At 45.3% G+C, this 144,179-nt stretch overlaps 1 protein-coding gene and 1 long non-coding RNA gene across 6 annotated transcripts in view; one reads left to right on the plus strand and one right to left on the minus strand.

Moving 5' to 3' along the window:
* The window catches only part of MYO18B (myosin XVIIIB), a 1,573,426-nt gene extending 1,564,299 nt beyond the window's left edge, over window positions 1-9,127 (plus strand). For all 5 annotated transcript variants that reach the window (XM_085634174.1, XM_085634172.1, XM_085634173.1 and 2 more), the window contains 2 exons: window positions 4,764-5,950; window positions 8,924-9,127. In XM_085634174.1, the coding sequence (XP_085490300.1) occupies window positions 4,764-5,950; window positions 8,924-8,937 (1,201 nt within the window). In that variant the 3' untranslated portion in view covers window positions 8,938-9,127. The remainder of the gene's footprint in view (window positions 1-4,763; window positions 5,951-8,923) is intronic.
* A 19,485-nt stretch (window positions 9,128-28,612) lies between these two features.
* On the minus strand, window positions 28,613-100,294 carry LOC146783959 (uncharacterized). Its single transcript, XR_014970601.1, has 3 exons — window positions 100,262-100,294; window positions 95,013-95,118; window positions 28,613-28,651 (listed from the first exon to the last, which is right to left on the minus strand). It is a non-coding gene; the product is annotated as an uncharacterized LOC146783959 (long non-coding RNA).
* Between the last annotated feature and the right edge of the window lie 43,885 nt (window positions 100,295-144,179).

The raw sequence follows: 144,179 nt of genomic DNA on the forward strand, positions 1-144,179 counted from the left end.
CCAAAGCCAATATACAAATAAACAAATGTTTTATTCTTTAGATTACAATTAAAAAGTTCATATAAAATACATGAAAAAAAAACACATCAAATATAGTACTGTGGGTTGGCTTTCAATTTAGAAAATGACATACACAAAGTCATATAATCATACATATAAAATACATTATGGGGGAATATATATAGAAATTAAAATGTTGTCATTTATGGCACTAATCAGACAGCAATTCCGTGGTCAAACCATCATTATGTACTATTCCTCTATTGACCAGGATAGATTAGATTTAGTGCAATTGTTGTAGCAGTGCGACACGTTTCGGTGGATTCAATTGTTCCAACCACCTTCTTCAGGAAGAGAAACTTTTTATATCTCCCAAGCTTTCAATCTATTTATAAAAACATCATAAAACCACATTTCAGAATAAATAATTATGTAACATCTCATATCACATTACAATCTGTTATTTAATGTTCATATCAATCCCACAGTGAAAAATTGCTTACACTAAGCTATAAAGCAATTGATATTGTGCTTTGGAGAACATTTACATTTACACTAAACTTCTGGTGACTCAGTGATTCATACACCACTAATTGATTTGAGACATTTAACACGGCACAGCAGATATCCTTGTTTCCACAACGTACTGACCATACAATCCATGCTTCTTAAAGAGCTTCTTAAAGAGCCACAGTACAACTGAGCACTGTCCCTTATGAGGTGGGCTTCGGGGAACTGGCAGCGGTACTGAGGGGCAGCTGTCTGTGCCCCAAGAGCTGCTTCATGCTGCAGGGAAAAGGAAGTGGTCCACCATGTTGTGCTTCCACTTTGTGAATGGTTATCGATTGCCTGGGCAACCACTAATAAAGGTAAAAAGAGTAGCTTAAACTTAGTACTTCTATTACTTCGTCCCCAAATGCATGCCAACATTACAGGTCTTAAGATGTATCCGGAAATCGAGCATGAATGGCTGCAGCCGTACGGACACCGAAAAAGAGCTCCACAGTTTGGCTGCTGCTCCTGAAAAGGATCAGTGTCACTAATGCAACCTGGGCTGAAAACGTCAGCTGAGAATTGTGACCCCCCGACTTTTGACTATTGCTGATAGGGTGGGAATTTTTTTACCATTTCTGGGGGCTAGTACGCATCTTGCAATCAATCACTCCGCCCATTTGCTACTAAAATCCTCAGTCTTTGCAGCCTTTCTGTTTTATTTGTTGCTCCCAATCCAATTCCACATTACTCACTTTGGGGCAATTTACTAGATTGTCATGCAGCGCAGTACAGTAGCCGCAAATGCTGCGCTGTGTGAGAAGGAGAGAGCACTCTCCTCCCCTCTTTATGGGGCAGGCACAGAAATATGCTGCCATGTGCCACGGACAGACCTTTGCATTATAGTGCAAGGGGATCACCTTGAGACTAGCACAGGTTTTGTATTGGAATGGGACCCTTCCAGTACAAAATACTATGCTTAGACGAACTTTAAGCCTTTTCCCACTTTGTAGTGTGATGTACAGTGCTGCACACATACAAAGTTGGAAAAGAAAGAAGAAATGAAAGCATACTTGGAATGGGTGGTATTTTCTCACACTAAACCCTGTCTACTTTTTTAATTAAATAGGGCTCAGCATCAGAAACCTTGGCTGGTTGCATGGGAACGTACATGCACCACCAGTAGTACCCCCTCCCCCCCCCCGGCACTAAGTAATGCAAAACAGCGCTATGTGCTGCCTTGCGCTACTTTCGAATGATCTTTCAGACCCTGTGCTCCCCCTGCGCTCTTACCTGTGCCGGCCGTGACTGATAGTATGGCGGGTTGTCCAGGGTCTTTCTTTATAGTCTGGTACCAGAGAACATGCATGCCCTGAGGAGCAACCGCGAACTAGGAAGTGGAACCCAAAAATCACCCCAACTCGGCAGCCGGAGCTCTAAAAAAAGTATGTGAAAAATATCAACCTTGTCCAAAACAAAACATCCCCGTATAAACAAGGAAACACTTCCCCGCTAAAGTACCATTGAAAACAGCAGCAATTGGAGCAATCCAGTCAAACCACTTACCTTGCTGTGATAAAACAGCGATCAAGGAAAGGGGAACACCCCCATTTTGCTTGTGATTCCGAAAAGTGTTTGAAAAGTGGTCATTTGATATTTTCAATGCTAATTTCCAATTATAATATCCATTTCAATGTACTCACCCCTAGGCATAGATCTGGTTTGAGTCCATCGCTGGTCTTTAGCTCCCTTCACCACCCCAGTTCAGACCAGCCTTTGGGAAATGTGGCACAGTTCTCTTCTTGGTGGTGATCTCTTAACTTCATACTTTGAGTGAACCTGCGTCTCTTCTTTGCTCTGAACCTTTTATTCAGGTTCTACCAGATGGGATGGTTCCTTTCCATTGCCTTACATTTGTTCTTAAGGTCCTTTCTGATTTTCACTCCACCTCAAGTTTATCCTGCCTCATTTTGTCCCTTCTCTTTCCTCTGAGGTGGAGGTGAGTTTGAACTCCCAAGGTGTTGTCATAGTGGCATACATCTAGTTGTAGTGTTTTCATCTTTCCATGTTCCATACTCCTTGTTTGTGAATTATTAAGCTGTACGAGTCATGAGCCCTCTTCTTCCATTCAGCAAGTGTTGCTATTTCTGTACCTTACGACGAGGCTTCCCTCACCGCCTCTTCCTTCTGTGGTCAACAATTGTTCCACCAGGGGGGGATATCTGCTTCCTGGGCTCAGGCAGGAGGTGGGGGCTCCTCTTCCGGATGTCTGGCATACTACTCAGGTTTCTCTTCAAAATGTTCCAATCTCTCCACCAGGTGCAGATGGTCTGAACTGGGCCCTCTTTCCAGGGAAGCAGCACTGGGGTGGGGACGCTCTGTAATGTATATTGGTTTCTTTTCTTTGTATGCAACAAACCTTCATGGCTGCATTTTCTATTGATGCATGTGGACTTACACCTCCCCCTGCTTGCTATGTCTTCATGAATAAGGAGAGTGCCGAGATCTGGGAAGAGGTAATAATACCCCAATTACATACTTCTAATCTTCACTGCACGAGGTCATACTCATCTCTGGCACAGTCCTGCTTTCCACTCGCTTGGGGGTTGCGGAATCATAATTTTTGTCACTGTTATGTGTTTTCAGCAGTTCCCGTGGTAAGCTGACGCATTCACCCAGAGGAGGCAGAGATAAAGAAGACGTCCTTTAAGGAATTATAGGGACAGGCCCCTTTGTCGTGGGCTGCGTTACCCTCATAGACAAGCAATCAGAAATTACATTCTGAGCTTGTATACTGCAGATGATAAGCCACAACGTGGACAGTGATGTGAAGCAAAATGACACCCCCCCCCAAAAGAATGGGAAGAGGGCCCCCTTAGTTTCACATTCTATTTTTCCCCTCTGGGGCTTTGGGTGGCCCTTAAGTGGGGTGACGCTCCTACGCCCCAAACAGGGGCATAGTAGCAAGGCATGTAAGAGCGGGGGGCTGGCGATTCCCACGGCGGCCGCAGATAAGAGTGGGGGAGGCAGCTGTCCCCAAAACTCGTGCCGCCCCCCCCCCCCCGCTACTCCACTGTGCCCCAATTGCTCGCCTACTTTGTGCCAAGACTTACCTGGTGAAAATCGAGCAGGCAAAACCCCCCTTGTGCGTAATTTGTGAAAGGGTTGTAATATTAGGGTGGGGGCAAACAGTAATTTGCCTCTGATCAGGTATCAGCAAAGAAATTAGAACTAGGTCCTAATACAGGAAGTGCACTGTTTTATGTCTTTAAATTTAGAAAAGACCTGTGCATTCAATTTCCAAGAAGTGCAGCCTTAACTGGTTCTTACTGATAATGCAGTAGCTGTGAACAAATAATAGCTGCCGACAATGATTAATTACCATAACACACGCAGCTTTTCTTCCACTTAAAACCCGCCTTCCCAGTATTGCTTGGTGACCACCAAATGATTTTCCTTCCACCTGACCACAGTAATAACAAATGCTTGAGCTATTCAGCCTTCTTTTTGTGCCGCATGGACTACTTCCAAATTGCTCGAGTTTTAGAAAAGAGAACAGATTTTGTTTGTCAAAGTGAAGGTTAACAAGAATGGGCTCTCCACTTCTTTCAGTCAAGATTTTTTCTTCCCTTCTGCTGGGCTCTTCATTTTCCCAGCAGGTTCCAGCCATTTTTGCTGGCTCGCGTTCCAAAATGTTGTTTTCAGAGAGTCTGATCAGTTTGTTCTCTTGAGCATTACATGCTCTTGGCACTTTGCCACCCATTTTCTGCATCTTGCTTTCAGATTATAATACGTTTTCTTTTCCAAAGAAGGCATTGGCAGGAAGTGCCTGGCAATAACATTATTAAGATTAACCAAGGGCCATTACATTTCTATAAAGCTACTTGTTCAAGAGTATTTTTTTGGCCTGGGTTGCAGCCTGCAAGTGTGTGGGCATCCAATGTGTTACAGTGATAGATAAAAACTTGTTTCGGGGAGGTATTCTTTAATGGTTGATTTATGAAATATGTACTTAATAGAACAGTTGATCTTATTTTAAATACCATGTATAATTGCTTGAGAACGAAATGTGTATCTGCAAATGCTTTGATGTATGTTTTTCATTTGAATAAAACACCGCTTTAAAAACAAATATCTCTATGAAATTGAAAGTAAACAATTAGACAAATGTAAACAAATTTATTTAAATCTCATATTTTAATGTAGGCTTTAATCGACTTGGAAACAAATTCCTTATTGAATATTTATTATTCATTTTGTCTCTTGTATAGGTTGAACAAAGACACACCCAATCGAGAAATGACCACACCATATTCTCCTGTGAGTTCTAGAATGCGAGACTACAGCACTCGGGTAGGAAAGGAGGATTCTGACACCCAGAGGAAAACATCCCTTGAAACAATAGAAGAGGTAGATTTTAAGGACTCATCTTCAGGGAAAAAAAGGCCTTCTCCTGTTGAAGAAAAATGCCCAAGCTCTTCATTCGCTCTTTCTGAATTTGTAGAAGAACTGAGAAGAAAACGGGCAAGCGAAAAAGAACAGTCCACATTAGGGATGGAAGATGCATGTCTGTTACCCATCTACCAGACAACAGGCGCCTCCTCGCTTAGAAGGTGCAGAGCCTTCAATGATGATGAGGAAGATTTCACTCTAAGTGCCAAGTCAGTGTCGGAGAATGCAGCGTCTTCAGCCAGTGGTGGTTTGACACGTTCTTCCAGCCTCCGATGCATACCATCTGATCCTACCCTCTCACCAGCAGTTAAAAGAATAGCAAGGTTTGGTTCCTGTGAATCTCTTCTTCAGCCTGAAAATGGTTTAAAACAAGGTTCTTTAAACAGACAGGGTGATGAGGTTGCTACTTCAGTGATAAAACCAAGAAGAAGATGCCTCGAAACCCCATTAGAAGAAGCAGCTGAAACTGATCTTGGAAAAGAACCGCTTGTATTTCAGAATAAGCAGTTCTCAAGCTTTGTACCAGAAGACACTAACAAGATTCCACTCAACTGGAAAGTCTCAAATATCAATTTTGGGACAAGTGGTGAAGATTTAGAAGACTTCCTACCAGCCGTCCGAAGAACCGGTGCAAATAACTCCCTCACCAGATCTAAAAAGGATGTCCAAAGACCATTGAGTGTTCATTTTGGAGATCTTCCTTCAAGTAACAACCTTAGTTCCTCGTTATCAACAAAAATAGATCGTAGGAAAAGCCCGTCATCCAAGGAGGATCTAGCAAATCTTTCTGATTCATCTTCATCTTCTGGTTCGATCACTTCTTTTAAAAGTGCTGACAGTATTAAAAGCCGTCCTAGATTGCAAAGACTAGAAGGAGAAGGGTGTGCTGGGAAAGCTTCACCAAGTGGGGATGCTCCTGAAAGTAAAAGATCTGAAGCAGAAGGGAGAGAAGACAGTGTTAGTAGCATAATGTTGAAGTATCTTCGAAAAAGAGAAGAACAACAAGGTATTGTTTATATATTTCTATAATTTTCTATCTAGATTTACATTTTATAATTTACCATTACTATGTTGCCAAAAATATCCACAAAAAGTCAACTAAGCTGTAAACAAAAATGCTAACAAAAAATTGTATATTTCCTTAGAAGACATTATAAACATAGTTAGCCATCAATAACAAAATAGCAATAGATAAGCTTAAAAATGTGAAGTGCTGTAGAGTATCCCAGCAAAAATTAAAACTGAAAAAATATGTTACAATTTGTACACAAATTGTAAATTCATAAACTCTACCATCTCTTTTAAACAAGACAGATGGGTTGCTTTGCTGGTTGCTCATGAACCATCTTGAAACCCTATAAATTCTCTCCATTTACATATGTTTTTGTTGCTGTGTGTTTCCATTTTAAGCTCCTGCATAAGTACCTCATAATATGCATTCGGCAGTGATAGCGTAGTCAAAGGTTTTCACTGGAAACGTTTCCAGGTGGTCCACAGTAGTGTGATCCATCCGTTTTTTGACTGATTCATACTGTATCAGTGGCTTACCAGGTGAGACAATGAGTTTCAAATGGGTAAGCTCATCAACACGTGATTTCACTCTTAGGAATGTGCATAATTCCCCCCCCCCCCTTTAATATGTGAAGGGATAGAGTAAATCAGTCGGGGTACCCGTAATCAGTTAAAAACTGGCTAGGGAAATTACAAAAAAGGTATAATCGCATTACACTTCTATTATGCCCTGTCTTTCTCAGCAGCTCTTTACCAACCTCTTCTCAGCAGAGTGAGGCTTACTAACTATCTTCGTAATATTTTTACAAATATACATAAATTGTCAGCAAACTGAGATAACTCCCCGCTTGCACCACCACCACTCCACTAGTGTCCCCTTAAATACTCTTAGAACAATACCAGCCAAAGGTGAACAGTGGAAAGATTTCAAAAATTTGGCAAAAAAAAGACAGATAATTTCTGGGATAATCAATACAAGGTTCCTCAGCTAACATGTAAAATAAGGCAACTGGAACACTAGAATTTTGCAAAAAAGATTACTTTGTTATAAGATCTTGCATGCTGTTCATGCTCAATGAACAATTTAGTGAAACCCTTCTGCTTCTCAGGTCTCATCAGTATGACACTGACCCTCGGAAATCCCTTAGTAAATGTAAATTGATACTTGTATAGCGCACTACTCACCCGCAAGGGTCTCAAGGCGCTTGTACGAATACCGCTGTGGAACCCATCCTGGCTTTCCCTGTGAGGCGTCCACTCCTGGGCACCCCCAAGGTGGAGGCCAGGTATCCTTAGCGTTGTGGAGATTAAGCAAGCTATTGCCCAGAGTTGCAGAGTGGGACTCCATGATTGGAATGGCACCGAGGAGAGAATTATCAGGTCCGTGGAATTTTTGAGCCCAAGACCCGCCGAGGCGGGGAATTGAACCCTGGTCCCGGGCTAGACCTCTGCATCAGGGTCTGCCGCTCTAACCATTGAGCCACACTTCTCCACTTAGTAGAGTCTTCTTGGGCAGCTACAGCAAGTCAGTGGTGAAACCATTTATTTCATATAATATGATACAAATCAATGGCTTTGGGTCTTTCTCATATACAAAGACAGTACCCACCCATCATTTGGTATGAGAAAGTCTGGCCGGAGAGGCAAAATATTATATAGGGCTCCTTGTCCTATGAAATATATAAAAGTATATAAGTCCTTCTAAAAACAAGCGAAAACTGATGCCCTGGGTTTCAACTAAGTAGACTGTCTCATAAGAGTGTAAAGAAGGTAATAGTTTGCACGGCCTAGAAGCTTTTACTCTGCCCTGATTAGTATCAGATCAATGCTGAAGAGCGGCCATGGGGTTAATGCTCTCATCACTGCCCATACTTGATAAATACAATACTGCCGTGTTTGTTGCCAAATTAGTGTAGATGAAAGTGCGGAGGTGTATAACCTGAAAGAAATTTTAAAACAAACAAAGATGCATGTCTGAGATTATGTCTCAGGTAGGGCGTTCTATTGTGCGGTCATCTCAGACATGGTCCTTTGCTTCTTTTAATCAGGGTGGGAGGTCCATTGATTAAAATAGTCTTCGCTGGTACTCCCTTACCTGCTTTAATATGTCTTTCAGGTTATACACCTCCACACTTTCATCTACACTAATTAGGCCCCTTACCGCCACAGCACCAAACGGCGTTTGGAATAAAAGATCTCCGCCAAAGAGCCCCTCATAGGGACCCCGTCAGGTATTGCAGCACCAACCTGCCGAGGACCATATAATGAAGCATGAAACCTTGCCGGGTGTGTGAGGGCCCTATATTCCAAGAGGATGAATCCTCATCCTCCTACACTTCATGACCACATAAAACCAGTTTTCCCTTGTCTCGATATTAGGAACAGTATACCTTTTGTATCTTCATTATTGTTAGGGCATGTATGCTGGACCTGTCTAAAAAGCCCTCAGTCCCTCCTTTGTGATTGTGTTAAAGGAAACCCTACTTGTAATTCTGACCCCTGTGTAGAAAACACCGACCCACTCAATCAGGGCCTTACGATCAAGACTTTACTAGCAAAAGCACCTGTTGAAGATATTAAACGGTAGTGAATGAGAATCCAGTCAGCAGTTGCTGTTCACACACCAAACACAATATTTTAATACATTCATTAAATTACATTAGCAGACCGCCCCTTTCCTTTTGCCTGTGAGGGCTTGTTATACAAGGTGAGAGAGCCATGGAAGGTATGAAGATGGGGAAATGCCACTGCGCCTATTGTGGCTAAATTCCCTTGCCCTACCGTGTAAAAGGGAAGGTCCATCCTTAAGCTAGGTCATAAACTCAAAATCAAAATCAGTTCTTAAAATGTGTGCCATGAAGGATTCTCCTGTATCTTATGGAAGAGGTAGAACTCCATTCATTTAACGTGTTAGTTGTTTCTGCTGTTGACTTGTATGGTGACATCCTTTTTTGATACTGATTTGCAGATACCCAAGACTGAAATCATCAAGAAACCATCTAATTTACATTACATCACCGACATCTGAAGAAACGTTATTGACTAATTTGGCTTCTGTGTGCTGTAGCCCCGTCAATTTCCCTCGAAAGACCAAGTACAGAAATATTTTATGCTAACATTGCTGAGGTCTGAAATAAGTTGATTTTTAACAATAAAATAATTATTTCCCTAATTTCACATGCATTTTTATTTTTTGTATAAGGAACCAGAAATTAAAGTGTCATACTTCAAAGAGACTTACATTTATCCTATACATGAAGATTGGCAATGATTTTTGCAATACTGGACATATTTTACCTTTAAAATATTTGACAGTGCAATTGTTAGCTAAGTTCACAATCTTGTATTTCCTTGTAAATGTTCCTCTTCATTTGCTTCCATCACTAGTTTAAAACAAAGGTTTGATGAGACATAATGACTGCACTTGCATTCATGTAGTGGAAATGGCACGTGGGGACAGAGGTGATGTATTTAGCAAAAATGTGGGTTCACGATGCTTGGATGGATTTAAAGTATTGCTCTAGTATATTTGAAATTAGGACTCTCTTCTGCTGTGATCTGTCATACATTATTACATTATACTTCAAGATTCAGAATTCTGCCACCATTGTTTTCCTTCTGGGTGTGTTGCTTCACTTCATGATTCCAAGATTTTTTATAATAAGAGATGAAGCTCCTTTGACCAGGCCCTGTAGATGTTAAGGTCCTAAAACTAGGTACAGCCAGGAGGTTTGTGTAGCAGGGGTGTCAGGTTACTGTTCAGGCAAATCGAGATATAGAGAGACTGATATTAATAAAGTGGAGTCACATCAAAACCAGGAGAAGAAGTGTTTTATTGTGGGCTTCGAAACACACAATACATACTTTATTTTTCCATTTGGAAAAGGAAAGTAATTTGTCACTTTGAATCAGTGTTTTGCGACATATGGCAGCTAAGTAAACATAAATTGTTAAATGCATACATATTGTGTTCCTTTTAGAATGATGTTGCATAATACACCTCACATAGAATCAGTGTCCACAAATGAAACAGTAATCAATATCAACTGAAAAACTTAGACACAATGCTCAGTCAACTGTGCTCTCACTGAAGGCCTTAACCATCATATTTAGAGTTTAGACAGGGAAAGACAGAATCTAATTCCAAACAAAGCTCTGATTAAGGAGAAGAGTGGGCACACAAGCGTGCTTCTCCATTCTCTTACCCCCCTGCCGCTAGCCTTAATACACCGGCCCATCAGCAAGCTATCCTCCCTCTTGATTATCCATGACATCAGTCCTTGCAAGGCTAGAGTGATTCTAGAAAGAGAAATAACACATAGGTTAAGATAAGCACTGAGGACATCAGTGATCAATTGCTGCAAGCTATTTCCCTTGCCCCCCCTGAAGCTCACAGTAGTGACAAGTGGATCATCTTTGTGTTGGGAAAGTCACCTGGATGATGTGGAGATTAGAGGTCTCTGGTCTCAGGAGGAGCAGCGCCACCATACAAATCTTCCGACCTGAGAACCCCCACGTTGGCTCTAGAGAGTTTCTGCCTTCTATTAGTGGCAGGTTGATCAAAGTGCTGATAGACAACATGTTTCCCATATGATAATGCCACACGCAAGGTGGAGTGGGGTCTTGTGCACCATGCAGTATCTTCTAACTGTGAGCTGTCCCCTCAGTAGACCTATTCCCTACCTCCAAAACGACTCATGGTCCTTCATTTTGCACTCTGGGGTTTCCTCCTCAAGAGTCTCTATGAAATGTGTTCTGCCTTTAATGGAACTGTGGCCTGGTATACACATTGTCATTTTGCAGTGAATCTCACAGGTCCAAAAACAATTGATTCTGATGGCCCCTGATGGGGCAAGGGTGGTCTGGTACTCCAAACTGCGAACCCTTTGCATCTGCACACTACTAAGCCTTCCTCTTTGAGAGATACTGTGGCCCAGCAGCAATGCAGGGTGCTGCAACCAAGACTCCACAGTCTTCATTCATGGAGATTGACTGGAAACTACTGAGGGACTTTGATCTACCATCTGAGGTGATTGATGTCCGTTCTGCTGCTTGCTGCCATTCTACCAAATCAATTTATTCAAATGCCGCTGGTCCTAGTTTGTCGTCTGGAGCAAACAGAAGCAGATTGACTTCCTACAAGCTAGACTGTCTGATATACCGCTGTTCATGTTATCTTTCTTCTCTTTGACTGTGGGAACGTTTAAGGGCTACTTATGGGTCCTTTTGGCCTTCTTTCATCTGCATGATCAGCCCTTGAATTTCAAATAAAACATATTGATACATTTTCTAAAAGGCCTTTAACATATGTATTTGCCAGTTCTGATAGCTTTGCTCCAGGATCTTGCACACAGAAAGTCTACTGCTTAAACTGACATCAGCACTCATGGATGGTGCCTTTATGTGACTTTGTATCACAGAGGTGCATTGGAGGTTGATGGTGCCACATATTCATTCAAAGTAGCTATTGCAGGAGTTTTCAGATCCAGGCTGGTACCATCAAGATTCTACATGGTGAGGAATCTTTGGTTAGATACATCCAGAAAGAGCACTCCCAAAGGTAAGTAACTTATTCATCAGTAAAATTGTCAGCACTGTTTCCCACAACAAGAGAGGTAAAATCGAAATGTTTAATTGATCAACATTGTACTGAGGAATTCTGCTTGCTTCTGGAACCACTGATTTAGAAGTCAGCCCAGAGCTAAAATCGATGCAAATGGTCTTTAGCAAATTTGTTTGTGCTGCAGTTCATAGGCTGTAATAAAAGGATAAAAATGGCACAAATACTGATTGGTTTAGTATTTCCCATGTTTCAGATAAAAGTGCAAATAAAGAGCGTCAATCTGCAGATCGACAAGTGCAAATGCAATTCAACTGGGGACCTTTTTGCACCTGGTATTGGCAGTGAGGTCTAACTGAGCTCTCATTGTCTGCATATGATAGGCTGCATAAATCTTCTACCTACAATTGTACATATGTTGACAGGAGGGTTAACTGTTTGTCAGTGATGGCTCTCCAGGGCATGTCCACTCAAAGGAGAACACAGTCCTGCCCCTCTACTCAGAGGCAAGGGTCTATTCATTCCTGAATACTATTTAGAAAACTCCTATCACTCATTGTGGAAAATATCTTTGTCTCGATTTACAGCCAAAGGTGCATGTGAGAACACAAAGCTTCCAGGTGCTCACAAGTCCAAGCCCTATGTGCCATTTCCAAGGCACCCTGCTTCCATCCTCACCACCAGTACCTTAGGTTCACATCTTAGACTAGTCCAAATTTTGAATGGCAGTGCACTGAACTTGTCCTTACAAATAGCTTTATGCTTTGTGTTTCAAGCAGTGGTGGCTGGCACTGATGGGGGGTTGTGTGGCAGAGGGCGGGGGAGGGTAGATGTAAAGAAAAAAAATAAAACTTACCACCTCGCTACGTCTCTCCTCGTTGTCCCTCATCGTCGTCCCTCTGCTCCGGCCAGAACAAGAATCCCTCTGGCTCCTCTAAGCCAATCCCAATGCTGCAATGCAGCGTTGTGATTAGTCTGAATGCCGTGGTTCAGCGCTCAGCCAGGTAATGGGAGCCTGGACATGTTCTCCACCCAGGCTGTAATGCAGCCTGGGTGAAGACCATGCAAAGAGCGCATGCCTGTTTGACCGGCCCGAGACAGCCAGCCAAACATTCATGCGCACTTTACAGAGTGCTCACCACTCCTCCCACTGCTCTGAGAGCAGAGCACTCTTCCCACGCTGCCATGCTGCCACAGCGAGAACATATAAAATGTTAATAACAACAACTTATTATCATTTTATTTTCCCCCATCTTAGCTGAGGAGCCACCACTGGTTTCAAGTAACCTGTCACAAAGACAAAACTAATAGCAGCACCAGGGAACAATTTGAAGATATAATTCATGCTTAGGGTCCACAGAAATAAGAGCAGGCAACACTAAATCCACTGTTTTCTCCCCTGCAAGTTGATTCTGACTCAAACACTTTGGCAAGTAGTCCTTGAATCCGAGTATTGTTATCATAACTATTTTCAGAGAGCACCTCTGGCAAGGAGCTTCACATAAGCTCAATACTCAGGCACAGATGTATCAGTGCCTGGTATGTACACTGTCAACAGGTCTAGGCAAACACCTCTTAATCAATGTATTCCAGGATTAAGTCCAACACAAAAAGGACTACACTATGTATATTGAGATAAAGCTACTGAATACACTACAACATTTTATGTCTTGCCAAATACATCTTTTCACGATCTTGGGAAACTGTGAAACCATTCACTTCCACCCACCACTCCTTATTTTCTCAAAGCACAATACAACTTGCTAACATTTCAGAAGCTGCCCAGAACGGTATCACTTGATGGGATCTTCCAAGGATAGCAACCCCCCTGTTCTCATTGCTCAAGTCCCTACAGTCTAATGCCACTTCCACATTGTCCTCTTGGCCGTGGGTTCCCCCATATCCTGGACAACCCATACCTAACTGAGTGAATATACAATACAGATGACCAATGAACAGTACATATTTACCTCTACTCCTACCTTTTGCAGAAGAGGATGCTATTCCCTAGAGGGATTTGCCAGGCATAATAATTTTCACTAAAAAGTCAGCCATTCATGCAGGTCCCCTAAACTCTTAGATCCTGTATGCAAGAGTTGCTGTCACCCAGCATTATCTCTGATGTTATGTCCTGATACATTCAGGCCACATCATTTCTCAGAAGTCTAAGCAGTGACAAATGTTTCCAGCTGTTCAATGAATTTGGTGCCATGTCCATCCCCTCTGTCTGTTCCAGAGCCCTTTGATATGCAAGGTCTTTGACTTCTTTTACGTAGCGTTTGTTTCCATTCAGGTGGGCTTTTCTCTCCTCCTAAAGTGCTATCTTTGACAGATGAACGCAACCTAAATGAGGGGAGTGCTTTCTTTGCTGCCTTATTTCTAATCGATGAAAAATTGTAAAATTTAAAAAAAACAATACCCCAAAATGAAAGAAGGATATTTGTGAACTGCAAAACAAATTAGAACGAAATCAAACATCTAAATTCATGGCACTTAAGCATTTGATCAGACTGCATCTCCTCTGTCACTGCTGTAGGGCGACAGAGGACGTATATTAGGAATGCGAAAAGCCTATCCCAAAGGCTAATCAAAGATTTAAGAAAGCGGCTTATTAGGCAATGTTCAGTCCACAGAGATAAACCAGTTCGGCGCACAAAATTGCTTACTTTTTTAACAATAAAGTAACAATACAATAAATTTTCTTTCGCCCGCTTGGGCTTGGACCATAAAAGTGCACATAAAAACAATGCCAATTCCAATATTATAAAACATACAGTAGTAAAAATATAATGAAGATTTGTGATAGGGACCTTCCCTTTGAAGTAGTATTTAAAAAGATCATAATATTATTGCTATTAAAAACCAAGTTAAAACTTCTGAGTGCCAGCTACAATGAAGTGGAATGTCAACTTCATTATGAAGAAGATAAAAGCTTTCTACATAATATCCACATAGTCCCAAGAAATTTAGCAAAAGATAAGCTGGTATCTGACCTCAAGATACGGAGAGCAGCAAGATGACTGGGTTGCCCTAATTACCTCTAAACAGGGGCTATCCAGTGCCCACGAGGTCTTAGATACTCGGGGCAAACAAAAATGACATGGGATACATTTTCGATCATAGTAGAGCAGAAGGGGCAAAAGACTAAAATCCCTGCAGTCCAACACTTTGTAAAAGTCGTCAGTGGGAGAATTATTATTATTATTATTTATTGTTTTATATAGCGCTGAATCACCCCGAAGGGTATCTCTGCGCTTGGAAACAGATGACTAACCAGGCCCGAAAATAAGAAGAGATGGGTTTTCAGCAGTTTTCTGAACTGGAAGAGGGGCATTTCACCACGAAGGTGCTGAGGAAGACTGTTCCAGAAACTCGGAGCCAGATATGAGAAAGCTTTGCCTCCCATCTGCTTCTTGTTGATTCTGGGAATAGAGAGAAGCCTTTTTGAACCCGATCTGAGTGAGCATCCAGGAGTGTAGATGTTTAGTTTTCGAACAAGATAGGAAGGGCTGAGCCTATTTAGAGCCTTAAATATCATACAGCCCATTTTAAATTCCACTCTTTTTTTAACTGGTAACCAATGCAGATAGGACAGCAGAGGCAAAGAGGGGGTCCTGGCTGGTGAATCGGTTACCAAACGTGCTGCCGTGTTTTGTATTACCTGTAGTTTACCCAGTGAGGCTACATGAGTAGAAAGTATCAAGGCATTACAGTAATCGATCCTGCTCATAATGAGTGCCTGTATCAGGGTCTTTCTGGTGGAAATGGGGAGTAATGGAAAAATTCTCCTAAGCAGACTCAAAATATGATAACAGGTGCCGACAGTAGTATTAATGTGGGAATCAAGAGTGAGTTTGAGATCAAGTTTGACACCCAGATTTTTAACCTCCTCCTTAGGGGTAGGGGCTTTACCCAACTCCTCAGGCCACCAACTGGAGATAGTTTGTTTTCATCCAGGAGGCAATAGCACTCATACCCTGGGAGAAAATATGTTGTATGTCAGATCTTTTTTTATCGAAGGTGAGGAGGAGTTGGGTATCATCTGCATAGGAGATAGGATTAAACCCCAGCTCCCTCATGAGTATAGCCAGGGGGGTCACGTAGATGTTAAACAAAGTCGGGCTCAGGCATTAGCCCTGGGGGACACCCCTGGTGACCCGTGAGGGAGCAGAAGAGAAAGAACCTAAAGTCACCGCCTGAGTTCTGTTGGTCAGAAAATCAGACAGCCACTTAAATGCAAGTCCACTGATTCCAAGCCCCTGTAAGCTGGACAGCAGGACTCGATGAGAAATGGTGTTGAATGCTGCTGAAAGGTCAAGCAGCACCAGAAGTGCCGCTTGACCTTGGTCCAGAGCCATCCTGATGTTGTCCGTTACTTCCACTAAGGCAGTCTCTGTGCTATGTTTAGCACGAAATCCAGATTGAGAGATATCAAGTGCACATGTGGACTCAATGAAAGCAGATAGATGCTTATTAATGTGCTTTTCGGTAATCTTGCTCTGTAGGGGAAGCAGAGAAATCGGACGATAGTTGGTCAGTTCGTCAGGGGAGATTTTCAGATTTTTGCGTATAGGAATAATTTGAGCATGTTTCCAACTTTGTGGTAGGCTGCCCAATTCCAAAGAGCTATTAATAATCGAACATATGGGAGAGGCAAGCTGATCCGCTAGTTTAGAGGCTACTTTGGCTGGAATAATATCAAGGGGAGATCCAGATCTGGTGCATTTCAACAGTACTTGTACTTCAGTGCTGGTAATACTAGGGAAAGTGAATAGAAGAGGCTTTCCACTGTCAGGGTCAGGGGGTGCTGCATCGGGGACAGGGGTGGAGGTATTGGAAAGAGTGATTTTATGATAGATATTTTCAATCTTTTGTATGAAGAAGGTAGAGATACTTTCACATAATAGTTGGGAGGACAAGTCTCTAATTTCGCAGGATTTAGGATTGGTGAAGTCGCGTACAATTTGGAAGAGCAATCTGGAATTGTTGCCTGCATGTTCCAGTATAGATGCAATGTGCATTTTGCGAGCCAATTTAACGTTAATGTGATAAGTGGCTAGTGCCGCCTCATAGATAGATTTGGCTTGCTCATTATGCGAGCGTCGCCAAATACGCTCTAGCTTCTTGCAAGAGCTTTTCTCATCACGGAGGGCAGCTAGTATTGGAATTTTTAGGTGAGTGTGTGAGAGGTTTCAGGGGAGTCACTTTATCAAGTAATTTGATTACCCTAGCATCAAAAAGTTCAAGTAGCTGATTAACATCACAAAGCATGTTATCCCAGTCCCATGTCGAAAAAAGCGAGGAAAGGTGATTGGCCGTCAGTTTGTGCCAAGGTCTATATTGTCGTGTAACTGGGTTATTAGTAGCGACAGGGGAATGGTCCTTAGGACCAGAAAGTTGAAACTTTATTGAAGAGTGATCAGACCATGTAAGTGGAATGGTCTCACCACATTTAATATCCTGTGAATTAGTGAAGATAAGATCCAAGGTATGACCTGCGATATGGGTGGGGGCAGAGTTAGTTTTAACCAGACCGCAGGCCGCTAGGTCTTGCAGGCATAGACTTGCATCTAGGTTAGAAACACCTTCGCTGTGGATGTTAAAATCCCCGAGCAGAAGAAAATTACGTGAGGCAATTATGTGAGGAGAAATAAAGTCAAGCAGCTGACTGATGAAGTCAAGTACAGAACCAGGCGGTCTGTAGACCAGTGCACCCTTCCAGCTACAGCGTGCAGAAAAACACAGCCTAAAGACAAGGCACTCAAATGCTATTGTCCCTAACTGATCCAGTATAGTGACTGTTAGCTCCTATCTATATATAACGGCTATACCTCCTCCTATTTTCCCCAATCTGTCTTGTCTAAGTATCCGATATCCCTCTGGAATGGCTAAAACGATGGCAGGGGTGGAGGCAGGTTTGAGCCAAGTTTCAGTAATGAAACATATGTCGGGTTTTAAATCAGTCAAGGTGTCCCATATATCAATGGCATGTTTAGGGAGTGATCTAACATTGGCCAAAAAGCAACTCCACTCACAATTATTCTCAGAGGGAGGTGAGAGTTTGGGAGACATATGCTTCAAGGAGTCAGTTGTTAATGTACAGGCAAGCGATGGTAAAGCAAGTACGGAGGGGCAAGGATGGAGCATACTCTGAAATCTACAGTACCGACAAGAGAGAGGGCCCTCAAGTGAATGGTAGATAAGAGGCAAAGCATTACAGCAAGCATTTTTGAGGTCCAACAAGTACTTGCGTGAGTATGTGCGTAAGGAGTTATTGATAGATGATATTGGCAGAAGTAAACTATCAGAATTCCTGGCTGCTGGCGGCAGACTGGCGCGGACGGACGCAGACGGACTTGCCTCTGGCGCGCGCTTGCATGAGCCTGTTTATGAAGCCCCGACTGTCCGAGCGCAAGAGCGCTAACCAAGATGGCGGCCCAAGGATGGCACAATCCCCAGAGCGAACCCCGGAAGCTCGCTAAATAGAGAGGTGTGTTGCCAATTTTATGTGCGGGTATGTGGAGGATTAATTCATTTCATTTTTAAAGCAAATTCTAATCAGTTTGCAGAACATAAAAATACAATAGTGCACGTTCGGATACTGCCAGCAAATACCTTATCCCCGAGTAAGGAGAGGAGAAGGGGCTGGAGTATATCAGAGAGCACACAAACAAACAGCTACAGTGTCCAACCTTTAAACTGCATCAATCGCGCCAAAGGTGTCATCTGTTACCCCTAATCCCTACTCTAAATTGAGTATACAGCTTTCTGTCACTTGGGACAGTCACTTGATCCCAATATGCCTTATATCCTATCTGGTCCCTAATATCCAGAAACTCTCTTGATGATCTAGGGAGATCTATTCTGGATTGAGCATTGGTCTCTATTGTAGTCCAGTAATGCTTTTTCAGGGCCAATTTAGATGGAAAAGTAGTAGTACCTGGGTTCCCCCAAAGCTCAGGAGCCCCAATATCATGTAATAGCTCCATGATATGCAAAAGGCAAGCAATTTTAACAGCAGGAGTGGCAGAGATGACATCCTGTATGGCCGATGTATAATGTGCAAGTTCTGGCATGGACCAGAGTCTTCTCCAGTATAAGAAGGGGCAAAGTCTATCTTTGTCATGTATACTTCTGACACTGAAAGCTGAAATAAGTGGTACCAGAAGAGTACTGACGGGAAGAGATGCCAGTTTGTGATAAAATGTACTTTCAGTTCTGGTTAGTGCATCTATATTTGCAAGTCCCCATAGCTCAGCCCCATAAAGGACAGACCCCAAGACCCTTGACTCATACAACTGGAGAGCAGGCCTCATGGGCTTCATAAAAGAGGCATTGCACTCTTTATGAACTAATAATTGTTTGAGTTTTAAAAAGATTTTGTCATGTGGGGCATCCAGGACATACCACTAAAGGTGATACCCAAGTATGTAAAGCTGTGTACCATTTTTAAAAGTTCCCCACTCAATTCTAGTCTCTTTTTAAACTTTTGGGGGGGCTTAAAAGTCATCAGCTTTATTTCAGTCATATTGATCTCCAAGCCCTTATCTGTGCAAAATTCTTTGAAGGCCGACAGAAGGTCCTGAAGGCCACTCAGGATCTTGGAGACCCACACAATGTCATCTGCGGATAATAATATTGGGATTTTCAGTTTGGCTAGGAAAGGTGCATTAACATCAAGTTTGGTCACGGGAGAGACAATATCATTGATATAAATCGAAAAAGTATAGGGGCCAAAACACAGCCCTGTCTCACTTCCCTGAAATGTTAATTTTTTCTGTCAAATTGTTTTGCCTTTTCCCATCTCACACGTGTATAATTATTCTCATGGAGTCGGGCTACTAGTGCCAGTAGGAGCAAGGGCATTTTCATTTCTGAAAGTATCTTCCAAAGCCTAGGTCATTTTACCAGATCAAAGGCTGGCCGTAAATCTACAAAGGCAACATATAGGTTGGCCTTGTTGATTACCATGGTATGCCAGTAAAGCATAAGAAACCTAAAAACCTGGTCTGTCGTGGAGGTTTTAGAGCAAAATACAGCCTGATCGGGACTAAGGCAAGACACATCGGAGATCCAGTCATGGATCTTCTCTAGTACACAGCGGGCAAAGATTTTCTGTATGCAATCGATCAGGCTTATCGGTCTATAGTTGCCAGGTCATTTTTTAATGGCAGGTAGTGGTCCCTGGGACCAATGCCTGCCCTTAAAAAATATTTTTGGAGCCAGTCACAAAGGGTGGTAATTTACGAGTGGTTTGCGACCACCACTACGGTCGCAAAACATTCTTACATAGGGTAGAGACTCGCTATTAGGAAGGGACACCCTTGGCACTCTCCTTCCTAATAGCGACTTGTAATGCCTAAATTCCGACCCGCTATTTAGTAATTGTACATTGCCCTGTAACATTTTGCATGCTCAAACAGGTTGCAAACCCGTTTGCGCATGCAATTTAGGGTCGTACATCTGGCCCTTGGTGATTCCCATATTTTCATTTTTTTACACTACCTACATAGTTGAAGTGCTCCCCACTTTCAGAAGCCTGGGCATTAGGTTAAAGGAGAGAGGAGGTTGAAATTGTGATGGGAGCATGGAGAAGGATTCTGATTGAAATTGAAAACTAGAACTGCAAGTGACACAATGATGACATGAGTGCAGAGAAGGATATGAGAAGTAGATAGCCTTGCAAGTTGACCCATATGAACAGGAAATCCTAAGCATTGATGGAAATGAATAGAAACATGTAGTATGAGGAGGCCTTCAGATTGTACTTCAGGTTCAGGGATGTCACTAGAAGGACTTGATGAACGGCAATGAAAACAGTGACAAAAGGGCACGTTTGCTATGTATGTAGTTAAATCATTGCACCAAAATGTTCTCTATGGTGTAGATGATAAAAGCACTGTGAATAAAAAGGCACTCTGTGTAGATAGGTGTGCTTGATACTTGATCTACATGAAAAGGATCCAATCAATCAATAAGGTTTCTTATAAAGTGTGACTACTCACCTGTGAGGGTCTCAAGGTGGTGGGGGGTGGATCTGCAGTTCAGTCGAAGAGCCATGTCTTGAGGTCCTTCCTGAATTGCGGCAGCGATAGTGATTGCCTGAGGTTCAGAGGCTTAAAGTTCCAGAGCACTAGTTCCCAGATTCCCGTTTGGTGTTTCCACCTGTTCTAAAAACCAATGCAAATAAATGTCTGGAAAATGTGGTAAATGTGGGGTGGTTGGGCATGCCAAAGGAGGGTTAAATAATGCCAATTTTGTTGGAGCTGCATGTAGAATTGAGGTGAACGTTGAAGAGAAAACATCTGTCTGCAAATGATGACTAAGAGAAAGGTGTAGCAACAAAAACAGCTAATGTTAAAGAGGAGGGAAACAGTGGAAAAATCTCATATGAACCATGATGGCTATAGTTGTAAGAAAAAAGTATTGATAAAGAAATTCCCTATTAGACAGATATGTGTGTAATCACATTCTAAAACCTCTAAAAATAAAGTTACGAATCAAGGTCTGCTTATTAGGGCAATGGATAGCATATTGCACACAAGAGTGGAAGGAAATCAGCTTGTATCAAAGCCTGTGTATGAGGCCCACGACTTCTTGATGATAACTACTGACATGTTAGATGAGTAGCAACAGCCATGAAGCAAAATGGAGATGATTTTGTGGTGTGCCTGGCTCATTGCTATCATCCCCAGCACCAACACAGCATGGAAGTGAGGAGGATGTTATTTACTGTTGATGGCAAAATTTAAGAAGCTGTTGAAGTGACTGATGATGAAGATGTTAATGTTACAACCAAGCTTCCAGAAGCCCACAGCTCATGTACACAGGACAGATGATAAAAACTTTTTATGAAAACTGGAAACACTGATATTGTGAAAGAGATCGATTTACACCGTCAAAAACAACCTGAATCCTCATGTCTGGGGAAAAGGAGAATCAATATAAGCACTGGAAATTGCAGATAATTTATCTGGCAAAGACCAGGGCCGTCCTCCATCAGGTTCCAATCATCTTTCTTGCAAGGGGTGACTGCTAGGGAAAGATGGGACTCTGAACGTATTACCTTGTGCTTAGGGCCTGTTCAGAAATTCTGGTGCATGTCTACAGTCCAGGGGGCAGATTTATGACGACTGGCGCATCCCTGCATATCAGCAGGGATGCGCCAGTTATTATGCGCCACAGCTGCGCCACCATGGATGCGCCGCATTTATAATGCGGCGCACCATGGGGCAAAAACGGCACAGATGCGTGACGCATCTGTGCCGAAAAGTGGCGCATTGCTGGAGTTGCGTCGCAAGCGCGACGTAGCTCCAGCAATGATCTGGGGTGCCCTATCTTTACAATGCTGCGTCAATCCTTACGCCTGCTTCAAGCAGGCGCAGGGTTTTGACGCAGCATGGGCCTAAAAGTGACTGAGTGAAATCTTGTAGATTTCACTCAGCCACTTTTAGGAGACGTTCCTGCGCCGGAACGCCCCCCACGCGCTGGAACGCCTACATGTGGCGAAGGGCTTTACAAGGTGACGCATCTCCCAGATGCGTCACGTTGTAAATACCCCGCACCATGGCGCAGGATTTGCGCCGCTGCTGCGTCACAAAAGTGACGCAACGGCGGCGCAAAAGTGGCGCAAGTGCAACATAAATCTGCCCCCAGGTGACTTGCAGATTTAACTCTATTCAGCAGTTTGATTCCAGTCTTCCCAATGCTATACTTAGTTGTAGTTCTTCCTATATGAGGTCATGGGTGGATAATGTCGAGTAAGTCAGACACTATTCTTAAACATAGCTAGACATTTAAATCTGTTCACATCTGAGTGACTGTCTTTATAAACCCAATGATGCTGGAGTCTAATGTTTTCACCACTAATGTGCTGAAGAGAGCTGTTTTGTGGCTGAACAGCTGCTTTGCTTTTTTTGCAATCCTACATGCATGTGGTTACTAATCCAGCAGATGCATAGGGCTCCTCCTCATTTGTGCTCACATCTGGTCATTGCTAATTTCTCATGGCTGCCATCCAATGCCTGTCTTTGCCTGTCCTCTCTTACCGTTGGACATTTTAGTTTTCTTCCTTTTCAAAGTACCAGCTGTATGTTTCTGTTTACAGTTCTAGTCTGGATACTGTCTTGCAAGTTGAACATTCAGTTGAAGTCTGTTCACAGTGCTTCCTTGATTAGGGATGATTTCCCTGGTTTCGTTCACAAAGTTCACACTAACGTCTTCTCTTTGTTTCCAATTAATCCGTTTTTTGGAGCTCCCAGATCAGCCCTGGTTAATTATCCTACATCCCAGTTGTCCTTCTATCTTGACTCCATGTCTGTGTCTCTACTGTCTAATGACGTCCTTGCATGTTTGCTTATGTCTGCTGTGTTTGTTAATGCAATGAATGGAATTTCTAGTATGTTTACTTGCATCTACTTTGTTTAACTAAGAAGATTCCTGGAACAGTGTGGCATTGCAGCCACTTCTTGCTTTGGAGACGCTATTTCCTTTGGTTACAGTTATGTCCTTGTATAAGTATTTTAGCCATCCTAAGGTATACATGATCGTTGTTGTGTCTTTCAGGTGCTTTACTTTCCTAACGCAGTCACTTTTTGCTCCATTCCAGAGCTCCTCTGCATACTTTTCTTTGGTTTTGACCAATCCCTGGGGGCGGCAAATTGTGACCTGCCTGATGAATAATCATTTGACAGCTCAGTCGGAGACCCCTTGCCTTTCAGTATATTGTGAACGAACCTATTTGTACATTGGCCAGTTCGCAAAATTTAATTCCACTTGCAAAACGATGTGCAATCTGCGACCACTTTTTGCAAAACCCTATATCAGGCCCCATATTCGTTGGTTTGCTCGCTCGTTTTTAGATTCCTACACCCGATGCCTGTTCCATTTCACGTTCTTTACTGACCACTTCCAGTAGGCTTGGGCTGCTCTATTCTACATCTTCTCACAGGATCGTGACATCCTAACAACATTAGTCCTGGCCTTGCCAGCCATACCAGGTGTACATTGACTTGTCACTGATTTCTGAGAGTCCCTGGGCTGACATAATTAGAGATAACAGATAGTATTATTTAACAATTAAATAATTAAATCATCTTATTGTTAAGCAAATTATTAGGATAACTTCAATTTGCTTTTTAGCCTAGTGCAGTTGCAATCCCCGTTGGGAGTTGCCGTGGAAGAGGTGTGGCGCCGCGGCGAGGGCGACTGACTCCGGAATCTGGGGATCACGGATCGATCCCCGGCGCCGGAGGCAGCTTAGCCCAGCACCATGTGACTCTGGGCAATAGCTTGCTTAATCTTCCCAACGGCCCCCAGCGCCTAGAGACCCTTACAGGTGATTGTTCGCGCTTTACAAATGTGGATTATTAAATGTGGATTATTATGTAATCTGGAGCAGATCCCTGACATATCTCAGCATCTCATCATTGAGACTGTCACATAAACCATCATCATAGATATGATTAGTACCCCAAAACAGTAGTGCTGTTCTTTGTAATCTATTGTAAACACATTACAGCAGCACCCGTTCTTGTTTGTGTTGGCTCACATTATCACATGATTTCTCCTTCCCAAACTGTTGTTGATCAAGAATCGGGGTACATGATTTCTTAGGCTCCCAACTAAGAACTATTTGTCTGGCTTTTTCAGTTAGGAATGTGATGACCAGATCATGAGAGTGACTAGGAAGAATTATCTGACAGCAGGTTTAAACACTTGATGTAAACAAACTGCCCCATCCTGTGGTTGGCTGGTGACACTAAAAGGTGCAAAAGGGCTGGTTCATACTTTTTCGTGGGATCCAAGAGGCGTTGCATGTTTTATGCTACTCTATTTTCTCACACCTATTTCTTTATCTTTAAATTCTCTTTGTGCTTCTTAAGAGGTCTCTCTCTCTCACTCTCTTTCTCTCTCTCTCACACACACACACACACACACACACTCTCACTATCCTTCTCTTACTCTCTTTCTCTTCACCCTACCTCAGTCCTTGTGTGGCACACATTCTGCTGTTGTCTTTTCAGTCAGCAGCCTCTTCACCCTCCTCTGGCACCTGCAACTGCATGTGAAAAGTTGAAGGTACGCTGCTCAGATGGGGAATCTGCAATCCCTCTTATGCCCAATTCCTGTGGAAGCTCTCTGGGAAAGGGAACAATGCCCAAGCACTGTCACACACCGACCTACTTCAGTGAAGGCACAGAGAGGGTTCCGTATCAGTTAAATAAATAGTAGGTATCAACTTCTTGTATGCTAGGCAGAACTGATATAGACACTTCCATTACTTTTATATCTTTTTTAGGATATATAGTATTTTCTAAAGTGTAGACATAATCCAAGAGGTTGTTGAAGTGCTATTCAGAGAGTAAATAGAAGTTACTTTTACATCTACAAATTTATAGCAGTCATGTAATCGTAAAGTTATTGACATATACATATAAGATTCAAACAATTGGGTATAGTTTGAGGGAACAAGACAATTGTTTTTAAACATTTACAGCACTGTAATAACAAAGGTCCTTGGAGGGGTTGTATGTCATTGCAATGAATGCCTTTACAATGCATGCGTTTTCCCAACAACCTTTATCATGGAGATGCCTTTACCTCACATGCCTTCATCACGTATGCATTTACTATGCATAATAAGTATTATAAAGTATATATAACATTTTGAAGCCACCAAAACCACCGATTTTCAAAATTGTCTCCTGACCACCTTTTACCACTACCCATACCTAAACCCTAGAACTACTGTTACCACCGCTAAACCCTAAAGTTCCCTTACCACCCTTTAACACTACCCACCCTTAAAAATACACTTCCAACCCATAAACTCTAAAACTACCCTTACCACCATGTATTACTAACCACCACTAAACACTATATTTACCATTGCCACCTTTACCACTACCCACCCCATAACCCTAAATTTACCCTTACCACCCTTAACCATAACCAACCGCTAAAGCCTAGACTTACTCTTACCACCCCCAAACTTACCCCTATCACCCTTTATCACTATGCACACCTTAACCCTAAAATTACCCTTACCTTCCTTTACCACCACCCTCACATTAACCATAAAATCCCCCAACCATCCTTAACCTCTACCAGCCCCTAAATCCTAAACCCTAAGCACCACTAAACCCTAAAATTACTCTTACCACCCTTTACCACTACTGACTCCTAAACCCTACAATTACCCTAACCACCCTTCACCACTACCCACCCAGAGCTAAACCTTAACAATACTTGCCATGCATGTAACCCTGGGCGTAGTTCACGAAGTAGCGCTACACGTAGCTACGCAAAGTGCACTTCGCGAGCTATGCGTAGCACTTCGCGAGCTACGCGTAGCACTTCGCGAACTGCGTAGTACCCTGTTCGCACTGTGCAAGATGCCGTTTTCAATTCTTGCACAGTGCGGACAAGCATCCGGCACTGTGCAATCATTGAAAACGGCATCTTGCACAGTGCGAGCTGTAGTTTTCTGCTGCTCGAGAGGATTTTTACTCGAGCGGCTGCTTTCTCAACGCGGACTGGTAGTTTCTCATTGCGAGCGGTCGCGATCATACGCGACCACTCGCAATGAGAAACCTGACCTCCCCGCGTTGAGAATCTCGCCGGAAGCTTTATTTTCCACGCTCGTGATCAGCAACTTGATGTTGCTGATCGCGAACGAGGAAAAAGTCTCGCCGCGATGTCATTTTGCTTGCTCGCGGTCGCCAACTTGACGTTGAGGACCGTGAGCAAGCGAAAAATGACCGCTGCACTACGCTACGCGTGTTTGCACTGTGCTACATGCAATTCGCGTAGTGCGAGGTAGCGCAAACTTCGCAAACTACACGAGCGTAGCGTAGTGCTTTGCCCAGGCTTAATGTTAATGGCATGCGTGATAAAGGCACAAAAACGTACCTGTGTGGGAAAGGCATGCGTGGTAAAGGCATTGCTTGGCAAAGGCAGCCTTGTAATGGCTGTTTCCCCTTGGGGGTAGACATTTGATAGGTTTCTGAGATATTGTTATTGCATAACAGCGTCATGCAGGAAGAGGCCGACTGTAACAGAAATAATGGATTTTTGAAGGATGTGAAAGAAAGGTTCTGTTTGATACTTATAATCTTATGCCTGATCGTCGGGGAGGAACCTTCCAAAACTACAACCAGAACTTAATACCCAGTGCTAACTTTGAGCAGCTGTTTTCTGGGTCTGGGCTCACTTTTGAGCACCTAGACTTAACTGAAGTGCTTTCAGTCTGGATTTCACTAATTGTGCAGTGGCCAAACAGTTGTACATGTTTCATAAAAGAACCACTGTTCTTGCAACAGAATTACTAATCAAAAGACATGCATTCCGTCTTGTTTCAAGAATGGCTCTGCCACCATTGCAAATGGACAATGGTACAAGACATGGTCTATTGCCATGCCCCACACTCAAGCTGTGAGAACATGTATTGGTTGATTAGGGTGAACCATCACTATTCTGCAACCTGCCTCCCTCGAATCAACCCAGTAATGTGGGGTGGGGATTGGGAGAGGAGGATGGGGACAAGTTGGCCCTGGTGGTCTGGGATTGACTTGGTCAGTTTTAGATTAAGGTAAAGAAGCCCAGCCAAAACAAATAGGATTTACAATGTTGTCCCATTGGAGGCAACAAATCTATTCAGTTATACTTGTTTCATTAAATCTTACTAACTAGAGCGTCTTCCTGTCATAAGTGCTGGATTATAGAAATTACAATGGGACAGAAACACAGCAGTGGACAAGCTACTCACAGCTAATTTAGAGAAATCGCTATAAATCCATCTCTGCATAAATGAAAAATGCTGCTTGATTGAACAAATGATTTAACTTTATGATTAGATTGGTAATTTTATAGTGTTATGAAAATCTATTTGGGGATTTTGTGTATAGCAATTGGCTAACATAGGAGCTACCTTATAGAAAGAGATATAATGTCAGGGGCACTGGGCCAGCTATGGCAAAAATGTGCAAACCAGCCCTGCTCCTTTGCTCCTTTCTCATTTCTCTCTCACCTTTTCTCTCTGCTCTTTCTCCTCTATCTCTCTTCTAAAGCAGCCACTGCTCCTGCCTTAATTACCTGGGGAGCTGGGGCAGCTGGCAGGGGAGCCATCAGCAGCCCTGTGCTTTGAAAGACCAGCCTCCAATGCCACCAGCCCAACCGGGAAATGCCCGATGGCAGTCTGGGCCTGCAGGGGCAGCATCAGTGATTGTAGAGGCTCCTTCTCTTCAACTTTCACTTAGGTAGAAATGCTGTCCTTTTGTACAGTTCTGATGTGAACCTAAAAATATATTAAAAGCGGAATGGAGAGCATGGAAGGCTTCCCCTCCATAGATAAACTAGGGTGAACAATTCAGAATTGGGTTTCTGAGAAAACATTTTAATTTCCATTCAACATTATTCATTAGATAGCTTTAAAAAGGCCACTTTTAGCTGAGACAACAATGGTGTTAGAAAGGCGTTTGAATATTTTAGAATATTGTATGACAGATTTCAGTGATCCAACAAAACAGGTTTCTTGTTAATCAATAGTGGTAAAAAGATGTGCTATATTTTTGAAGAATGAATGAGCTGAGATAGTCTTTTGCTTAAAGTAAATTGTTCATAAGACAAAAGTGTTTTGTATTACAGAAGACTGTAATGATACTTTGCTTTCACAATAAATGTCAGAATTGTTGATTAAATTGCCTATGTCCATTTTTGTCATAAGGTTGGTTGAAACAAAAAATAATCAATCATTTTTGCAGGGATGCACTCCTATAAACAGCAATGTTATGAATATATTTCATTGGAAACTTCTTTGATGAACCATAGATTAGAATTTAGGAGTGGTCATAATTAAAGTTTCAGCTGTTAATGTTTGCTAAGTTTTCAAACTTTCTAACTTTGGGCGGTTACGTAGTTTGTCACATTTGCAAAACACCAAGCAAAGATTCTCACTGTTCCAGACAATGTGCTTACAGTCATATTAAAATCAAATATAACTGGTGGGTTTAACAACTATCGCCTTTCTTTAGTTGAGTTGCTTACTTTGAGCCGGTGGTTTCCATTGCTCAGCACTGTAACATAATTGTCAACATCTGCACTTATGACAGTCTGCCACATGGTGGTGCTTTTTGTCTAAAATAGAGACAAGCAAAACAATAAATGTTTATCAATTCAATATAACTTAAAAATGGCTACTTTATATGCCATTCTTATTGCTTTGGGGGGCCTGAATAGTCTGAACTGTCACATGTGGAAGAGTGTGATGCTTCGTAGTTGGTAGCAGCATTGCCAGTGCTGGCACAGGCTGGTGCAAGCTTCAATGGCTTCCTGACGAGGGCCCCAGCACTTATGTTTTCACAAATTAAGCACTGGTGTGAAGTATTTGTGCAACACACACAGTAATACAATGAATACACCACAAAAATACTCCACACAAGTTTAAAAAAATAGAGAATATTTATCTAAGCAAAATAAGACTAACACAACAAAATCCAATCAGTATATCAAGATGTTAACTTTTTGAGATTAAATGCAAAAACAGAGTTTACTCACAGAGCAAATCTCTGCCTTATCTTACTCTGTCCCACAGAGGCGTTCCATGGGTGGAGTGTGGGTGTTCCAATGCATCCACCCATGCATTTTGGTGCATTTTCAGATGTACCATTAGTGGTAGACTTGGGAATGCGTACAAATTCTACGCCTCCCCAGGGGACGCATAACCAGGAGAGATATTTTATTTCCCATTGTTTCCTCTTTCCATGCATGCTGCATTCTGCAGCACACATAGAAAGAGGAAAATGCTTCTGAGGATTGTTTTTGTGCAGGACACACAAACGCAATCCTGCCCACAATGTAAGCAGCCTTGCACCATGATGCAAGGGTGCTGTATTGGCCTAATGCAGCACATTGTGCGCCAGCACTAGGAAATAATAGGAATGCTGCATGTAATGTGAAATACAGCACATTCCTGCCCTTTCACTCAGTGCAGCAAGGTGTTTGCTGTGCTGTGTGAAAGTTTCATAAATCTGTGCCCTGCTTTATATTTTTTCAATATATATGAAGGCAAGCCGCAGTTCGTGCAGGTAACAGCGGTGGGGCGGTGGGGCGGTGGGGTCGGGTAAGAGGGGATTTCAAGGGACGATGCAGAGGGAAAATTAAATAAATAATGAATTTTCCCTCGGCATCGTCTCTCGAAATCCCCCCTTACTTGGCCCCACCGCTGTTACCTGCGGACCGCGGCTGATGAAGGCACCTAAGAACGCAGGGAGAAGGGTCAGTCTTCCAACCAAAATCAGCCCTGGCAGAATTGTTCAAACAAGCCCATGCTGCACATGTGTGGTAAGATTTGGGCATTGGGTCATGCTTCGGTCATGGCAAGTCATCCAGTTCTGAAAGCAGCCCACAAGCTTGAAAATATCTAGGAACTGCCAAATTGTGAGTCTGGCAAGTAAGGCGAGGAAAGCAACATTGTGCATGGCTTCCCATGCCTTCTCTCCTGTTCCAGAGCTATTCGATGGTAGGAGTTTACAGGCGATATCCTCATTCATTGATTATACAAAACATAAAACTGTAGATGAGTAGGTGTAAATAAATAGTGATTTCAAATGAGAAATGAACATTCTTGAAATTTCCAAAACTTGACATTGACACTGAATAATTGCTATTACACCTTTAAAACTATAAGCTAAGGGAAGATAATATAGAAGAATTGTTAAATGAAAAGAAGTCAAAACCTATGCTTTCTACAATATCGTATGTTTATTGGTGTGTGAAAGATTAATATGTTAAAAAAAAGTACAATCACAACATGTAAGTCAAGCATCAGTGGACGCAGATCTCCTTTCACAGTGAAGCATTTTCCTAACTTATAGCTAAGATACAGAAACATAAATATAAGACATATAAATGCATACGATTCTTCAACCTACTGTAAACTGACTTTTGTAAGTTTTGCAGCTTCATGAGACATTATCATTTGCTGACATCCATTCCCTCCTATGTCCCAATATCTCTATACTATTATGTACCATCCTGTCACTTCCCTTTTCATCTCATTTAGCTTGCTTCTCATTAAGGATTATTCAATGGCTTAATAGCAGCATACAGTGAATTGACCGTGTTTCTTTTCAGGTTTATCATATCATAACTTTGCCACTTTATGCACATAAATGCACAATATGAAGGTGAAGCAAAACTTGTTTGTAAGCGTACATGAAGGCGGATAATACTGCTTTAACTGAATGCTGTACACTTCTGTATCTCAAAATGTTGCTCAACAGGTAGACTGTTCTGCTCAAAAGACCTGTTATAACTGCATGACTCTGTTAGTAAAGATGGAATCATCAATTTATCCGGAGTTAGAGAAAACGAGTACCACTGTGTGAGGTTGTAGTAGCGTGCATAGCTAAGTATAAGGCAGTTAGCACCAGAAGTGTTCGAATTGGTCTATTTTTAGGTCTCGTCTGACCCAGCGCATGCGCTAGTCTGGCGAGACTTATTGAGAGGGCTCCAAAAAGTGCTACCAGGCCAGCCTAGAGCAACAGTGCATGTGCGCGGGAGCGCACGCCACGCTTGACCGCGATTACTTTCACTTTCGCTTTGATGTTTGATCGCGATCACTTTCGCGGCCGCACGGCCGTTTGGCATAGCCAATAGGTCTCGCTTTTGGGACCTTATAAGTATTTAGTTATGCAACTGTTGCATGGCTAAACACTTATAAGGTCCCAAAGGTGAGACCTTTTGGCTATGACAATGCTTGTTTCCACTTGAAGAGTATGCGGTTCTAAAAGTGGTTCGTAACGGGGGCATGAAAATTGAGATATTCATCTTCATTTTATATGGAAGGGTTATTTGAGCCAAGAACGAAGACAAGGTAAGCGATGTAGATACTTGCATTCAGTATCCTCATAAATTACCAGTTCAAAACGGATTCAGAGTACTCACAAGAAAAAGTTAATCAAGGAACTTGGGGGCATATCAGCAACAGACGGCGATAAATATCGCAAAGCGCGCTTAGTGCTTTTATATTTATCGCCGCCTATCGCTGTAATTTATCGCCCGGATAACGCGTTATCAACAACACGTTTCTCCAGGGCGATAAATTCTACATCAAAAGCGGCGTTATGCGGGAATATCGCTGTTAATCCATCGATATTCTCACAGCGATAGAAGAAATCTTGATGACAGGGAGATGTGGATTTAGCCACTGAATCCACCTTCCATGTCTTAGATAGGGTATTCATAAAAAATAGCAGACTTAAAATACCGGCGATAACACTGTTTTTTTTATATCGCTATGGGTGTCCTGGGTCGTATTGTAAATACGGAAAAGGACAGTTAGTGATCATTTTCCCTTAGTTTTTGCAGGGAACGCCTACTTTGCATCTCATTAGAGATGCAAAGCGAGGCGTGAACTAAACCGGAGCTGAATCAAGGAAACACGCGATAGCGTGTCCTTGTAAATAATGTGATATAATTATCGCCGCTTTTCGCCCAAAAACGGACGCTAAAGCGGCGATAATTATATCGCCAGCCCTTGTTGATATGCCCCGAACTCTGTGACAAAGTACTCTCAATTATTGATTGCAAACTAGTACTATAGAGGGAAAAATATGCAATGAGTAAGGGAAACATTTGAAAGTGCTTAGGCTATAAGTAGCAGGAAACTGTATAAGGTATTGGTAAGCCAATATTCGTAAACTCTGTGAGGCAACACTCATAATAAAAATGTACGTGACCATATTTAACTTAACAATAGAGTACATGTTCAGCAGTAGAACCATATACAGTAAAATCGCTTTAATTGAAGTGTTATGAACTGGGAAATATGATCTCATTATTGTTTTCGATATAGTAAGTGCTAAACATAATGGTCCCGATTCACAAATGTAACTTACACTTTTGAGTAAATTTACTACTTTTTGGTTACACGCAAAATCAAAGTGTAAAAATATTCCAAAAGTGTAATTTACATGTCTCCATTAGTGGTGCACAAGACAGGGTTGCCCACTGTCACAACTCATTTTTAGGTCGACCTACAGCAGCGCATGCGCTGTTGCTCGACTTTTGTAAGTGGGATTTAAAAGTGCTTCCCACCGGCATTTGCTGGCCTAATGCTTGCGTTCACGCGAGCGTGAACGTGCAATTACTTTCACTTTGGGCGCTGCTGCGTGCGCACCACTCGCCTCTCTCTCCTGCTGCAGCCCCCATATTTGCATTCCCGCGACCAATGCTTGTTCGTGTTGAACTGTCTTCATTGGCTGCTGAACCGAGGGATTTCCTGTTATTGTAATCTGCGTTTCTGTAAAGTTTTTATTTCAACGTTTCCAGTTCATGTAGAACACACAGCACAAAGAGGAATGCCTCCATGCCATGACTGGTGGGCTCTAATCTTCCAGTGCAGCCCTGTACCCTCCCACACACGTGCAGCTAAGATGGGTAGTCATCACCCGACCCCGGTCCTGCCCTAGAGTTGTGGTGACTCCTTGTGTATAAATGAAGCAGCGCTGCCATGGAAAGAACAAGAAGGGTCGCTGCAGGCGCTGCTTGGGAGGGCTTTGACTTGATGGAAATGTTTTATATTGTATTTGAAATGTACTAAAGAAAGTTCTGCACAGACCAGGCCAGGCTGCCAGCTTCTCATGTGCCCTTCGAAGTCCTTTCATTTTCTTGTCGTGAGCCGTTTGCAAGAGGGCTTCTCAGCAAGGCTGCAGCATTGAGCATCGGTCCCCGGATTATGTGTTTCTTTTACTTACTCAAACTGCATTGCACATTCCTGTTCTCTGCATTTTTAACAGGTTCTGTTTATATAGCGACCATTGTGCAGCTGGGTCATTTATGTGCCATCATTGGCAACTTGCATTTCAACAATAATAGGAAATCTCAAGTTGTCCTTCAGTTTTCCCCTCACGCTCCAGCACTTGACCCGCTTTTTTTGCAAACTCAAAACTACATGTACCAGAGTGCAAAGGGAAGTGCCCCGTTTAATGCTAACTTGAGATGGCTGCACAGCTGTCCAAGCTGCTTTGATTGGTGTTAAGGGGGTCTATCTTCTCATGACAGCTCTACAGGCTGTAAGACGTACTTACAACTCACTGTCTCAGCAACTGGTACCTGTTGACCGAAGGTAGGACTGAAGCAGCGCTCCTTGTATGTTCCACAAAACTGTTCACCAGGCTTTGAAAGGGGCCTGTCCGTGTGTCGTGCACTTGAGGTCTGTCATTGTGTGATCAGCAGACATATTCCCTGCAAGATCTCGCCTCACTAATCGTATTTCAACAGGTTTGCAGCAGGTGCTGGTTTATTTAAGGGGGTTGGTGATGTAGATTGACATAAGGCCTTTGAAACTGATGCTAGGCAGGCCCAACAAATGGTGCTTGTATTTCATTTCTTTCTGACATCCACTCCACTTCCTTCCATGCCAGATGTACCTCAGACATGCAGCAACAGCCTATCACTCGTCTTCATGTCACACGAAGTAGTGGGTAAAACTCCCTAGTTAAATGTTACTGTTTTACAACGTATTGTGTGGTCTGTCAAGTGCTTTCATCACATTGATGCTACATTAAACAAGCATTTGGAATGCAATAGGTCTCGCATTTACGCGAGTTTGAGCTATTGGTATTATAAATGACAATGCCATTTATTTGTTTTCCTTTTTAGAACATAAATAAAAGGCATTGTCATTTGCAATGCCAATAGCTTAAACTCACATAAATGCAAGACCTATTGCATTGCAAATGCTTGTTATAATTGCCATAGAGCCCCTGGCCAAGTGGCTTCAAATAGACAAGTGAGGATGTTTGAGTGGGTACCCAAGATCTCAGCCAAGGTAGCCCTATATGCAGATTAAATTTTGATTTTCCTGACAGACTCTGAGAACTCCAATCCAGGGGCGCTCCAGATCCTCAGATGATGTGAAACAATGGGCGTATTTATTAACCAAACTAAGTTTTGAGGTTTACCGATTCTCTTCCAGCCTCAAGATCTAGGGTTGTCATCTGAGCTGCCAATTGTCACACAAGGCTACTAAACACTGCGGGGCGTATTTAAAAGTGCGTTGCGCCACTTTTGCGTCATTTTTAACATGGGAAAAGTGACATACGGGTGGCGCAAGGGGCTTGTAAATAAGCCCCTAGGAGTGTATGTTACGCCATGGGTGAAAAATATCAAACCATTGATGGACACCCTAACGGCAGATAGTAAGATCTGGTCTACACTCCCTTTACCCTTCATGGGTAGATCGACCATCTTTATCTATATCACTACCCCACTGCATATCAATTGCACCAATTCCCATAAATCCTGCCACTCTCCTTTAAAAAAAATGAATTCTGTGCCTTGCAGCAACTTGTGGAATCATGGCTTCCCCCGTATAGCCCTCAATAAATGTTTTAAATCCACCTACGAATGCGGCTACACCACGGATGACATTGAATATTACTACAGGGCATCCCATATAGTGATTGTTAACGAATGGTGATACAATACCCAATGGGACCCTGCCTACGCTTCTGAGAAATAGGCACTCCAAAAGATCCCTATCCAACATCTACTCAATGGAGGAAGGGCATGATCACCACTTTCCCTGGCAACGAAAGTTGTGATCCAGACATGGAAAGCCACTCTGAAACACATGGGATGGGTCAGGAAGCTCATGGGCCAGACACCAGTATGGGTGGGTACTGCACTGCCACAGGTGGGGTCACTGGACAGTTTTAAAAAATGGGACAAAATTGGCATTTCCACCTTGAAAGACTTAATGGCGGGCATGATACTCAAGTCCTGTTGGACCCTACAGAAAGATTATGACCTACACCATAGCCATTTCAATTGTTACTTACAACCACAACACACTCTAAAACCCTACATGTCAGGATTGGAGGACCTACCAGAACACAGCCCAGCTACCTCAACGACAGAATGAGTTTCCACGCACCCACAAGGAACCTCCGTTCAGCGTACCTCGCCCTGGCAGAGGTCCCCCGCATCCGCGAAGCCAGATCAGGAGGAAGAGCTTTCTCCTACACCGCTGCCACAGCCTGGAACTCTCTCCCATTAGTAATATGGCGCTCTCCTAACCTGCACTCATTCAGACGTGATCTCAAGACCTGGCTCTTCGACTGACCTGGAGCTGCCCTACCCAGTGGCGTCACTAGGGTTGGTGTCACCCGGTGCGGGTAACTCATGGTGTCACCCCCTCATGACTTATCCCATGAATCCATGATGGACCTCCTCGAGGAGATGTATTCATCTGTGTGGCACCCACGGAGGGGGTCCTTCTTCTTCTGGGGCCTTTCCAAGCCCACTCCTCTACACCGGAGTCTAAAGCACTGCAGAGGTGTTACCCATCCTTTCATAACTCCTCCCCTTGCTCCTGGCCAACATAGAAAAGTCTTAACCACACGCGGGAAAATGTGGAGTGTGGCTTTGACGCATTCCTTTGAGGCGGAGACGCCTGCCCCATTCCAATGTGTGGCGCTTCGCATCATGCTCACCGGACCTGACTGGAGTTTACTTAAATAACAGTAGCTCTGCACCCGTCAACGGTTACAACAATGCCAATTGTCTTACCAGGCACAATGTCATTGCTATTAATTCTGCTCAAGACTTCACTCAACAACTTTCTTTAACACGGAAGACGAGAGGACAAAAATGTTGCCGAATAAATAATACAGGGCACAAGTAAATTGTTTGAGAGCCTGTAACTCTATTAACCAATTGGTTTCCATCACCAAAGAAAGTTACATGATAAAATGAATGCTACTTTTTTATTTATATTCAGAAGTGCAGAGCCAGTGTTCACCTTTCCGACTCTTCCTTTTCAGTGCATTATTTCTCACGCACTGAGCAGCAGTGCCACTCGTCTTGACACAGGGGTGCAGGTGTATGTGAGGCCACTGCGAATGCCTACTTTTGTTGACTATGCACCTATGAGGCTTTTAGCGTGGACAAACATTTTATATGCTGCACCTGAGTCACTTCACGCCATGAGGCACGCAGGAAGAAAATATTAAACCAGCTGGTGCCTAATGAGTCCTGTTGACAACCACCTTGATACTGTTCCGAAAAGCACTAGGGACATCAAGAAGGACCCCGGATGGTGACCGTCAGCAAGTTAAAGCAACATGTTTGCCTCAGGCTGGAAAGTAGCTCATAGAGTCTTCTTGCAGAGAAGAGCAGCAGCCATGGTAAAAGGGGGAAGTAGAAAGCAGCAGATTAGAGCTTGTGCGAAGCGGAGCACAAAGAAGGGTGCAAAGGGGCCAAAACCCCAGGACGATTATTATAGGAGAGCTCCAGCTGGAATCTCAGGGGGCTCACGATTTGACTCCAGTGCTATTATGATAGCGGATAATTACAGTGACAGGACGTCAAAGAGAGGTGGTTGAGAGCCCTCCCCGATAAAGAGGGGCTTAGCATCAGTAATGAAATGGACTTGGATGCCCCCAAAGTAATGAAAAGGCTCCAACGTATCAAACAGTCACCAAGAAAAGCGTCAGAAGTTGTGATACCTACGCCACTCACATACAGACGTGATAGAACTTTCCTCAGGTTCATTAGTAGTGCCCTGTCAAGGGGGCGACAAACCCATTTAGTCGTCTACAAGGATGTCAGGCTCCAGGTCCCCACAACAGGCTCGGCACGGTGAAATCACTGTAGACATACACGGCAAGGATCCAGTGAGTGTTTTAATGGACCCAATTGAAACTATCCCAACCAGCCCCTTGACATCAAGAGACAGCTGTATTGAGCTGAGTGGAAACAGACCTATGCCGTGGTTGGAGGTGCAATAGCAAGGGGCTAGTCTGCTCAGTATAACACACACACATCTGACATCCCATGACAATTTCCAGGAGACCAGGCATGAAAAAAACTAAAACTTGCACAAAAACCAAGATATCCTGCTGTCATCAATTAATGCGACACTTTTAGAATCCACTAATGCCCTCTCTTGGCAGTCACATAAGCTGGAGGTCCAAATGGACATTATGCAAACTATAGCACTGGCCATCGCTGGAACACTTGGAAAAAAAGAGCTACTCCAAAAGACTGCCACTGCAGAATCATAGTGGAGAAACTAGCAACGTTGCCTGAAGTTTTTACATCTATGATTAAGGACCTGAAAAATCTCCTTTAACCAGCTGTGCCAAAACAAGCATAGAAACAAGTATAGAAACAGAGGCAAAATTGCAAGTGATAAGGAGCTCGAAATCCAAATAAGGCCAGGGAGCCAGAGAGAGGAGGGGTCCCTGACGGAAGACCAAACATCAGATACCCATCATCAAAATGACTCAAAGGTGCAGAAATCCTTGCCAAACAGAGCCAGCAGCAGTAACAACAATTTAATGTTGGCTGGCCTGAATTCAGAAGGCAATATTATTAGCATTACAAATATAGAATTAGCATTAAAAATAGCACAAGTAACATAAGCAAAAAAAAAGTAAAGATAGAAGAATCATCCAGTATAAAACTCTTTCCGATATTTGACACAAGAAAGGCACCCCGAGGGTCACAAGAGATCCTGAATCCACGGCCGTAGAGGGGGAGGGACCAGCCCCAAGCCAAATGTCAGCACGAAAGGATTGTATGCCGTCTCAAGAAGCAGATGGTCTGGGCCCAGAGCAACTAAGAGGAGGGGGGAATAGATTCAGCCTGCCAGGCTATGCAGGAAGATCTAAACGATTCAAAATGAAAGACCTCTGGGCTAGTAGTAATACATGGTGAGTTGCCACACAGTGGACAGGAAAGTGTCAGATTGATTGATACCCAGACGGAAAGCACGGCCCAAGAACTTCCAATAAACAAAGGCCATACTTTCAAACACAGCGAAGGGAAGAATGGGGGTGCCACCAGAGGCGTAGCTGGAGCTTGTGGCGGTTGGGGCTAGCCCTCAGATTGCCGCCCCTGGGGAGGGGGGGTTGCTGGGGAAAAAGGACGGCGAGCACTTGAAAGAGGTCCGAGAGACACGTAGTATCGCCGCTAATAGTTACCTCGATCATACAAGTTACATGCACATACATGACACTGTCCAAGGCTACACAGTTGAATACACCGGTGACTGGCAGTGACTGGCAGTACAAAAGAGAACACACAGACTGCATGATCTATCTGGGGACTCAGAAAAACCGCATGTGACATCCATCAGAGAGCTGCGTGAATAATTACCTGGTAATCCCCTCAGCACAATGCAAACATGCACATACATGACACTGTTCAGGGATCCATCATCTGCAGCTGACATTAAATGACCATTCATCATGGTCCCCCCATTAAAGCAGTGCACTTAGTGATCTGCATGGTACATGTTCTTTGCAGCAGGCACATTAACCCTCTGTGCTACCTTTCCAAGAGTCAACCCTTCCACTTGACAAAACTCCGATCTCTCTCTAGGAAGAACATTAATCACAAAAGTTATCATGACATTTTTATTGTTTCTGAAAATTGCTGGAGGCCAGGAAGGAGGCAACAAGTTTTTTTTTAAACCATAATATACTTGCAAACACTACGCACCCACCCGAAATAGGTACCCAGTGCGGTCACACCGTTCGCATCGCCCTAACCTGCTCAAGGTTCATGTGACCTCAGTGACAGAGTCACAGCGACTGGATCACTTTTGCTCTAGGGTGTGCTGCTTTGTAGGCCTGCCCGCAAGACTGGAGATGAACTTCAGTATGGATTGTGGTGGACAGGCCTTCAAGGTTAACCCACAATTGACACCACTAGGGTACACCTGCTTGTGCTACGGCATCAAGCCTTCTAAGGTCTAGTGGGGCCTTCTAAGGTCTAGCATGGGAATGTGCTCCCTCAGTAGAGTGGTCTGGTGGACTGGTCATGAAGGCTGAACCCGGTTCCCTAGTTCCAAATTCGACAGCTCTGGCCATAGTGCCACATCCTCTACCCCACTGAACACCATACTTCCCCACTGAGAGAAACTCGCACTGCCTTCAGCTATAACCTATTTGTGCCCCTATAAACACTTGGATGTGGCCCAATTCAAATTATGCACTTGATAAGATAATCCTGCCTAAAAAAAAAAGTAAAAGCTACCACTCATAGGGAATGCAAGATTAAGTAAAGCATGTGAAATGTAAGCAGAAACAACATGGTTACCTTAACGATCTCTCACTCACTATTCAGAAATCAGCGAGTGGTTTTACCTGAAAAGTTAAGGACATGACTAGAGGAACCGTTTCAATGTCCATTGCTTATATCCTTACAAAACATAAGCAGTATGGTTTAAAAAGACCACATCCATAAACACAGAGCCATGGTACACATTTTGTTTCCCAATCCACCCATCAACCAGGTATTGCAGTACCTCCAGGAATGGTACACTTTCCCACCTGGGACCAACAATGCTGTTCAAAGAAAGACGAGAAAATAAACGTAGCGCTTCACTGGCAAACTCTGTAAAGTGATGCTGATTTATTTGGATGTAAATAAAACCAATCTGGCCACTTTGCAACCACCCTGTCTTGCTTTATTTAGTTATGTATTTATTTTTCATAATTTAAACCTATTTCTCTCCATCCCGCTGCACTTTGGAATAGAAAAATGTCAGAAAAAGGGCATTTCTCGTAAGAGTGTTTTTCTTTTTTGGATCCATTTCACAGGGAAGCAACTAAATGAAAGAAGGAAAGATAGGTTGTGAACCGTTTCTTCAAGTCACGGTTTTCAGTAAGTGAGGAGCAAGACAGAAAGAGAGGGAATAATAGGAAGAGAGGGGGGAAAAGCTGCCAGCACAAAAAAGAAGAGGACATTGCCCGAGTCCTATTCCATCTCTGCCCGTCCCGAACGTCCACGTAAGCAAGCCAAGCCTTATCTAAATGCCTTTGTCCTGCCCCACAATAGTGCCGCCTGGGGCGGACCGCCCCCACCCCACTGCCCCACCCTAGCTACGCCACTGGGTGCCACTTACCAGCTGCAGGCTGCAGAGGAAGACAAGCGTGCACCTGGCGCTGCAAAACCCCATGGGTAGTGATGAAAATGGCGGGGTTGGGAGCCACGTCACGTGAGTGACGTTTCGACCGTCGTCTGGACGCCCACGTCGTAGCCTAATTGGACAATAATCTTGGCCGGCGGCCGGGTAAGGTTCGACAGACAGTAATATTATTTAGCATTTTGGTGGCACGGACTCTGTGACACCAAAATGCAAAATAATATTACTGTCTGTCGAACCTTACCCGGCCGCCGGCCAAGATTATTGTCGACACGGACCACGGTGTCACCTCATGCGATGGTGTCACCCGGTAAGGCCCCCCCCCCCTAGTGACGCCACTGGCCCTCCCCTCCCCTCAATGCCTTGAGACCCTCACGGGTGAGTAGCGTGCTTCACCAACCCCTGATTGATTGATTGATTGATTGATTGATTGATTGATTGAACCTCCTGGAAGCAAAGTTGCTTCTAGGATATCTGAGAGATGACAAAGTGACACTGATCTACTGCTCAGTAATACATTAATTGTCCGGCACTTTTGCTGCACTCTGCTCCATTTGGGAGCAAGGTTTAGGCGATTAAGAATGGGCAGAAGTTAAGGTGTCCCCACAACCTTACGCAATCCTAATGCAACTCTGTCTCATTCAGCTAAAATACATTCATAGAGCATACCTCTTGAGACACAAACTTTGGAACATGAAGCTAAAATCTCCCCCTCCTGCCTCAACTGCATGATGCAGAATGGGTAATGTTAGACCTGAAAGTCTTAGACTGGCCTTCCCCAAACCTTTTGCCTGTCTGCCTCACTTCTTTGCTGTATTCATTTTGTTGGCCTAAGGACTCTGACCACGACCTAGAGTGCATGTGCTTCTCTCCTAAAACATGGTTTGATTGACTACCCACGATTGGCATATTTAATTTATCTATAAGTCCCTAGTAGAGTGCACTACCTGTGCCCAGGGTCTATACATTGAATACTACTAGGAGCCCTTCAGCACTGGTTATGCCACCCACATAAGTAGCACTTTAAACATGCCTCAGGCCTGCCACTGCAGAGCCTGTGTGTGCAGTTGTACTGCCATGTTGACTTGGCATTTATAACTCCTTGCCAAGCCTTAAACTCCCCATTCGTTAGATTTAACTAGATTTAGGTTACCCCTAATGTAGGCCCTAGGTCGCCCATTGGGCAGAGTGCTGTGTAATTAAAAGGTAGGACATGTACTTTTAAGTCTTAGATCTCCTGGTGCTCCAAAGGCGCGCCAAATATAAGCCCATCTGCACCTGCCCGTGACCCGCCCGTGACCAGCGCCAGAAAGCCTGTTCCCCTGAACCACCAGTGCTATGACTCAGCAACACTCCACGCACTCAACCCCGGAAGAACCAACAACTGCCAGCTGTCAACACCGAACACCACCCAAGGCCAGTTCTCCTGCCGACACTGAAGCGCACCTTCACCCACCTACGGTCGCCCACCGCCACCACCAACCCACCGGATGCCAGTGCACCAAAAACCCTCAGATGCATCCTCCTCAACATTCGCTCCCTACACAGACATGGAGTAAGAATCTGGGACCTCCTCATCACCCTCTCGCCTGACGTCACCTTTCTCACAGAAACCTGGACCAACGCCAGCTCTGCAGCCGACATCATAACTGCCATCCCCAACAGATATAAGATCCAGAGGAAGGACTGCCCCAACAATCCTGGAGGCGGACTGGCCATCGTACACCGACTCACCACATCCGGCACGAACGACTCCACATCCCCAATGGAACTCCTGCATTTCCACATCCAGATCAACCCCAGAATGACTCTATGGGGCACCCTCATCTACAGATCCCCGTAGCACGTGCTGTGTTCACTACCACCATCGCAGACCTCATCGCACCCCAAGCCATTGCATCCACGTACTATGTATTCCTTCGGTGACTTGAACTTCCACTTTGACAACCCCAGCGACCCCAAGTCCACCGCCCTCCTGGACAACCTCGCCAACATTGGACTGAGACAGCTTGTCACCACCCACAACGCAGGACATACCCTCGACCCCATCTTCGCTGAAGGACACAACATTCTCTTCAGCCACACCACGCAACCCACCTGGACGGACCACCACTGCATCCACTTCTTTTCCAAGCACACTGTACACAGGCCCAAATCTCGCCCAGCGCAGGAACTGGAGCAAGAACCCCAAAGAGCACCTCAACTTCACCCTCAACTGCGCTCCTCCCCCCACTACAACCGATGCCAACACCGCGGCCAACGCACTCCACAGATGGATCACTGACTGCACAGACACTCTCGAACCCCTCCGGAACTCTGACAGACAATGCACCATGAAAGTCACCTGGTTCACCACCGACCTCCGAGATTCCAAGCGCATGTTCCGACACCTCGAGAAAACTTGGAGGAACAGCAAAACCCCTGAAGCACACTCCGCCTACATGACCGGCATGACAGAACACGACCAACTCATCAGAACCACAAAGAACTTCATCCAGAACAGAATACTCACCAACTCCCACAACTCTAAGCAACTCTTCAGCATCATACAAGAATTCACCAAACCCCCCAGCAAATCCTCGGACGTCCCTCCCTCCCAGGACCTCTGCAACAAACTCCGCTCCTACTTCCATCTCAAGATCAGAACTCTCTACACCAACTTTGACAAGCAGAACCTAGACACTGACCCTACACCTCCAACTGACAACACAACCCAGCCTGCCATCACCGCCTGGACCCCTGTCACCACAGAAGACACCGCCAAGACTATGAGAAGTATACACTCAGGAGCACCCACCAACCCCTGCCCGCCCCACATCTTCCACAGAGCCGCCTCTACCATCACATCCAAACTACAATGTACCATCAACTGCTCCCTCGAAACAGGCACATCCCTGACAACTGAAAATGCACAGGGGTCAAGCCCATCCTCAAGAAGCACACTGCAGACCCAACAGACCTCAAGAACTACCGACCCATCTCTCTCCTCCCCTTTGCAGCCAAAGTTGTCAAAAACCAGCTCACTAACTTCATAGAAGCAAATTCGATCCTCGATTCCTCCCAATCTGTATTCCGCAGCAACCACAGCACCGATGCCACCCTCCTAGCCACCCTCCTCAACCAGGGCCACACAGCAGCCCTCATCCTATTAGACCTATCAGCAGCATTCAACCCCGTCTCCCATCGCACACTAACCACCAGACTGCACGACGCCGGCATCCGGGGTACCGCCCTTGACTGGATTCGCTCCTTCCTCACCTGCCGAACCCAAAGAATCAGACTCCCACCCTTCCTCTCCGAACCCACAGAGATCAGCTGCAGAGTACCCCAAGGAACCTCACTCAGCCCCACGCTATTCAACATCTACATGGCCCCTCCCACCACCATTGTCAGAAAACAGGGACTCAGCATAGCATCCTACACTGACAACACCCAGCTCATCCTCTCCCTCACCAAAGAACCCAACATCACCAGACACAGCTTGCAGGGTGGTATGAAAGATGTCTCCTCCTGGATGAGCAATAGCTGCCTAAAGCTCAACTCATAGAAAACTGAAGTCCTCATCCTCGGATCCACCCCCTCAAAATGGGACAACACCTGGTGGGCCACCACCCTCTACAAACCTCCCACACCCACAGACCACGCTCGCAACCTCTGCATCATACTCAACTCCTACCTCACAATGCACAGACAGATCAACGTCATATCCTCAACATGCTTCAACACCCTCTGCAAGACCTTCAAATGGACACCCCGAATCCAGAAGGATCCTCACCCACGCACTCATAACCAGCAGACTGGACTATGGGAATGCCCTCTACGCCGGAATGAACAAATCTCTACTCCTCAAACTCCAGACAATCCAGAACGCCACAGCTAGACTTGCCCTCGGCATCCCACGACAACACCACATCACCCAACACCTATGAGAATTCCACTGGTTCCCAGTCGAAAAGAGAGTGACCTTCAAGCTCCTCACTTACGCCTACAAATCCCTCCACATTGGACCCCAATACCTCAACAAAAGAATCTCCTTCTACGCACCCAAGAGAAGCTTCCGATCCGCCGATCTTGTATATGGGGCAGCACCAAAAATGGGACTAGGGAAAACCAGGTCTTAAACTAGTGCAACGAGGAGGAATTATTAATTTCTCCTAATTTTTGCTGTTTCTGTGTGTGCTGCATTCTGCAGCACACATAGAAAGAGCCAATTGCCATTATTGTTTGTTCATCATCAGGAAGTTGCACCTTTCTGCACATTTAAATATCATTAAATAATGACGATTTGCAACTTCAATGTGTGCTGCATTCTGCAGCACAGATAAAAGTTACAAATTGCCATTAGTGATTGTTTATGTGCAGGAAAGGACACCTTCCTGCACATGAACAATTATTCTGTGCAACACAGTCACCCTTGCACTATGGTTAAAGGGTGCGTGCGTTGGCGCTAGGCAGCTAAATTTAGAGCCAGATCTAGGGAAAAAGCAGGGGGCACCGTATTATTGTAAATACGGAGCATCCCTGGGTTTTCAGAATGTCGGAGTGTTGCGTTACCAACTGTGGCATAACACTGCGCTCCGCTATTCTGTGGTAAATATGCCCCATTGTCTGCTCTTAGCTCTGTATGCCTGCTTCAAATACACGACTGGGGTCAGTGACAGCTGGACTTTGTGCATTCCTCTAGACAGCCACACCCAAAGGAAGGTTAGGTGTGTCTGAGTGGCCATCCACATCCTTATGCGTCATCCTGGGCAGGATGGGAGGCGGATCTGCCACTTACACCTAAATAGGTAGCGTCCAGTCCCCACACAAAGGGTTGCATACCCACTGTATAGAGTCTGGACCAGATCTGGGAGGGAGGACCTATGTGGCCTTCAAAGCCCTTCTTGGAAGTCACTCCACTTCAAAGGCACAACTGGGTATAAGTACTGGGTCTCTGACCTCACCCAATCAGGCACTACATGTCTTGTGAAGATCTCTGCCAGGAGGAAGGACAGCTGTGCTGCTATAAGGACAGCCACTCTGCTGGACTGCTGCTCTGGAAGAACTGCTTTTCTGCTGTGCTGCCTGCTACCCTCTGCCCGGCTGAGAAAGAACTGGACTTTTTTACTTGAACCCAGAGTGATCTCAAAGGACATGCTGCTTGCCTCCAGTTTTATGACTCAGGGATATCATAGTCTTATCCCCTGCTCCTGTGCCTGGTCCATTGGAAGTGGATCCAGGTGCTTGCTCTAGTGGAACTGATGCATCCTTAGCTGCATGAGGCAGAATCGTTGCACTACACTTGGAACTGGTGCATAGCTCTGCCAACCAGAAACCCAATTTCTAACATTGGTGATCAGGGGTGAGGATAGGGCTTGTGTTTGTGCAGTGCCATACAGTAACTTCGTGTTCACTACAACTCCATATCTAGACCAATTCGAGCAAATTCTCCCTAACTGATATTTTTTTTCCCGAAGTTTTTCCTGTTCCCATTTTATTCTGTTGTGTCTGTTACCTCGCCTGACAGGAGCCAGGAGTTTGAGCTGGCCAACCAGGAAAGCTACACTGTGACCCAGCTCAATGATTAATATTCTGGGATGTCCAACATGATTTTGAATGAGCACATGCTAGATATTTGTTTCCAAGACAGCCTCTTGGGGGATTCTCAATTGGTGGTCAGGGTTTCCATCAGAAAGAGTATGGGGAAAAAGAAGGAGCTCTCTCATGGCCCCCAAAATAATTCACAGGGGAATGGGTCCCATTCCCAGTCTGGCCACCAGAGAAAGCTTCCCTGACAAGAGTCAGATAAAGAATCCCAAATGCTATGAGTGCTTTGAGTAAGGGCATTACAAGGTGGATCCCAATTGACCAAAAAGAGCACAACGTCCAACTCGAGGTAAGAAACCAGGGGTAGCAAGTACAGTACTTGGGGAGATGTTTCTCTCTGTAAGTGGGAGGGAGCTTAGTGAGGTTACCCTGATGTTCCTTGGTGACAATGAGACAGTTCTTAAAACCTCTGTGCCCTCCTATGCTGCAAAGTATAGGCAGTGTGTTGTCCTCAATAGGCAAGGTATTGAAGCTCTGAGGGACACAGGAGCCAGCATGACTATGGTAAGGAGTCAGCTTGTGGCCTCAGAGCAAGTTATACCCAAAGTGTTCCATCAGGTTGTGGTGGCTGACAACGGGGAGGGTCACTATCCAGTGACCCATGTTCCATTTGAGTGGAGGGGGTCTCAGGTCTTCTGAAATTTTTTGTGAGCCCTGCCATGCCTGGGGACTGTTTGTTGGAGAATTATCTTAAGCACACCACGTGGAAGGAAGTGTAGCTCAAGTAACACCTTGGAAATGTTAGGGTTGTCTGAGTGGATATGTGCTACCACCCGTTCCATGGCTGCCCAGGAAGGAAGTCAAGAAGGTCAGGGTTGTGGAAGAATGGCTCAGATAGTTGCCAAGAGAGGGAAGAGCAAGGGGTATGGGAAACAAGGCCTTGAATGTCTCCGAGCTGAGGTGGATGGGGCACCAGAGGTGGTCGTCCCAGATCCCACTTAGGAGGACATTGCCTCCCTTGGTGACCTGCCTGAACTTTCTGAATGACAAATAGAAGTTGGACCCACCAGGGATCAAGTTTTGCAAGGCACAGAAGGAGTGCCTAACCCTGGGGTGCATGAGGCAACAGGCTGCAGCCCAGGCAGCAGGTGATGGCTCTGGGAATCATTGTATTTGCTGGGAGGAAAACCTCCTGTACAGTGATTCTAAGGCACCTGTGCATGGGGCAACAGGGGCAAAGATTATTTCCCAATGCTACAGGGCCTTCCTACAGGAGCTGGCTCATGCGATACCCGTGGCAGGACCTCTGGGGCAGGACAACACTTTCGCCAGGCTCGTCCCCCACTTATATTTGCCCCGAGTAAAGATTTCCTCAGATACTTTCAGTAGGACTTGCTTGTCTTGCCAGGCCACTGGGAAGATCGGGCAGAAGGTGAAAGCCCCCCCTTATTCCCTTGCCTGTCATTGTCACCCCCTTTGAAATAGTGGACATCAACATTGTAGAGCCTATGGATCCCTTGACAATCTCTGGCTACAGGTTTATCCTGGTGCTAGTGACCATGCCACAAGATACCCAGAGGCCATAACTCTGAGGACTGCAACTGCACCTGCAGTGGCTAAGATTCTAATGGGGATTTTTACCAGAGAGGATTTTCCCAAGGAAGTGGAGTCTGCCAGAGGCAGCAATTACATGTCTGCTTATATGCAGTCAATGTGGAAAGGGTTTGGAGTTACTTACAAGTTCCCCACCCGCAACCATTAAAAAAACAATGAACTTGTTGAGAGATTCAACAAGACCCTCAAAGGCATGATCAAGGGCCTATCTGAGGCTGCGAGCTATAAGTGGGTCTTGCAATGCCTTCTTTTGCTTACAGAAACATACCACAGAAGGGGGTTGGATTTAGCCCCTTTGAACTTCTGTATAGTCATCCTGTAATGCTACCTCTCAGTCTGGTGAAGGAAGGGTAGAAGCAAGCTCCAGGGAAACCTCCCCAGGATGTAGTTAGCTACATGCTGGCTTCAGGAGACAGATAGCCAAGTTGTGGAAGCCAGTCAGGAGGTGATGAAACAGTGGTATGACTAAACGGCTTTCCTTGTGGAGTTACAGCCTGGGCATAAATTGTGGGTGATGGAACCCATGAAGCCTAGGTCCCTCCAAGACATTTGGACTTGGCCCCATGAGATAGTTGAGAGGAAGGGGGAGGTCATCTACCTGGTGGACCTCAAGACCCTCAGGCACCCCCACAAGTTGCTCCATATCAACCACCTCAAACCGCACATTGAGAGGTCTAAGGTCATTTAGATTGCTGGTGACAGATGGAGGCGAGGAAGAGGAGCATGAACCTCTCCCTGATCTCTTAGCCTCCAAAGAGAAGAATGGGTTAGTGGAAGGTGTGAACCTCTCCCCTACCCTGACTTCAGAATAAGAGAGGATCTGTCGCCAGTTGCTGGGACAGTTCTATTCTGTGTTTTCCCTCACTCTGTGACCCACCTGTGTACCCATGATGTGGACACAGGAGACAGCCTCCCTGTCATGAATACAACTTTCAGGCTGTCTGACAAAGGGAGTGCCAGCATCAAATATGAGGTTTCTAAAATGCTGGAGTTGGGCGTGATTGAACTCTTCAGTGCCCCTGGTCCAGCCCTGAGGTGTTGGTACCAAAAGCTGCCCCACCGGGCACTGCACCAGAACTCAGGTTCTGCGTAGATTACAGGGGGTTCTGTTCAGTCACCAAGACTGATGCTCATCTCATCCCCTGGGCTGATGAGCTGATTGACAGATTAGGGCAAGGGAGTAGCCAGAAAATTAAAATACCCCCAATTTGAGGCAAAGCCCTTATGGCAGCAAGCAAGTGAAGCAAGTCATTGTGACCACCCACAGAAGAGCTCTCTTGTCTCTTCCATTCAAGCATCTATCCAGTTATCATTTCCTCCTTCCATCCACCCCCTGATATCTACCATTTCACCTTTACTTTCTGCAACCCATTCATTCTTTTATCCATTATTCAGTATTTCACCATTCTATGTTTATGTCCATCCATATGCCCATCCATATCTAAACCTATCCATCCATCCATCTCCAAACCCATCCATCCATCCTTTCATCTATCCACCCTCCATCCACCCTTTCATTCATTCACCCATCCACCCACCCTTTCACTCCATCCATCGATCTATCCATTACACTCATCCATCCATCCTTTCCCTCAGCTACCCATTCACTCATCCATCCATTTACCCTTTCACTTATTTGTCCATCTATTCACACTCTCATCCATCTACCCTTTCACCCATCCATCCACCCTTAAACTCATCAATCCATCCACCCACCACCCCTTTCATTTATCAATGCATTTTTTTCACTCATCCATCCTTACTCCCATACTTTCACTCATTCATTCATCCATCGGTTGTCCACTGATCACTCATGCATTCTTCCACCCTTTCACTTATCCATCCATCTATCCATCCCTCCATCCTTTCACTCATTCACCCACCCAAACCTTTCACTGTAATTATGTGCCTTTGCCTGCTGAGTTGGAGACAGAAGAGGCCCATCACAAACTCCACCCCCACTGTAAATGCTAAAGTGGGTGGTTCACAATGCCCTGTCCAGACCTATCCTTCCATCTCCGAACCTATCCATCCACCCTTTCACACATCCATCCCTCCGTCCATCCATCAGTTCAGCCCTTCATTCACGCTTTCGCTCATCCATTCACCTACCCTTTCACTCATCCATCCATCCATCCTCCCCTTTACTCCTCCACCCATCCTCCCTTTCACTCATCAATCCATCCTTTCAATCAACCATCCACTCACCCATCCATCCTTCCATACATCTATCTCCCCTTTCATTCAGCCACCCATTGACCCTTTCGCTCAGCCATCCATCCTTTCACTTATCCATCTACCCTTTCACTCATCCATCCACTCTTTCACCTATCATCCATCCACTCCTTAATCTATCCATTCACCCTTGCATCTATCTACCCTTTCACTCATTCATTCATCCAGTCATCCATCCACCCTTTCACTTAGCCATCCTACCTCCACTCATCCATCAACTCTTTCACCTGTCCACCAATTCATGAATTCACTCATCCATCCTTACATCCATCCTTTTACTTATTCATAGAGCCAGTCTCCTTTCACCTTTTCACTCACTCATCTATTCACCCTTTCATTCACAAATCCATCCATCTTTACTTTCACTCACTTACCAACCCTCCTTTTCATCTTGGCATTTAAACCCCATGCCAAGGTTTAAACTCCCATTTTGTTACTTTTAAGTTACCCCTAAGGTAGAACTAAGTTATCCCATAGAGCAGTGTGCTATGTAATTAAAAGATATGACATGTACTTTCAAGTTTTAGATGTCCTGGTAGTGAAAAGCACCTAATTTCATTTTTCACTACTGTGAGGCCTATCTCTCTCATAAGTTAACATTGGGAATTCCTTACTAAACTTATAAGCTTTAATTCCTGATTGTGAAGGAGTAGTTCGGTCATGTTTCATACCACTGGAGTGGTAGTAAAAAATCATTTGTGTTGGTAAAGTTTAATTTGTCATTATTATTTTAGAAATGCCACTTGTAGTGCCCTACATCGCCCCAGATTCCAAGAGGACGGTTGTAACCACATTAGTCCTTTTAAAATTAGACTATTGTAACAGCCTCTACCTAGAGTTACAGAAACAATATCTGAAAAAACTTCAGATGCTGCATGTTGCAAAGTTATCCTGTGCCCTGGGCACCCCCCAACCTTTTGCTGACTGATGCTGGTGGTAACTCACTCTGACTGACTCTGGGCTCTGCCTAACCAGGCCCAGGGCCAGTGCTATGCTGAAAGAAACACATTAGAATACTGTTAAAACACCTACATACCCTAGGGTACACAATGGTATGGTGGGGTACCCCTGTGATTGGCATGACCTACCCTATAAGCCCCTAGTATAAAATAGGGCAGGGGGATTGAAACTACCTAGAAGTCCCTAGTACCCTGGGGCATGGCAGTTTAAAGGCCAGCAGCTCTTTTTGCACTTGCATGTGTGTAATGCTGAAGCCTGAGGTCAGTTTAAAAGCAGCACTGGGTGCCAGGACTGCTTTTAAAAAGTAAATTGTTCCCAAACTCCACTTTGGTGTTTGGGGCACTTAAAAATAGATAACCTTCAATGTTTTGGCATATTAGGGACCTCCAGGGTCTCCCCTAGGTATCCCAGGGGTGGGGAGTCAGGTATTTATAAGGTACACCCTTATAAAATGAGTTTTTTTATGCCTGGGCGAAGTGAAATTTCACATTTCACTCCCCACATTGTGGTACAGTGCTACTTAAATTTGACTTTGATGCTAGAAACACTGTAGAGGGTGGTTCTGCAATACGTCTACAGATTCAGAACCCCTAAAGTCTCCCCTGGTTGCACATGGGGTGGGGTTCCTGTAGATATAAGGCAAGTACTTATAAAATATGTTTTTGTAAGTCCTGGTGCTGGGAAAATGGACGAAGTCATTTTTCCCATTGCAAATCCCTTGTTACATAGGTTAACATGGTAGGAAGTTATTGATTAATGACTATTGATAGGAGAGGACTAGAAATGCCATTCAAAGGCTTCCCAGAATGGTGTTAATAAATCCAAAAATATCAGATTGTTGAATTTCTCTTAAAGTGTACATACAAGAAGTTATAAGACTTTCTTGTTTGTAAGTCCAAATTCAGCCTTCCAGTGGTCTGCCCTGATTGGTCAGAGTTAAGTGGATTAGCCAGGCTGCCTTGAAGAGGTGATAAAGAGTCCCTGGGGGTAACCAGCTCTTCTGGCAGAGCAGTGTGCTGTTCCATAGTAATGCCAGGCCAGGGGAAGGAGTCATAAACCATGGTCTTCAAAGGCAGAGGGATGGCCACAGTGTCAGTTTCCACTTTACACTTTTGACCCCACCGGACCTAGGATTAGGGAAGGTATGTGCAGATGGTAGGGGGAGAGTCTATGGAAATAAGCCAACCTAGGGGAGGTGTTTAGCCAGCTCTTACCTCCTTGCTGGAAAATCTGCCATTATGGATTTGGAAGATGTGATGCACTCTGGGACAAAATAATGCCACACTCTACATGATGTGGTCATAACTTTGAGGTTGGTCAGAAGTGACCTCCTGCATGACCTAGAGAACCTGGAATAAGTATCTGAGAGGAACAGAGCCCTCCAGATCTGCTGCTTGAAACTTACTGAAGCAAGAAGTGCCCTGCTGAGAAGTTTTGCTGTGCAAAGATTTCTAAGGCCTGACCGCTGAATACTGCACCATCTGAAACTACAGCCCTGTGGATTATTTTGCTGAAAAAGAACTAAAGAGTGGACTCCCTGCAAGCTACAGGTTAAAAGAGCTCAATGGAACATCACCAACTAAATCTACACCTTGGAGAAACCATCAGTGGATTTGTAAGGGTTTTGTACCAGTGGATAGTGGGAACTGACGTCCTCAACTTTCAAGGACCATCTTGGAGCTTCCAGACCCTTGGAGTAAGTTTGCAACACTTTGAGACCCCTTGAGGACCTTCAGGAAGAAGTTCAAGAAGTTTGGAGAACTTTGGAGAAACTTTGAAAAAAAGCTCTATAGAGGAACCGACTAAACCTGGTCAGCCAGGCCGTCTGACTTCAACCGCGAGCCGGCCAAGCCATCCAGGTTCGTCCTGCTAAAAGTTCCATGGGTCAACTTCCAGAGTTTGACCGGGACTAGAAAAAAACTGAAGCCAGCGAACCCACACCGGATCTGGCTACATAAGGAGCATCGAGAGACCCGCGAGAAAAAGCTCCAGCAAAAGTTTCTAAGTCCGCTCGTAGAAAAGGTGACCGGGAGCAACCGCGAGAGCCAAGCCACCTGTCTTACATCGCGTACCGACCTGGATTCATCGGTTGTCCCGCTGCAGCAATCTTGAAATATTATCTAAGTCCGCTCCAGGGAAGTTGACCGGGACCTCGTCACAAGTCAAGCCAGCGGATCCGGACTGGCTAGGAGCTTTGAGGACCCTCTGGAAGAAAAGCTCCAGGAAAGTTTCTAAGTGTTATGTTATGTTATGTTATGCTAAAGACATTTATAGAGCGCAACAAATACCCGGAGGTGTCCTGGCGCTATCTAATTCCTCTGAGACTACTGGGCCGATGAAGGGTGGAAAGGGCGCTTACTTATTGAGAGAAGAGCCACGTCTTTAGTTCTTTACGAAATGACCAAAGATCCGTCATGGTCCTGAGATAGAGAGGCAACTCGTTCCATGCTTCACATGCTAAGTGTGAAGGTAGAAACTGAGACCAGGACCTGCCGGGAGCTGTAGCCACTCGGGCTCCATCACGCCCGATCTGAAACTTTGACTTTGGTCCGGTCTATCGCGAAAAGGTATCACAATATGGTGCTATAGTCTTTTAAGTGCTATATTTTATTAAATCTTTGAAAATTCATATCTTCGGTTCCCTACATTGGATGTTAGTTGTTTTGGTGTCATTTTAAAGATAAAAATATGTCCTATTTTTATAAATTGGTGTTGGAGTTTTATTATGTGTTGTGTCTTAATTATTTACTGAAATTGTGTTTTTAAATGCTTTACATACCTGTCTTTGAAGTTCAGCCTGTCTGCTCGGAACCATGTTACCAAAGGTTGAGTATAGGAATAATTTTCTAAGACCGATGCTGAGTCCTATCATGTGTTAGTGGCTTTATTGCCATTGGTAGACCTACATTTGCCCCTACCAAAAACCCACTTTCCAACAATGCAAAATGCAGCCGCCAGGCTTTTATTGAACTTACCAAAGTATCAATCAGTTGAGGAGGACATCCGGAAACTTCATTGGCTGCCAGTGGCTCAATGTATTAAGTTCAAGGCGCTTGGCCTAGCCTATAAAGCATTGAATAATACAGGACCTGTTTCTCTGAAAAGCCTTTTCTCCTGGTACCACCCTGGCAGACAGCTAGGGTCCACCAATGCCAGGTTGAGGATGGTACCAAAAATTCGAAACTCGAGCTGTGGAGGTCGAAGCAAGGCCATGGTACAGCTAAACTATGGCGAATATGAAAGCTGTCAACTCTCTTGCCTCTTTTAAAAAAGACCTGAAAACCTGGTTATTTTTTAATTAATTCATTTCCCCTCCTTTTCTTCAGGGCTTACGGTCAGTTTCAGCACCAAGACACCTCCGGGTATTTGTGCACTTTAAAAGTTATATTAACATAACACAAAATAACATTAGAAAGATGCAAAAAGAACAATTAATCAATGGAATGCTGAACGATGTCAAACATTCACCCACAGTACAGAGATCTGGGCCTAAATCCATCGTTTTCTGCTCACCATGCCATTCCAGTTCAGACAAAGCCATATGCAAACCAGTCTTTGCCCCTGCTCCTCATGGGAACAGTCCAGCCCGAACTGCCAGGGCTGGGTCTCCGTGAACCAGAAACAAGCATCCTGCGACTGGTTTCGGGGTATCACCCCTTATCAGTCAGGTTAGCTCGACTCGACATGGCGAGCACGGGACCAAAGTCTGGGCACATACCCGTCCCACTCGGGGTGACTAATGCATGAAAACAAATGATGAACAGAATGCTGAACAATGTCAAACATTCACCCCAGTACAGAGATCTGGGCCTAAATCCATTGTTTTTCTGCTCACCATTAAACAACAAACTTTATTTTTGTGCTCACATTCAACTACTGTTCCTCATTTGGTCAATCAGAATGCACTGAGTAGAATTTCATGTTGAACCCCATAGACTGCAACATCAGAAAATACCATCTAACAATTCTTTCAAAGAATATTGAAAAATCCTTATCTTCGTTAGTATATAAAAATGTATATGAATATTACAATCATTCAAGCAGATATAATTCCACACAATGGTATAGATCAATATATATCTAGAACATTAAAAAACTCATTACAGTTTCATTTTTTTTAAATGTTCAAGCTCATAGTCAATGCATAAACAATGTGAAGAAAATATTTAAAAAATTCAAAACCACCTGTTTAGCAATTTCAATACTCATTACCTCTCGTCCCTCCCTCACCTTTCTTCTTAACCATTGAGGGGCATATCAGCAACAACCGGCGATAATTATCGCTAAGCGCACTTAGCGCTAGGATAATTATCGCCGGCTAACGTGTATTTTTATCGCTGAGATAGTGTGCTATTAGCAACGCTTATCTCAAAAGCGATAAAAATCCTAGCGCTAACTGCCAAACGGGAGATTATCGCTGGAAACCCAGCGATAATCTCATGAAGATTGGCGTTAGCTTGATGATAGGGCCTCACATACTTAGCCATGATATCCACCTTCCATAGGATATCATGGCTAAGTCAGTCCTGAAGCAGGCGTAAGGAAAGTAGCGATAACAGGGGTTATCGCCACTTTTCTTGCCGCTATGCTTCATAGCGTGGGGCTTGATGATAGGAGAAATGTCGCTTAGCGACATTTCTCCAGTCATGTCAGGTCAAGAACGCCCACTTTGCATCTCATTAGAATCCGGGCGCTAATGCAAGGTTTCACACGATAGCGTGACCTTGCTGATTAGGCGATAAAATTATCACCACTTTTCGCCCGAAAACAGACGCATTAGCGTCGATAATTTTATATCGCCTCGTTGCTGATATGCCCCCTTGTCTCCAATAGACCCCTCCCACTTCACCATAAAATACACCCCTCGCCCCCTCCTCATCCTATTTTTTTTGTCTCCATGTTAGACTATCCTTCCGGTGTTTTCCCTTTATGGCAGTGCCTTGAGGGCTTTAATGGATAGTTCTTTGGCGGTTGCGGTGCTTCTGCCAGTGTTCTCCCAGCTTGTTGGTGTCTTCAGGGTTTCCCTTCAGCGTGGCAGGGAAGGATCACTATCGGCAGTCATCGGACGTTGTCCGGCGGTCCTGCAGTGGCTAGGACTGTGCTTCCGGGTTGGTGTCTCTGGCACTGTGGGGCGCTTTCCGGGTGCTTCTTCTTTACTGAAGGACGATAGGAGCGGGTTTTTGTACCCTTTTTCTGTGTCCTTTCTTAGGTGTTACATGAGGGGATTGTGTCGGTTCCTGGTGCCTACACTGCTGGCGGTCCCGCTTTTGTGAGTTTACGGGCGGCTGGGGCACAGGCTCAGCGTGCTCACCTCCCGTTACCTCAGTCTGCACTGACCCTTTTTGGAGTCTCATGTGGGCCTACTCAGCCTCTCGTCCTCTCTGGGTAGATGGACTGTTATTGGCCTGGTCTTTCCAAGTTGCATTCCCTGCGTTGCTGGCAGCTCCAAGCGTAATTGCGTACATTCTTGATGTACTTGCCGCTCGTGCCGGCTGGGGATCATACCATAGATTCGGGGCACCGTTTGGTCCAATGTCAAACTTCCCCCCCCCCGTACAGAGATCGGGCCTACATCCATCTTTTCTTTGCTCATCATGCCATTTCAGTTCAAACCCAGCCATATGCAAATCAGTCTTGATCTTGTTCCCCCAAGTGGGATGGGTATTACCAGACATGGGTCTCGTGCTCTCCATGCCACTGGAGTCAAGCTAGCCTGGCTGATGAGGGTTAATGCCCCGAAACCAGTCCCAGGATGTTTGTTTCCGGTCCAGGGGGGACCTGGTCAGGCAGTTTGGGCTGGACTGTTCCCATGAGGCACAGGGTTAGACTGATTTGCATTTGCTCTTCATCAAAGCCGCAGCTTCAAGCATACAAACCAGCACTACACACTAGACTCATTGAATTACTCTTTGACCAAGTTTACTAAAAATCTGACACAGTTCAGCAAATGAAGTTGCTGACTTGAGTAATGTGAGTAGGAGGGAGCAGAACAGTGCCATATCTACTAAGATGGGGCATTGTTCTGTTCTCTCCCTGCACTGGAGTACTTTTGGCTGCCATGTGCCAACAAATACATCTTTGCACCACAATGCAGGGGGATTTATTTTGTGTTTAGCTAGTTTATGTAGAGGAATACGTCCCTTTAAGACTTTTCCCAATCTGTATGTGTGCTGTAGACTGCAGCACACATACAAAGAGGGAAAAACGAGGAGAAATGAAAGCATTTCTCCTTGTTATGCCTGCATTATGGAGCCACAGGATTTTGGCACAATTCTATATCTATAATTCTTTGTAGATGGGGATTTACGTCAAAACCCATGGAATTCCCTCTTGACACAAAGTAACACAAGACAACTGTTAGAAATGGGGGTCTTAGTTGGCAAGGGCTTGCACCTTTGTTCAAATAGGGACCCTTCTTCCTAGTCAGGATAAGGGAGTTACACTCCTAAAATAACCCCTGCTCACCCCCTTGGTATCTTGGCACAAACAGTCAGGCTTATCTTAGAGGGAGTGTGTAAAGCATTTGCACATATTCAACAGTAATACAGTGTAAACACTACAAAAGGACACCACACCAGTTTAGAAAAATATCCAATATTTTTATATACTTAAGACAAGACAATAAAAATCCACAATACAGTACTTAGAAATCTTCAGTTATGAAAATAACCTTGAAAAACAGTCCATTGAAGTCGATATCTCCCTCTGGAGCTATCACGGTGTCGTGAACAAACAAATCCAAACAGTTCTGGCTGACCGCAGTGTTGCTGGCCAGCTACGGTGACGGGAAGACCCACAAAACAGTACCTTTAGAAGTGCAGGGCGTCAGCAACCACTCGTTGAGCTCCGAAAGCACGGTGTCCGCAGGCGTCGGTTCCGGAGGTCGGTGCAGGAGTCGTCGGGCCCTTGAAGTCACACGCCTTGCAGATCGAAATCACTGCCCTCAGGTTGTGGTGCAAGCAGCAGCTCAGTGGCGGCGTCAGATGGCATCGTCAGTGAGACCAGGGTCGCGGTGCAAAGTGGTGTGGTGCTGGCAGGTCATTGTGCAAGCCGCGGCGCTGTCGTTGTCGTTGCTGAAGCGCTGTTGTCGGCTGACAAACTGGAGTTGATGGCGCCGGCGTCGGTAGGCCAAGGCTGCAGTGCTGGATGAGGACGATCCTTTGTGTAACTTTACAAGTGGTGCCCGCGAACCATGGTGCAAGCAGCGGCGTCAATTACAACTTTGAGCGTCGTTGTCGGGGATATCAAGGCAGCGTGATGAAGCGAGGTGATGCTGGGTGCGGTGCCCACAGGTCGAGGTTCGAGCAGCGGCTCGGTAACGGCATTAGCAGGCGTCATCAGTAGGCCAAGGCTGCGGTGTGGGATGAGGGCGGTGCTTCGTGTAACTTTACGAGCGGTGCCCTCGAACCACGGTGCAAGCAGCGGCATCAATTTTGTCATGGAGCAGCATCATCGGGGATACCAAGGTGGCGTCATGAAGCAAGGCGATGCGGAGTGCGGTGTCCACAGGTCACGGTGCGAGCAGCGGTTCAGTAGCGGTGTCAGCAGGCGTCGTTGGTGAGACCAGGGTCGTGGTGTTGCAGCGTGCCATCTTCCATGCCTTCAGGACACCAAGTCGGCAGGGGAGTTGTAGATGGTGTTGGGTTGCTTTTTCTTCTGTTGCAGCACAAAACACACAGTTCCCAGTGCTGACGGCAGAAGAGCTGAAGTATTTGCTGTTCCTGAGACTTCTAGAACAGGAGGCAAGCTCTACCTCAAGCCCTTGGAGAAACTCACAAAAGTAGATTGCAGAAAGTTCAGTCCAGTCCTTTCACTGCCCAAGGCAGAAGCAGCCACTGCAGGCCAACACAGCAAAGCACACAGCAAAGTGGTAGTTCCTCCTCACAGCTTCTCCAGCTCTTCTTCATGGCAGTCTTCTTGGTCCAAAAGAGTTCTAAAGTTCAGGGGTTTGAGCTCTACTTTTTATAGCCCAAAATCCTTTGTCCTCTCAGGCAGAGAGTGTCTGTGCCCAGCAAGAACCAGTTCTTCCTACTCTGGTGTGGCTTCCTGGCAGGAGGTGGAGACGGCATTGTCAGAGGTAGACCAGGCCCATTCAGGTGCAAGGAAATCTCCTCCCCCTACTCTAAATGCATCCTAGGTCTATTCAGCCCTTTCCTGATCCACCTAGACTATCCAGAGCCACTGCTGCTCCCCAGCACCTGTCATCCAAAACCACGTGCCTCATGGGAACCGTCCAGCCCGAACTGCCAAGCCATGTCTTCCCTGGACCGGAAACACGCATCCTGGGACCGGTTTCAGGTTCATAACCCTCATCAGCCAGGCTATCTTGAATCCAGTGGCAAAGTGAGCAAGGGACCCATGTCTGGGCATACCCTGCCAACTTAGGGCGAACAAAGCGATGGCAGTTCGGGATGAACTGTTCCCATTGGGCACTGGGTCAAGACTGATTTGCATATGGCTGGGTCCAAACTGGAATGGCATGGTGAGCAAAAAAACGATGGATTTAGGCCCAGATCTCTGTACTGGGGTGAATGTATGACATTGTTCTGCATTCTGTCCATCAATAGTTCTTTTTGCATTTGTCACCCGAGTGGGACAGGTATGCTCAGACGTGAGTCCCGTGCTCTCCATGCCACTGGAAGCAAGCTATCTTGGCTGAAGAGGGGTGAAACCCCGAAACCGGTCCTAGGATGCTTGTTTCCAGTCCAGGGAGGACCTGGCCTGGCAGTTCGGGCTGGACTGTTCCCATTGGGCACAGGGTCAAGACTGATTTGCATATGGCTGGGTCCAAACTGGAATGGCATGGTGAGCAAAAAAACGATGGATTTAGGCCCAGATCTCTGTACTGGGGTGAATGTATGACATTGTTCTGCATTCTGTCCATCAATAGTTCTTTTTACATTTATGGGCTGTTTGTGTGGGTGGCACAATCCAGTGCTGAAGCCCACTAAAATCATTTGATTTACAGGTCTTGACACACTCAGTGCACTTTACTAGAGACTGACACATAAATCAAATAGGCCAACCATGGAAAAACCAATCCATAACACATTTTACCACAGGAGCACTTGCCCTTTAGCACTGATCAGCAGTGAGAAAAGTGTGCAGAAACACTAACAAACAGCACAAACAGAGTCAAAACTGGGAGGTCAGAAAGCAAAAACTCAGGAGAAACACACCAAAAGATGCCCAGTCTAACACATGTCCCCTCCAACTTAAAGTAGGGAGAACTACACAGCCTCCTGGGAGTTCTCTTTACTATGGCAGAAGAACCTGGACAGACCATCTGCATTGGCGTATTCTGTGCCAGGACGGTGTTCCACCGTAAAGTCCACTCCCTGTAGGGAGATGGACCACCTCAGCAGTTTTGGATTCTCACCCCTGATTTGCATCAACCATATGAGGGGCCTGTGGTCTGTCTGAACCCGGATGTGAGTCCCAAACAGGTAGGGCCTCAGCTTCTTCAGTGCCCAGACCACAGCGAAAGCTTCCCTTTTTATGGCACTCCACCTCTGTTCCCTGAAGAGTAGTCTCCTGCTAAGGAAGACTATCGGCTGGTCTAGACCCTCTTCGTTCAATTGTGAGAGCACTGCTCTCACACCATGCTCTGAAGCGTCAGTCTACACGACAAATTCCTCTGAGACGTCGGGTGCCTTGAGCACAGGCGCCATGCACATGGTGGCCTTCAGAGCATCAGAAGCCTTCTGGCAGGACTCAGTCCAGATCACCATCTTGGGCTGCTTCCTGGAAGTCAGCTCTGTTAAGGGGGCAACAATGGTGCCATACCCATTAACAAACCTCCTGTAGTATCCGGTGAGACCTAAAAAGGCTCTCACCTGTGACTGGGTCTTGAGGGGCTCCCAAGCTAGAATGATGTCACTCTTGGGTTGTAGGGGCACCACCTGCCCGCTTACTACCTGGTGTCCCAAGTACAGCACATAACCCTGCCCGATCTGGCACTTACTGTCCTTGATTGTGAAGCCTGCCCTCAACACTTCACTGAGGTGCTGCAAGTGTACTTCCGAGCTGGAACTCAACACCGCAATGTCATCCAGGTATGCGGCACTGAAATCCTCCAATCCAGGCAACACCTGGTTGAACAACCTCTGAGAGATGGCAGGGGTATTCTTCAACCCAAAGGACATCACTCGGAACTGGTAATGTCCTTCTGGTATTGAGAATGCTAACCTCTCCTTGGCCCCATCGGTTAAAGGAATCTGCCTGTACCCAGACGTTATATCAAACGTGCTGAGGAACTTGGCAGCTCTCAACCGATCAATGAGCTCATCAGCTTTGGGGATGGGGTGCACGTCAGTCCTGGTGATGGCATTGAGCCCATGGTAGTCCACACAAAACCGCAGTTCTGGAGTGGCACTGGGTGCAGCAAACTTTGGGACCAAGACCAATGGGCTGGCCCAAGGACTGTTGGAGGGCTCAATCACCCCTAACACCAACATCCTAAAGACCTCCTCTTTGATGCTGACCCTGACCCGGTCAGTCAACCTGGAAATCTTGTGCTTCACAGGAGGGCTGTCACCAGTGTCCACATCATGGGTACACCAGTAAGCAAGACCTGGGGTCAGAGAGAACAGTGGGGCAAACTGTCCCAACAACTGGTGACAGTCGCCCTGCTGCTTTGGGGTCAGTGTAGGGGAGAGGATCACACCTTCAACTGACCCATCGTGCTCCTTGGTAGACAAGAGGTCAGGGAGAGGTTTACTCTCCTCTTCCACCCCATCATCTGTCACCAAGAACATGCTCACTTCGGAACTCTCGAAGTGGGGCTTGAGGCGGTTCACATGCAAGACCCTCAAAGGGTTCCTTGGAGCTCGCAAATCCATCAAGTAGGTGACATCACTTTTGTGCTCTACCACCTCAAACAGCCCAGTCCACTGGTCCTGCAAGGTACAAGGTTCCACTGGGGCCATGACCCACACTTTTTTCCCAGGTTGAAATTCGACCAGTGTGGCATTCTGGTCAGACCACCTCTTCATTTCTTCCTGGCTTGCTTCTAGGTTTTCCTGAGCAAGTTTCCTGAAGTGGGCAGTTTGGTTTCTGAAGGCCAGATTGCAACTAAACACATCCTGTGGAGTTTTCCTGGGAGTTGCCTCCCAGCCTTCCTTCACCAAACTCAGAGGTCCTCTCACAGTGTGACCATACAGAAGCTCAAAGGGACTGAACCCAAGAGACTTCTGTGACACCTCCCTGTACTCAAAGAGAAGGCATGGAGTGGGAGAACATCCCACTTACGCCTCTGGGTTCTGTTCGAACCTTAATCATGCCCTTCATGGTCTGGTTGAATCTCTCCACCAGACCTCTACCTTGTGGGTGGTAAGGAGTGGTGAACTTGTAGGTTACACCACACTCCTTCCACAGGGATGTCATATACTTGAATATGAAATTAGTCTCTCTGTCAGAAATCACCTCTCTGGGGAACCCCACGCGGGAAAAATCCCAATTAACGCCCGGCCACCACTGGCGCTGCCGTCCTGAGAGGGATTGCCTCCGGGTACCGGGTGGTGTGGTCCATCAAGAACAGGATGTACCTGTTGCCCATGGCTATCTTGGGATCCAGTGGACCCACAAAGCCATCCCTCCCCTTTCAAATGGTGTTCCAACAACTGGAAAAGGTTGGCGAGGAGCTATGACCTTCCTCCCACTCTTACCACTTGCCTGGCAAGTTTGGCAAGACCTGCAATTTCCATCTGACTGCCTTCGCATTTGGGGCCAGAAGAAGTATGTGACAGGCCTGTCAAAAGTCTTGTCCCACCACAAATGTCCTGCCAAAGGCATGTCATGAGCCAGAACTAGTAGGAAGGTCCTGGAGCGCTGGGGTAACACCAGCACACAGGCTGACCCAGGCTAAGCAACCTTAGGCTAACTATACAGGAGCAAAAACCAAAGGAAATGATGGACGGAGTGTTGAACATTGCAAGCACTCACCCCCAGTCAACTGATCTGGGTTTAATCCATCACCGTTCTTTAGCCCACTCTGCCACCCCAGTTCAGACATGGCCATATGCAAATCAGTCTGACCCTGTGCCTCATGGGAACAGTCCAGCCCGAACTGCCAAGCCATGTCTTCCCTGGACCGGAAACAAGCTTCCTAGGACCGGTTTCTGGCATTTCAGCTGTCTTCAGCCAGGCTTGCTTGAATCCAGTGGCAAAGTGAGCAAGGGAATCACGTCTGAGCATACCCTGCCAACTTATGGCGAACAAAGCAAAAACCAAAGGAAATGATGGACGGAGTGTTGAACATTGCAAGCACTCACCCCCAGTCACTATACAGGAGACCATTCTCCCAGTAGATCCAATATGATCCAGGCTGATCACCAGCTGCCTGGTCTGCAGCCTGCTGCCCCAGACCCTCCAGAGAAGGGCACTCTTCCTGCTCCCTGCAGAATTCCTCCCTGGTGGGACCGCCTTCTTGCTACCAATTGGTCAGCTCGGAGATGTCCCCCAGTTCAGCTACCTTCTCCCATGTAGGCATCTCTAGGTCCGCCACCTCCTAGTCCATCGGAACTTCAGGGGCCAGTTTCCCATGCCCCTTGCCCTTTCTCTTGGCTACTATTTCAGGTTCAAAGTCCTTCTAATCACCCTTTCTGGCTGCCGTTGACTGAGTAGACACGCATGCCCACTCTGGCAACCCATGCATTTCCAAGTGAGATCTGAGATCAACATCCTTCAATAAGGACTGCTCCAGGACGTTACCTAGCAGACAATCTACACGCATGGTAGGGCTCACAACCACGCTCGAAGGACCTGAGACCCCCCCATTCAAAGGGAATCTGCGCCACCATACACTGGTGCTCCAAGTTGTCTACAGCAACTACTTGGTGGAATGCCCCAGGGACTACCTGCTCCTGAGGGACCAGGTGACACTGGACAGAGGTCACACTGGCTCCAGTATCTCTAAGAGCTTCTACCCTTTTCTCATTGTTGGTCACCCAGGTGCTGTATTTCTACGTGTTAGGAGGCACCTGGTTTCCTGGGACCATCTCACTGTCCTCTAGGGAGACAAGGGTCATTTCTGCAGAACCCCCACCCTCCTGTGGGCACTCCTCCTTCCCAAGGACTATGCTAGCCAACACCTTGGTCTACCCACCAGTGGTTGGCTCTTTCCTCTTGGGACATTTGGGATATCCCTTAATGTGAACCCCCTGCTCACAGGCAAAGCACTTGCGGGGGGCGGTCTCTGCAGGCCTTCCTGAAGAGACTACGGCTTTTTTTCTCCTGGGGGATGGGAACCTTTACACAGGGTATTAGTTTGGGGCCCTTTAGAGAACTCCTGCACTTTACCCTTGTCCCCCAAACTCTTCTGCTGGGGACCCTGCCCACCTTTGGCTGAGTCTCCCCCAAACGTTTTCTTGTGGTGGACCCTGGTACTCACCCAGCGGTCCGCCTCCATAGCAAGCTTCTGGGGTCAGTCAGCTTACTATCAACTAGGTGCTGGCGCAGAGCTGCAAAACATAGACTAGACAAGTGCTCCCATGCTATCAAATTGTAGAGCACCTGAAAATCGGTCACATTACTGCACTTCACCCAGCCATCCAGTGACCTGCAAAATGAATCCACACATTCCATCCAAGTGTTGGCATCAGACTTCTTACAGGCCCTGAACTGATCCCTCTACTTTTCAGGAGTAATACCATACTTAGTGAGAAGGGCCTTCTTCATGTCAGCATAGGTGAGGTTACACCCCTTACCCAAAGCTTTCAAAGTATCCCTTGCTTCTTCTGGGAAAAAAAGCCACAATCCTGCTCCCCCAATTCTTCTCAGGGACCCCATTCATGTGTATGGCTGCCTCATAACCCTGAAACTACCTTTGTATGTCATCCTCCTTCTTGAATTCCTTGCCTACATTCTTAGGGATGTGCACAATTCTGTCTGCCTGTCTTGATGGGTTGCTGGCAGCATCTGAGCTGGATCTACTTCTCTGATCCAGCTCCTTTATCCTGATCTCATGGTCTAACATCATCCTTTTCTCCTCCATGGCTAACTTAAGCTTCTCTAGTTCTGCTGCAACTCTCCTTGCTTCCCGCCTGTCCTCCAGCTCCTCTGGGGACAAACTGCTGCTGCTTGGCTTAGAGGGTGCCCCCCATCCCAAAAGCACATCCACCCTTGACATAGGCTCCTCCGCCTCCAGGCTAAGATCCCCAGACTGCCTACCAGCATGTCTGGCTGCTACCCATGCCCTCAGCGCCTTTTGTAACTCCTCTTTTCTGGTGAGGCCCCTGATTTGGACTTTGAGGTTCTTGCAGATAGCCTTCAATTCCTTCACATTGTAGGTTTCTTACCTCTCTTCCTCAAAGGTCACTTCCAAGGATACAACAGATGATGTAATTGATTCAGGCATGGTGCACTGGAAAGTTTAAGTTCAAAACCAATGGAAAAGCAAAAATAGACCAAATAAACTGTATGTGGTACATAATGGTCTGCGATATGGTAGTAGTGCACACCAATCACTGTAAGTCAAGTGCAAACACAAGTCCTATCCTCACCGCTGACAACCAATGTTAGAAATTTGGGTCTCTAGTTGGCAAGGGCTTGCACCTTTGTCCAAATAGGGACCCTTCTTTCTAGTCAGGATAAGGGAGTTACACTCCTAAAATAACCCCTGCTCGCCCCCTTGGTAGCTTGGCACGAGCAATCAGGCTTATCTTAGAGGCTGTCTAAAGAATTTGCACATAACCAACAGTAATACAGTGTAAGCACTACAAATGGACACCACACCAGTTTAGAAAAATATCCAATATTTTTATATAGACAAGATGAAAGACGCTAAATATGCACAATACAGTACTTAGAAATCTTCAGCTATAAAAATAACCTTGAAAAACAGTTCATTGAAGTCGATAGCTCCCTCTGGTGCTATCACGGCGTTGTGAACAAACAAATCCAAAGAGTTCTGGCTGACTGTGGTGTCGTGGGCCAGCTACAGTGTCGGGAAGATCCGCAAAATGTACCTTTAGAAGAGCAGGGCGTTGGCAACCTCTTGTTGAGCTCCGAAAGCACGGTGTCCGCAGGCGACGGTTCTGGAGGGCGGTGCAAGAGTCGTTGGGCCCTTGAAATCACACGCGTTGCAGATCGAACTCATCGTGGTTGAAGTCAGGAGCGCTGATGTCGGGTGCTGCAGTGCGAAGTGCAGCAGTGCGGTGTGTGGTGCCCTCAGGTCGTGTGCGAGCAGCGGTTCGGTGGCGGTATCAGATGGCATCGTCGGTGAGACCAGGGTCGCGCTGCGAAGTAGTGCGGTGCTTGTCACGGTGCTGGCAGGTCACGGTGCAAGCAGCGGCATAGTCGTTGCTGAAGCCCTGTCGTCGGCTGATGAACTGGAGTCAATGGCGCCAGCAAGCCAAGGCTGTGGTGTGGGATGAGGGCGGTGCTTCATGTAACTTTAAGAGTGGTTCCCTCGAACCACGGTGCAAGCAACAGCATTGATTGCGGCGTGGAGCGGTGTCGTCGGCGATAACAAGGGGGCGTCGTGAAACGAGGCGATGCAGAGTGCGGTGCCCACAGGTCGCAGTGCGAGCAGCGGCTCGGTGGCGACGTCAGCAGGCATCGTCGTTGAGACCAGGGTCGCGGTGCTGCGGTGCCCTCTGCGGTGCCTTCAGGACACAGAGTCGGATGCGGCGTTGTAGACGGCGTTGGGTTACTTTTTCTTCTGTTCCAGCACAAAACACACAGTTCCCAGTGCTGAGGGCAGCAAAGCTTGAAGTCTTTGCTGCTCCTGAGACTTCTTGAATAGGCGGCAAGCTCTACCTCAAGCCCTTGGAGGAACTCTCAAAAGTAGATTGAAGAAACTTCAGTCCAGTCCTTTCAATGCCCAAGGCAGAAGCAGCCAGTGCAGGCCTACTCAGGAAAGCACACAGCAAAGTGGTAGTTCCTCCTCAAAGCTTCTTCAGCTCTTCTTCTTGGCAGTCTTCTTGGTCCAAAGGAGTTCTAAAGTTCAGGGGTTTGGGCTTCACTTTTTATAGCCCCAAATACTTTGTCCTCTCAGGCAGAGAGTGTCTGTGCCCAGCCAGAACCAGTTCTTCCTTCTCTGGGATGGCTTCCTGGCAGGAGGTGGAGGCGGCATTGTAGGAGGCAGAGCAGGCCCATTAAGGTGCAAGGAAATCTCCTCCCCAGACTCTAAATGCAGCCCAGGTCTATTCAGCCCTTTCCTGACCTAACTAGACTATCCGGAGCCACTGCTGCTCCCCAGGCCCTGTCATCCAAAACCCAGACAGTCAATCCACAAACACAGCAGAGGCCTGCTGGATGGCTGAGCAAGAAAATAGCAAGAAAATAGCTACTTTCTAAAAATGGTATTTTCACACCCAGAATGTAAAAATCACCTTCACTAAAATATGCATCTTTAGATTCTGAGTTCAGTCATACTAAACTTTATTTTCATACCTAGTTCCCAGGGCCAGTTATGTTTATAAGATGTTATAAACAAACTCACCATTCTGTCCTATGGGGAACAGGGACCATTGCAATAGTGAAAAAGGAAATTGGCAGTAATTCACTATCAGGACATGCCACACACACCAGGGCATGTCTTACCTTTCACATACACTGCACCCTGCCCACAGGGGTACCTTGGGCCTACCATAGAGGTGACTGACAGTTAAGAGAAGGGAAGGTTAGGGCCTGGCAAGTGGGTGCACTTGCCAAGTTGACAAGGCAGTACCAGACTGCACACAGGCTCTGAAATGGCAGGCCAGAGTTACATTTACAGGCTGTTTGTGTGGGTGGCACAATCCAGTGCGGCAGCCCACTAACAGCATTTGATTTACAGGCCCTGGCACACTCAGTACACTTTACTGGGGACTGACACATATATCAAATAGGCCAACAATGGAAACACCAATCCATTACACATTTTACCACAGGAGCACTTGCACTTTACCACTGATCAACAGTGAGAAAAGTGCGCAGAAACACTAAGCCAGCACAAACAGAGTCAAAGCCGGGAGGTCAGAAAGCAAAAACTCCTGGGAAACATGCCAAAAGATGGCAAGTCTAACAGCAACACATTGAGAAATTTTGTGTTACTTTTGTTTGGAATTCAACGCAAATCATGATGTGGGTCGGATTGTGAATACCACTACACTGTGCATCAGGTTTGTGTTAAAAAAACAATCACGCAAAGTGATGGTAAAATTGGGTATAAATTCAAGATGCACTGCCAAATACATCGTTCACATGCACAATGTGTTTCAAGCATATCTCTTCATATCCTGGGACTCAATAAGACTATGATGTAGCATAGGCACAAACCTTTTCAGACACCTTCCCTAGAGTCTACAAGACTTGAACCAGGAACAGGATCGCGGGGAGAGGCGGGGAATAAACATCCTGTTCTCCCATTTCTACACTCACTTATACATCAAGGCGTACATATGAATTCATTGAATATCTGATTCTGAAATGGGTGTAAGGTCAGTAACTTTCTGTGCAGCATACCACCTTCCCAAGAAATATCATAAACATTCTTGGTAGATATTCTATATTATGACATGAATATACAGAAGGGCATTCAATTCAATACGTATGTTCAAAGATTTACTCAAATAATATACAACCTGAGCACTTCATGGCTGGTGGATCAAACAACGACATATCTAGGCAAGCAGGGGTTTGGCCTCCTTTCCCCCGATTTCAAAACTGAAGCTCTACAAATGGAGGATGCTCTCAACAAAATGGCGACTAAAGATTTGAAATTAGCATCAAGCCACAACAACTGATGGATGGACTGAACCACACCCATCTCGCAGTAACAATAACAAAACTCGTGCAGAAAGATTCACTCAGGTAACATCATTCTGTTAACCATTCTCTGAATATGTAAGTTAGGCACACCCAAATAAGATTAATATTTGTCAAGCAGCAATAAGAAGGTATATTCAAACCCTTCACAAGAATCACAACAGGTCATTCATTGATAATAATCTGTATCTAATGGAACTGTAGAACAAAATTGTCCAGAGAAAACAAATAAAAAAACGCAGCTCCCCAAATGACACGAAGAATGTTCTAAAATATGCATACTTTATAAAAAGTAAAGTAATATTTTTGTTCAGTCTTGCAGAAGTTGAAACGGAACTCCACCCATGAAACACATTCTAACGAGTGGCTTTAGAACTTGTAGGTAAGCTTCTGATGTATTTCTTCTATGACAAGCATACTGTAATCCTGGCACATGGTGCACCAGCTTTGAACTAGAATACTGAACCGGGCTGCCACACACCCTTCTTGGGTAAATCCAAACGTATCCAAATTGAGTAAGTTACAAACATGATGTGTGTCTTCAGTAAGCGCTTCCCACAATGTTTATGCTATCAATCTAAACCTATCTATACTTGCCACTCTCTCCACTAAACGCTGAAGCATATTTATCTGCTACTACACCATTTCCCAGATGCCAGAACAGGCCTTTATCACTCTCAACTTACAAAATGAATGCTGACCCCGATATCATTTCAACTAACGACCCATATATGGGCTGCACATTATTTTGATCCCCGTAAAGCCTTTCAGAAAGTTTGCAACTTAGTTCGCTGTTTAGTAACAACTTCTCTTTCACATCTCATTAAAATGAGAAACCTGATCTTCCACCTTTTTTTCTGCTTAAATAGATCCTAAAAATCTAAATGTAGATTGTGAGAAGTTGGCCTGGTATATGCTGTCCATTAATTATAGTGGGCACCCTGTACCAGTCCAAACAACCCCTTATTGATAATAGGTTAAAGCCAACCTTTATTGAAAGCTATCCTAGTGGTAGCTATGGAGAGCAGCCTTCAGGCTAAGTCTTGAAGGAATGTAAAGCAGCTTCTTTTACCAGTCTATAATCTATTGAATGGCTAAATGAAAGGCAACCACACCAGGTATATATATAAAATATATGTATTTATTTCTAAACACACCCTACTAGACTGTTTATGAGGCTAGAGGTCAAAACACATAAGTTACACTTCAAATATTACAGTAAAATAGCACAAATACAAGTCAGGCCCTAGGGGAGAGCCAAACCATATACTAAAATAGTGGTATAAGAACCACGACTTAACTAGATACAAGGCCTAGAGCCTGTAGAATCGCTGGGAACCCAAGGAATCACCCAAGGTAGTGACACAGGGGACCCACGGGGGCCGTGTGCAGTGTGAGAACACAGCCATGAGCTCCTGTTACCTTCTATGGGAAAAGTCGCGGCTAGATTTTTAAAGACTAGGGACACTTAGAAACGAGTCAGGACCAAACCCTTTGGGACTTAGGAAGTTCTAGGGTCAACACCCAGGGAGTACTGGAGTACTCAAGTTACCTCACCCAGGGAAGCCGGGTGCATAGGTGTCAAATGATGTCGGGTCGCGTCATCGATTTCAATGGGAGCTGGCAAAGAAGTGCTGCTGCCGGGAAGATGCGAAGTGTCCGAAGAGATCCAAGCCTGGATCAAAGTCGAGAAGAACCTGAAAGCAAAGGGAACAGAGTCTGGGTCACTGGCCAGTGACCAGGAGGACGATAGGCTAATGCCCACCGAAGTCGGGTGATTTCAGGTGAAGAAGGTGAAGCTTGACTCTTCAGCCACGAGGACCAGGAGGCGTTGAGGATGACCAGGAGCTGGATTCGAGCTGTCCCACAAAGGATGTCGAGTGCTGCAGTGTTGGTGCCCGGATTGGACACAACAAGCCTTGGCAACAGCAACCCACGCAGAAAGGAGAAAGATGCTTCGGTGCAGACCAGCAAGATCTGAGGGACTCACCACTTGGTAGGGAGTCAGGGCACAGAAAATCGAGGTTGCCTTCACAGGGACCCACCAGTCGACGGACCAGGGATCGCGAAGGAGCCTCAAGAGGAAACACAAAATGCCGCCCACGGGTCACTCGGGGTGACTAGGCCGACAATCTTTGGTAGATTCTCTGCTCAAGGTGGGGGCTATAAATAACCCCAAGCACGACTTCAAGAGATGTCGAGAAGTCAATGCACTTGCAAAAGTGCACGGCGACCAGGAGTTTCGGTTCCACGCTACTCACGAGGGCTGCGGGTGTCAGCTTTGCTGAGGACTTGGTTCGGCCTCTAAGATGTCTGGAAATCCTCTTCCTGGGCTGCAAATACTTTGTAGTCTGGCGGGAGCTTCGGAGATGCAGACCGGCAAATTTCTTCGTTGGTGCCTGCCAAGCAGGGGAGTCACTCCTTGACCCCAAGGGAGATTTCTTCAGTCCTCTAGTCTTTAGTAGAGTGTTGAAGTTCCAGGATTCAGCTTCAGAGTTTCATCCAGGGATATCTAAGGTTCTGGTTACAGAGGTTCCTTACTTATACCTAAGGAAGGGGTTGGACTAACTCTGGGGACCCACCTTTGGGAGGGTTTGGAAAGAGGGGTGGCTACACCCATTTCCTTTGTCCAGTTTCACGCCAGAGCAGGGGCTGGAAGCCCCAGAACCGGTTTGAGCTGGACTATGCACAGGGATACCAAATGGGCCCCCAGTGCAGGACTTCAAAGCACTCTGAGAGTTCTCCCACCCAGCCCCAATACACATAAGCCTGTCTGGGAGGTGGTTACACCTCCCTGTGACAAGAAACCTATTGTCCAGGCCTCCCCTGCCAGAGTTTTGGTCAGCAGCAGGAGGCCAGGCCCGTGTCTGTGGCTACAGCATCCATTTTGTGATGCCAGGGCTCTGTTAAGTTTCTACCGGGTATACCAGTACTGCCATGTCTCTCCCTCTAGAAGGGTGGGATCATATTCTCACATCAGGAATTGATGTCGGGGTATGATTCCAAGGTGTTTGACACCAAACGCGTCATGTTTCCGTGCAGCCAGTCCAAAGTTAGCATTAACTGTTTTAGATATAATGCACTTAAGTGTATATGGTCAAGCTGGACCACTGACAACCCCGGAGAAGAGATTCCGAAGGCTGCAGAGGGGCTCAGCTCATTCCTGGGCACCCTCTCACATATAACCAAGCACCCTGTCTTCAGGATTGATGAGGCCTGCCATAGGGGTGACTGATAGGTTACTATGTGCAGTGATAGGTGAGGTGTTGTGAACCTATACCTCAGTAAGGGGTGCATGCACCACCTTACCCAGGCTACAGTAGCAGACCTGTGGTGTCATTTTGAAGGGCTTTCCAGAGGTGGCACAATACATGCTTCAGCCCCTGGTAGGCCTCTGGGGTACCTATGCCCTGGGGACATAGTATACCATATACTAGGGACTCACAAGGGTACCCCAGAATCCAATCTGGAGTGTACCTAAAGTACATGCAATCAATTTAGAGAGGAAGCAGCTAGGCTGGGGCCCTGAATAGCAGGTTCCCAGCCAGACTAAAGTCGAAAAACAGTGAAACACCAGCAAAAAGTGGGGGTTACCATGTGAAGCAGATCCTACTCTCCTACATAGATACTCCTCAAAGTAGTAATATCCTCTTCCTCTTTCAGTTGGTGCTCAAATAATATCAATAGAGACCCTAGCCAAACTCTATATGATTGAAAGGCATTGCATACAACACAAAAAGTGCCTTAGTTGCCATAACACAGTAAGCCTATACTCAAGCCCTCTAACTGGCTTATGATCTAAAGATAATCGTTAAGTTCCTATGAGTACTGATATATCTTTAATATCCTCTCTCCTGACCACCATACAGTTCCTCCACATTGACACAATCTAATTCAGATGTTTGGAGAATTATCAACAAATATCTGATTATTAAGTTTCCGGAATTTTGTCACACTAAACCAAATTGTTTTTGTGAATTAGGAGAGGAATAAATAATAATATTAATTCATATTTGTAAAGCACAAACATATTACACCTCAAGGGTTTCAAGGCACTAGGGGCGGTCAGGAAAATTAGGTGAGCTATTGCCCTGAGTCACATGATGCTGAGCTGAGCTGCCTGCTGGTGCTGGGGATCGAACAACGGGCCCTGCGCTCCGGAGTCAGCCACTCTGGCTGCTCTGCCACACCTCTCCCTCCCTATATTCACTTCTTTCTCAGTACCTAATAAGAGTGTATCTCACTGTCAGAATAACTACATTATCCTGCATCATAATTAACTTGGGCCAGGAAAAATTGTTTTGCAGATATCATATGATATCACATGATCTGAGTATTTAGCAAAGCTCTCATGGTGCTAAATGATGAAGTACGACATGGTGCTGGATGATGCTGCTGGATAGAGCAGATCCAATGCTTAAGGCTCTGCCCCTTGTCCTAAACAGGTTGCCAAAAATCTTGCCATCAACTTAGATCAGGCACTTTCTATGGCACAATCTGTGGCACTTTTTTGCCACTATACATTTACTTAGAAAAAGTTTGCCATGGTTCATTTCAGCATCTAGAAAAACCCTAGTCCAAGCACTAATAACTAGTCCCCTTGACTATGGGAATACTTGTTGCTGTCTATGCTCCAAGTGGGGTATAAGACAGCAGCCTAATACATGTGCAGTCCTTCATTGTCTACCTATCAGGAAACGTGTTATTTTTAAACTTTGCTGTTTGACCAATAAGGCAATAACTAAGGATCTTTCTTCATGCTTGCATGTTAGACTCAGTCAATACCAGCCTTCGTGACTCCTCTGATCATCAAATCAGGCTCTACAAAAAAATCCATTGAATTCTCATTTTCAGATTGGGTGCCCGATCATTTTAAAATGTTGCCCCATTTCATTGGAACAAGCTCCCTTTACAAAGTAGGGCATCTATAGACTTCAAATTTTAAAAAACTTCTAAAAATGTGGTTGTTTTAACTGGTCAATCCCTGAACATTGAAAAAAGCAGGAGCCTGCAAAAGAGATGTAAAGGGTATAAGGGTGTGTCGGTGGCGGATAAGAGTCATGAGGTGGACTATACAGCCTTGGTTTTCAGCCTGCAGACATTGGTCTTCTTAGTGAGTCTTTGGGACTAGCATTTATTCTTTCACAAACTAAGCACTGGGCAGATCACTGTTATGCTAATAATCTTTCTGAAATCAAAGCATTTTCAGCTTTTCTCTGCACACAAGGCAGGCCTCAGGTCTTAGTAGAGTTTGTCTCAACTCTACATTTTGGCACCACAATAGGGCAGAGAAAGATCGCCGGGCTATTTTGCTATAGTGTAGCTGAGAATAACAAGAATTGATTTTCGGTCCAATCGCAGCACTTATAATGGTAGTATCTGTGCAGTAAGAATGTAAATCCACAATGGAGCATTGAAGTGTGAAAATGTATCATGATTTAAAACTGAAGCATTCTGCAGCTAGAAACCACTGTAGTACTTACTGAGCAGGAGTAATATGTTATTACAATTTCATTTAATTAATTGCAAATGCCGCCACACTTAAAATGGTCTGTAGTTTACTCAATATATTTTTACAGATACTCAGATATGCACTATTTGTATAATCTGTTCAGGATCTTGCTACTGCCATGGTGTCATAGACTTTGCTCATGGGGAAATTCCTCATGTTAATATCCATAGAAGTTTTGAACACGACTCCAGCTTAAACCGCTGGACGGAATTACATTTGGCAGTAAGGTAGGTTTTCTTTCGTAGATCACTCTTTTTGTGATTTGGTGAATCTGTTCAGTGCTTTTAGAGATATTAACCGAAAAAGAAAATTGTGTATATAGAGATGCAGATCTGCCCAAGAGGAATCTGTGGATCTACCCACCAAAGCAAAGTTCGGATTTGTTGGCGGCACCGTCACGAAAATGTTGTTTCTCAGGAAAAAGTCCCTGGGGCTGTAAAGTTGTTTGCATAGTGAATGAAGGGGTCAAGTGAGAGGTTTCCTGACCCCTTGTGCATTTTATAAAAGATGGCAAGCATGTGTCCTGGGGTCAGAACATTTTTTTTTTTGCCCACTCACGAGATCTGCGGATCACTCGCAGGGCTCAGCACAGTCTCCCGTGTAACTCTGCAGGTTATCTGTGGATCTAGCGCAGATAAAAAAAAAACAACTCACTCTTACTTTCACACCCACTCACATACCCATACAGATATTGTCGCACCCACTCACATACTTATACAGACACTCTCACCCCCACAGTTACACCTATACAAACACACATACACACACACATACCCATATAGATACTCTGATACCCACTCTTACACCCATGCAAACACCATTACACCCATTCACAAACCCATATAGACGCTTTCACACCCAATCTCAAACCCATACAGAGACTGTCACACACATTCATACACCTATACAGGCACTCTTACACTCACTCACATATTCATACAGACACTGCCACACCGATTCAGATATCCTATAGATACAGACTCTCTTGCATCCACTCTTACACCTATGCAGACACTGTTACACCCATTCAAAGACCCATACAGTGTCATACCCATTCAGAAAACTATAGAGACTCTGACACCCTGAGTTACACCTATACAGACACTATCACACCCACTGACATACCCTTACAAATACTCACACATCCACTCACAAAGCCATACAGACACTCAGACACCCATATAGATGCTGTTACATCCATTCTCAAGCCCATACAGACACTGCCACACCCACCTTTTTAACCATACAGACTCATATACCTATACAGGCTCTGTTACACCCATTCACAAACCCATACAGAAACTCTCTCACCCATATTTACATCCATACAGATACTATCACACCCAGTCACATACCCATATAGACCCTCTCACGCCCACTCTTACACTCATGCAGACACTATTAAACCCATTCACAAAACCATACAGACAGTTTCACACCCATTCAGAAAACTATAGAGAGACTCTCACACCCAGCGATATAACCTATACAGACATTGTGATGCCCACACAGATACTCACACCCACTCACAAAGGCATACAGACGCTCTCACACCCGCTGTTACACCCATACAGAGACTGTCACACCCATTTACAAACCCATACAGAGATTCTCACACCCGTACTTATACCTATACAGATACTCTTACACCCATACAGACACTGTCACATCCATTCAGATATTCTACAGACACTGTTACACCCATTAACAAACCCATACTGAGACTCTCACATCCACACTTACACCCATACAGACACTTTCACAGCCACTCACATACCGATGCAGAGAGTCTCACACCCATTGATGTACTCATACAGACACTGTTACAGCCACTACAATATGCATAGAGATACTTATGCACCTAAACTAATAGCCATTACGATTCTATTATAACGACTGTGAGACCCATTTGGAACCCTCTACGAAAAATAATAAATTTACTCTGTTGTATTGAATGTGTGCTTTTCGTTTGCAGATCCGGGATGGACCAGCGGATTTGAGGAATGTTTTAAAAAAAGGATTTACAGCTAAAATTATCAATGCTTTGTGAAATAGGGTGGCTCTGAGTGCGTATAGGATGACTACATATGCAAGCGGATTCAGAGTTTGTGAAATTAACACCATCTCTCCTGTATATTCCATGCATGTTGAAGCGCAGGGTATTAATGTAGGTAGAGCCCATGTTATGGTCTCTGATGAATGCTGAAACTGTTTTTTTAATAATTTTTTCTGGCTTTCTTTATCTGTGGACAAAATTCAGATGACCACTTTAATTTTTGCCTCAGGCATATGTTAGAGAACACCAAGGTATCATGAGGGAATAGTTACATTAATTATTCAAAGGTATCCTTCATTAGGATTTTCAGTCCTACCCCAGTCAATGTGTCCAGGTCATTGCCACCACAGTGTACAATCATGAGGTTTGGATGTTGGTAATCCATAATGCTTTTAACCAATGGAAGCAATTGCTGCCACTTTACTCCTCTCTGGACAAACTAACTAATATTCACATTAGGCAAACCCAGGTCCCTCTCAATGCCACTCTTACTAGCATACTCTCTAGCCCAGAACACAAAGCTATAACCCACAATCCACACTCTAACCATTTTCAAGGATAGAGCAGTAGCACACAGGAGAAGGCTGGAGAAGGCTGAGGTTGAATGAGACAGTTTTCAAAATGAAGTCGTTAAAAGGGACCCTAGCAAGTAAAATTGAAAGGATCACATTTGATCTGATACTGTAAATATGTCACTGTTTAACACTAGGTTGTGATATAAAGTAATACATGCGTAATTGGCTATGTGGGATATGTTTCTAATTGTATACAGTCAATATATATATATAATATTGGTACGGAAATACATTGCGGCGCCCCCCCTTGCAGCCAACAACCACTGTGTGTCTACGAAAGCATAGGGGAGGGAGGCAGCAGTATTAACTGCGGAGGGACTCGCAAAGGGCCTCACCTTGTAAACTTTTGAACGACTGGGACCGTCTGTTGTGGCGACAGTGCTGCGCGTCAGCCAGCGATGTGCTGGGACTCCACTGGGTGTTCGAAAAGCCGGTCACATAACGGGCTATCCTGTCGGATGTGGCACAGCGCACTGCAGCGGTCTTGGGTATGGCGGAGCCTACAAAGAGAGGTATTACACCTTTAAAAGTGAGCTGGGGGAGAGTCTTCTACTCGATGGGAGTGGCGGTAGCAACATCTAAATAGACCCCAGGTGAAAATCACTCATTGATGAACCGGCACTGAGGAAAGCTGATGAAAGGTGAAATGCATCTGCCTAGAGGTTCTCTTTTTTCCTTTGGACTCTGCTTTGTATTTGGTAGAGAATAAAACCCTTTGCGAGACGTACCCTGGCTGTGTCGAACCCTTTTTATTGAGAGGGTACTGGACTTCATGTTTCAAACAGTAACGCTGTCACTGTTTTACGACACGCCCTCCCGGTCTGGTGCACCGCGAGTTCGACAGCAAAATTGGACTTTGGTACGGAAATACATTGCGGCGCCCCCCCTTGCAGCCAACAACCACTGTGTGTCTACGAAAGCATAGGGGAGGGAGGCAGCAGTATTAACTGCGGAGGGACTCGCAAAGGGCCTCACCTTGTAAACTTTTGAACGACTGGGACCGTCTGTTGTGGCGACAGTGCTGCGCGTCAGCCAGCGATGTGCTGGGACTCCACTGGGTGTTCGAAAAGCCGGTCACTGAACGGGCTATCCTGTCGGATGTGGCACAGCGCACTGCAGCGGTCTTGGGTATGGCGGAGCCTACAAAGAGAGGTATTACACCTTTAAAAGTGAGCTGGGGGAGAGTCTTCTACTCGATGGGAGTGGCGGTAGCAACATCTAAATAGACCCCAGGTGAAAATCACTCATTGATGAACCGGCACTGAGGAAAGCTGATGAAAGGTGAAATGCATCTGCCTAGAGGTTCTCTTTTTTCCTTTGGACTCTGCTTTGTATTTGGTAGAGAATAAAACCCTTTGCGAGACGTACCCTGGCTGTGTCGAACCCTTTTTATTGAGAGGGTACTGGACTTCATGTTTCAAACAGTAACGCTGTCACTGTTTTACGACACGCCCTCCCGGTCTGGTGCACCGCGAGTTCGACAGCAAAATTGGACTTTGGTATGGAAATACATCGCGGCGCCCCCCCTTGCAGCCAACAACCACTGTGTGTCTACGAAAGCATAGGGGAGGGAGGCAGCAGTATTAACTGCGGAGGGACTCGCAAAGGGCCTCACCTTGTAAACTTTTGAACGACTGGGACCGTCTGTTGTGGCGACAGTGCTGCGCGTCAGCCAGCGATGTGTTGGGACTCCACTGGGTGTTCGAAAAGCCGGTCACTGAACGGGCTATCCTGTCGGATGTGGCACAGCGCACTGCAGCGGTCTTGGGTATGGCGGAGCCTACAAAGAGAGGTATTACACCTTTAAAAGTGAGCTGGGGGAGAGTCTTCTACTCGATGGGAGTGGCGGTAGCAACATCTAAATAGACCCCAGGTGAAAATCACTCATTGATGAACCGGCACTGAGGAAAGCTGATGAAAGCTGAAATGCATCTGCCTAGAGGTTCTCTTTTTTCCTTTGGACTCTGCTTTGTATTTGGTAGAGAATAAAACCCTTTGCGAGACGTACCCTGGCAGTGTCGAACCCTTTTTATTGAGAGGGTACTGGACTTCATGTTTCAAACAGTAACGCTGTCACTGTTTTACGACACGCCCTCCCGGTCTGGTGCACCGCGAGTTCGACAGCAAAATTGGACTTTGGTATGGAAATACATCGCGGCGCCCCCCCTTGCAGCCAACAACCACTGTGTGTCTACGAAAGCATAGGGGAGGGAGGCAGCAGTATTAACTGCGGAGGGACTCGCAAAGGGCCTCACCTTGTAAACTTTTGAACGACTGGGACCGTCTGTTGTGGCGACAGTGCTGCGCGTCAGCCAGCGATGTGTTGGGACTCCACTGGGTGTTCGAAAAGCCGGTCACTGAACGGGCTATCCTGTCGGATGTGGCACAGCGCACTGCAGCGGTCTTGGGTATGGCGGAGCCTACAAAGAGAGGTATTACACCTTTAAAAGTGAGCTGGGGGAGAGTCTTCTACTCGATGGGAGTGGCGGTAGCAACATCTAAATAGACCCCAGGTGAAAATCACTCATTGATGAACCGGCACTGAGGAAAGCTGATGAAAGCTGAAATGCATCTGCCTAGAGGTTCTCTTTTTTCCTTTGGACTCTGATTTGTATTTGGTAGAGAATAAAACCCTTTGCGAGACGTACCCTGGCTGTGTCGAACCCTTTTTATTGAGAGGGTACTGGACTTCATATATATATAGATATATATATATATATATAAAATAGTGATAATAAATCTGCGCACACCATTGCGTAGCATTTATTATTACTATTCCAACCATACTAAACTTGATCACGCTGCTCCTCTCATATCAGGAATTACCAATGAAACACTTATCAGGGAATCCCCAATGTATTCCTAAGAGAGGGCAGCCTCACAGCAGTGAGAATCCAAAATGGTGGTTTGTCGCTAGCAGGACATGTCACACACTTAAGGCACATGTCCTACCTTTTACCTACAATACACCTTGCCCATAGGGCTAGCTAGGGCCTACCTTAGGGGTGACTGACATGTAATAAAAGGGGGGTCAGAGACATGGCAAACACTTTAGGTGCCACATCACAGCGGCAGTAACACTGCGCGCACAGGCCCTGCAATGGCAGAGGCCTGGGATAGGTTTGAAAGGCTACTCTGATGGGTGGCGCAATCAGCGCTGCAAGCCCACCAGTAGCATTTAATTTGCCAGCCCCGGGTATCTGAGATACCACTTTACAAGGGACTTGCAGGTAAATTAAATATGCCAAACAGGTGCAGACCAATCCTTACCATATTTAACACAGAGAACACACACACTCTACACTAGACAGCAGTGCTAAAGTGCCCAGAGTCCTAAAACCACTAACACCATGTCAGAAAAAAGGCTAGGAGGAAAGCAAAAAGTTCAGGGATGACCCTGCAAAAAGGGCCAAGTCCAACACAACCCCCTTCCAGCCAAAACGTAGGGTAGACCAATCACCACCTAGATGGGCTTCCCTGCCTTGGGCGATAGAACACGGACGCGGGCCTGCAATTGCAGGGGCACACTTCAGTTCTACGCCATTCTGAACCGATGTGGTTCCCTCTGTCAAAGCTCCCAGGACCAACTAAGCTACCCCACTGGTACTCTCTAGTTGTCCTCGGCCAGGACCAGGCACTCGGCCATCCATATATCTCCGGTCCTTGCCATCTCACAGAGTGGGGGACAGTAACCCCTGGCATATAGTAACCATTCTCCACTCTTCCTCTCATCAGTGCTGTTCTAAACTGCCACTGATCCTCCAAGCTAGGGTCCGCACCCTCAGGCTGATCATAAGTCACAGGCGAGGCTCTCCTCCCCCTACCTCTCCTTTTAGGGTTCCGTACTCTCCTCCCTGGAGAGGCACCCTCAGAACACAACTCTCCCACTAGTTCAGGACCTCTCTCCAGCAACTGGTCTCCCAACCTAGGGTTTAAACTCTCAGGTTGTACTGAGGTCAGAGGCGGGGGATCCCTCCCTCTGTACCCCCTTCCAGAGTTCTACACCCTCTCACCTGGAGTGATGCTGATGGAAGAGAAACCGGTCAGGACACTGCTTACAGTCATCCTTCCCTCCAGGTCAGTCAGAACCTGAACCTGGCCTCCCAACCTTGGGGCTGAGCACTTGCCTGGCACACCAGGACTTCTGGGGACTCACACAGTATCCCCCCGAGGGTAACCTATGACTCATGTGTCATGTGACAGTCTGCCTGGCGCAGATCTCCCAACCCCTGTCCATCTGACAGTGCGCAAAGATCCCCCAGGACAGAAGTGGTTTCACCATGGTCACTTCTAGGAGACACAGCCCTTCTGTCTGACCCCTGACCCACTGGTTCTCCCACTGGAAAAACACATCCCCCTCTCACCCCTCAATCTAGACGTCTGCACCCTTAACTTCCAGACACTAGAACCACTGGAGCTCCGTTTACAGATGCTCCAGGTTCTCCTGACACTAGGAGATCCCCCTCAAATGGCCTACTAGTACAGCCTAGGTCCCCAACCTGATGTTGTAGGGAACACTCCAGGCCCTGAGACTGGGTTTCGGGCACCTTCGGACACAGCCCACACTCACTCCTTCTCCACTGAGACAGAATGTGGGCCCCTACACCCCTCTCACTACACCGGGACCTAGCCGGGCTACTCTGAACCTCTCCCACCACACAGGACCGGAAGATACCAGAGCCACTCCTTTTGGGATCACTCCCCAATGCCTCTTCAGATCCTCCGTCACACAGCCAGAGGTCTGCCTTCCGTGCAAGCTCCCTGGGATCACAGAACTCACACTCCAACAGGTGTTGGCATAGCTCCGGAAAACAATTTCTGAACATGTGCTCTCTGATGCCAGATTTAACAGCCCTTCAAAATCATTTGCCATGCTACTCATCACCCAACCTCTCAGTGCATCACAACATTCATCCACAAACTCCCCACAAGACTGTTGAGACAGTTTCCTACTGCCCCTGGACCTCAACCTATACCCTTCAGGTGCAACACCCTCTTCCTGGGAACTAGGTACCACACTCTGGGATCTGGGAGTGGGACTTCCTGCACTGCACTCCATATTGCTGCCACCACTGGACCCCACCCTTACTGGTGAATCCAGACAACTAAAACTGCACTCAGGGTCTAACCTACCCTCCAGAGCTAGTTTTTCTCTGGAGAAGGCCCTTGCTGCCTCCGCCATCCTCTCCTGTGCTAAGACCTTCTCAGTCTCTAGCTTCTTCTCTTCATGGTCCAATGCCTTGAGACTCAACTCCAGGGCCAACAAGGCCTTTTTCTTCTCCAAACCCACCTGCGCTATCTTCTTGGCATACTCCGACTGGAGCGTGTCCAAAGCCAGCTGATGCTCCCTTTCTTTCCTATCTACCCACTCCTCTGGGGACAGGTTAAGGGACGGGGCACTACCCCTGGCACTGGACCTAGAAAGTCACTCCCTATCTATGGGGTCTTCACTATCTAATGGCGTCCCTGCCCTGTCATTTCCTTCCTCTTCTTCCGACTTCTCAGGCCCTCCCTCAAAACCACTACTTAGGTATGCAGAGGGATAATCTGAAAGGTCCACCCAGGGCTCTAAGGGTTCTCCCCTGCAAAGGAACAGTTTACTGAGGATGTTACCCACTATTGGTATCCCCCTCTGTCTGCAGAATTCCTCTAACTCCTCCCGGGTGTACTCCGAACGGTTATCGTCATTATAGACTAACCCCAACATGGCAAGATGCACAACTCATAGTGCAACAGGAGAACACAATTCAAACGAAATGACACTTTTACGAGAAAACAAAATCAGGAAAAATATTCCCCAAACATGTGATTATCTAAATGCAGAGCTTGTAGTGCAACCAGTTCTCGCTGTGGTATTGCGCAAACGCAAGTCCTATCCTCACCTCTGACAACCAATGTTCGAAATGGGATTTATGGTTAGCTAGGGCATGCGTCAAAGCCAGGCAGAAACCACCACTCTTGTCAGGGCAAGGGAGTTACATGCTGAAGATAACCCCTGCTCATCCCCTTGGTAGCTTGGCATGAGCTGTCAGGCTTATCCCAGAGGCAATGTGTAAAGCGCTTGCACAACAGACACACACAGCCGCAACACACTAGGCACACCCCAAAAGAAACTCCACCCAAGGTTATATAAAAATAGCCTTTGTATTATCCAAAACACATTAGAATTATAATCACACATATACACTGTGCCAACTGGCACTGCGCAATATTTACAGGGGATTATATAAACAGGACAGGGCCAATTGGGCCACTGTCAGAACCTTTAGAAAGTACTAGTAGCAAATAAACCACATTAGGCCATAAATCACCAGCATAAACACATTATGCAATAAATCACCATCATAAACACAGTGTGACATTTGGCTTACACATTACGTCAGGCATAAATCACCTTAGGCAGTCACATTAGGGTTAAACACAGTATGCACAATCACATTAGTGCTGCACCTCAGTAATACCTGCCACAGTGCCCATCTCATGCGGCATGAACATCAGGAACTTACTTGGCATTACACTATGCATAAGCATCAGGAGCAGCAGTGCTGTACATCAGACCCTCCTTAGGCCTACTCCTCAGCGGCGACAGGGACCTATAGTACCTCCGCCACAGGGGCACGGTCCCCCAAGCCAATATTCCCCAGCGGGGCCCTGTCCTGGGCTCGACTCGCAGTGCCAACAGAATAAAAAAAGGGGGGGGTCGCAACTCGCCCCTGTCTCCTTCCTTGGAGACCGACCCGGTGCTGCTGAATCCTACTAGGCTGTTCCTGGCTCCCGCTGCTGAACTCGAATGCCCCTGAGCAGGTACGAAGGCAGCTGCCCACGACTCTGGGGTGCAGCTGCGCAAATGCTGGGAATGCCCAACAGGAGCCTCCCGCCCTGGTTCAAAAATGAATGCTGCTCCCACCCTCACGGTAACCAGAGCTTACTGTAAGGAAGCTTAGCCCCATTCACCATTTCCTGGGGGCTGAGCAGTTCTCCTCACAGCCGTTGGCTGTAACACCCGGGAGCCGGAAGAATTCCTACCTCTCGCTGGCTCCGCTCTCCCTTTAGTGACTGCTTCTCCGTCTGCAAGACCATCACTCCGGTGCAGGCACTGTGGTTGGGGGCCCTTCTCAGACCTTCATCTGCTTTTCCTCTTGCCGGTCACCATGCGACACAGGGGGCTCTCCCTCTCCTCACGGGAGCCCCGCTCCAGCCGGTGCTGACTTCCGGCCTTCGTCCATTGCTTAGACTTCGCCCACAGTCAGGCTGCTTGCCTGTCGTCCGCGACACATGAGAGGTGCGGCACTCCTGTTCTCCGGGGAAATGCAGGGTGGGCTCCCGCCTTAATTTAAGCACAGAAATGCGGGGTAGGCTCCCGCCTTTCGACAAACACCAATGTGGGGTGGGCACCCGCTTTCCTCTCAGCTCACTACAGTGCGGGGTAGGCTCCCGCTCCCCTCCGTAGTGGCAGTGGGGGGTGGGCTCCCGCTCTGCTGCAGATGCACCCACCATGCGGGGTGGACACCCTCTCCATAAACCACGTCACCTGTATGTGGGATGGGTTCCCGCTAGACTAACAAGGCACCAGCATGCGGGGTGGGCTCCTGCTTCTCTGCCAGCCACATCGGGAATCCCCACATTGGGATTCGCTCTGCCAATATGGCAGCTCAGCGCTGACACTAGGCCTACTAGTACAGCCTAGGCCTCCAACCTAGTGTTCCCTTAGGGAACCCTCCAGGCCCTGAAACTGGGGTTCAGGCACCTTGGGACACAGCCCACACTCACTCCTTCTCCACTAAGCAGTTTCTCCCAAAATATGTTGTAAAATGCAAAATGTGATCAGGGTCTTTTCTAAAAATGAAATGTACACACCAAGTGGAAAAAAGCAAGGAGTTTGTGCTTCTGAAGGTAGGACATGTTCTAGGAAATCAGGGACTTTGTCATGGAGACAGAAGCAGTTTAAGGAGTTTAGATCTAAAATGATTCAGACTACAGTAATACAACATTTGCTGAAAAGGATCAACAAGTGTAAGAAGAAATTTTCCGCAGTAAAGCAAAAGGAAGATATTGACAGTGTTGTTGAGAAAACATTTGCTCTGTAGAGGAAAGTATTTATATTGATATTGAATAGAATGAGGACACTAGACAAAACAGTGTTGTGAATGAAGAAAATAACCGTGGGCAAGATTGCGGCCGTGCTCTCGGCCGAGTGAGCTGGCGTTCAGGTGCTCTCCTGGATAATTCTACCCACTATTCCTATCTGGCTGAAATCTGGCTGAAAAATCTGATATTCTTTACGAAAGAGATTAAATCTATGGATTCTGTGGCATGTTTTGGCGCTTGGCATTGCTGTGGTCGAAGACCCATGTGTTTTCCCATGCTGTTTATACGGGACCCCTGTGTATCACGCTATTTTCAAGGACATTTGCCCGACTTACTTTCGCGATGGCGCCGAAGACAGTCCCAAGGGGTGCTAGGACCCGTGGCCCACTGCTGGTGTCTGGCAGCCCCAGTAAGGGTGAGGTGGATGTAGGTAATGGAGGCGGCGGAGGACACCGATCAGCGGCGGGGTCTGTCGGAAATGGCTCCGCTGGTGGATCTGCCGAGGCATCACCTAAAGGGGCCCCGATGCGGGGGCGGCAGATGGTTCCCTCAGTCAGGGGTGAGAAAGGCATAAAGGAGCTTTCAGCAAGTTTGTCTGGACTCCCTGCTGGATCGAGAGAGGCACCTAGCTCAGGTACTGCACCTCCATCTGCGATGGCTAAAACGAGCTTGGGGAAGCATGTTAGTAATGGAAAGGGGATGGAGGATAAAAACAGCAAGAAGAAGGCACAGGGGGGCTCATATGAGGACATCATCTATATTGATCCCGTTTCAAGCCATGAGATCTTGGATGTAAGTGCAGGACCACCAGTAGCTGAATTTGGGATCGGTGGCATTTTACAAGAAAGTAGCCTTATGGGAAATGTAGCTCCTCGAGTTGATAATCAGGAAATTGGGTTGTTGGACTTGGTGGTCGGAAATACTTTCACTCCAAATACTGTCACAGACACAATAGATCAGTCGGCCCCTCAAGGTGAAGATTCCACAGAGCTTGGAAAGGAGGGGGAAGCAGGAGATAAATTCTATTCTATGTCCGACCCCTCCCTATCATCAGAGGATGAAAATCCAGGGAAAGACTGGGCGGACGATGATAGCAATGCCAGTGGCTGGTGCTTCGGCGAGGGGGAGCTGGGAGACATGCTTGTCTCTGAAACAGTGCGGAAACCTAGTGAACAAAGGGCACAAGGGGATCTTTTATTAAGTGAGGCTACTGGTTCAACTGGCTTAATGGTTTGGGACTATTCTTGCACTCCTCAGTCAAATGACACTTAAGGCAATACTGTAGGGGTGGCCGCAGGTGCCCTAAGGTCGAGTCAGGGCATCCCTGCTGAGATCACGCTGGCCACTATGTATCAAATTATTATGGACCATCGGGAGGAGACCCAGGTGGAGAGTTCGCAGACCCAGGGTGCCTGTCGTAAACTACAGAACTCCATTCGAAGGGTGGCTAAGACATGCTCAGACTTCGCAATTAGGATTGGGGAGGCCGAAGGTAGAATTTCCTTGTTGGAGGACGAACTTGCAGTACAAAAGGGTCTCACTGATGCACTTCAGGCTCAGAAAGAAGACACAATTTGGAAGCTAACCGATTTAGAGAATCGGTCAAGGAGGAACAATCTAGGGATCCTAGGTGTCCCGGAGGGTAAAGAGGGTACAGATACTCGTCAGTTTGTGGCAGATCTTTTCTCGGAAGCATTTCCGGAACTGAAGTAGTGGAATTGGCAAATTGAGTTGCAGAGAGCCCACCGGTTCCCTTTCAAACAACGGCAGAAAACTAGTCAAGCTATGGATAAGCCTCAAGCTATTTTGATTTGGTTCAATAATTTCTTAGCATGGGAGGCAGTCTATGATCTGGCTAGGCCAGATAGGAAAGGGCAGGGAAGGGGTTTGAATTTTTTGTAAGGCCCGACTTTTGCCAAGTAACAGTGGAGAGAAGGTGGCAACTTCGTCAACTGATTCCAACATTCCAGGCAAAAGGGGCACCAGTCTTTCTGTTAAACCCTGCCAAATTAAAAGTGATATTTCAAGGTCAGACCCGATTTTGTGCTTCTGAAATAACAGGCAAAAGAGTTTTTGCACTCAATGTCAGAAAGGTAAAGCGAATATCTTCTTTTTTTCTTTGAAGGAATGTGCTGACTATTATGGGGATTAGCTGTAGTGTCGTTATTAGAGCTGGGCCTTGCTCTGTGTTATTTTTTTGAGTTGGCATATTCTTTTTTTTCCCCTTCCTTTTGCCTAGTGGGTGGGAGTGTTCCAGGGGAGAGGGGAGGAACCCAACTCTCCATCACAGGTGGACCTTTGGTCCTGTTGCCTCTCAAGGTGGGTAGAGGGGTGGGGGGGCCGGCTAACTCAGGGCTGGCGGGGCTGGTGTGGGAGGTTGGGGGTAGTGGACAGGGGTTTGGGGTTGAGGGCTGGTGAGGGGTGGGAGGAGGGGGGAGGGGCTGGGGTTTGGTTGTAATGTTGTTGTTTTCTATATGTTGTCATGGCACTTGGTATCAAAAGAAACGAGCAAATATTGGTATAGCTTTTAATTCTTATAGATATTATTTGTTAAAGTCTGATGAAGAATATGGTGCTTTCAAAAATGGTGGGTAGAAGGAGTGGAATATCTATATGCTCTTGGAATACCTGTGGTCTGAATGACAGGAGAAAAAGAGGCTTATTGGCCAAGTGTGTACAATTTATGCAAATTGACTTGCTATGTTTGCAAGAGACCCATATACCATGCAGTAAAAGTGGATGGTTGAAGGAACTTGGCCTCGATCTGTTGGCATACTATTAAGAATAATTATCCATTCAGGGATTAAATTGTAGTCCTTTATTGGCAGCACGGTCAAACAGGTACATGCATCTTCCAAGTCCAGGTAGTAATAATTCTTAACAGCATTTCCACCACAAACTTCTACTCGTGGAATATGGAACATCATTGAAATCATTTCATGTCGCATGCAGAGGCATGCGACTGAGGACAAGCAACTTAAAGAAACACAGTCATAATATTAAACAAAGATTGTGATACATACACGCATCAGGGTACTGCAATCAGGGGCATGGCTATTCTGGCAAGGCGCGGTTTAGGGATTTGTAAAAGAGTAAAGGAGGACCGTTTGGGACGGTGGGTGATTATAGAATTTATAGTTAATGGTGTCCTTTTTTCAGTCTGTTCTATATATGGGTCAAATTTGGATGATCCAGAAGTTCTGAATTACCTAAGTATAGAACTTTCCGCATGGCCACATCCGCTGATCTTTTGCAGAGATTTTAATATCCATTTGGACAGTAATTTTAATCTTTCTAGTGATTTTCCATACCAAGAACGGAAAAATAGGACCTTCAAGGCTCTACGGGGATTAGTCAGGGAGCATGGGCTGGTCGATGTCTGGTACAGACATAGATGAGCGGACTCGGGGTACACTTTTTATGTGTCCCCTCATAATAAATTGGTCCGTCTTGACTACTTCTTTATATCATGTCAAATGGCTGAGGGAGTAAGTGTCGAGATCCCCTCTAGGGTTATTTCAGACCATAACCCAATAGTCTTGGAGCTGCCACTTAGAGGCTTTGTAGAAACACTGAGGCCATGGACGTTTGAACGGAAGTTATTGCTGGACCAAGCATACTGTGAGCATATGACCAAGTGGATAGTATAGTTTTTTTAACTTTAACAGGAACACGGCTTCAGAAATTATAGTATGGGATGCGTTGAAGGCGGCCGTGCGCGGTGAGACTCTTAACATCTCTAGCTACCACCGGAAGGCCGCTAAGGAAAAGATGAGGGACTGGATGGAACAGCTTAGGTTGGCTGAGACAGACCTTATAAAGAAAATATGTGGAGGTCAAAATATAGTAGAATGCCAACAGCTATTTACTATCATCAATGCTATAATACATCAGCATTTTGGGGAAGAGCACGCTATTAAGTTTGTGCAATATAGAACTAAAGTTTACGAACTCGGAGAAAACATGGGCAGGGTCCTGGCTAAACGCTTACAACAGAGGGAGGTCTCAAACAGAATTTGCAGAATTCAAGACCAGACAGGCCAGATTCAGGACTCTCCAACAGGGGTCCTGAACGTATTTCAGAATTTTCATTCCCAGCTTTATATTGAGGGAGTAGCTGAGGAAACAGCTTTCAATCGGGAGGAATCCCCTGAGGAGTTTTTTAAGGACCTCCAAACAATGGAGATCACATCTGATCAAAATATGGCCCTTGCGACCCCGATCACATGGGAAGAGATTGAAATAGCTATAACTTCTTTAGCCTCCGGCAAGGCCGTGGGTTCGGACGGGATTCCATTGGAATTCTTTAGATCATTCCGGAATTCACTGTAGCTAGATCTAACATCTTTACTTCAGTCAGCACAAAGGGGACGAATCCCTGATTCCTGGTGAAGGACTACTATAGTAGTATTCAAAAAGAAAGGCAAGCCAGAACTCAACCCATCCTCTTATAGACCTAACCCACTCATCAATGCGGACAGCAAGATTTATTAAAAAATATTAGCTTCCAGATTAGGCAAGGTTATTAAACCTTTGGTTTCTATTTGGCAGCATGGGTTTATCCCTAGAAGGGCCACGACTGATCATGTCAGAAGATTTATTGCTCTACTTGACTGGGCTCAGGGCATGGGCGCTCCAGTTGGACGCTGAGAAAGCATTCGACAGGGTCTCCTGGCGGTTCCTATGGCCTGTACTGCGGTGGAAGGGGATGGGTGTTAAGTTTATCCAGGCGATCCAAGCTCTGTATCAATTGCCGGAGGCTGGGATTCGCATATCAGGACAGGAATCCAAATCATTCAGCATAAGCAGAGGCACTCGGCAGGGGTGCCCGTGCTCTCCTCTTTTATTTTCACTGTACATTGATCCTTTTCTTAATAAGTTAGAACAATGTAGGAATATCAAGCCAGTGAAGGTCAATGATACAGAATATAAGACATTGGCCTACGCTGACGACATTGCGATACTCACTTCTGACATTATCACTGCTTATCCAGCTGTGAAAGATATGGCTGAACGATTTGGTATTTTCTCAGGGTACAAATTAAACACCGATAAGACTCAGATTCTGTATTCTGGCACTGAGTCTTTTGTGGACCTGCCAATAGTCCCTGAAGTAACATATCTGGGGGTCAAGATCACAGCAGAAGTGGATCAAATCCCGGGTATAAACATAGGATCTATGATTGATACAGTTGGTCATACATTGGAGAGACTAGACCATTTGCATCTATCCATGTGTGGGCACAGCAATGTTATTAAAATGGAGGTATTTTCAATTTTTTTGTATTTGTTTAGGACCATTCCCCTAGAATTCACTGCTACTTGTTTTTCTAAGATTGAAAGGATGTGCTTTAGCTTTTTGTGGGGATATCATAGAGCAAGGAGAGCGGCCACGTGGCTGACTCTTCCAAGACTGCGGGGGGGGGTTGGGATATCCCCAATTTCTTGCTGTACTATTGGGCATACATGCTGCAACATGTGGGAGTACTTTTAGTGGGGGACAAAGCTGAAAGCTCGGAGGCGGTTAGACAAACTATCTATGAAATAGGGATGGGGGACAAAGCCAAGCATTGCTTGGTTAAGATCTTAGAACCTAGTTATTATAAAAAAGACCAGATTTAAAACAATTAAGGCAGCTTACTTGGTCTGGAGAAAGATACGGTCTAGACTAAAGATACCTAATATTAATGGGTATACGCCATTATCGGCCTGTGGGATTCTGCCACCAATTTTTCAAGATCAAACCACATTCAGATGCCGAAATGTTGGAATTAGTACCTTGGGTGATTTAGGTCACAAAGGTCACATGGCTTCTTTTTGTGTTTTTACAAGAAAAGTTTGGTTTGGACAACCAAGACTTTTTTAAGTATCTACAGATCCGTAGCTTTTTAGGAAGTAAGATGCCAGGCCTATCTTTAAACCTTGGAAAGCTTTGATTAGTAGAACTAATATGCAGTGAAACTCGTATAAGGGGAGTTTATCAACATTTATTGGAGGCTCTCCCGGATGATATATCTATTCAGAATAATAAATGGGATAGGAAATTTGGGAAGGAGGGGATAAATATTGAGGATTTGCTTATTTTAGCCAACCAGATCTTAATAACTGGAAGTCTAAGGAGTCAGCACTTCATGTCCATTTTTTACCTTTATTATACTCCGGCAAAAATGGCAAAATGGGGAGGGATACGGGAGGGAATATGTAATAGATGTGGGACCGCGTCAGCTGACACTGTTCATATATTTTTCTCTTGCCCCAGTTTAGCGCAATTTGTTCAGAATATTACATTTGTTTTGACTAAGGTTTTGGGGATCCCATTAATAATAACTGCAGATTTGGTAATCCTGGGGGTCGATGGAAGCATGAATAGATCTCAAACTACCATCGGGTTTTTGTTCATCTCAGTGGCTATAGCTCGACTTTGTAGCACATCCCAGTGGATCAGCCCCGATCCCCCCACTTTCTGCAATTGGCTCTCTAGGCTCCTAGCCATATATAATATTGAATTTTCTGTTTATCGGCTGAAAGGGGGAAGGAGGCGGGAGAGGAAACAGAAGGTCTGGGCTCCTATAACAAAATGGCTACAGTAAAACTGGATTGAATAATGTTGAAATATTATGTAACATACATTTCTAAATATGTGTAAATATCGCCCTGCCGAAAAGTTATATTGCCAAGACTCTTAGTATACAGTTTGTAATTATTTGGAATATGGAGTCATTTGCTCTCCCTGGTGTAGAATGTACGCTGGTTGCTCGATTGGGGTCTTGTAAATGTGCCAAATGTGTAGTTTATGTCCATTCTGGCTTCTCTTTTTTCTCTTTTTCTTTTTCTGTGCCGTCTCTTTTACTTTCTCAGACTTGCTTAAGAAGTATAATGAATTGTATATTATTTGTGAATTTTCCATATGTATACATGAAATCCTTTTTCGTGTCTTTGTTTTGCTTATGCCTTTTCTTAAGAAAACAACAATAAAAATTAGAAATATTTTTTTTAAAAAGAGAGTGTTGTTGAGAAAACATTTGCTCTGTAGAGGAAAGTATTTATATTGATATTGAATAGAATGAGGACACTAGACAAAACAGTGTTGTGTATGAAGAAAAGGACCGTTAGAAAAAGGCATATTAATAGAACACATTTTTGCAAAATTTTTAAAGGTGAATGGAAGCGTACCTCTAGTACAGAACCATACTTTAATGAAGAAAGCTATTTGCAAGATAAATCAATAGTGCATGCACTTGATTTTAGCTGGTCAATGTTATAAAGTAAAAGATGGTACTCCTGATGCATAAGAGGAGATGGTTCCTCAGAATGTAGAGGAAGTCATAGCTGAAGAGGTGCCAGGAAGGCGTACACAGGCCTCAGTATACAAATGGAACTATAATACTATTTGCAGTCTTCATCATTATTTATTTTTAAAATGTATACGTGATTTTCCACGCAGAAGTATCAAACAGAAAATTACAAAAGTGAGGAAATACAGTAATTTACAGGGACGTTCATAGGCAGGTCTTTCAAAGAAAGTTTGCAGAAGTACCTTTCATCATTTCAGGATGTTAGCTGTAGACCACTCCAAAATATGAACTTTGGTTAGACAACTCCAAATGAGCTCCAGAAAGGACTAAAAGGAAGAATTGTGTATTCACCTTTAGATTTTAAACAGAATATTGAAACTATAGGGGTAGATAGAAATATTGAGGTACCACTTATTGCTTTAGTAAATGATGTTCCAACGATGAGTAGAAAATTTGACAAGGGTTAGTAGATGTTAATAAATTCAAACAAGCATTGGCATAGCCAATAGGTCTCGCTTTTGGGACCTTATAAGTATTTAGTTATGCAGCACAATATCCTTGGTGCAACAACATCAACCGTTGCATGGCTAAACACTTATAAGGTCCTAAAGGTGAGACCTATTGGCTATGCCATTGCTTGTTAGAAATTGTCAGGCTCTTGAACAACTCTGGAGGCATGATTATCAAGCTACAAGTAAAACTTTCATACAAAGCTTACAAAATATTTAAAAAACTGTCAGAACTTCCAGATACTCATAATGTACCTCCCACAGCTCGGCCAAAGCGATCTTTAAAACTGCCAATTCCTTCCTCACGCCCATTTGCTATTCCAATTTGATTGTACCATTCAAGACCTACGTAATTACCTTTAATATTTTTCCATGATAAAATATGCGCTATTTGCCGTTTAATTTTAACTGATGCCTCTGTTGATTGCTTCCACTATTAAATCTGGTTGTCCTCGTGACCCATGTCCAGCAAACATTCTGTATTTTATTTTTTGATCCAAAGCGCCAACTCTCACTGATCTGGGTAATACCCCTTTTTTAGTCAAAGTTTTTCTTTATGCAGATGATTTGCTAATTTTAGACAGTACTATTACTGCCCTTTAGAGGCACTGATCACTCGAAACGTATTTAATACAAACATAACATTCTCATAATCAGTACCAAAAAAACACAAATCTTACAAATTGGGGGCAAAAGAATTTCATTTAATTGGGCCCTAATTAAAGTACGACTTGAGCCTGTAGACACCTATAATAATATCTGGTAGTGATATTTAATAAAGAAAATTACATTATAGAAAGCCTGTAGAGTACACCTTGGCTCACAGCAGATTATGTTCTAAAGCCTTATATGTACTAAGGCAGACAGGTGGTTGAACCATTTTCAAAAGCTCACTCTGCGACTGAGTCAATTGTAAATTATGGCATGGCCGGGTGACTAATATGAGGTTTTGTTCATTTTAGAAACACTGAAGAAAATGTGCTTCATAAAACTATAATCTTACCATCATGGGTCAGGCTTGAAGGCAGTATTATTTCACTGTGTTGCATTTTGTTTTAGATAATAATAATGTCTAGGCAATGGTTCACCTCAAGTTAACACTTAAATGCAGCAATCTGTAACTGAAAGGTGACCTCCCACTGTGAAGCTAAGGGCCAACCACTGCAGGGCAACAGAAGTTGCTACGTTTTCAGTAACTTTCGATACGTTTGAGCTAGAGATTCTTTTTGTGTTAAAATATGCAAACTCTGCAGAAGCTAGATTATGTGGCAAATGTGGAAAATGCTGTGACATCACAATCGTAAAAATCAGCAAAGAAATTATTTTCAGGTGTAGCACCTACACTCTGGAGCGGTCTCCCAGTTGATGCGAGGCCTTCAGAACAGTAACTCAATTTTGGTTAAAAAAAAAAACTGAAAAAAAGTTCTTGTTCAAACTATATCCGGAGTAGTGGTTGTTCTCTCTAGCTATAAGTATTCTCTTTTTTGCTCTCCTCTTCACTATCGTTAGGCTAATCATACTCTCGTGTCTAATTTGTTACTGCCTAATACAGTTTATTTCCCACCTCCTGATTTCTTGTGTCTTGTATCCCCCTCCCTCCTCGTGTGTCGAGCTGTGGTTTTAAGGCTTAGTCTTAGATGCACATAATTGATTCTAGTTACATGGCTCCTTACATTGATGATGTATAACAACGCTATGCTTTGTGTTGTCTATTGCACAGCACGCCGATGCCTTTTGAGCTGAATGTACTCTGTAGGAATACGTAAATAAATGTACGATCACATCATTTCAGCGGCCCTGCTTATTTGGGGTGTAAATGCTGATTTCTTAGAGTTCTCAAACACAACAGGCACGCGAATACAGTGTGATGCAGTTGTGTGACCAGGATCACACAATTTAGTTGACGGGGAAAGCCGGGATCCGTGCTCAGATTAAGACTCTGGTTACTTTAATAGCAATTTGCCATGAGACTACAACTTGTTTTTTACATGTCCCGTCTCTCTGTGTGTCTGCATGTTCTCCCTCCTTCACCGGGTGACGTTATCTCTGACAACCCTCTTAAATTAATCACCCACCACAAAAGTGTTAATCCCGATAATTGATATTAAAGGGTTCACCCTTCAAAAAGAAAAAACCCTTATTTCACCCGATTTGGTGAGTTTAAATGTTTAAGATTATGCAGTTTCTCGAATATGTATTCACCAGTAACAGGCCATTTGTTTATGCACAGAGCCCAACAAACAAGACAGAATGCAACACTCCGGGTTTAGTGTTGGTGGGGTGAAGCAGAGGGCAGTGCTTTGGGGTATCCTTCACCACCACCACATCAGGCCTCCACCATTTACCTGCCGGCTCGTGCCTCCATGTGTACTAGACCCGTGCCCCTGTTCCCCACACAAGCAGAGGAGACTCTGTGACATGCATGTCTTACCTGTTGAATAAAATGGTAGCTCCGCACACCTGGCCTGTCATCAGGCACGCGCTCTCGGCCGCTGGGGGGCTCAGGTCCAGAGCAGGGGCGCCATCTCAAGTGCAAGCTACAGGAAAAGCACACAACGGCATTAACACTGGGGTTACAGGCAGTGTCCCTCCACTGCCGGCCTCCTGCAGGCTGCTTCCTCTCCGAGAGGCAGCGCGCGGCCACGCAATCAGAAATCACCAGCATGCCAAACTTCAAGAGAGACGTTTGCAGCTGCGGCGCGTGGTCTGTCAGTGCCACTTTTGTCTTCCCAGCAGCCCTCCGCATCCCCGGACCTGTCACAGGAGCGGGAAGTAGGGAGCACGGGAAGACGTGCAGAACCTGAAGATTGTAGCGCCAAGAGGCAGAGTCCAGCTAGGGGGGTCCGGAGGACGGCAGGGGAGAGGGGGAGAGACCAGGAGAAAGCACCAGGAAGCGGAGGACTCATTCACCTGCTTGAAGTGCCGAGGAGCATGCGTGTGCTGCTAACGGGGGCTGGTGGTATGAACGGGGCTTAGAGGAGGAGGCAGCAGGGGGAGAGGAGAGAGGAGAGAGGAGAGAGGAGGGGGCCTGCGCCTGTTTCCCTTGCGGGAGCGAGCAGGGGCACCATATGTTTGCAAGTTAATTACAAACATATGGTGTCAAAGCTCGCTCCCGCAAGGGAATCGCCAGACGTGCACACATTGGCATTGAAAGCAATGCAATGCGTGCACGTTTTTGGCAGAAAAGGCAAATCGATTCCTAAAGGTGTCCTCCTATGCACCGCATGCGCTGTGTAGGGAAGACCTAAAAAGCAATATTATACCTAGTAGAAAATAATGTTGGGGAAGGCAGGCTCAGAGGAAAGGCCCATCTGACAGGGCAGGAAGGCAGGCATGGACCCAGGCCCTAGGAGGACCAGGCGGGCCAGCCCGGGCCCTGACAACAACTGGCGGAGAACCTCTGGACAGCAAGGGTATCCAGAGTACCCTTTCCCTAATAATCTGGAGGAAGGCTACCGCCCTTTCTTGTAATCTGTGCACACAAAGTGACAGAGGGTACCACTGGTGCAATCACACCTGACCTCCTTGAGCTCTGCCTGGCTTCAGGAAGCAAATGAGCCCCTCATCGGAACTTGCAGGGCAGCCGGGATGACGTATCCATTGAAACAACAGCTGAGACTGGCCAAGCAGTCCATCCCTAAATGGATAAGTGTGCCAGATCAATCGGCGTTTACACTGCTGGCTCGGGCCTCCCCTGGTAGGCTACCCTGTGTGAGGATGTGGGCTTTGCATCCCTACCTGCTCTCATGGAAGGCAGGCTCAGAGGAAAGGTCCATCTGACAGGGCTGGGAGGCCCAGAGTTCAGAGGAAAGGCACATCAGGCAGGGCTGGGAGGAAGGCATGGACTCGGGCCCCTGGGGGCTCCAGTAGGCCAACCCAATACCAGGTGTTATCCGGCAGAAAACCGCTGGACCACAAATGGGTCTGGAATACCCTGTCGCTAGTAATCTGGAAGATGGCTATCTGTTTTCCTTGTAATCCATGCACACCATGTAACAGAGGGGACAGAAGGAACAAAGCACCCCACCTCCTGGAGACCTGCCTGGGCTCGAGGAAGCAAATGAGCCCTCCTTGGGACTTCCAGGGCAGCCCGGCCATCTGGTCGCACCATTGGAAAGCATTGCGCATGACTAGATGGCTAAGCTTGAAGGACGGCCATCTATTTGTGCTGTGCCTTAATGGAAGGGTTTCTGCTTGTCCTTGGAGGGGACAGGGACTCTGCGTCCTGGGTGCCTGAAGCTCCAGCTGGGCCTTAGGCATGGGGCTGTGAGGTGCTCCTCAATACCTCCAACCGGGAGACAGGCGGCAGCTTAACATGCAGGTGAATCGGGAGGTCTTTACTGGCCTGATGGACCCCTGTCTCAGGCCCTTGGAAGATGGAGCCTGGGGCGGGAGCACACGCCTGAGGGTCTGGCAGGGCCCACGGGCCCCAGGGCCTGTTCAGAGCTCCAGGACCCAGCCACGCAGGGGAGGCCTCCCCGGATCTGTGGGACCCCGTCCAGGGGGATTGTTTATGTGGCCGCAGGAGTACAGAGCCCAGGATGGAGGCCCCCCTCCAGGGCCTGCCAGGACCTCAGTCAGAGCTTCTGAACCCAGCCAAGCAGGGGAAGCCTCAATGGTCCCCCATTCTGGGCACTTGGCAGTGCGTCAGGCCAGAGGGCGGACTGTGGGTGCTTGGGAGTGCGTGCCCCCGGGACCGGCGGGGCTCAGTCAGAAATCCTGGGCCCAGCCACACTGGGGAGGCCTCCCCATGCCCCTAGGCCCCCATCCTGGGCACTCTGTCATGCGGCAGGCCAGAGGACGGAGCCCAGGACAGGGGACCCCCAACCCAACACCCACAGGGTCCCCGGTCAGAGCTTCAGAACCCAGACAAGCAGGGGAAGCCTCCCCACATGCTCATTGGGGCTCTGGGTCCTGATCAGAGCTCCTGGACTTGGCTGCACAATGGGGGGCCCTCCCCAGGCCTGTGGGCCCCCTTCCCAGGCACTCTGCCATGCACCAGACCAGAGGTCCCCCACCCCAAGTCAGAGCTACTGAACCTGGCCAAGCAGGAAAAGCTTCCCTTGTGCCCTTAGATTTTGGACCCTAGCTCAACCTTCACCTAGGGAATCCTAGCCACTCTGCATATTTTTTTAAACTAAATACCAATGGCTATCCACGGTGGGCTGACTTGCATGGCTCTCACCACATTGTATTACCCAGAATCCCCTGCAAACCTCAAACTTTGACTAAAAAACACATTTTCATCATATATCTGTGATAGAATTTTTGGAAACTGCAGGAAGACACAAACTTTCTTCCACCTGGCATTCCCCCAAGTCTCCCGATACAAATGGTATCTCACTTGTGTGGTAGACCTAGTGCACGCAACAGAAAACGGCCCAAAATGCAACATGGACGCAGCGCATTTTCCCACCGAAAACTGCCCCTATTTTCCCAATTGGCTCATTTCACTTTCAACGTAATGACAGGGAGAGATTGTCATTACACTAAAAACATGTTTTAAAAGCCTCGGGCGGCAGGGGAAGCTCTTTCCCTGCTCCCAAGGCTGAAAAATAAAAAAAAAAGGAAATCCCTCTGCTGTTTTTTCGTACGTGTGCATAGGACGGAAAGGTTCTGTCCTCTGAACACAGCATCGCAGCATGCAATATATAAGTCTTACCGGAATCAGAGTGCATTATTGTTGTTTTTTTTGTTTTCTCCTTTCTAAATGTAGCGTATGCATACCGAGGTCTGTCATCATTGCGTATGGACGGCGTTCTGTCTGATGAGGGCTCAGGTTCAACAGGAAGTGGGTTCAGGGTGTAACATTCAGGAGCTGCCAATGTCTGTCACTTTCTTATGTTGGTTTTGCACCTGACAAGTTTTAATGTTTGGTGCTGTGGAGTAGTGCGCTGCACTGATGTATGCATGACTGTGCATTGTCAGTGTCTTGTTCCTTTGTTGACGTGTTGTTCTTCTGGGAAATGGAGAGGAGATGGCAAACATTTCGACTTGCTATTTTGAATGCTTGTATATAGGTTTGGCATGTTTGACAATTGTCTAGTGTGCAATGAAAGTGGATAATATAATGATGTTTTCTTTAGTTCAAAGAAACTGGGTTTGTGGTTACTTGGTTTTACTGTTCTGTCCTGTGGCTAAAATAAGGAGATAATGTAGTGTAGTGTTTCTGAATAAATTGGCCCTGCATACATGCAGTGGAATTTTGAGTGTGGTTGTTGAGAGTTTGTGATGATGCATAGAACGTGTGGCAGGGGGGAGCCTGACAGTAGATTACAATTGGAATGGAGAATGGAGCCCTGTATGAATAGTTGGAGCTATGGTTGCCCCTAGGACCTAATGTGTAATAATTATACTCAAGTAAATTGAATTTATCGTTTGATTACTTAAAATCAGGACAATTATGATAAAAAGAGAAGGCAACACAATTCATCTTAAATACAAAAGAAAAAAAGGCTAAAACTATTAAAAGGTAAACATTAATACAAGATATTTTAAAAAATGTGGAAAAATGTTACTAAAATAAATTGGAGCGTAATGTCCTTATTTTTAAATATACAACCCAGCCACTGACTTTCAGAAAAAATGAACGGGAGCAGCATCGGTAAGTGCCTCAGAGTGGAATAGAGAACACGGAAGACCAAGTATGTTCGTGGATGTACAAGTTACGGCGCTGATACTTGCAGTCCTTCAGTTCTGAGCTTTTTTGCCGTTTTAAAGACGAATTTAGTAAACGTGATGTTGAGCATAGTGTTTTCAGGATTCATTGCTGCTATGATGGCTTGCGGGCATTATCGGGCTCCATGTTTAATCCATTCGTCCTGCAGCAAGATCCTTCTATCATTAAGAAAGGCGGGGCGGACACACACCACGCGCTCATTTGATTCTGAGTGGGGCCCACACCCCCTGCACTTGGTGTCGTCGCTTGAGCGGCACCATGCTGGCAGATGTATTAGAAAGGGCCATTCACCCATCCTCAGTGCCATAAACCTTTTCTTCCAAAAAAGTGCATAAGTGCTTGGAAAATAAGGGGCCTCTGATGTAGGTTTGAGCTCCCCTATTATGGACCAGGCATGTTTTCTTTTGGACAATTCTGCCTTGTCAAATTCTTTTGATGGACAGTCTTAATGCCTGCTGGGGTGGGTTGGTACACAAACATTGAATACCAGATGATTATGGACTCCAAATGTCTGTCAAGTGACGGGTCTGCATTCAGGTTCGAAAGGGCCAGTGCCAGAGGGGTCGCCTGCCTAGTTAGTGTTTGCGCTATTTAATTTGGCTGTTTGCCTGTTTATTTTATGGTCTGGTGGCGTAGTATTTACTGTTGTTTTCCTCAATATTGCCCCAAACATTGCATCCAGTAAGCACAAATGAATGAACAGCTCTTCTCTGCATTGGCTGCGGTGCGGCAAACGCAGAGACCGCCATGGGCGGCCATAGGGACAGCTACGCCACTGTGAATGCAGCCTCCAATGCTTTGCAAAACATGTTTACAGTGTCTCGTTACAAGTTCAAAACTGCCCCAATTGCAAATGTGTGAACTGTTTTTAGCTTTCTGATATGCTAATGGGGTCCACATTTATTTTTGTGCCCCGGCCTCTTTTTGTCCCAGTTTGACCCTGACTCTATTCTAATATCTTGCCCGTCTTTAAGTTGCGGAGAGAGCACGCCTTTTCTTACCTTGCTCGCAAAGCCTGGAATAACGCATTTGATCTTCCACCTCTATCCTAGAATTTTGCAAGAAACTGAAAACAATCGGTTCGCAGTCAGGACAATGTCGGGATAACCTGGGAGATAGACGCACCCAATAAATCTTTTCATAACACATGTTGCAATTTCCATGAAAAAATACACTTCATTTAGAGTACTTTGCAAATATCACAGGCACTTTAATAATGTGTACTTTTGAAAGTTACCTAGTCATTGCTTTTTCTCTTTGATGGACACTTCAGTCTGGAACATTACTCATTTTGCATCTGTCTGTAAACCAACAATTCTCATTCGTGCATGAGATGTACTTTTTCCCAAAGGGAAATGATTGACAAGAAAAAGTGTAAATTTCTTATATGAACAAATTGGTTTGGAGGGCTTGACAGAAATAATTTTATTATGTGCAGAGCAAACACTTTTGTAACATTTCTTAGCAGACTTTCCTGCTCAGCACGACGTGTGAATAAGGCAACATTTCTATTATAAGTGGTCCCCTGTATATCAAAGATGCTTCCCCTCAATGATCAAAATAGAATAATGTCAAACTCCAAGGGGGTCATGTATATCGGGTGGATCGCCGGCAATCCGCCCTCCAAATGTCCCTGATTCACCCCCGCCATATTAGTATGGTGAGGGGCACTGCGGCGGACGGAAAGACTGTCTGCCGCGGATTCCCGGCCGGGTGGACAAGGGACACAATATGGTGGTGGTGCCTTGCAGGAACCGCCATCCATATTACTATGGCTACAGTTGGATGCCTTTTCATGGCGGAGACTCTGCCATGGAAAGGCATGAGGTGAAAACATTGGGGGCCCATTGCAGGCCCCCGGGGATGCACTTGGGGGGTACCTATGGAACCCCCTACATTTGCATGCACAAGGTAGCAGGAACCGCGCGGTGCCAGTCACGTTTTGCATGCCAACGCACAACATGCATTTTTTGCATTGCGCCGGGTGCTGCTAACAGCACCGCCCACCACAATGTAAAAAATGCAGGCTGCGACTGCCATGGTGGCGGGCACGTCCTAATTGCCAGAGCGGGACCGCCCCACCTCTGGCGGTTGGTCCCGTTTACCTTTACGGTGGCGGGTGACAAATTCCGCTCGCCATCGTAATGGGCTCCCAAGTCTTGAACCAAAAAGTAAAATCATAAGAAAGGATTTGTAGCGTAATAAATGATCTCTAGAGAGGAAACAACATTAATAGGAAATAACCATATTTTTTGTTGTGGCATAGGTTTGTGAATTGTATGTCATTGAATATGTGCCTTCGATGATCAGCATTTTAAAGTATCATGTCAATAATTAACTTTCTAGAGGGTATTCCCTTAAGTCAATTGCTCGCCATGCAAGTTCTTTTTTGAGCTAAAGGCTAATAATGTGTGCGATAATGCTTTCTGGACTGTTTGCACATTATTTAATGCTATCAAAACATGCTTACAGGATCAGCAGGGAATAGCAAAACTCCTGCTTCACACCAGCAAACGAAGTGTCGTACTTTAATATTCGGGACCGCGTAGGGGACAGGGCCCTACCCCTGTCTATCTTGGTATTAGCGAACCGCAAATGGTAAATGCGGCATGTACGAGTGCTTTATATATCGTTCTAGCTATGAATGCACTGTGTACACGTTATTCAGCTTTACTACGCGGGTTCCATTTTGGAAGCAGTGGCCATCTTGTCATTGCCCTCACATAGGCTATAATGGAGTAAATACGGGCCTCACAGTACATGGGCTTTCCCTCTGACTTCTCTGTGACCTGGGCAGCTGGCTCTGCTGCCCCAGGTCAAACCGGTCTCACGAGCTCCCCTTCCTCCGTCCACCTGTGATTAGCATCAGGGCTTGACCCGTCATAAAACCCTTTCATTCTACACAATCCTCCGGCTAATCTCTTCCAAACCTGCTTGTTCCTGCTTTATGACTTGTTTCCCAAAACAGGAGATGCTCATGTTTATTGGGGGGTCTATTGACATCTAATGTGGGATCTGAACCTTACTGTGTAAATCATTGTGGGCTGGCCGAACTGGAATGTGGGATGGTCATCATGACTCTGCTTTTTCGTTTGTAATGTATACTTATAATGGCCATATCGTAAACCAAGGAATGTGTGCCTGGAGCATGATATTTTGTACTTAAGGAGAAGCCCGTTCCTATGATTTTCAGCAGTCTCCTGAGAACATACACGCTGTTGTACTTCTAGGATACCTGTCATTGGTCTGCAGCCAATAAACGAATCTTTGACTTCACCCAGAAGACTCTGTGTTTCTGTAGGTCTGGAACAGGGTGAACCCAGAAGTCATAGGGTGTGTGCCCCTGCACCGCTGGGACTAAAATACCCAGTACTTCAGTTTGGCGCCCAACTCGGGACGATTTCAGCGGTACCAGTCCAAGCCAGAGGTTCGTGAGGAGCTTCGTGTGGAAATTCCGGAGGAAGGCCGCCACTTCATCGACCCCTGCATGTCGACGTGGTCCGAAAGTCTTTTCTGCGAGGTTCTCCGCGTCCTGACGGCTACAAAGGACTGCTGCCCTGATTAATCGACCTGTTTTGGACCCTTGACGAGTTTTGAGAGAGCGAAACAATCGAGAGAGTCTTCTGGTGACGCCATCGATCAGCAATATTCAGTTAAGTATAAGTGGAGCGTCTCCCATTTGTTTTTGGTATCCTTCGGGATCGTTTGATTTGGTAATTTGGTACTTTGGAGTTTGCAAACGCCAAAACCAGAGGACTCGTGTATTCACGAGAATATCGTATTCGATAATCCTTTGACGTTTGGATCTAGACTAGTGAGCAAAGATGCCTGGTTCTGGACTATTTGGTAGATTATTCTGTTTGGGTTGTGGAAAAGATTTCCAGCTAGAGGAATCATGTCCGGTTCCTCCGGTTGGAACTCCAACTTATGAGCTCTATGTAAAACATGGCGTAGGCCCCATTGCATATAACGAAGTATGGATCCACTACACTAGGAAAGATGGTGTTTTAAAATGGCCCCAAAATGGTAGTTTTGATACCGATATTTTAGATAATTTAGAAATTAAATTGTTTAAGAAGAAAGCCCGGCCGGCGATGTTTGACTCTTTCCGCTTATGGCGAAAGGAAGCCAAACAAAAGGAAATTAAGTTAGCGAAAAAGAATAAGAGGGAGAAAGGTATGACAGTAATGCAAGCAGCTGTACGATTCAAGGACAATGAGGAGGAACAGATGAATGAGCAATTGCACAGGCAGCATAAGTTAGGGATTGACAAATGTTACCCAGCTTTGCCACATTCTAAGCAGAATGAGTCCGAAGAGAAGGAGAAAGATCCCCTGATGTCACATTTGTTGAGTTCGCCACCCCCGTATGCTCAAACTGCCACGGCGCCTCCCCAGCTTGTAAATATGCCGCCTCCAGTGCATATACTGCAAGCCTTGCCGCAACCGCCAGTTGCTTTGCAGCCGGTTCCTATCCCTGTAGCGCAGCCCTCTCAAGCGCCGCCAGTTGTGCTTCCAACTGCCCCCGCACTTCCTGCGACTTTGCCTAATTCAGCAACTGCCTCCCCTCACACTCTTCCTTCCACCACTCCAGTACCTGTCTCTACATCCTCTTTTCTTCCCTCTGTTTTTCCCCCTGTTCTCGCCTCAGCTTCTCCTTCAGCGCGACAGCGCTTAGCTAATGTGGTTACTACATTAATGTCTCCTCTCTTTGAGTCATCTGGTGCGACTCCTGGTTTACAGCGTAAGCAGTTGCGCAGCCAATTGCCTAACCCCGATGAGAAAAAGGTAATAGATAACATGGCGCGTAGATGGATCGTTTTTCCTTCACTGTATAATGTGGAATCAGTTGTCAACGTTTTCCATCAATGGGATGCCCCAAAACAGAGATATGTGTTTGAGAAAATGTGCGAAATTCTCTGTGAAGAATTGGAGGATAGTGGTAAAAATCCGAACCCGCAGGAGTTGTGTAGAGTGAGGTTCGATTTTGGAACTGGTATAATTGTGGACCGCGAAGTAGATAAAGCAGTTGCGGTTGTATTGTCCTTCAGGAATGATGATTGCCAACAATCATTGTTTGAACAAGATGTCCTTGTGGGGAAAAAGGCAAAAGCGCGACAATACCCTATGAGAGAAGTTCCCCCGGTATGGAAGAAGCGGTTGCAGCTGCCGGTGCTAACCCCGCTGTGGCAGCGCATTTCCAGCGTGTTTGGGTGCATGTTCCATGGAAGCGCTCTGAGGTGTTAGCACTTAAGCAGTCCTTGCCTGATCCCCGTAAAAACCCAGCAGGTTATTATAAAGAGTTGTCACAGACGGCAGGGTCATGCATTATGAATCTGGCCGATATAGACATGTTGTTTGGTAATGTTGTTCCACAGCCTCTATGGGGATCAATTCGTAATGTAGATCACAATGCAGAACTAGGGGATACATGGGCTAACATTTTTGCTGCTGATGCTAGACAAACTGGTGGTGCGAAACCAGAACCTTTAGTAGCTGAATTGCCTGGTAGAATCATCACGTATATGAAGACAATAATGCCTGCGATGCGCGTAAATTGGGACAAGTTATCTGCATGCAAGCAGAAGAAAGATGAGATAGTGTCAGACTTCTTTACTAGGTTTGAAGAAACATTTATTGACCACAGTGGGCAGGATATGAGTACTGAGGGTGGCCAACGGTTATTTGTGGATAAGTTTGTGCAGAATTTACTTCCTGACCTGTGTAAAAAGTTAAAAGATTCAGAAAGTTCTTGGGCTGTTTCTTCTTCAGCGCAAATACTGGCTACTGCACAGTATTATGAAAACAGAGATAAAGACGAGAAAGATAGAACAGAGAAGAAAACGAAGGAATTAAAGACAAAGGTCCTTTTACAGCAGGCCTATCCGCCACGTGGAGGTCAGAATAATTATAGGCAACCCCAAGGTGTCTATCACCAACCCCAACAGTTTCAGAACAATCAGCAAATGAACGGGTATTACCAACCACGTGTCCCTATAGGTCCCAACCAATGTTCATACTGTAAAGAGGAAGGTCATTTTAAATATAGTTGCCCTAAATTAATGCAGCGGAACGGTAATATGTATGGCGCAAGAGGTAGGGGTGGTCAGCAAGCTCCTAGAGGCAGAGGGCGTGGAAGTGTTCCCCAGAACGCGCGTCCTCTGCCGCCTCAAAATACCATCAATAGCTTTGATCAGCAAGCTAACGCGATTAGTAATACGGCCCAGTATTATAATAATGATTATTATGCAGAGGACGGTGATGCAGAGAATAATGATTACTAGGACAGCCGTAGACAGAGAGAGGGAGTTGTTTCAGTGCCAGTGGATCAGAGTGGACCGTATGTTGAGGTGACTACAGCAAATATAACGGAGCCTTTTCTGCTAGACACTGGTGCTGCAAAGAGTTCAATCATGCATTCAAAACTCCCTGGCGCACCTTTGTCTGGCGATATAAATGTTTCAGTAGGTTTTTCTGGCGCCCCAGTTAGGAACCCGATTTCTAGTCCCATGTCACTTTCTGTTGGACCTTGCGAGCTGAAAGCACCCCTGATTCTGACAACAGGTTGTGGTGAGAATTTGCTGGGATTAGATTTGTTGAAAAGATTGCACGCTACACTGTATTGTTCTCCTTCAGGAGTACAACTTACATTAGGCAAGAAAGTGATTTCCCCAATGTATCTGTCTAAAAATACAATGCCACCTGAATTGTCATCCCTTCCGGATGCCCTTTGGGCTACTGGTCCCAATGATGTGGGCCTCTTGGAGATACCGCCATATGTGGTGACTTTAAAGGCTAATGTCAGACTGCCACGTATTCCCCAGTACAAGATCTCTAATGAAGGGCAGAAAGCATTGTTAGACATTGTCAGCGACTTAATTAATAAGGGTGTGATTGAAGAGACAAGAGGCAACGTTTGCAATAGTCCGATTTTACCTGTCTTAAAACGAACGGATCCTTCACAGCCACCTGTTTACAGGTTTGTGATTGATCTTAGAGAGGTTAATAAGATTGTTGTGCCACAGTTTCCGGTTGTCCCTGATATAACTGCCTTGTTAACAATGATTCCAGCCTCTGCGGCATGGTTTTCAGTGATCGATTTAAAGAATGCTTTCTTTAGTATCCCAATTGCAGAAGAGAGTAGGGACATTTTTGGTTTTAGTCTGGGAGGCCGAAGCTTCCGCTTCAAACGCGCTCCCCAGGGCTACTGTGAGAGTCCATCCATATACAGTCAGGCTTTGAAAGCGCAGCTTGATGCACTTGTTTTACCTAGTGGCGCTATCCTGATTCAGTACGTGGACGATTTACTGATCGCCGCGGATACTGAGAAGATTTGTAAAGAAGCCACATTGTCACTGTTGCGCCATTTATCCGCTTTCCATCACAAAGTGTCTCTCTCTAAGCTGCAATATTGTCGACAAGAGGTGACCTACTTAGGTCATCTCTTATCGAAGGAGGGAAGGAAACTGACCCCAGAAAGAATTCAAGCCATTGCACAGTTGAGTGTGCCAAAAACACAGAGAGAAGTGCATGCTTTCTTGGGCATCACTTCATACTGTAGGCATTGGATCCCTAGTTTTTCTTTATTGGCAAAACCTTTGTTAGCCTTAACATGCAAAGACACACCGAATCCTGTCCCATGGTCTGAAGAGTGCCAGAAAAGTTTTGTGGAATTGCGTAATGCATTATGTTCAGCACCTGTGTTGGGTACCCCCGACTACAGTAAGCCTTTTACATTGTGTGTTCACGAGAAAGATGGATGTGCGTTGTCAGTGTTAACACAGCCTTTTGGTGACAGACCGCGCCCATGCGCATATTTTTCATCAACCTTGGACCCTGTAGCGAGGGCATTGCCAAGCTGTCTGAGAGCGACAGCTGCTGCAGCGATGTCTATCCGACAATCTGCTGGTTTGGTAATGGACAACACATTGATTGTTATGGTTCCACACGCTGTAGACACATTATTAAATAGGACCAAGACACAACACTTGACTAGTGCGCGGTTATCAGGTTATGAACTTACACTGTTAGCTAATCACATACACATAAAGAGATGCAATACGCTGAATCCAGCTACATTGTTGCCAATTCCAGCAGACTCAGATGAGATTGAGCAACATGACTGTCTGTTTAGAACAGAAGAAGAGACGAAAGGGAGAGTAGATCTAAAAGATACTCCCCTGACTGAGTGTGATGGCACTTTATGGGTAGATGGGTCATGTTTCAAGCTCCCTAATGGTGACACGACTGCTGCATATGCTATCACGACTTTGCACACGGTCGTGGAAACTGCACGAGTGCCACATAATTCGGCCCAAGCAGCAGAATTAATCGCCCTCACGAGAGCATGTGTGTTGTCTGAAGGAATGAGAGTGAATATATACACAGATAGCCAGTACGCCTTTGGCGTGGCTCATAATTGTGGGCGTTTGTGGAAAGAGCGTGGGTTTTTGACGTCGCATGGAGCTAAAATTCAGAATGGCAAGTTGGTGAATGATCTCCTTGAGTCACTGACCCTACCATTGCAAGTTGCGATCATGAAATGCAGTGCGCACAGGAAAGTCACAGATGATGTTGGACGTGGGAATGCGTTTGCTGATGAGACCGCGAAAGAAACAGCACAGAATGTGAAGACTAGAATGTATGTTGCAGGTCCCGCAAGATGGGTTAATGATGTGGGAATGTGTGAGAACACAATAGAGTGTGTGAAGTCGCTTCAAGCTGAAGCCACAGAGGAAGGGTTAAGCAAGTGGAGAGAAAGTATGGGTAAGTTGGATGAGAATGGTTGTTGGATTGATCTGACAGAACATAGGCGATGGTTGTTGCCTGATGCATATGTGCTTCCGGTGGTTACAATGGCACATGGAATGGCACATATCAGTACGAAAGGTATATGCAAGTTGTTGGCTCCAGTATGGCAGAATGCTGGGATTCCCAAGTGTGCAGAGAATGTGGTCAAGAATTGCATAGTATGCTTGAAGTACAACCCTGGTAGGGGAACCCCAACTCCAGCTGGTCACTTTGCACCCCCATCATGTCCATTTGACGTTTTGCAGCTGGACTTTATTCACATGGAAAGATGCAACAACCTGAAATATGTACTGGTGGTTGTTTGTGCTTTCTCAAAATGGATAGAGGCTTATCCTCTGAAAGATAACACTGCCCTATCCACAGCCAAAGCCCTTGTGAAAGAGTTTTTCCCTAGGTTTGGGATGCCAAGAATGGTGTGGTGTGATAACGGAAGTGAGTTTGTGGGTAAAGTGATGAAGAATGTATGTGAAGGGCTAGGGATAAAGCAGAAGTTCCACGCTGCAAATCACCCCCAATCAGCTGGACTAGTAGAACGCTACAATGGAGCCTTAAAGCTCAAGCTGGCCAAAATCCAGGCGAGCACCGGTCTTAAATGGCCTGACGCTCTGCCTCTAGCACTCCTGTCCACCAGAATGACCATACACTCACGAGTGGGACTTAGCCCTTATGAGGTTGTCTTTGGCCGTCCGGCCAATGTATGGGGTGTACCGAGGCCTACGAGGTTCAGTGAGATAGAACATCCAGTACTGCTTGATTACCTGTATGATTTGACTGTTAAACTGCGTGTTTTGCACCAACAGGTACATGATACTCTTCCCCAAGCCTCTGAACCTCCTGGACACCCTATCAACCCTGGTACGTGGGTGCTAGTCCGAAATTTCCAGCGCAAGAGCAACGACGAGCCTCGCTGGATCGGCCCTCATCTTGTTCTTCTTTCGACAAGATCAGCAGTGCGAGTGAAAGGGAAGAAGCACTGGATCCATGGTACCCACTGTAAAGTAGTCCCTTTGCCTCTGCCATATGACCAGTGGGTCAAGGAGGGTATCGCCGACTCAGAGACAGACATTGTACCTCGTTTTGTACCATTCAGTGACGCACGCTTAAGAGACACAGTTTCAGACCAAGAGAGTGACAATATTCTGCAGGAAGCTGTGCCACCATCAAGTCGACTGGACACCACTGAGCCTGAACTTTTGTTTCAAGACCAAACAGCACCTGGCCGTCTCCGCTATAATTTGAGACCAAGGCCCATAGACAAGTAAAGATTTTCTTACAATTTCCCTTTTGACATTTTTTGCTCTCCCATCTGAAGGACTTTCTTGATTTTTGTTTTTCGAACCACCATCCGGGTTCTGCCGCAGGGTCGCGGTGCCAAGACTTTGGGGTACAGGCCGAAGACGCTAGGTCAACGGTTTTGGTTGGTCTAGGGCGTTTCCCTGGACTGACAGGCGTACTCCTTAGCAGAAGAAACTCATCCGCCGCGAGCGGCCCGAGTAGAGGATGGAGTTTGTTAAGATGGAGAGACCGATTGAGGAAATGAACTCTAACGCAAGGATGTGTAGAATTGTAAAAAGTAAATGTTTTGTCTTTTTGTGCCTTTTTACACTGTGTAGTATCATAATGTTTATTGTAGGATTTGTGTTTTTCTCCGCTCAAAAGCCCATTGAACCCACTGAACAGCCTATACCTCTTTCTACTGCCTCCTCTCACTCTTTTCACCCTTTGCCTGAGCACGAACAGACCAGACAATCAGAATTCGTAAATAACTCGTTTATCCAGCTCTTGCACCAGCACCAACTGGTAATGAATACGACCAATTGCTGGGTATGTGGGTTAATGCCCCATACCATTAACAAAGGTATTCCCTACCTGGTGCTGCCGTATAGTTACAATGGATCGTCATGGGCATTCCAAACCATGTTTCTCTATGCTCTAGATACATACTCCCCTCGCCAACCGCGTTCCATCAGACCTATCACCAATAATAAGGCTTTGATGAAAGGAGTTGCCGATATGAGTAGGGATATTGATGCATACTCATCCATTCCCAAAGAAGAGTTGAGACCTTATGTAGGATGGAACGCGACGGGGTATAGTATTAGTCTGGGTGAAAGACAGCGAAAAATCTCATCTCCAATCTGGGTCGTACCCCACATGGGTCGGTTCTGCTTACAGGGTAATGGTCAGAATCCTAGAGCTCAACTGGGAAGAAGTGACTGTACTGAAACGTACACCTTCCCATCACAGTTTTCCCCTGCGTTTTTGGCTGCTAAGGGCACATATTTCATCTGTAATGACCGAGCATATACATGGCTGCCCCCTGATTTCTCGGGCACATGTTATATTGCGAACTTGCTACCGCCGACATTTACTGCCGCCTCTGACTATCACAAGACCAGAGTTGTGAGAGGTGTGATTAGTAAGGAGGACACTGCCGGTCAGGAAGCGGGAGACTTCTTCTTGGGTTTCCTGCCGTTTTGGGGACCTATGGTCAATAGTAGGAACCTGAGACAGCTGACACGTGTGGTTGAATCCACTGTCAATGTAACGGCTGGTGCCCTTAGTAATCTGACAGCTGAGCTCCAAGCGGATCGCCTTATGACTTTGCAGAACCGCATGGTTCTAGACGTTATTCTTGCAGACCGCGGTGGGGTATGCAAGGTCATCCAATCCAGTTGCTGCATTTTCATACCAGATAATGCTCCAACAGTGTATCAAGCCATCTCCAAACTCCATAAAATATCTGAATCCATACACGTGGATAAGGGAGATTGGTCACTGATGGGGTGGTTCTGGGAATTGATATCTGCCTGGGGTTGGAAAGTTCTGATGGTCATTGGAATGATCTTAGCCATTCTTTTCCTGTTCTGTCTGTGCATACAGTGTGCTCCTGCTATATGTGGCCTCTGTGCTACCTTATGTGTAAGGAAACCTGTATCGAGGGACGAACTAAGTAATAGGATGATGCTACAGCAACATCTCCATGAGTTTGCGGACATTGACCTAGACTCGGATTAAGATGAGTATAGTGATTGCCTATGTAAGGGCAAAAGGAGGGTCTGTCGTACTTTAATATTCGGGACCGCGTAGGGGACAGGGCCCTACCCCTGTCTATCTTGGTATTAGCGAACCGCAAATGGTAAATGCGGCATGTACGAGTGCTTTATATATCGTTCTAGCTATGAATGCACTGTGTACACGTTATTCAGCTTCACTACGCGGGTTCCATTTTGGAAGCAGTGGCCATCTTGTCATTGCCCTCACATAGGCTATAATGGAGTAAATACGGGCCTCACAGTACATGGGCTTTCCCTCTGACTTCTCTGTGACCTGGGCAGCTGGCTCTGCTGCCCCAGGTCAAACCGGTCTCACGAGCTCCCCTTCCTCCGTCCACCTGTGATTAGCATCAGGGCTTGACCCGTCATAAAACCCTTTCATTCTACACAATCCTCCGGCTAATCTCTTCCACACCTGCTTGTTCCTGCTTTATGACTTGTTTCCCAAAACAGGAGATGCTCATGTTTATTGGGGGGTCTATTGACATCTAATGTGGGATCTGAACCTTACTGTGTAAATCATTGTGGGCTGGCCGAACTGGAATGTGGGATGGTCATCATGACTCTGCTTTTTCGTTTGTAATGTATACTTATAATGGCCATATCGTAAACCAAGGAATGTGTGCCTGGAGCATGATATTTTGTACTTAAGGAGAAGCCCGTTCCTATGATTTTCAGCAGTCTCCTGAGAACATACACGCTGTTGTACTTCTAGGATACCTGTCATTGGTCTGCAGCCAATAAACGAATCTTTGACTTCACCCAGAAGACTCTGTGTTTCTGTAGGTCTGGAACAGGGTGAACCCAGAAGTCATAGGGTGTGTGCCCCTGCACCGCTGGGACTAAAATACCCAGTACTTCAGTTTGGCGCCCAACTCGGGACGATTTCAGCGGTACCAGTCCAAGCCAGAGGTTCGTGAGGAGCTTCGTGTGGAAATTCCGGAGGAAGGCCGCCACTTCATCGACCCCTGCATGTCGACGTGGTCCGAAAGTCTTTTCTGCGAGGTTCTCCGCGTCCCGACGGCTACAAAGGACTGCTGCCCTGATTAATCGACCTGTTTTGGACCCTTGACGAGTTTTGAGAGAGCGAAACAATCGAGAGAGTCTTCTGGTGACGCCATCGATCAGCAATATTCAGTTAAGTATAAGTGGAGCGTCTCCCATTTGTTTTTGGTATCCTTCGGGATCGTTTGATTTGGTAATTTGGTACTTTGGAGTTTGCAAACGCCAAAACCAGAGGACTCGTGTATTCACGAGAATATCGTATTCGATAATCCTTTGACGTTTGGATCTAGACTAGTGAGCAAAGATGCCTGGCTCTGGACTATTTGGTAGATTATTCTGTTTGGGTTGTGGAAAAGATTTCCAGCTAGAGGAATCATGTCCGGTTACTCCGGTTGGAACTCCAACTTATGAGCTCTATGTAAAACATGGCGTAGGCCCCATTGCATATAACGAAGTATGGATCCACTACACTAGGAAAGATGGTGTTTTAAAATGGCCCCAAAATGGTAGTTTTGATACCGATATTTTAGATAATTTAGAAATTAAATTGTTTAAGAAGAAAGCCCGGCCGGCGATGTTTGACTCTTTCCGCTTATGGCGAAAGGAAGCCAAACAAAAGGAAATTAAGTTAGCGAAAAAGAATAAGAGGGAGAAAGGTATGACAGTAATGCAAGCAGCTGTACGATTCAAGGACAATGAGGAGGAACAGATGAATGAGCAATTGCACAGGCAGCATAAGTTAGGGATTGACAAATGTTACCCAGCTTTGCCACATTCTAAGCAGAATGAGTCCGAAGAGAAGGAGAAAGATCCCCTGATGTCACATTTGTTGAGTTCGCCACCCCCGTATGCTCAAACTGCCACGGCGCCTCCCCAGCTTGTAAATATGCCGCCTCCAGTGCATATACTGCAAGCCTTGCCGCAACCGCCAGTTGCTTTGCAGCCGGTTCCTATCCCTGTAGCGCAGCCCTCTCAAGCGCCGCCAGTTGTGCTTCCAACTGCCCCCGCACTTCCTGCGACTTTGCCTAATTCAGCAACTGCCTCCCCTCACACTCTTCCTTCCACCACTCCAGTACCTGTCTCTACATCCTCTTTTCTTCCCTCTGTTTTTCCCCCTGTTCTCGCCTCAGCTTCTCCTTCAGCGCGACAGCGCTTAGCTAATGTGGTTACTACATTAATGTCTCCTCTCTTTGAGTCATCTGGTGCGACTCCTGGTTTACAGCGTAAGCAGTTGCGCAGCCAATTGCCTAACCCCGATGAGAAAAAGGTAATAGATAACATGGCGCGTAGATGGATCGTTTTTCCTTCACTGTATAATGTGGAATCAGTTGTCAACGTTTTCCATCAATAGGATGCCCCAAAACAGAGATATGTGTTTGAGAAAATGTGCGAAATTCTCTGTGAAGAATTGGAGGATAGTGGTAAAAATCCGAACCCGCAGGAGTTGTGTAGAGTGAGGTTCGATTTTGGAACTGGTATAATTGTGGACCGCGAAGTAGATAAAGCAGTTGCGGTTGTATTGTCCTTCAGGAATGATGATTGCCAACAATCATTGTTTGAACAAGATGTCCTTGTGGGGAAAAAGGCAAAAGCGCGACAATACCCTATGAGAGAAGTTCCCCCGGTATGGAAGGAAGCGGTTGCAGCTGCCGGTGGTAACCCCGCTGTGGCAGCGCATTTCCAGCGTGTTTGGGTGCATGTTCCATGGAAGCGCTCTGAGGTGTTAGCGCTTAAGCAGTCCTTGCCTGATCCCCGTAAAAACCCAGCAGGTTATTATAAAGAGTTGTCACAGACGGCAGGGTCATGCATTATGAATCTGGCCGACATAGACATGTTGTTTGGTAATGTTGTTCCACAGCCTCTATGGGGATCAATTCGTAATGTAGATCACAATGCAGAACTAGGGGATACATGGGCTAACATTGTTGCTGCTGATGCTAGACAAACTGGTGGTGCGAAACCAGAACCTTTAGTAGCTGAATTGCCTGGTAGAATCATCACGTATATGAAGACAATAATGCCTGCGATGCGCGTAAATTGGGACAAGTTATCTGCATGCAAGCAGAAGAAAGATGAGATAGTGTCAGACTTCTTTACTAGGTTTGAAGAAACATTTATTGACCACAGTGGGCAGGATATGAGTACTGAGGGTGGCCAACGGTTATTTGTGGATAAGTTTGTGCAGAATTTACTTCCTGACCTGTGTAAAAAGTTAAAAGATTCAGAAAGTTCTTGGGCTGTTTCTTCTTCAGCGCAAATACTGGTTACTGCACAGTATTATGAAAACAGAGATAAAGACGAGAAAGATAGAACAGAGAAGAAAACGAAGGAATTAAAGAAAAAGGTCCTTTTACAGCAGGCCTATCCGCCACGTGGAGGTCAGAATAATTATAGGCAACCCCAAGGTGTCTATCACCAACCCCAACAGTTTCAGAACAATCAGCAAATGAACGGGTATTACCAACCACGTGTCCCTATAGGTCCCAACCAATGTTCATACTGTAAAGAGGAAGGTCATTTTAAATATAGTTGCCCTAAATTAATGCAGCGGAACGGTAATATGTATGGCGCAAGAGGTAGGGGTGGTCAGCAAGCTCCTAGAGGCAGAGGGCGTGGAAGTGTTCCCCAGAACGCGCGTCCTCTGCCGCCTCAAAATACCATCAATAGCTTTGATCAGCAAGCTAACGCGATTAGTAATACGGCCCAGTATTATAATAATGATTATTATGCAGAGGACGGTGATGCAGAGAATAATGATTACTAGGACAGCCGTAGACAGAGAGAGGGAGTTGTTTCAGTGCCAGTGGATCAGAGTGGACCGTATGTTGAGGTGACTACAGCAAATATAACGGAGCCTTTTCTGCTAGACACTGGTGCTGCAAAGAGTTCAATCATGCATTCAAAACTCCCTGGCGCACCTTTGTCTGGCGATATAAATGTTTCAGTAGGTTTTTCTGGCGCCCCAGTTAGGAACCCGATTTCTAGTCCCATGTCACTTTCTGTTGGACCTTGCGAGCTGAAAGCACCCCTGATTCTGACAACAGGTTGTGGTGAGAATTTGCTGGGATTAGATTTGTTGAAAAGATTGCACGCTACACTGTATTGTTCTCCTTCAGGAGTACAACTTACATTAGGCAAGAAAGTGATTTCCCCAATGTATCTGTCTAAAAATACAATGCCACCTGAATTGTCATCCCTTCCGGATGCCCTTTGGGCTACTGGTCCCAATGATGTGGGCCTCTTGGAGATACCGCCATATGTGGTGACTTTAAAGGCTAATGTCAGACTGCCACGTATTCCCCAGTACAAGATCTCTAATGAAGGGCAGAAAGCATTGTTAGACATTGTCAGCGACTTAATTAATAAGGGTGTGATTGAAGAGACAAGAGGCAACGTTTGCAATAGTCCGATTTTACCTGTCTTAAAACGAACGGATCCTTCACAGCCACCTGTTTACAGGTTTGTGATTGATCTTAGAGAGGTTAATAAGATTGTTGTGCCACAGTTTCCGGTTGTCCCTGATATAACTGCCTTGTTAACAATGATTCCAGCCTCTGCGGCATGGTTTTCAGTGATCGATTTAAAGAATGCTTTCTTTAGTATCCCAATTGCAGAAGAGAGTAGGGACATTTTTGGTTTTAGTCTGGGAGGCCGAAGCTTCCGCTTCAAACGCGCTCCCCAGGGCTACTGTGAGAGTCCATCCATATACAGTCAGGCTTTGAAAGCGCAGCTTGATGCACTTGTTTTACCTAGTGGCGCTATCCTGATTCAGTACGTGGACGATTTACTGATCGCCGCGGATACTGAGAAGATTTGTAAAGAAGCCACATTGTCACTGTTGCGCCATTTATCCGCTTTCCATCACAAAGTGTCTCTCTCTAAGCTGCAATATTGTCGACAAGAGGTGACCTACTTAGGTCATCTCTTATCGAAGGAGGGAAGGAAACTGACCCCAGAAAGAATTCAAGCCATTGCACAGTTGAGTGTGCCAAAAACACAGAGAGAAGTGCGTGCTTTCTTGGGCATCACTTCATACTGTAGGCATTGGATCCCTAGTTTTTCTTTATTGGCAAAACCTTTGTTAGCCTTAACATGCAAAGACACACCGAATCCTGTCCCATGGTCTGAAGAGTGCCAGAAAAGTTTTGTGGAATTGCGTAATGCATTATGTTCAGCACCTGTGTTGGGTACCCCCGACTACAGTAAGCCTTTTACATTGTGTGTTCACGAGAAAGATGGATTTGCGTTGTCAGTGTTAACACAGCCTTTTGGTGACAGACCGCGCCCATGCGCATATTTTTCATCAACCTTGGACCCTGTAGCGAGGGCATTGCCAAGCTGTCTGAGAGCGACAGCTGCTGCAGCGATGTCTATCCGACAATCTGCTGGTTTGGTAATGGACAACACATTGATTGTTATGGTTCCACACGCTGTAGACACATTATTAAATAGGACCAAGACACAACACTTGACTAGTGCGCGGTTATCAGGTTATGAACTTACACTGTTAGCTAATCACATACACATAAAGAGATGCAATACGCTGAATCCAGCTACATTGTTGCCAATTCCAGCAGACTCAGATGAGATTGAGCAACATGACTGTCTGTTTAGAACAGAAGAAGAGACGAAAGGGAGAGTAGATCTAAAAGATACTCCCCTGACTGAGTGTGATGGCACTTTATGGGTAGATGGGTCATGTTTCAAGCTCCCTAATGGTGACACGACTGCTGCATATGCTATCACGACTTTGCACACGGTCGTGGAAACTGCACGAGTGCCACATAATTCGGCCCAAGCACCAGAATTAATCGCCCTCACGAGAGCATGTGTGTTGTCTGAAGGAATGAGAGTGAATATATACACAGATAGCCAGTACGCCTTTGGCGTGGCTCATAATTTTGGGCGTTTGTGGAAAGAGCGTGGGTTCTTGACGTCGCATGGAGCTAAAATTCAGAATGGCAAGTTGGTGAATGATCTCCTTGAGTCACTGACCCTACCATTGCAAGTTGCGATCATGAAATGCAGTGCGCACAGGAAAGTCACAGATGATGTTGGACGTGGGAATGCGTTTGCTGATGAGACCGCGAAAGAAACAGCACAGAATGTGAAGACTAGAATGTATGTTGCAGGTCCCGCAAGATGGGTTAATGATGTGGGAATGTGTGAGAACACAATAGAGTGTGTGAAGTCGCTTCAAGCTGAAGCCACAGAGGAAGAGTTAAGCAAGTGGAGAGAAAGTATGGGTAAGTTGGATGAGAATGGTTGTTGGATTGATCTGACAGAACATAGGCGATGGTTGTTGCCTGATGCATATGTGCTTCCGGTGGTTACAATGGCACATGGAATGGCACATATCAGTACGAAAGGTATATGCAAGTTGTTGGCTCCAGTATGGCAGAATGCTGGGATTCCCAAGTGTGCAGAGAATGTGGTCAAGAATTGCATAGTATGCTTGAAGTACAACCCTGGTAGGGGAACCCCAACTCCAGCTGGTCACTTTGCACCCCCATCATGTCCATTTGAAGTTTTGCAGCTGGACTTTATTCACATGGAAAGATGCAACAACCTGAAATATGTACTGGTGGTTGTTTGTGCTTTCTCAAAATGGATAGAGGCTTATCCTCTGAAAGATAACACTGCCCTATCCACAGCCAAAGCCCTTGTGAAAGAGTTTTTCCCTAGGTTTGGGATGCCAAGAATGGTGTGGTGTGATAACGGAAGTGAGTTTGTGGGTAAAGTGATGAAGAATGTATGTGAAGGGCTAGGGATAAAGCAGAAGTTCCACGCTGCAAATCACCCCCAATAAGCTGGACTAGTAGAACGCTACAATGGAGCCTTAAAGCTCAAGCTGGCCAAAATCCAGGCGAGCACCGGTCTTAAATGGCCTGACGCTCTGCCTCTAGCACTCCTGTCCACCAGAATGACCATACACTCACGAGTGGGACTTAGCCCTTATGAGGTTGTCTTTGGCCGTCCGGCCAATGTATGGGGTGTACCGAGGCCTACGAGGTTCAGTGAGATAGAACATCCAGTACTGCTTGATTACCTGTATGATTTGACTGTTAAACTGCGTGTTTTGCACCAACAGGTACATGATACTCTTCCCCAAGCCTCTGAACCTCCTGGACACCCTATCAACCCTGGTACGTGGGTGCTAGTCCGAAATGTCCAGCGCAAGAGCAACGATGAGCCTCGCTGGATCGGCCCTCATCTTGTTCTTCTTTCGACAAGATCAGCAGTGCGAGTGAAAGGGAAGAAGCACTGGATCCATGGTACCCACTGTAAAGTAGTCCCTTTGCCTCTGCCATATGACCAGTGGGTCAAGGAGGGTATCGCCGACTCAGAGACAGACATTGTACCTCGTTTTGTACCATTCAGTGACGCACGCTTAAGAGACACAGTTTCAGACCAAGAGAGTGACAATATTCTGCAGGAAGCTGTGCCACCATGAAGTCGACTGGACACCACTGAGCCTGAACTTTTGTTTCAAGACCAAACAGCACCTGGCCGTCTCCGCTATAATTTGAGACCAAGGCCCATAGACAAGTAAAGATTTTCTTACAATTTCCCTTTTGACATTTTTTGCTCTCCCATCTGAAGGACTTTCTTGATTTTTGTTTTTCGAACCACCATCCGGGTTCTGCCGCAGGGTCGCGGTGCCAAGACTTTGGGGTACAGGCCGAAGACGCTAGGTCAACGGTTTTGGTTGGTCTAGGGCGTTTCCCTGGACTGACAGGCGTACTCCTTAGCAGAAGAAACTCATCCGCCGCGAGCGGCCTGAGTAGAGGATGGAGTTTGTTAAGATGGAGAGACCGATTGAGGAAATGAACTCTAACGCAAGGATGTGTAGAATTGTAAAAAGTAAATGTTTTGTCTTTTTGTGCCTTTTTACACTGTGTAGTATCATAATGTTTATTGTAGGATTTGTGTTTTTCTCCGCTCAAAAGCCCATTGAACCCACTGAACAGCCTATACCTCTTTCTACTGCCTCCTCTCACTCTTTTCACCCTTTGCCTGAGCACGAACAGACCAGACAATCAGAATTCATAAATAACTCGTTTATCCAGCTCTTGCACCAGCACCAACTGGTAATGAATACGACCAATTGCTGGGTATGTGGGTTAATGCCCCATACCATTAACAAAGGTATTCCCTACCCGGTGCTGCCGTATAGTTACAATGGATCGTCATGGGCATTCCAAACCATGTTTCTCTATGCTCTAGATACATACTCCCCTCGCCAACCGCGTTCCATCAGACCTATCACCAATAATAAGGCTTTGATGAAAGGAGTTGCCGATATGAGTAGGGATATTGATGCATACTCATCCATTCCCAAAGAAGAGTTGAGACCTTATGTAGGATGGAACGCAACGGGGTATAGTATTAGTCTGGGTGAAAGACAGCGAAAAATCTCATCTCCAATCTGGGTCGTACCCCACATGGGTCGGTTCTGCTTACAGGGTAATGGTCAGAATCCTAGAGCTCAACTGGGAAGAAGTGACTGTACTGAAACGTACACCTTCCCATCACAGTTTTCCCCTGCGTTTTTGGCTGCTAAGGGCACATATTTCATCTGTAATGACCGAGCATATACATGGCTGCCCCCTGATTTCTCGGGCACATGTTATATTGCGAACTTGCTACCGCCGACATTTACTGCCGCCTCTGACTATCACAAGACCAGAGTTGTGAGAGGTGTGATTAGTAAGGAGGACACTGCCGGTCAGGAAGCGGGAGACTTCTTCTTGGGTTTCCTGCCGTTTTGGGGACCTATGGTCAATAGTAGGAACCTGAGACAGCTGACACGTGTGGTTGAATCCACTGTCAATGTAACGGCTGGTGCCCTTAGTAATCTGACAGCTGAGCTCCAAGCGGATCGCCTTATGACTTTGCAGAACCGCATGGTTCTAGACGTTATTCTTGCAGACCGCGGTGGGGTATGCAAGGTCATCCAATCCAGTTGCTGCATTTTCATACCAGATAATGCTCCAACAGTGTATCAAGCCATCTCCAAACTCCATAAAATATCTGAATCCATACACGTGGATAAGGGAGATTGGTCACTGATGGGGTGGTTCTGGGAATTGATATCTGCCTGGGGTTGGAAAGTTCTGATGGTCATTGGAATGATCTTAGCCATTCTTTTCCTGTTCTGTCTGTGCATACAGTGTGCTCCTGCGATATGTGGCCTCTGTGCTACCTTATGTGTAAGGAAACCTGTATCGAGGGACGAACTAAGTAATAGGATGATGCTACAGCAACATCTCCATGACTTTGCGGACATTGACCTAGACTCGGATTAAGATGAGTATAGTGATTGCCTATGTAAGGGCAAAAGGAGGGTCTGTCGTACTTTAATATTCGGGACCGCGTAGGGGACAGGGCCCTACCCCTGTCTATCTTGGTATTAGCGAACCGCAAATGGTAAATGCGGCATGTACGAGTGCTTTATATATCGTTCTAGCTATGAATGCACTGTGTACACGTTATTCAGCTTCACTACGCGGGTTCCATTTTGGAAGCAGTGGCCATCTTGTCATTGCCCTCACATAGGCTATAATGGAGTAAATACGGGCCTCACAGTACATGGGCTTTCCCTCTGACTTTTCTGTGACCTGGGCAGCTGGCTCTGCTGCCCCAGGTCAAACCGGTCTCACGAGCTCCCCTTCCTCCGTCCACCTGTGATTAGCATCAGGGCTTGACCCGTCATAAAACCCTTTCATTCTACACAATCCTCCGGCTAATCTCTTCCACACCTGCTTGTTCCTGCTTTATGACTTGTTTCCCAAAACAGGAGATGCTCATGTTTATTGGGGGGTCTATTGACATCTAATGTGGGATCTGAACCTTACTGTGTAAATCATTGTGGGCTGGCCGAACTGGAATGTGGGATGGTCATCATGACTCTGCTTTTTCGTTTGTAATGTATACTTATAATGGCCATATCGTAAACCAAGGAATGTGTGCCTGGAGCATGATATTTTGTACTTAAGGAGAAGCCCGTTCCTATGATTTTCAGCAGTCTCCTGAGAACATACACGCTGTTGTACTTCTAGGATACCTGTCATTGGTCTGCAGCCAATAAACGAATCTTTGACTTCACCCAGAAGACTCTGTGTTTCTGTAGGTCTGGAACAGGGTGAACCCAGAAGTCATAGGGTGTGTGCCCCTGCACCGCTGGGACTAAAATACCCAGTACTTCAGTTGGGATGAGAGGTCAATACTTTCCCAAGTTCTCCCTACTAATATACTTTTATACACAAAACAGAGAAAGTCTGTACTGTGTACTACTCCTAATTCTTCAGTAGGACCCACAATTGGAAGGCCTGAGGGTTTTTAATACTGCCCTCACCCACATCAAAGCTGAGAGGGTGACACGGACTAAAATCCCTGAGTACACCCTTAAATTTTTAAACCAGTCGGGGAAGGGGGGGCAGGAACACAATTATGAAGGTACCCTCCTAGATAGTTGTAACATTTCTTTCTGCAAAGTGTATCCCTATCATTTTAAAAACAAATAATAGCGCTCCACCCTGTATGTTGGTCTGCTTCAGGGTGTTTTAGTGGCCCTATGATGAAGCGTACCACTATCTAGTGGGTCAGGGCAGTATTACAATCCCTTAGGGCTTTCCAATTGTGGCTCCTACTGAAGAATTACGAGTAGTACATACTTTCTCTTTTTTGTGTGTATAATTGCAAAACTCCTTCAGGCTCTTTACTTAAAAATTGTTGAAATAAATATTGTGATCATAACCTTCAATCTTGCTAACCGATGTTGTGCGAGGTCATAATGCAGGTTTTGAGTTGAAATGAGCAACAGGAATAGGTACTGTTGGAGCTGAAGTCCCATTCGTTGGCATATTAGGGATAAAGTAGCCCCTGCCATACATTATAGGGATATTGCAAGTCACGAGGACTTCCATAACCATATAGAGGAAAGAGGCCGAAGGTCGAATTCCTTTATAAGGCTATGGAACTCAAAGTGACTTGCAATATCCTTATCATGTATGTAATGGGGTACTTTTTCCTAAAACCTTGGTGTGTAGCTCTTTCATATGACAGAGCAAGCATGTTTGCAAAAACAAGGAATAAAAATAAAAATCTAGTGCAAAACTAAACACATCAACAACCTGTTAGTTAATAGTTGCAAACAGATGTTAGACACAGATCAATAATAGTTAGTTTTAGAAAATAAAAAGCTGCACTAGCTTGGACTTTGTAGAAACCTGCAGAAATGTTCTAGCTTTTTTCTATCTTAGGAGTACAAAAAAATAAACATATCCTCTCTACTTTTTATTGTAAGCTATTAAAATAGAGCAGAAGAAAGAAAAGCAATATTCCATTTTGGTTGCTTTAAACAGCTATCTCAATTACTTTCACCTCGGCTGCTGGGTATGGCAGCAGGCATTGTTAGAAATGGACTGTAGTAACTTATAATAGTCAAGTTCTGACATCTTTTTATTATGAGCGACAACTGAGTGCATCGCTAGTCGCAGATTATAAAGAAATTAGATACTGGCATTTATATAGCGATTACGGAATCCCATGCATTACATCATTAGTAAAAAAAAACACTCAATATTGTGCTGCACATCCATTTCCTTTTGCATTATGACCCACTGCTTAAGGCTGTACTAGTCATTGAAGTCTATCTGTTCATGTTATAGATCAGAGCTGCAAGATATGGCCTATAACAAAAGAGTTGAAGCTAAAGTGATATAAACATGTTAGAACATTTTGCCCACTGAGGGTGGCCTGTTCTAAAATAACAGTGGGAACCAGAAAGACAAACATTGTAATGTTGAAGCAGGAGGCCTGTATTAGCCACTAGTCTGAGTACTGTTTCCCTTCATGCCAATGGTTAGTTTGTGGTGGCTCTAATTTAATGTGACCAGGACTCTTTTTGTCCCTTCGTGCAGGGGGCAGTCAGTTGACCTCAGTATACTCCTGATGAACTGCCTGGCTTAGCATTTATGAACAAAGCAAACACAAGGAGATGATGGACGGAGCTCTGAAACTTTTCAGACACCCACCCTCAGTCACAGATCTGGGTTGAATCCATCATCATTCTTTAGCTTACTTTGCCACCTCAGTTCAGACCCAGCTATACGCAAATAAGTCTTGACCCTGTCCCTCATGGGAACAGTCCAGCCCGAACTACCAAGCCAGGCTTTCCCTGAACTGAAAACAAGCATCCTGAGACTGGTTTCGGGATAACACCCCTCGTCAGCCAGGCTAGCTTGAATCCAGTGGCAAAGTGAGCCAGGAACCCACATGTATGTTGTGTGTATATATCTCAAGGAACACAAACTTCACTGTAGAGGCCTGGAGAGTGCACATACTCTAGTGCATAACAATGAAGAGTGACAATATTTATCTGCAGAGATCTGGAAGGTTCACCTACTGCACTGCAAAGATTTGGGGAGTGCACACACTGCATAGTAGAGACCTGGGGAGCTCATATATTGTACTGCACGGTCTTAGGATGTCAGCACACTCTACTTTACAGACCTGAAGGTGCTCATACTGTACTATATATACATGGAGGTTACAAACACTGCACTGTATAGGCCTAGATAAGGCACACACTCTATCATTTTTTATAACATATTTTTATTGGTGTACAGGTGCCATCATTACACATTGTGTCGATAAACCACAATCAATGAAGCATGGGAACAGAGGACCACTAAGGTCTCAACCGACATGGACACTAAGTAGGCACTTACACATTGTGGGTGTAAGAAAACATTGAACAACTACCACCCCTCCCCCACCTATCAAAACTAAGAACCACCTCCCCCGGTACCAACCATACACTTCTTATAGCATTATGTCCGCCCTATAATGACAATTCCAGAAAGTTACTTGTTGGAACTGGCACCTTCTGGTTGGCTGAGAGCAGTACCCTAGCCAGGAAAAACTTACCAGTCTTATCAGGGGTGGTTGATTACACACATTGAATAACCTGCGCTCACCCTTGGGTAGCTTGGTCTGAGCTGTCAGTCTTACCACAGAGGCAATGTGTAGAGCATTGGCACAACAATCACTTACAATAAATACCTTGAGCATCACAAAAGTGACTTTACACGTGATGTATGTAAATAAAGTCTGTATTCAACACACTTAATAATCAACACAACATGAGCATCATTTATTTCAGGGCGTAAATCACATTGGGAATTATTAATAGCAACACTGGTTGTGTTTAAATGGCATCAGTAATATGCACAATTGGGAAAGCTCCAAAGCTACACCCCTCTGTACTCTTATGTGGTGCAATACATTGTCCACCCCAGGCCCTCCCTAGCAATTCTTCTAGTTCAATACCACACAGATATAGGGTGCACCCAGGGTCACAACAATATCATAAATATGTACATACCACAAATTATAAGAATTTTTAGCAGCACCGCGGGACAAGGCCCCATGGGTATAACCAATGTCACACATAATGCAATTCTGGCAAGTAATGAATGGATCAGGCGAACTTCCATACAGTGTCATGAATCATTGATGGTTCCCCACTGTCCCTCCCATTCACATACAATCACTCTGCACTGCTACATGGTGCAAAGGATATCAGACAAGTGCATATGGAAGTGCTCACACGCACTCAGCACCATTATGCAGTGCACTAATACCCAGCAGGCGAATTAGTTAGACACTGCCGACCCAGTGGCCCCAAACCTCCCTCCGCCCTCTAACTAACCCTGACTATCAGACACCCACAGATTGGAGACACCCTGTCTTCTCCACGGGCACTAGGCTTCATGCTACATTTAGTTATGGTCCCTTAAAGCAGGTGGGAGAAGGCAGCAAGGTCAATTAAGAGGCATACAGCAAAAGGGGTTTGGCAACCACTCAAGATGTTCACCCACAGGATGCGGAGAAGACACAGCTCAAGGGCAATAGACAGTCATGCCAAAGGGGTCGCAAAGGGCCTTCCAGTTCCAGCCCAGTAGTGCGAAACATAGGGGGAGTCACTCAGTCACTTGACCCGCTTCCGATCGTGCTCAGAAGTGTTCCTCCAGCCTAGCCAGACACTCTCACCACCCAGGCCTGAGCCAGGCAATACTACCTGGCAACGCGTTGTTGTCGGGGAAGGCCAGGTGAGGAGGAGCAGAGGGCTCGCCGCACTGAGGGCCAAGTAAGGGAACAGTAGATGAATGGAGACTGAAGCTGGGGGCTCTCGGAAGGGGGAGACAACCTGTCAGGTACACATTGATCAGGGATGCACCCAGGCAATCCGGGCGCAACTTCGGCTGCGCGATGATATGGTTCGAACAATACCATTCCGGCCCAATACAACGAAGAGTTAAAAAATCGGTATCTCCTTGGAAATGAGGCAAAACATCTGGGGCACATCGATGTTGGCTGCACTAGACAGCTCTGATCACACACACTAAAAAGAGTTGCAAATTCCATGCCTCCTTGGAAATGAGACACAACAGTGATGGACAATGATATTAGTTGCACCAGACAGTTCTAGTCACACACCCAGGTGCGAGTTCTGCAATGCTTCACGAGTGACGAGTGCCCGTGACAGGGACTCCTGCCAATGTTTGTGAAATGACCTCCAACTTTGCGGTCATTTTCTAAATTTAATCTAATGAGAAGTCCCAGCATGGCAGACCGAGTCTTCTCTGTCAGGCAAAATGTAAATCTGGCCCTAAGTAAGAACTCTTGTATTTTTTGCAGTGGTAACACCTGAAGGTGTCCAGCGTGGTGTAATTTGCATTGATTCTGTTCACTTTCCCATAATGCCATATAAAACTTGCAAGTGCATACATGGCTAAGATTACTCATTTATTTACATTTTGTGTCGGCAATGTCTGTAATCTATTGAGATCTACAAATTGACCACCAAACAGCATACCTGCATGTCTCCAGATAAAAACTGACCCCAATTTTTGTGGGTGACTCTAGCGCCGATGATTGGAATATGTGAAAAACGCAAAACAGGCATAATATGTTTTCCTTGAAATCAAAGAGAGGGGGCTCTTTTCTTTAAAGGGATGGAGCACCCGGTAACTATCAAGTTAAAGAAATGTTCCCTTTCGGTAGGACCTGTATTCACCTAATCACTCTCAACAGTCTTTCATACTTGTACACCACACATAGAAGGACTCACCAATGATTAAGGCACTTATAAATCAACTGCTTATTTTAGTCAAAATATAGATATATTTTAATCAATATAGAAAAGGTTTTCCAAATTTATATAACACACAATATATTTTGATCACATCATTAAAAACACATGAATTCATATACATTGAAGTGCAATAGTCTAAAAACACAACTCAAAAGGAGGCCATAAAAAGACAATCCACTATGTCTTTAGTATGTTAATTTGGCTATGTATATAGACAGCATAAAGCATGGGTCAAAATTCCCTGTATGTAATTTGATGCTGACTCTTCCAAATTTAACACAACTTCTATTGTGGGCGTCGACGCGTTTCAGTGGCACATTCGCAATAGGACCACCTTCTTCAGGACATTAACTTTTTTTCTCTCCTTTACTTTAAAAAAGTGATCATATATCAACCTTGTTTCAAACCTACAGTATAAATAAAAAACTAAAATAAGCATAAATATCACTACATCTGCGTTAAATTTCTTTTGTACATATTTTGAAAAAGCGCATTTGATCAATGTTATTACATTGCCAGACACTCTCATTTGATTATAATCCAATTGTTTCAAAATATACATCTTTGGTTTATAAGTGCTTCAAACATTCAACCATAGAGGACCAGATTTGAAACCGCATTCGTATACTCCCAATCACAGAACTAAATAGACCCACTTCATCAATACCACACTACTAGCCAGCCAAATTTTAATTCACCGGTGCAACAGCACTCAGTTCTTAGGTATTGCAAATCACTGCAACTGCTGCTTGAATTTGAATAATTGTTTTCGCAGAATCTATAATATTCAAAACATTCATTGCAGTTCTCTTCTAACTTCCTATTTCTGCTAAAACTCATTTAAAGTTACTTCATTCAACCGTTACCTTTATATCATGTTCAAGCGAGTCTTCAATATGGAAGATTTTAACTCGGTTTGTTCAATATGCCTCCAGGGTCATAAATCCTTAAAAAGAGTATTTTAACACAATTATCTCAAGTCTCGGCCCAGGTTTAAGTTCTAATTTCCTGTAGTTAATATTCTAGATATTAAATCGTGTGAACCAACCTCACCTTAAATCAGTGAGTCCAAGATCTCACTCCAAAAAAATGGGTTCTGTTTTTAAACCGAAACTGCCCTTAGTTGCGTTTCATCTTCCAATCACGGGTATCAATGTTTTCCCGGCCTTCCTAACAATAGGGTAGTTTGTTTGTTGCTGTGTATAAGGACAGAAATGAAATGTACGTTAGTATATATCTACGTTATTTATCCCATGCCCAAATAAAGCCATGGTCACGTTTATTCTAAGCCTAACAATAGGGTAGTTTGTTCATGGCTGTGTTTAATGACACAAACGTAATATACGTTAATATGTATCTATGTTGTTTATCCCGCGCCCAGATAAAGCCATGGTCACATTTATTTTAAGCCACCCTCCCCACAGTTCTCTACGTAATCAAACAAGGCAAAGAGACATAAATTATTTCATAATTCCTTAACTTTAAGTCAATGCTTGCTAGATGGCCCCCATCGTTGTTGTTTCCCGCAATAACTAACCTTTTGATTCCGACGACACCACGTCCCCTAGAATGTTCCTTTCACCAGGATCCGTAAAGTAAATACCGGCTTCCCTTCCTCTCTTTTAAACAGTCCGGTTTTCTTTTTTTCAAGAGCCTTTATTCAAAATGCAATACTCTAGCGTGGTCGCCATCTTAGAATGCCAAGTCATAGGGTAAAAGTATATCTACACACTGATATCCATGCCTCATATTAGTGTATATTAAAATCTCTTATTGCGAGTTGGGCTACTTTAATTGTGTATCTCGACTTATATTATGGGTATCATAATTTAAAGGTTTTTTTCCCCTCTTTCCAAGTGATTTAGATCTAATTGAAATCTATTTAAACGACCCACTGGTACAATCGGTAATTTTCATACTATGTAACAACTTATATTATGGTATTCTTATGATGCTGTGTCTGGTGCCAATCACTTTTCTCCAAACACCATATGGTAAAAAAACCCTTGACTAAATTGACAACTTTTATTTTGTTTCGCAGCCTCCCTACTAATTGTCCTATTTCTAACTTTAAGTAGAAAAATCACTACTAGCAATCTTGTGTTCCTACACATCCTAGCTGGACTTTTACCCCACACAACCCCCTTAGTGGGATAACAATTTTCTCCATGCATTTATGCCTTAATATTTTCCCCACTATTCTATAACAGAGACAATTACTAATATAGCATATCGTCATCCATGTTCTAAATCTACTAGAAAAACTAATCTCACTATTCATCTATATTTGATAAAATACATTCCAGTTTTAGTTTCATATCACTACGTAGAGAACTGTAGGGAGGGTGGCTTAAAATAAATGTGACCATGGCTATATCAGGCCGTGGGATAAACAATGTAGATACATATTAACCTACATTACGTTTGTGTCATTAAACACAGCCATGAACAAACTACCCTATTGTTAGGCTTCGAATAAACGTGACAATGGCTTTATTAGGGCATAGGATAAATAACATAGATATATACTAACGTACATTTAGTTTGTGTCCTCATACACAGCCACAAACAAACTACCCTATTGTTAGGAAGGCCGGGAAAACATTGATAACCGTGATTGGAAGACGAAACGCAACTAAGGACAGTTTTGGTTTAAAAACAGAACCCATTTTTTCGGAGTGAGATCTTGGACTCACTGATTTAAGGTGAGGTTGGTTCTTACGATTTAACATTTAGAATATAAACTACAGGAAATTAGAACTTAAACCTGGGCCGAGACTTTAGATAATTGTGTTAAAATACTCTTTTTAAGGTTTTATGACCTTGGAGGCATATTGAACAAACCAGGTTAACCTCTTCCATATTGAAGACTCGCTTGAACATGATATAGAGGTAGCAGTTGAATGAAGTAAGTTTAAATGACTTTTGGCATAAACACGAAGTTAGAAGAGAATTGCAATGAGTGTTTTTAATATTATAGATTCTGCAAAAACAATTATTCAAATTCAACCAGCAGTTGCAGTGATTTGAAATACCTAAGAACTGAGTGCTGTTGCACCGGTGAGTTAAAATTTGGCTGACTAGTAGTGTGGTATTGATGAAGTCGGTCTATTTAGTTCTGTGATTGGGCGTAAACGAATGCGGATTCAGATCTGGTCCTCTATGGTTGAATGTTTGGAGCACTCATAAACCGAAGATGTAAATATTGAAACAATTGGATTATAATCAAATGAGAGTGTCTGGCAATGTAATAACATTGAGCAAATAAGTTTTTGCAAAATATGTACAAAAGAAATTTAACGCCGATGTAGTGATATATAAGCTTATTTTTGCTTTTTATTGATACTGTAGGTTTGAAACAAGGTTGATATATGATCACTTTTTTAAAGTAAAGGAGAGAAAAAAAGTTAATGTCCTGAAGAAGGTGGTCCTATTGTGAATGTGCCACTGAAACGCGTCGACGCCCACAATAGAAGTTGTGTTAAATTTTGAAGTCAGCATCAAATTACAGACAGGGCATTTTGACCCGTGCTTTATGTTGTCTATATACATAGCCAAATTAACATACTAAAGACATAGTGGATTGTCTTTTTATGGTCTCCTTTTGAGTTGTGTTTTTAGACTATTGCATTTCAATGTATATAAATTCATGTGTTTTTAGTGATGTGATCAAAAATATATTGTGTGTTATATAAATTTGGAAAACCTTTTTAATATTGATTAAAATATATCTATATTTTGACTAAAATAAGCAGTCGATTTATAAGTGCCTTAATCATTGGTGAGTCCTTCTATGTGTGATGTACAAGTATGAAAGACTGTTGAGAGTGATTAGGTGAATAAAGGTCCTAACCAAAGATAATGCGTTTTCCTACAGAAACCACTAGCTTCGACCCGTGCAGGTAAGAGCGGTAGGGCGGTGAGGCCAGGTGGGGATTTTGCCAGACAATGACGAGGGGAAATTAAATAAATAATACATTTTCCCTCGTCATCATCCGCTGAAATACCCCTCCCACCCGGCACACCGCTCTTACCTGCACAGGCCGCTACTGGAAACCACCCTGGTTCCGCAATCAGTGTAGCCGTTTATTTTGGGGGTTCTCTGTGCCATCACCCAGGGAAATCTAGTAAATCTGCATATTGCAGAAAACTAGACAACCAGCGGTGTCCAGGGGTGTGTGACTTATGTGGTGTTCACCAGGTCATTTTACACAGAAAAGCCTACAAACATCAGTTTGGCTAAAAACACAAGTTATTCTCACATTCCTGTGAAGAAAGTTCTGGAATCTACAGGGAGACACACATTTCCTACCACCCAGCATTACCACAAGTCTGGTGATAAAAATGCTACCTCTCTCGTGTGGAAAGGCTTAGTGCCCACGACAGGAAAGGGACCTAAATGCAACATAGACACATCACATTTATACGCGGAAAACACTCCTATATTTTTGTAATGTGGGTAGCTGTAGATTTTTTTTACCCTAGCTCACTCGGCCCCTACTCGAACCTGAACATTTTTAAATACTAGACAACCAAGGGAGTCCAGGGGTGCATGATGTGCAAGGCTTTCACTAGATTATTTTACCCAGAAGCCCTTGCAAATGTCAAACTTTGGTAGGAAACATATTTTCCTCACATTTCTGAGATAGAAAATTCTTTATCTGAAGGGAGCTAGAAATTGCCTACCACCCTGAGTTTACACACATCTCCCACTAAGAATGTTACCCTGCTTGTGTAAGTCCAAGAAACCATGGGCCAGATGTACGACCATTGTAAATTGCGATTCGCAAATTGTGACAAATTGCGAGTCGCAATTTCCAATGTACAAAAGTGTCTGAGACACTGTTAGGGATTCCCAATGAGGTCGCAAATTGCATGCCTCATCAATTTTAACGAGGTTGTTGCAATTTGAGACCCCATTGGAAATGGCGGGTACCCAGGGATGGTGGCCTGCTGGGGTCAGCAGACCTCCATGTCTGGGACTGCTTTTAAATACAGCAGTTTTAAAAAAAAATGCATCCCATTTTCCTTAAAGGAAAATGGGATGCATTTATAAAAATAAATTTACTTTTCAATTAAATTTTTTAAGGGAAGGCAGTGGTCCCTCGGACCACTGCCTGCGCTTAAAATTTGTTTGCACATGCATTCCCAAAGGGGACCCCTTCCCGTTTGCGAGTGCTTTACCACCCTCATGAAGAAGGTGGTACAGTGCGAGTGTTTTGCGAACGCAATTGCAAAATATTCATACATGGTTTGTGGGGTCGCTATTAGGAAGGGAACGCCCCTTCCTAATTGCAAGTAGCTAAACACTATTTTGTGAGTCGCAAAATGTGTTAGTACATGTCTCACAGGATTTTTGCATGAGCAAATGGGCCTGAAACCCATTTGCGCATGCAAAACTCCGTTGTACATCTGGCCTCGTGGCACAAAAAGCCCTAAAGCACTTTGTTGTGAGATAAGCAATAGAGGCAGCTGTGGTATTTGGCGCAGCACTGTAGCACCATCCATGAACACCTATGAACTAGTAGTGTGGTATTGATGAAGTCGGTCTATTTAGTTCTGTGATTGGGCGTAAACGAATGCGGTTTAAGATCTGGTCCTCTATGGTTGAATGTTTGGAGCACTTATAAACCGAAGATGTAAATATTGAAACAATTGGATTATAATCAAATGAGAGTGTCTGGCAATGTAATAACATTGATCAAATAAGTTTTTGCAAAATATGTACAAAAGAAATTTAACGCCGATGTAGTGATATATATGCTTATTTTTGCTTTTTATTTATACTGTAGGTTTGAAACAAGGTTGATATATGATCACTTTTTTAAAGTAAAGGAGAGAAAAAAAGTTAATGTCCTGAAGAAGGTGGTCCTCTTGTGAATGTGCCACTGAAACGCGTCGACGCCCACAATAGAAGTTGTGTTAAATTTTGAAGTCAGCATCAAATTACAGACAGGGCATTTTGACCCGTGCTTTATGTTGTCTATATACATAGCCAAATGAACATACTAAAGACATAGTGGATTGTCTTTTTATGGTCTCCTTTTGAGTTGTGTTTTTAGACTATTGCATTTCAATGTATATAAATTCATGTGTTTTTAATGATGTGATCAAAAATGTATTGTGTGTTATATAAATTTGGAAAACCTTTTTAATATTGATTAAAATATATCTATATTTTGACTAAAATAAGCAGTTGATTTATAAGTGCCTTAATCATTGGTGAGTCCTTCTATGTGTGATGTACAAGTATGAAAGACTGTTGAGAGTGATTAGGTGAATAAAGGTCCTAACCAAAGATAATGCATTTTCCTACAGAAACCACTAGCTGCGACCCGTGCAGGTAAGAGCGGTAGGGCGGTGAGGCCAGGTGGGGATTTTGCCAGACAATGACGAGGGGAAATTAAATAAATAATACATTTTCCCTCGTCATCATCCGTTGAAATACCCCTCCTACCCGGCACACCGCTCTTACCTGCACAGGCCGCTACTGGAAACCACCCTGGTTCCGCAATCAGTGTAGCCGTTTAGTTTGGGGGTTCTCTGTGCCATCACCCAGGGAAATCTAGTAAATCTGCATATTGCAGAAAACTAGACAACCAGCGGTGTCCAGGGGTGTGTGACTTATGTGGTGTTCACCAGGTCATTTTACACAGAAAAGCTTACAAACCTCAGTTTGGCTAAAAACACAAGTTATTCTCACATTCCTGTGAAGAAAGTTCTGGAATCTACAGGGAGACACACATTTCCTACCACCCAGCATTACCACAAGTCTGGTGATAAAAATGCTACCTCTCTCGTGTGGAAAGGCTTAGTGCCCACGACAGGAAAGGGACCTAAATGCAACATAGACACATCACATTTATACACGGAAAACGCTCCTATATTTTTGTAATGTGGGTAGCTGTAGATTTTTTTTACCCTAGCTCACTCGGCCCCTACTCGAACCTGAACATTTTTAAATACTAGACAACCAAGGGAGTCCAGGGGTGCATGATGTGCAAGGCTTTCACTAGATTATTTTACCCAGAAGCCCTTGCAAATGTCAAACTTTGGTAGGAAACATATTTTCCTCACATTTCTGAGATAGAAAATTCTTTATCTGAAGGGAGCTAGAAATTGCCTACCACCCTGAGTTTACACACATCTCCCACTAAGAATGTTACCCTGCTTGTGTAAGTCCAAGAAACCATGGGCCAGATGTACAACCATTGTAAATTGCGATTCGCAAATTGTGACAAATTGCGAGTCGCAATTTCCAATGTACAAAAGTGTCTGAGACACTGTTAGGGATTCCCAATGAGGTCGCAAATTGCATGCCTCATCAATTTTAACGAGGTTGTTGCAATTTGAGACCCCATTGGAAATGGCGGGTACCCAGGGATGGTGGCCTGCTGGGGTCAGTAGACCTCCATGTCTGGGACTGCTTTTAAATACAGCAGTTTTAAAAAAAAATGCATACCATTTTCCTTAAAGGAAAATGGGATGCATTTATAAAAATAAATTTACTTTTCAATTACATTTTTTAAGGGAAGGCAGTGGTCCCTCGTGAGTCGCAAAATGTGTTAGTACATGTCCCACAGGATTTTTGCATGAGCAAATGGGCCTGAAACCCATTTGCGCATGCAAAACTCCGTTGTGCATCTGGCCTCGTGGCACAAAAAGCCCTAAAGCACTTTGTTGTGAGATAAGCAATAGAGGCAGCTGTGGTATTTGGCGCAGCACTGTAGCACCATCCATGAACACCTATGAACCACAGATATTTTTTTAAACTAGAGGACCAAGGGAGTCCAGGGTGGTGTGCCTTGCATGGATTCTATAAGGTTTTCTTACCCACAAGACCTTACAAACATCAACCTTTGCATGAAATCAAGCATTTTCCTTCAATTTCTGTGATGTAAACTTCTGGAATCCGCGAGAATTGACAAAATTGCAACCACCCTGCATACCCCACAGGTTCCATTAAAAATGCTGCTCCATTTGTGTGGATGGGCCTAGTGCAGGCTACAGGGACAGATTTAACCGAGGTCAATTAGAGTCCTCGCCAACGCTCATCAACTCATGCTTACAAGCCTGCAGAAATCTTACAAATGAAAACTTTCCTAGAATGTGTAAGGCATAGAGCTCGAAATTTGCCATCAAAGCTTTCTTTAACATCAGTGTGGGCCCAAGTCTTACTTTGGTGAATTTTACTTAGCTAAACTAGGTAAATTCTCCCAACTGTGCCATGGTACCTTCACGAAGGTGAGGATTGCCCCACCAGTGGCCTGCACCACTGGAATATTTCATTGTGCATTTGCAACAATTTGGGGGATGTGGTAAGGGGCATTTGGGAACAAGGATGGGGATGGGGATGAGGAAGGGGGTGCTCTAACAAAAATACATCACTAGTGAAGAGGGCCAGCTAACAAGTAGGGACATGGGGTGGGAGGTGATAGCATGGATTGAGCCAGGGGTGGGGATTACGACATGGAATGGATACCAATTTTCCTTGTTTCCTCCACCAGAAATCATGTCTGTCTGCCACAAAAAGCAGCGGATGCCTGCCCCTAAACAAAACAAAAACAATTATAATAACTTTAACAAATTTTGAAAGTAATGAAACCTCAAAAAGTTAAAAAATCAACTTGTAATGTGGTAAGTCACCTAGCCCCATTAGAAACCCAGTGTGACAGCTTGATCAGCACCACCAATTTCCCACATAAAAATGGATCAAGACCTTGTAACTAACACTAACAATGGAAAGAAGTCAAATTATCCCTATAGGATCACTGAGTCCTACAACCTAAACTTCTAAAGGAACTCAGGGGCCTATTAGGATGGCGGGCGGACCTGAGTTTACCCGCCAGCCTCACAGTGTTGGGACCAGCACCAGACATGCGGCGATCCCGCATCGTGAATTAGGATGTGACTGCCACCCTGGCGGTCGCATTCCGCATTTCACGATGTCAAAATTGCATGCCTGGCATTCCCCTGCACCACGTGGCAGGCACCACACGGTGCCTGCCACTTGGTGCAGGGAACCATGGGTTCCCCCGAAGTGCACCCCCGTAGCCCTCCACATCCCTGGGCCGCAGCAGGACCCCAAAGCCAAACACCGCCAGCCTTTCCATGGCGGCATTGTTGCCATGGAAAGGCCTTTCACCACATACATCCTAATATGGCTGGTGTAGGAAGGTTGACTTACAACCACACCATAAGGGTTGCTTGGCATGGTACAAGGTGGTCACTTTAACTAGTGAACATCATATACCAGGCCAACTTCTCACATTGGTGAGCAGCGGTTGGAATTTGAGCTTGCTGTGTTTTACCTCTGTAATCTCCTTGTTACCAATTGAAAGATCATACAGGTACCTTTAGGTACATATAAAACAAGAATAGTTATATACTTAAGTTCTACTGAACTTAGTTGTTGTAGAGCAAAGGAAGTAGCACACCCTGACTACAACTACTAGATAGGTTTAGTAGGAAAACCCAAGTGTAGGTAGTTGCAACACATCCACCCACACTTAAGAGCAATGGCTGGGGCAGAGGGGTCCAACGTACCCATCTCTGTTGAGAGTGACCCCCAGAGGGCACCATCCATCTTTGCTACCCTAAACCAAAATGAGCTCAGGCAGTTGGCTAATATCAGGGGCCTTAAACAGCCCAGAAACCCTACATCTGCTGAGCTCAGAGAACTCTTACAAGCTGATGAAGATCAGAGAGCTCTCAAGAAAGCCTCCCAGTTAGACCCCTCAGGGACTGGAACAGGAGGTCCTCCTTCTGAAGATGCTACTGAAGTACCCCTTTCCAACAGTTGAGAATCTGACTACAGATAATGAGAATCAGCATAGGGACAGGGATGACAAAGGGGGTGAGTCTGACAGTAGTAGTAGTTCTGATGGGAGAGATAGCCCAGTGCCAGGTGCTATACCTGGCTCAGCTAACTTAAGACTACTTGGGACTGACAATGGGTTACCCCCATTGAATCTCCCTAGTGGACTTAACCAGGGGTTTGGGAGACAGAGGAATCACTCAGGTGACTCTAAAGCCTCTCATGCCTCTAGAGGCTCTCAAGGTCACTCCAGGAGAAGGATGACCATCCCTCAGAGGAGGGAGCATGAGGCCAGAATGCAGGAAGCCCAGCTGAGGATCAGGAAGCAGGAGCTAGAAGTAGCCCTGATGGAAGAGAAACTGAGCAAGGCTAGGCAACCTAGAGAGAGTGGGTCTATACCCACTGGTGGCAGCATTGTCCCGAGGGACAAAGATAGGGTCTTTGATAATAGGAACCTGTCCAAGGTTGTGCCCCCCTACAAAAGTGGGGATGATATCCACAAGTGGATGACTGCTCTTGAGAGAGCCTGCAAAGTGCAGCAGGTTCCTGAGGACCAGTGGGCAGCAATCTTATGGCTCTCCTTTGAAGGTAGAGGCAGAGATAGACTCCTCACTGTTAGAGAGGAGGATGTCAGAAACTACAGAGCCCTGAAGAGTGTCCTGATTGATGGGTTAACCGCAGAACAGTACAGGTTAATGTTCAGAGATGCCCAGAAGGCACAGACTCAGGACTGGTCTGAATATGTGGAATGTGCCACTAAGGCTTTGGAGGGTTGGTTGCTGGGTAGTAAGGTTTCAGATTATACAGGATTGTACAATTTGATGATGAGAGAGCAGATTTTAAGTAACTGTCAAAACCAGCTTCTCCATCAACACCTGGTAGACTCAGATTTGACCTCTCCCCAAGAATTGGGAAAGAGGGCAGATAAATGGGTCAGGACCAGGATTAGGCCTAAAAACCAGGGTGGTGACCAAAAGAAAGATACCACCAAGCCTCAAGAGAAGGGTGGGGATAAAGCAAAAGAGAAATCTTCCTCAGGGCCCCAAAACTCCACACAGGGTGGTGGGTCCCAAGCTCCCTCCTCTACCACAAGTAAAAAGCCTTACTGCCATGAATGGAAAATTCCTGCGCATTGGAAAACTGACAGCAGTTGCCCAAAGGCTAAAACCAAAACTGTTCCTCCAATTACTCCTGTCACACCACCTATTACTGTCAGCAGTAATCCCCCAGGTGGTGGGAGTGCCCCCAGAAATTTGGGTGGGTTTACTTGGGGAACACAGGGGGACCCTGGCTTAGCCAATTCCCCTACAGCAACTACTCTTGTCTGTGATGGTGGCATGGGGTTTGCCAACTTCACTGCCTGTCCCAACACTTTGGGTAGGTACAGACAGGAGCCCTACATCAATGGTACAAAAGCTGAGGCCTACAGAGACACTGGAGCTAGCATCACTATGGTGGCCCATTGGCTAGTTCCCTCTGAGCAGCTTTTGCCTGGTTTCTCCTACCAGGTAACTAACATTGATGGCAAACAGAACAGTCATCCCATGGCAGAGGTATGTCTCAGCTGGGGAGGTGTCACTGGCCCTAAAAGGGTGGCAGTGTCCCCAACCTTGCCTGTAGACTGCTTACTGGGGAATGACTTAGAACTCTCTGCTTGGGCTGGAGTTGAACAAGACACCCATTCTAAAATGGTAGGCCTTTCAAAAAAGGGTAGTCGGGTTGTGCCAGTCACAACCCCTGTCCAAGTAGATTTCCTCCCTGAAAAGGTTGGAAGGGCAGTGGTAGCCACAGCCCAGGCAAAGACAGACTTCCCTGTAGAGACTGGCAGAGCTGTGACAGTCACAGCTCAAACCCAAACTGAGTGGCCCCCTGAAAAGGTTGGTAGGACTATAATGGTCTCAGTCCATACTCAGACTGACATAGGTGTAGTGAAGCCTGAAACTATGGATCACTCCACACAAACAGAGAGTAGTGGGGAGGAAGAAAAGTCTCCCTCTCCACAGACAGTAGGAAAAGGTCCGCCTCCTCAGGGATCTGACCTCACCCCTTGTGAAAGAACTGCACCAGAGGTAGCCAGTTCTAGCCTGGCAGAGCCTCTGATGTCAGTGGACCTTTCCAAGGAGGGACCCAGTCTGGTGCAGGTAGCCTGCCTCTCTCTACCCTGCCTCAGTCAGCCCAGGGCTGCAGAGGTCAGGGAGGCCAGTGGACCCCAAGAGGGCCCCTGTGCACAAGAACCCCCCCATCAAAAGAATGAGGATTGCCTGGCTAGTAGCCCTAGCCAGGTGATGGTTAAACACATTCCTGAGGGATCCCCTTTACAGGTAGTTAGGGACCTCCTGTGGAAATGTGGATTTTCCTGGTCAGTTATGTCCCCTATCTTGGACCCCAACGGTTCTATGTGCATGTTGCAAACACATGTATGTTCCCTCCAGTTCCAGTTTCGAAGACGCAAACACATGTGCGTCCACTATCAACATGTCCTCTGTCAGATCCGCCATCAATGGGCTGGATATTCGATTCCTAAGTATGAAAGGCCACCGACTTTATATGGCTAAGTTACTCCATTTTTGCAGTTCAGGCAGAGTAGGCCCGATTCTGTCCTCAAGCCTTTCCCTGCTCTCTGCCTCTGACAGCTTCAGCTTGAGCTCGCATCTGTATCCATGAACTTTGTCCTACTCCCTGTGCGGCTAACGGTGCCTGCCTCGGCCAGTTTCGCCTGCCTGCCAAGAAGCTGTATTTCACCTTCGAATTATCTACTTTGCTCCTCAGCCGATGCATTCCTGTCTAGTAGTTTAAGTAAACATTCTTCCAGCTACCGAGCAAAAGGGCCCGGCCTCGCTGTCTTCATGCAAGTAATTCATAGCCCTGTTACTAGGAAATATTCCTACCCCCTCGCATTCAGTGTAGACACTTAGACGCTTGTGCACGTACACACAGTCAGTATAGAATAGATTCTGTCCGAGAGTCCTTCCTTGTGGATAACATAGTTCTTTAAACATAGGATGTTAGATATGATTTGGGATTAGGTTGACTTGACCCCCCAGACTTTTTGTCTCCACATGTAGAGCTAAATGTCAAGTCCCCGTCACCCCCTAGTTACACGTCAATTACACGTCATACTGCTGCGCGCGCATTTAGGCCAAGTATTATCTTATAGATCCACCTATGTATGACATCATAACCAATCATGTTCCTTTTCACTCATTATTACACCCATTTTCTAGTTATGCAGACCAAACGTCAATGTCCTTATCAATTGTTACGCCTACTGTATTCATTTCATTGTAATGTATGTTCTATAAAAGCAATTTCCTGTCAATAAAGTATGTACTTCACTTCCTGAACCCCCGTGGTGACGGAACCTGAAGGCCGCGACTCGAGTCGGCCATTTTGGAATAAAGCCCATTCAGAAACCTCTTATACCACGGATTCTGCCTCTTATTATTCTGAGCTATTTTATTTAAGACTCCGTATGAAATTCAGTCCAGGTAATAGAATATTTACCACATAATGGCGCCCGAACAGGGACACTTTCTCATCTCACGCGCCGGCGGTGCGTTGCAGGCCCGGTCTCCTGCCACAGCTGGACGGACCATAACGCGTACCAGCAGGATTTCCTGTAGCTCCCTCCGGTCAAGCGGGGGCGACTGAGGCTGCGATCAACCCAGACGAGGCGGTGAGAAGTGCGAAGTATCCCGACCAGAGCCTAGCTGAGAGAGCAAGATCCGAGGTATACAGAGGCCCACCAGGTTTTCGAAGTCCCGATGTCCAGAGGGTCCGATGTCCGCAGTCATCGAGTCCAGTCCATTCTCCGAGGCCTTCCGTTTCAAGGAGCTACCCGGTGAGTACCATCGCCGGGGAGGCGTGTTGACGCGCACATAGGTTGTGCCGGTCAAGACGGATTTGGGTACACAAATCCGGTCTGCACTGTTTAGCAGTGTATATGTACTGTTTAGCAGTATATCAAGTATTCCGAAGTATCTAGTTATTGTCGAGAATTATGCTTGGTGATTTAGTTTTGCAGACGATCATCATTGTTGTTCATTTAAATGTTAAATGTTTAATGTGTTAAAACGTCCTGCATATTGTGGTATGAATGACTGTTCATTATTGTGTTTTTTTTGTATTAAGTGTGTTCAAAATTAAGTATCGGATCAGTTGTCAATATGCCGCTCTTTTCGAAATTAAGACAGATCACTACTAGGAAAGGGGTACTCGAAGAAGCCGTCCCTATTCCTCCTAGGGATACTCCAGGGCACTTCATGTATCACAAACATGGCTTAGACGCTATATTATTTCTTGATTTATGGGTAGATTACACCAAGGGATTGCCGGAAAGTCAAAGGTGGCCCGCAGCGGGAACCTGGGATGCAGAGTGCATCATGAAAGTCGAGGAAGAATTATGGAAAAGAAAGGTCAGACAGTCACAGAAAGACGCTGTTGAGTTATGGCGTAAAGAATCTCATAGACGTACAGAAAAAGCACGTAGACAGGAAGAGAAGAGTAAAGAAAGTTCAAATAAAGTTCAAGAAAATCTATTAATTGAGGAAGGTATCAGAGTGAAATCAGAACAAGTGGATAGACAGAGAAATGCCCTTATGAATGGTATGTATCCCCTTCTAGCCGAAGGATTAACTAAGGCTGCTCCAGAGATACCAAAAGACTTGCCACCCCCATTGTTTCCAATCAAGGCACATCCTAAGGGGCACCCTAGAACAGCGGAAGATGTTTTTCTTTCCTCATATTTAGATAACGCAGCTCCCGAGTATGCTAATTCCGCCCCACATAGACCGCATACCAGGGAGGTCCAACGCCAAGATCCAGCACCCGTATCCCTACAGCAACAAGTCGAGTCACAAGTTCCGGCAAGCACATCTGTCTCCGCATCTGTCCCTACAGGTACTTCCATGGCTGTGTCCACACCTATAGTTGCTGTGTCACGTTCGACGAATCCATTCACACCCGACGCCCCAGATGGGGCCACGGGAGGTGCTAGCAATACTTTTACGCCACCTAGAATAAATAAACTTGTTTTTCAAGAGTCAGCGCATTCACGTACACCCAAATTCGTAAGTGAACGTGCGCTTAAGGAACTTCTTATAGATTGTAGATATGACCCAGTGGTCGGTAAAGAGGACGAAATGGTCCTGGCATCATTACGCATCAGACGAGCCGCAGGATATTTAGCGAAGTTACCAGGAATGACTGCGCATCTAGAGAAAATATATCATTTTGTTCAAACAGGGCGAGATCCAGAATGTATTAATAGAGCTATGGAATTCCAGAAAGTAGAGATACAGGGGGAACTGTTACGTTTCCTCATAAACTGTGTGATCAGAAATCAAGACCGACCGGGGGTAGACCCGAATGCAATGCTTATTCTTACAAGATGGAGCCAGAATATATCAGAAGGGAGACACGATAAGCAAAATTGTATAATAGCCATGTGCCGAAAGATCCGTAAAGAAATAGAACGTATTCATGAAGAAAGATTGGGAACAGACGAGTTCGAGCAAGATGAAATGTCCGAATCAGGGGATTCCGTAAGACAATCGGACACCATAGCCTATGTAGGTAGAGGAAGATCCTGTAATAATACTAGATGTTTTTCTGATCCAATACACTCTGTATGTCCAAGTAATAGCAGGACGTATCCGACGCCAATAATAAATCTGAAGTCTCCTGAACATTTGTTTCAAGCCGCAGATAAAATACTCCGAGAACGAAGGGGTTACCACCTCCTCGATTCCATGGATGAGCAAGAATTAGCCAGATCAGCCGTCCACTGGATTGACAGTCCTGGAAAATACGGTGATGAGACCGTAGCACACACGTTTTTTAACCTCAGTCCAGATGAACAACGTTTAGCTGGAATCTATATGATTCAGCAACTCCTTATATTATATAAGAGCCAACATGCTGATCCTGGTCCTTTACCTGATATATTAACTGAACTACTCACGAACAGATGGAGAGGTTCTAGTAACAAGTTAATTAAAGAAATATTAGTGTCACGTAAACAGTACGTCCTTTTTGTAAGCCCAGATCCTTTCTCGCTGCCCAGCAAGGAAAGAATGCCGTATTACATGGATAGACAAAATCCCTTACGAGAAGTGCACCCAATAAAAGGCGAAGACAATCAGTTTCACCGTGTATTTGTATACACACCCATAACAAAAATTGAATTGCTAGAAATGAAGAAAGTAGTACCCAGTCATGACAAAGACCCAGCGGGTTTTCACCGAGAAATTAAAGACATGTTACTGATGGGAGAGTATACCTATCCTGATATTATGACGATATTAAAGGTGCTAATGCCTGCTGGCATTTATGAAAAACTGAAAGAAAAAGAGTGGGAAGTGGGAGACCAAAAAATAGATTGGACAGCATTAGAAGCAGAGGAAAGGGCCCGAACTGCAGGTTCAGGGCTCGGGGATAAAGTTAAAGCATTACCAGGTTTACTAGTACAAGTACTGCCACGTTTATTAACTACGAAAAAGGAAGATTGGGGTGCAATCTCAGCCTGTAAACAAAAGCATGATGAAGACACAAGTGATTATTATGCCCGATTTGAAAAATGTTTTGGTGTAAATAGTGGTCTAAAAGCAAGTAGTGAGTCGTATCCACATTTATTTGTGACAAAATTAGTGGAAAATGCATTGCCTCCAGTGAAGAATAGGATATTGAAATTTGAGAGTACCTGGCAAAGTAACACTCCGTCACAAATGCTACAAATGTTACAGTATCATCACAATAGAATTAGAGATGAACAAGAACACGAACAAAGACGTATGAAGGATACAAAAATGAAAATGCTAGTTTCCCAGACAGTACCAGCGGATGGTCACAAAAAGGGTGTGACACATTCCGGAGATTCAGCAGTTCCTGTAAAGGGAACATGCAATTACTGTAAACAACTAGGCCATTATGTACACGATTGTCAAGTCCTGAAGCGTAATATAGCTATAGGTATTGCGAAAGAAAGACCACGACCACTCAGACAGGATCAGAATGAACAAGGAGCTACGCAGCATGGACAGTCCATGCCAGCTCAGCAACAGTCTATGCCAGCCTTACAACAACCCATACAGTTTGTGCCAGCTGCACCACCGATGCCTGCTACTGCCACACAAACCACAACACGACAAATGTATCAGACTGCACAGGATGAATATCCTGAGTATCAGCGTTACTCATGAACTAGCCTAGAGAGGGAAGTTGACTTACCCCTTATTGAGATTCCTGTAGATCAAGAAGGACCTTATGTACATAGTGAATTATTAGGTCAAGACAGAAAATTCTTACTCGATACGGGGGCAAGTCGAACAACAATAAAGCGTAGTGAAGTTCCAGGGGCACCCCTCTCAGGCTCTCAAAATGTTTCCCTTGGTTTCTCAGGAAAACCTATTGTTAATGAAGTGTCACAGCCTCTTCCACTTACGATAGGACCTCTGACACGAACTACTGATTTATTGCTTACCAAATCTTGTCCAGAAAACCTGTTAGGTATAAAGACATTGAAAGCCCTAGGGGCTATTATCTGTTGTTCTCCGGAAGGAGTAAGATTGTTTTTACGTGATTTTAAAGGTCATTATGTATCCAGAGACATGGATCGCCGATTACAGACTTTACCAGCACATCTATGGGCACAAGGCCCTACTGATGTTGGTTGTATGAACATTACACCATACCGAGTCACATTAAAGGCAGGAGTGGTACTACCACGAATGCGACAATACAAGTTACCGCAAGATGCTGTAGTGGCTTTACTACAAATCATTGACGAGCTAATTGCCCAAGGAGTAGTTGTAGAAACAGACTCCAATGTATGTAATTCACCGATAATTCCGATTCTTAAACGAACAGATCCTACAGCCCCGCCAGTATATCGATTGGTTATTGATTTACGCGAATTAAACAAATGCATTGTGCCACAATTCCCTGTGGTCCCCGATATCTCATCATTATTGACAGCTATTGATTCCGAAGCAACATTCTTTACTGTAATTGATCTCAAGAATGCCTTTTTCAGCGTCCCCATAGATCCGGAAAGTCAATATTTGTTCG

Source organism: Triturus cristatus, chromosome 11, assembly GCF_964204655.1.
Source record: "Triturus cristatus chromosome 11, aTriCri1.1, whole genome shotgun sequence".
NCBI lineage: Eukaryota > Metazoa > Chordata > Amphibia > Caudata > Salamandridae > Triturus > Triturus cristatus.